At 43.4% G+C, this 141,154-nt stretch overlaps 3 long non-coding RNA genes across 4 annotated transcripts; 2 read left to right on the top strand and 1 right to left on the bottom strand.

The window, feature by feature from the left end:
* The first annotated feature begins 23,653 nt into the window (after positions 1–23,653).
* LOC132346608 (uncharacterized) lies at positions 23,654–31,541 on the top strand. The gene is made up of 2 exons (XR_009496507.1): positions 23,654–24,746; positions 31,383–31,541. It is a non-coding gene; the product is annotated as an uncharacterized lncRNA (long non-coding RNA).
* Positions 31,542–64,103: 32,562 nt separating this feature from the next.
* LOC132346609 (uncharacterized) lies at positions 64,104–135,472 on the bottom strand. Of its 2 annotated transcripts, none has more exons than XR_009496509.1 (4): positions 135,152–135,472; positions 93,994–94,082; positions 77,985–78,175; positions 64,104–70,426 (listed from the first exon to the last, which is right to left on the bottom strand). It is a non-coding gene; the product is annotated as an uncharacterized lncRNA (long non-coding RNA). The 2 variants fall into 2 exon arrangements; XR_009496508.1 differs by lacking the exon at positions 135,152–135,472 and adding an exon at positions 124,981–125,342.
* Positions 135,473–135,974: 502 nt separating this feature from the next.
* LOC132346610 (uncharacterized) lies at positions 135,975–138,509 on the top strand. Its single transcript, XR_009496510.1, has 3 exons — positions 135,975–136,132; positions 137,220–137,325; positions 137,708–138,509. It is a non-coding gene; the product is annotated as an uncharacterized lncRNA (long non-coding RNA).
* Positions 138,510–141,154: the final 2,645 nt, after the last annotated feature.

Genomic DNA, 141,154 nt, shown 5'->3' with positions numbered 1-141,154 from the left:
AATATAAGAGAGGAGTCATGGAGAGGTGACTTTGCTGCACAGAGACAGTAGGGTCCTGAGTGGGAGAGAGTGGTGATAAGGGTCAGGAAGGGTCCTAAAAGTACAGAAGCAACCACTGAACAATTCTGTGTACACCTTACTCTCCCTTCTCCAGACATCCAGAGACATCACAAGGGTGTCCCCTAGATCTTGGGGGCTAGAGTCTCCAAATATGAGAGCAGCAGCAGTAAACACTAGATGCTCCAAGGAACTCGTCCCCAGAAGGCAGTGCCCACGTGTGAGGCTCTGCACAGGAAACAGCAGGGCTTCCCAGATGGCGCAGTGGTAAAGAAAGAATCTGCCTGCCAATGCAGGAGACGCAGGAGATGTGGGTTCAATCCCTGGGTTGGGAAGATCCCCTGGAGTAGGAAATGGCAAACCACCCCAGTATTCTTGCCTGGAAAGTTCCATGAACAGAGAAGCCTGGTGGGCTACAGTCCATGGGGCCACAAAGAGTCGGGCACAACTGAGCAACTGAGCACACAGGCACACACAAAGGAAATAGCACATAAATAATGTCTGAGTACAAATAGGTTATATACCAATCACATGCACTCAAGCAGGTGATAGACAGGTATCAAACTGATAATTTGATGGATGGATATATTTTTGGAAGTGAGACAATATACACGTGTGACTGATTCACTGAATGAACCAGACTCAGTAGGTCCAAAGCCACAAGAACTGAATTTTTTTTTCACTTTTCAACCTGTGCTATGGGATCATGACTCCCTACTCCTAAATGAATATCCAACAGTCTCATAATGTTTTTTGTTAACTCTCAGATAAAAATCACATTAGAAAGCTCCCAGTGCTAGGGAGCTCAGCTCAGTCCTCTATGATGACCTAAAGGGGTGGGATGGGGAAGGGGTGGGCAGGAGGGAGGCTCAAGGGGATATGTGTATACATATGACTGATTCACGTTGATGTACAGCAGAAACTAACAAAACATTGTAAAGAAATTATCATTGTTGGTGCTTAGTTGTTCAGTCATGTCCGACTCTTTGAGACCCCATGGACTGTAGCCCACCAGGCTCCTCTGTCCATGGAATTCCCCAGGCAAGAATACTGGAGTGGGTTGCCATTTCCTCCTCCGGAGGATCTTCCTGACCCAGGGATCGAACCCCCGTGTCCTGCATCTCCGGCACTGCAGGTGCATTCTTAACTGCTGAGTCACTGGAGAAGCCCAGACTCCAATAAATAAATATAAGTCCAGGGTTGTAATATTAAAACTGCAAAAATCTGCTTTAATTTACGATTTCATGGTCAGGCCCATCACAGTCATGGAGGCCTGAGGGAAGAAGCAGAAAGAAAGAAAGTAAAGTCGCTCAATCATGTCTTGACTCTTTGCGACTCCATGGACTGAAGCCCCAGGCTCCTCCATCCATGGGATTTTCCAGACAAGAGTACTGGAGTGGGGTGCCATTGCCTTTTCCAGGAGATCTTGAAGCAGAGCCTGTGTTCTGTTCTTCTGCTCCCTCCTCGCCACTCCACAAGCTCTGACTTGTGGCTTCCCAGGGCTGAGTGGGGGGAGGGCCCTCTGTAATGGTGCAGATACAAACCAGCATTAGTGCTCTTGGAACCCAGGGAATGTCATCCAACATTAATTATTTTCTTTATGGGGCGTTTTTACAAGAACTCCCATCTTGCATTTCTTGCCAAAAAGATGCTTCCTATGGCCCACAGCCCTCCCTCTGTCCCTGGCACCTTGCAGTCCCCCACTCAACCCCTCATCTCTCCAGAAGGTCTCATGGGCAGCTGGACCCTGAGCCGCTATCTTCCTCAGAGCATCCTCCACTCTACAAGAAGCACACATCCTAAATAAGCCTGGCTGCAGCCCAGAAGGGCAGGCTATTCCCAGGGCAGGTCTGATTCTTCCCTCTCTGCTGCAAGCTGACCAACAAAGTCCAGTGTCTGTGTCCACTAAAAGCCAGAGAACACAAGTAAGGCTTCTGAGCAGCCCCCTTGATGAGAGAGATTGCACTTCTCCTTCTGACTTGGGGTGTGGGAGGAACCCATCACCACCTGTTGACAACTTTCCCCAAAGGGATCCTTAATCCTCGCCTCCTACCTTCCACCTCTTTTCCTTTATACCCTGGAGGAGGCTGATGAGCTAATGCTGACAGTGCAGTATGGGGTCAATTCCTTTTAAAGTACTTTACAGATGGGCTAGGCTACCAGTTTAAAATATAAGTGCACTTGGCAGATATTTTTCTCAGACTTTGGGCATCAGCTGAAATTTCAAGCAACCAAAAAAGTTTTGTTTAACATCTCCATACGTCACTATAAATCACAGACTTAGAGAGGTTCAAGAACCTTAGAGAAAACACAATATCCCTCACTTAACTTATACAGTAAAAAACTAACATTCTTCCCTCACCTATCCTTGTATGTCTGTCTCCTATGGAGGGGGATACTGAGGCTGGAAAAAGACTGTACTTCACCCAGCAGAAATGGCTCCTTCCATCTGCTCAGGCAACATCTCTCAAAACCTGAACAGTCTTCCTTTTCCCAAGGGAAAGAGCCAGTGAGCAGAAAAGGCCACAGGGCAAGCTGAGACATGCAAGCCTACGTATTGATCAGGGTAGGTTCATTTTCACTGCAGTAACAAATGATGTCTGAAATCTCAACAACGTAACAACACAGTATAAGTTTATCTCTAACCCACTTCAAGTTCTGTGGAGATTGGTAGTGCTTTTGATCCACTTTCCTCTCTTCCACAAAGTGATTCAGGGACCCAGGTTGCTCACCCCTTTCGCTTCTCACGTATCATGAGTTTCAGATTGCCCTTCAACTTTGTCCACAAGCTAGCAGATGGTGGAAAGGAAGCATAGGAAATCACACGATTATTTAACCACCTTGGTCCATGTTATTTCTGCTCACAATTTCACTGGCTCTCAGAATTGGTTATGTAATGAATGTAAATCAAAGGAGACTGAGAAAAGTAGAGAAGTCCACAGAAATTTCCATAGGACCAAATCTGTACCACCTACTGAGCACCCACTTCATTCTGGGAACAAAGGTATTTGTCCTCTTTATTGTGTACTGATCTCCACACTCTTCTCATCTCATGTCTCTCCACGTTGTGATTTGATGAAGAAGAGGAACTTCACAATCAGAGGCTGAATAGCAATGAGATTCAGAGCACGGACTTGAGTCAGAATGTTAGGGTTTAAACCCAAGCTCCACGACTGGCTCTCTAAGCGATTTGCAGTAAGTTACTTAACTTCTCTCACCAGTACCACGTGTGCATGTGCTAAGTTGTTCAGTCGTGCCTGACTCTTTGCAACCCCATGGACTGTAGCCCTTCAGGTTCCTCTGTCCATGGGATTCTCCAGACAAGAATACTGCAGTGGGTTGCCATGCCCTTCTCCAGGGGATCTTCCCTACCCAGGGACTGAACCTGCATCTCTTATACCTCCTTCATTGGCAGGTGGGTTCTTTTCTACTAGCACCACCTGGGAAACCCCCACCAATACCACAGGGATAATAATAATATATATTTTATGTTCAAGAAGTTAATGTATCTAAAGAACTTAGAACATCCCTGACTTACAGTGACCCCTATTTAAAAAAAGTTTGCTCTTAATATTGTTATTTTTATCCTCAATATTTATTTTCTTTGCCCTGTTAATTATAGTTGCTCTTAGTAAAGTAGTAAAGTCGCTCAGTTGTGTCCGATTCTTTGCGACCCCATGGACTGTAGCCTACCCGGCTCCTCTGTCCATGGGATTTTCCAGGCAATAGTACTGGAGTGGATTGCCATTTCCTTCTCCAGGGGATCTTCCCGACCCAGGGATCAAACCCAGGTCCCCCACATAGTAGATAGACACTTAACCATCTGAGCCACCAATTAGACATAATTCCCTATTAGCAGACAATGCCTCTCTGAAAGATGCCAGAGCACTGTAGCTCATTGCTTTAGAAAAGAAGAAAGATCCCATTGTCCGCAAGGCTTCCTGGTCATTTTTTCAAATCAATTTTCTAGGACCTGGCACAGTCAAAATAAAGTCTTCACAGTCACTTTCCAGGCTAGTAGAAATGCTCCATGCTTCAGCAGCTCAATGGCCTCACACCAGCTCTCAGTGGCCTGCAGCCCTCTGAAGAAGGAAGTATGTCCTAAGGGTGAAAAGTTATTCAGTTTCCCTGCCTGACATTCTAGTTGCAGGCCTCCTAGAAACAGAGAAGCTGTTGTCACGGTGCCAGGATGTGACAAATGATGTGGAGGGAGTGTTATGATACAGCCATCCATCCACCGTCAGAGGCCAGGACCACAAGGGGACAGAAAATGAACAGGGAAATTGTTAATTGTGTAGCATTAAAGCTTCCCAAGAGAAACTTTAGAGGGAAGTATATTTTGCCTCCATCTAGAGAGGCTTCCCCAATGGCTCAGTGGTAAGGAATCTGCCTGCACTGCAGGAGTCACAGGAGATGTGGGTTCAATACCTGGGTCCAGAAGATCCTCTGAAGGAGGGCATGGCAACCCACTCCAGTATTCAGTTTTCTTGCCTGGAGAATCTCATGGACAGAGGAGCCCAAGGGCTACAGTCCACTGGGTCTCATCAAAGAGTCAGACACAACTGAAGCAACTTAGCATGCAGAGAGGCATAATATGCTGAAAGGATTTAGATGACACGCTACCAGCTAGGGAGGAGACTAGCAGAGCTGGGGGTGGGGGACAGGGGTAGGAAACCACCCCAGCGTCAGCGAAGAGCAAGAGAGGAGCACTACAGAAAGAATCATTGCAAATGCAGGTGTCCATTACAGGGAGAGAACTAAGGTTACTTTTTACATGACCCTGGATAAGTTACTTAACATTCAATGTTGGCAGAATTTATAAAATGAAGAAGATATAGATTTCACTTACCTTAAGGCAGGATTCTACTCTTGAGAACTCTCCAGAGTCTGACTATGTGATTCTTTAAGCATGGGATGTCCTTTCTTCTCTCCAATGTCTTTGCCTTTAGTATAGCATTATTTATTTGCTAAGTGTAAAATGGAGGATTCCATGGCCCTACATTTAGTCTCACTTACAAAAATATATTAGTGGAATGGAGACTAAATACAATACAACAAAAACTCCATTGCACAAATCACCTTCTCTTTCTGGAGAGTGGGTTCCACCATCACATACAAGTATCTGTGAGGTTCTAGTACATGCACTGAATCTTTCTGAAGAGAAATATGTAGTACATACCGATAGCCTTGATGTTTTCATTCCTCCAGTCCACAACAGAGACTCTCTTGAAAGGATTACACTTTGAGTCCAACATGAAGCCTACAGAATCCACATTAAAACAACAATGTGGAATTTCTGCTTCGCCGGAGATGGAGGAAGAGGAACCAGATTTACCCTCCTGTTATTGTTCAGTCACTAAGTTGTGTCCCACTCCTTATCCTCCTACCTGAAACCAAAGAAAAACTAGCAACATATATGAAGCAATAGCTTTCAAGACTCAGTACATCAGAGAATGAAGGATGATGATTCCTGAAAGAGAAGACACAAGTGAGAAGAGACTTAGAAGTGCCCCAGTTTACTGCTCTGAGAGAGTCCCCCATCCATGACCCACGGAGAGGAAGCCTAGAAAGAGCCCAGCATATAGCCTGAGTCAAGCAAATAAAGTTGCAAGTCCAATGCCAACTAACTTCTTGCCCAGATGAGTAAACAAAGGTCAGGGAGATCATGGATCATGTGGGCAGTTTTGCGTCACTTGCTGGACCTTGCTTCTTTCTTCTTACTTCCTTTGCATTTGAGGTTTTTCTCAAGTGAAGGATCATAACATAAACAGAAAGGACAGACCTCCCAACCCCCAATACTTGACTCGACAGGGAAAGAATCAACACAAATTTTCCATGTTCTTCTACAGATGGTTTATGATCAAATTTCCCATCATTTGGTTAAAGAAGAAAGAAGAAATTAAAAATAATTTCTTCTTCACCACACACTCCAATCAACTGGTTCTTAAAGAAAAAAAAAGTCAATAGGCTGACAGCCTGAAGTAGATAAAGATATTAGCTGGAGGCCTGCTGGTTCCAACGAGCAATAGACAAATAATGATCGATAGTTTTTATCTCCTAATGACTGGATGGCCATTGGGTAGTTTCCAGCTAAGAACTTCATTGACAACGACAGTGTTGCTTCTAAGAGGGAGGGGAAACCAATTTTTATGAGACCCAAGTAGAAGTGTACCTTTCAGAAACACCTGGATCTCAGTCACCACAATCCTAGCAGTCAAATTGAACTGGATTATTTATCTACATCTCATAATCATCAAGTTCCTCTCTCAAACTACCCCCCTCATCCCTCTGCAGCCTCCACTCAGGCCAGGTTGTTGTTGTTCAAGTCATGTCCAACTCTTTGCGACTCCACAGACTGCAGCACACCAGGCTTCCCTATCTTTCGCTGTCTCCCGGAGTTTGCTCAAATCCATGTCCATTGAGTCAGCGATGCTATTCAACCATCTCATCCTCTGTTGCCCCCTTTTCCTCCTGGCCTCGACATTTCCCAGTCTTTTCCCATAAGTCAGCTCTTCGCATCAGGTGGCCAAAGTATTGGAGCTTCAGCATCAGTTCTTCCAATGAATATTCAGGGTTGATTTCCTTTAGGATTGACCAGTTTGATCTCCTTGCAGCCCAAGGGACTCAGGCCAGGAATCATCTCAAATACATCTGACAGCAGACAAAGGGGTCTTGGTCCATGAAAATTATTTGCATCCTATTTCCTCCCTGGAGATCTTTATGGGCGTCCCTAACATCACTCATGTCTATTTCAAACTCTGCAGTTTGGACTGAGTGCCCTTCATTAATTGTCCTCTAAGTTCTCCATCTCTGCCAGCAATCTCCCTCATGCATCAGCCAAGACATGAGCATATTTGCTTTCCACATGCTTTTAGTCCTGAATTCCTTCCTCCTTGTCTTTGCTGAACTGCCTGGCTCTGGCTCATATGCTCTTTTCTAGTGACCCACATTAGCCATTTTCATAAATTTTCACTCAAAACCTCTATAATACAGCATGATGATTAACTCCACCTAATCTTGATGCTATCTTTCCTTCCTGTTCTTCCCCATCTCCTGAAACAAACATCAATGCCGTCTTACTCCGGGACCACACTGCTATGGGGTCGGTGATATTCCCTGTGGAATGAATTCTCAAATGAATTCCCTGATGAGAGGCAAGAAAATGTCTCTTGGACAGCAGAGGCACATGATAGGATCTGGTGTGTTTGTGAGTGAAAGCAAGAAGCATATTCATGAGGACGCCACACTGCTTAGCGAAAGCACTTCCTATTGTATGTCAAACAGAAGGCCAATTCTCCAGGATGTTAATGGGAATGGTTTTCTTTACATGCAGTTCCATAACAAATAAGCATGGTCGATGGTACATTAAAGCAAGTTGAAAAGACTGCTTTACTGCTGAAAGTCTCACAGTCTGCCACATGATCAGATGAAAAGTTCTCCCCAAGAGGGAGGTACATTATATATATATATATATATATATATATATATATATATATATATATATATATCACACTCAAATATACGATCATGGAGCCCTTTATCCCCAGAGCATTCCACAAAGTTACAGCATTCCATGAAGCACTCTTTGGAAATAATTTCCCTAAAACATTCAGTACACAGGTTCACTTAGTTCGGCTGAATGAGAATCTATTTTTTCCAGAGCCTCAGTTTGACAATTCAGACCAGCTTTTCTTTACCTAATTCTCACATGGCCCCAATGTACCATGTCAGTCTGTTCCAGAGGAAGAAGAAGAGAAGGTGAAGGTGGAAAAGGAGAGGGAGGAGGAGGAAAAGGAGGAGGGAGGAGGAGGAAATGAAACTCAAAACTACTGCAAGCACTGAAATGAAAATTATCCCACACTAAGATTATTACACGAAACACCTTCCAGCAACAAGCCAAAAGGCAGAAAACGGAATTATATCTAAAAATCATATCTAAAAGCTGCACCCCTACCACCTGTTCAGCAATCAATACGCCATTACCCTGTCTAGAGAAGTGGTTTGCAAGTAACCATTCCCAGGCTACAACAGAGGCAAAAGCAGGGTAGCAGATCTGCCTTGTATTGTTTAACATCCCAAGGCAGAAACTTAGGATTCTGGACACAGACCTGGGGGAAGCCTGGGCTGCATTACCCATGCTGTAAGTAAATGTAATCACAGCATCCAATTAGACCATGAAGACAGCCACGGAGCCAACTGAATCCTTTTCACAGCTGAGGGGAGCTGGGGACCAAGAAACCAAACTAGGCCCTCCTCATATATCTTTTGAAAATTATAGAGTTGCCAGTTCCTTTGCATAAGAACTCTAGTCCAAATAAATGGCCGAGAAAACACACAACACTTATCAAGAGGTGGCCATGGAATAATGAGGTATCTGTGTTACAGGCGAGAGTGCTATAGGAAATAGGAGGAGTTAGCCCCCGAGAAGAGAAAACTCAGAGCATAAAACTGAATGTCTTCCCACATCTGAACAGCTATCATGTCAGAAGTATCATTTGTGTCATTATGGTGTCAGTTACAAGGAGGTCAATTTGGACTTGATAGTAAGAAAACTTTCTAACTGTGCAGATGTCAGCAAGGGTCATATTGCTCTTAGGATCTATAAAGATTGCCTTGGGCAACCATTCAGTGGGTTTTGAAAAATCCAATTGCCTTTCCAAGAATCACTAATGTGTGTGCCCATGTGGGAAGGGAGGCTGGATTTAGACATCTCTCAGCTTCCTTCTGAAACTAAGACTACATGTGTCAATCGTGCCCTTTGTGCTCCAGCAAGAGAGGAAAATATACCTGAGAAGATTTTTACATGTGTGAAGCGCACTGAGGGGCATCCATAGGCAGCGACTCACCTTGGAAAGTCTCCTGCATGGAGAGACAGGCAAGGTCTGACTTAGTCATGCATATGGGACTCTGCTATTCAGAGAGGGCTGAAGATAAACATTCCTGAAGCTCTGACCTGAGAATATATGCCAGCAGCTTCTAGAAGTTCAGAAGTATCCTACTGGCATGTGACTTCTGTTTAATGAAAGGAAGAAACTTTCAATCAAAATAGCTCAGCAAGTTCACACTTGACAATACAACCCTGGTAATGTCAAACATGCAGCAGCGATCTACTTAAAACAACACAAAAACAGCACTGGGCTCAGAAACAAGTAAATGTCTTCATGGATGAGAAACAACAGCAATTCCAACACAAACAGTTCTGAAGTCACAGACCCAGACTAAGGCAATGGTAACCAGGAGTTTGATGCCTCTGGGACAACAGAGAGCTAGAAGCAGACTCACAGTTAAAGCTAAAGGGTAGACTGCCCCCACATTCCCTGCAACACACAGGCTCATCACTTGAGAAAGGGAACTGCCTCCCAAATGCTACAGGAGGTATAATTAATACACATGCAAGATCAGAAAGTAAGCAAGCCAGCCGCTAGTTTAGGAATAAGGCTAATAATTTCCCTGATTGTACAACTGGGCTGGAAACAAACATCACCCTTACAGGATCTGTTCAGGATAAGAGATTAGGCTTCAGGGATGGTTACCACATAACGACTCAGACAGGAGTGAGCATTAGCAGGAGAAAAGAGAGAGAATAACAAAGAATGAATAAAATCTCCTTTCAAAAGGAAGCTATAAATCTTGGGGAGGGAGTTGGGAGGGGGTTCAGAATAGAGCAGACACATGTATGCCTATGGCCAATTCATATTTATATATGGCAAAAAACCATCACAACATTGTAAACTGATTATCCTTCAGTTAAAGTAAACAAATAATTTTTTAAAAAAATATTGCAACTAGGTAAAGAAATATAATACTAGAGAAGAAAACAAACTTAAGGAGCCATTGAAACAAACAAAAAAAAATGACCTATACCCCTTTGTTGAAGCAAGACAATAACTATCTTTAGGTGGATTAATGAAAGAATAACACCCTTGAAATGAGCCAAAATCTATAGTAAAAGGCAAAAATGAAATGAGAAAAAGATGTGAGAAGTTTTAAAAATGAACATTTATAGTAATGGATATAAATGAATTTTTAAAGCAATAAATGAGATAAAATCCAGCCTGAAACAGACGAAAGCAAGTTACTGAAGGAGAAGATGGTGTGAGAGGTTATCTCAAAGCTGTGCAGAGATAAAAAGGTCGTAGGGAAGATCCATTAGGAAAGACAGAGTAAAGTAAGAGGCACACACGTGGGTTAAATGATTCTTCCAGAAGAAGAGATGGAGGGAATGGCTCAGCAATGATATTTGAAAAACTGAGAGTTTTCCAGAATTAGAGAAAGACAGAAATCTTGAGAATAAAGTTTCCCTGCCCTCCACTTAATCAGGAGGGGAAAAATAAAAATATTGGGTTAGCCAAAATGCTCATTCGGGTTTCTTCATAACACCTTTGTGGAAAAACCTAAATGAACTTTATTTGTTGTTGTTCAGTCCCTCAGCTGTGTCCGACTCTTTGAGACCCCACAGACGATAGCACACCAGGCCTCCCCGTCCTTCACCATCTCTTGGAGCCTGTTCAAACTCATGTCCAAGCAGCAATTCTTCGGTGCTCAGCCTCCTTTATGGTCAAACTCTCACAATCATACATGACAACTGGAAAAACCATGGCTTGACTATATGGATCTTTGTTGGCAAATTAATGTCTCTGTTTTTTAATATGCTGTCTAGGTTGGTCATAGCATTTCTTCCAAGGAGCTGCTGCTGCTGCTAAGTCACATCAGTCGTGTCCGACTCTGTGCGACCCCACAGACGGCAGCCCAGCAGGCTCCTCTGTCCCTGGGATTCTCCAGGAACAAATACTGGAGTGGGTTGCCATTTCCTTCTCCCTTCCAAGGAGCAAGTGTCTTTTAATTTCAGGGCTGCAGTCACCATCTGCAGTGATTTTTGAGCATAAGAAAATAAAGTCTGTCACTGTTTCCATTGTTTCCCCATCTATTTGCCATGAAGTGATGGGACCAAATGCCATGATCTTAGTTTTCTGAATGTTGAGTTTTAAGCCAGCTTTTTCACTCTCCTCTTTCACTTTCATCAAGAGGCTCTTTAGTTCCTCTTCACTTTCTGCCATAAGGGTGGTGTCATCTGCATATCTGAGGTTATTAATATTTCTCCCCTCATTCTTGCTTCCAGCTTGTGCTTCATCCAGCCTAGCATTTTGCACGATGTACTCTGCATATAAGTTAAATAAGCAGGGTGATAATACACAGCCTTGACGTGCTCCTTTCCCAATTTGGAACCAGTCTGTTGTTCCATGTCTGGTTTGAACTGTTGTTTCTTGACCTGCATACAGGTTTCTCAGGAGGCAGGTGAGGTGGTCTGGTATTCCTATCACTTTAAGAATTTTCCACAGTTTGTTGTGATCCACATGTCAAAGGCTTTAGCATAGTCAGTGTAGCAGAGGAAGATGTATTTCTGGAATTCTCTTGCCTTTTCTATGAGCCAGTGGATGTTGGCAATGTGGTCTCTGGTTCCTCTGCCTTTTCTAAATCCAGCTTTAACGTCTGGAAGTTCTTGGTTCATGTACTGTTGAACCCTTGCTTGGAGAATGTTGAGCATTACTTTGCTAGCATGTGAAATGAGTGCAACTGTTCAGTAGTTTCTCTAGTGGAGGTGATGGAATTCTAGCTGAGCTATTTCAAATTCTAAAAGATGATGCCGTTAAAGTGCTGCACTCAATATACCAGCAAATCTGGAAAACTCAGCAGTGGCCACAGGACTGGAAAAGGTCAGTTTTCATTCCAATCCCAAAGAATGAACTTTATGGACAACCCAGTAAGTCTGTACCTAGGCATATCACAGTGAAACTACATTAAAGCTAATAAGAAGAATTTTTAAATCTGCCTTTAAAAAGGCAGCATCATTTTTTTTACAACAGAAATATACAGTCCTAACTGTAAGTAAACAGAGAGGTTAAAGTAAATAATCCACAATAATAAAATACATAACTCAATATGTAAGGGATCATGCCTATACTGGAAGACATAAAGTCATGAGATGCTCATACCCAGATCTGAAAGAATCATCATCATGAAGGTGACACCTAAAAATACAGGCTGATTCAAGTGTTTTTATTTATGACACATGCTCTGAGCGCTGTTCTTATCAGTGAGTTTGTTTTTCAAAATGGTGAGCAATTCCTGGTCAAGGTTCTGAGCAAAACAAAGTACATGTTCACTTCATTTTACAATAGAATTGCTTTCTTAGGGGGAAAAAGCAGCAGCAATTTAAAATATGCCAAGTGCCCCGTTGCTCAGTCCAGCCTGTCTTTGCCCCCATGGGCTGTAGCCCACTAGACTCCTCTGTCCTTGCAATTTTCCAGGCAAGAAACTGGGTTGTCTTTCCTTCTCCAGAAACATGCAAAGGCAAACACTCATATAACGCACTAACTAGAATGTCGTGGAGAAACACATAGGAAAGAATGTACAAAATAGCACTTCTCTCAATCTGTAAATGCTCAAGAGGATGACTAACTAGAAGACAGTGAAATGGCCAGATGCTTGTGTGTTTACATAGACTCACTGGGAATGAGAGAGCTTGGGGCACAGATTGCTTACAGGTGTGTTAGGGCAATTCTCATACCATGAGAAGCGTTGCCATTGGTGATAACGATTTTCCCATGATGGGAAGGATGTGAATAGTTCCTGGTAAATTTTTGAACATCATAAAGTGCAACCTTTTCTCAATTTACATAGGAGATATAGTCCCTGGGAAAGTCAGTACAGATCAGAGTTATGCACAAAACATTGGGTCATACGGAGAACAGCTAAGACCTAGGCACAACTAATTATCAAAAGATTTTTCATTTACATCAACATTCATTGAGATATTTACAATTCACTTAGGATATGGGACAATGGGACACACAGGACAATGACTCAGGTACAGGATCCATGCTCCCCCTTTGGTCCATGTCCCTGGATCAAACAGGGGCCCTTCATTCATTTCCAAATGCCCCCTCAGAGGCAGAACTTCTCCAAAGGTCAAGGGGGCTTCATTAACAACCAATTAGGTGGGAACGGAATTATGAGCATGTGGTCTACAGGTTTTTGGACCCTCTGTTCCAGGTGATGACAAGGCTAAGGGAGGCTGGACATCTGAGCTCAGAGCGTTTGCTTTAAGCCCCTTCTGCAGTGATGCATCCACCACAGGCAACTGATAAAACTTTGTGAATGACTGAGCAGGTCACTGTTCTGATTTGTTGTAACAAGCAATACAGATGTTGTCTGCAAAGAGGTCAGCAGGATCAAGGAAAGCCAAGTGTAAATAAAAAAGGGAACATGCCCTTGGATGCACAGTTAGAAACAGCCAAGTGCCCCAAGTAAGGAGCAGAGCCAAGATTCAAAGGCCTTCTTGGAAGCTGTTGCAGTCACTTCCCTGCTATTAGGCAGCTCCAACATTCTCAGGTTTGAGGGTCAGTGCCAATTTTTCTGGCTTGCTGGAATGAGGTCCTCAGAACCTCTCCCTTTCAGCCATAAATAGAAAATTAAAGGTATTACAGGATTCTCCTCAAGGCAGGAAGGGGGGTGAGGGGAGATCTTTCTGGAACTTTCCCCTAACTTAGCTGGATGGGCTTCAATGAGCACTGTAAGTGGTCACAGAGATTAGGCCCTCGGACTCAGAGTCGACAGGAACAGAAACACAGATTTGTTCGTCTTTGTCTTTTGAATTTGATGTCAAGTCCTGAGTGCCTGACGTATTGTAGGTGTTCAAAAATTCATCACTGTGATTATTTCTTTTATTTTCTGTTCATGGACAAACAAAAAATTAACAGCCTCTCAGCTATTTCCTGGGCCACTAGACTCATTATTTACAAGGATGAACCTGGGTCCAGGGATCTGTGAAAATTATTTTCACCTGATACACATTTTACTGCCATCTTTCCACATATTTCTTACCAGATTTTTTAAATGCAGAAAACCCAAGGCAATTTAACCAATTAAGTGCACTGAATATAAGTAATTTCCCAAAGATAGAGCCAAACAGATTATGAGCATGAATGAAAGATCACAAACCAGGTACCCCTTCGAGATCCACCTCCAGTTCTTCTCTTCCTCTTCCATGACACTTGGATCCATCAAAAACACAGTCCATACAATTGGTCTCTTTTCTTTCCTATTTTTCAAATATCCTCCTCCCACTGGTGGAGCATGAGGGCCAGTGGAAAAGGCCCCAAACTGAAGTTGCTTTTGTCTGATCACCTGGTGTGACTCAATCTGAGCTGAGATTCAGTGAGAGACCATTGCCCCTCACACCAGACAAACATGTCTTTATGAATCAATGGGTGCTGAGTTCTGAGTTGCTTCAGTTGTGTCCAACTGAAGGTTTGCGACCCTATGGACTTGTAGCCCACCAGGTTCCCCTGTCCATGGGATTCTCCAAGCAAGAATACTAGAGTGGGTTGCCATCTCCTCCTCCAGGGGATCTTCCCAACCCAGTGATTGAAACCACATCTCCTGCAGCTCCTGCATTGCAGGCAGATTCTTCATGGCTGAGCCACTATGGAAGGCCTCATGAATCAATAATAGATTTCAATTCAGTCCTCTGAGTAAGTCTCTCCTTCCTGACACCTCCCCACCTGTTAGTATCCCCACCAGGCACAATCTGGGTAGAGCTGGGGCCTCTTCCAAATCCCTCCAAGGGCTGGAGTCATTGGACACTGAGTACACAGATCTATTGCTTTTATTTCCGAAAAGAATGTTTATTTGCAGCAAATGCATCTCTTTTGGAGCCAGACCCCCAGAAACTACAGGAAAACATTCAAAAGGCATTTGACAAGGCACGTCTGGATATTGTAACACTGATGCAAAACAGATGGGTCCCCATTTTCTCCAGTCCATTCAGTATAAGCCAGGAACAGCTCTTTTCTTTTGAGCAGATTTCAGCTCTCAGGTAGACCAGTTAGCCTTGTGAACGAATACTCTATCATGAGCTGAAGGTTCTATCATGGCAGTAGCCAGGGATCAGTTTTTCAGACTTACAGACCCCTGCCCCCAGCCTAATGAGCATCTGGGGCTGTGTGCTCCTCTCTCATGTCACGATTTTACTCTGAGGTGTGGGTGTGTTCCCAGACTTAAGAGCAGGGATGTTTTATAAAAATCTGTCTTCCCTACCCCCACAGCTCTCAAAGCAAGGAATGACACACATTAGCAACTTAAATCATGTTAAACAAAGGAATGAATGAAATAAAGTACTTCTGGCTCCATTCCCAACCCTGGAGAAATAACTCCAAGCATATGTCCTCCCAGCACACTTGCTGAAACGTCGCCATGAGCTTCAGATGGTCTCTGCTGAGCCCACAACCCTTGTGCCTCTCTCTCTGTGTACTGAACGGCAAGAAACCAGGTGTCCTCACTCATTTCCTCCAGCACCAGGAGACAAGGGGTGCAGTCTCCACAGATGTGCCCACTGACCCTGAGAGAGGGAGGAGAAACTACTGAAATAAATGCCTGTTTTGAAAAGCATCCCACAAATGCAAAAATACTCTTATGTTACCCAGCAGGCTTGTGGGATATAGCAGGTGGCATATGCTGTAATTACTGCAGACCACACACACACACACACACACACACACACACACACACACACATCCATGATGCCAGGACAAATGATGAGCCTTGATACTATGGCCACATTAGTCCAAAATGAGTCACTGGGAGACTGTATCTGGGATATGTCTTACTAAACCTATTAGCTAGAGCAGGAAGTAATCTGAACAATGTGTTGTGGGATGTTTCCGAAGAAACTGTTGTGAGGAAGATACATCTATGGCTACTTAGCATTAAACTTCCCATCAGGAAGGGCACCCCATGGCTTGATCAACAATCAGACCAAAGCCCAGGGAACACTCATAGGCACTCCTCTCCCAGTTCTCACTTCACTACCACTTTCTTTTCTGACCATGAAAAGAAAAGTCCTTGGAGCTCTAAGTGTTCAGAGGTCCCAAGAGGGCGCATGACTCCCAGAATCAGAGACTACAGAAAGAAATGAACAAATCTAGGGAAGAAGACAAGTTAAAAAGCATTCGAGCAGTCAGCCAGCAAAAAGTAGCCAGTAAACCAGGAAGGGCTTCTGTTTGACCCACCCTAGCCATCAACCACGCATGCACAACAGACTTGAATTCCACTGGTGAACACAGATTGTGCTGTATGGTATGCACCACATACCATAGTGCAACACTGGCTATTGGGTACTGAAACATCAGGCACTCCATAGATACAAAATCATCCAAGTATGAATTGAGCTGAGACATTTGTAACAGGTGCAACTGACATTATAAGGTGCCCTAGTCACTGTTAACAATGAGCCGGCAAGTCAAGCCAACTATTGAGTTTATGCCAAATGACTGATTAGAAGTGAGATTTAAAGGGTAGAAGGTAAGGCTGGAAATGAAGTACAGTGAAGCCTGAAGTCTGTATCTGTGAGAAAATACTCAGTGTTTAGCACCAACAGAACAATACTATTAAGATTGGTGTTTTGTTTTTGTGTTTGTTTTTTCACAAACCTGAGCAAGGCATCTTAGGAAACAGGTATCAAAGAATAGATGTGTCCTGAAGCAAACTCACTCATTAAAGCCCATAGAGACCCTATGTGCTCTGAAGAGCAACCAAGCATGGGAGAGATTTAAACAGACCCTGGGAAGCCAAAGACCCAGTAAATAATGCTTGGAATTTGTATCAAACCCCAACATATAAAAGAACAACAGAAATGAAATGGAAGCATTCCATTAAAACTGCAACTAACCTGGAAGTTTCCCAGAGTTGATCAGGCTGCAAGAATGACCATTACTACAACAATCCCAACACAGGAAGGGACATACATGGGTAGATGTATAGTCATGGATATGCAGGGTCTGTCTAGATGCATGCATGCATGAGAAACAAATGTCATCAGGACTGTGTCTGTTGCAAATAGGAATTCCATCCTTGAGCTCTAAGTGCTGCTAGCTCTTTTCCACAATTAGAGCCACCAGACCCCCAGAAGGATTTGACCATCCCCCACAGAGATTTCTGTTGGCAAAAAAGGGAACAGTTGAGGGCAGCGCATGAAGGAAGCCCAGTGTGTACTACTTAATGAAGTGTGAACTACAGTGTCATTGTTAAATCACGTTTATCTTTTTCTTACTCCATTTTTAATTGGAGGATAATTGCTTTACAATGTTGTGTTGGTTTCTGCCGTACAATAACATGAATCAGCATATGTGTAATGTATATATATATAATTATTCCACCACTCTAGGTCATCACAGAGCACCAGGCTGAGCTCCCTGTGTTATATAGCAACTTCCCACAAGCTATTTTATACAGGGCAGTTTGTATATAAATGACATTTATCTTAATCACCCAAGCCCTAAATGCATATGTCCACCGGTGAATTGTTTTACACAGAAATTCTCCCCTCCTCAACCCCCACTGCCCAGTGCCTCCTCAGGTTAGTTCTGGATGTTAGGTTCTAAATGTTCACTTCTGTTGATTCCTGACACCCCCACCTCAAAAAATGAACCTTCTCCCAAGACACTGATAGGTCCCACACACAAATAGATTTCTTGTTAATTGTGTCTCACCAGTCCACCACACCACCTCAAGCATACAGAATAAACCCAAACTTCATTGATGAGCAAAGACCGAACTCAATCTACAGCTTGCTGCATCAGTTCAGTTCAGTTCAGTCACTCAGTCGTGTCCGACTCTTTGCGACCCCATGGACTGCAGCACGCCAGGCCTCCCTGTCCATCACCAACTCCCGGAGTTTACCACACTCACATCCATCGACTCAGTGATGCCATCCAGCCATCTCATCCTCTGCCATCCCCTTCTCCTCCTGCCCCCAATCCCTCCCAGCATCAGAGTCTTTTCCAATGAGTCAACTCTTCACATGAGGTGCCCAAAGTACTGGAGTTTCAGCTTTAGCATCATTCCTTCCAAAGTACACCCAGGACTGATCTCCTTTAGAATGGACTGGTTGGATCTCCTTGCAGTCCAAGGGACTCCCAAGAGTCTTCTCCAACACCACAGTTCAAAAGCATCAATTCTTCAGTGCTCAGCTTTCTTCACCGTCCAACTCTCACATCCATACATGACTACTGGAAAAACCATAGCCTTGACTAGACGGACCTTTGTTGGCAAAGTAATGTCTCTGCTTTTGAATATGCTATCTAGGTGGTCATAACTTTACTTCCAAGGAGTAAGCGTCTTTTAATTTCATGGCTGCAATGTTGCATAGTATTTACTAAAGCTTGCTGAGTTCAGATCCGGGGCACAAGAAGAGGGGTAGATGAATGTGTCCTGAAGCAAGTCTGGTAAGCATAACCCAGAGTCCAGATGTGTCCAGGAGAGACATAAGGTACAACAGAAAGAAGTAGGAGAGGGGGTAGGGCCTCTGAACTGTAAGAAATTCACAGGGCAATTAGAGGGGAAAGATGCACTCAAGTGACCAAAACAATTCAATGCTGAATACACAGTACAAAGAGGGGCTCTTTACCTGGGCTGTACGTTAGAGTCATCGGAGAGCGTTTAGAAAGTAGTTATCCTGGTCTCACCCTCAAAGATTCTATTTCAACTGTTCTGGGTGTTCCATTTCAACAATATCATCGCACAGCTCTCTGGGTGTTTCTAACATGTAGCCGTGGTTGAAATGTATTGATGTTGACTACAGAATCTGTAAGAGCTCAGATGAGAAGGAGAATCCTGAGAGTAGTAGCAATCGGGAAAGCTTCCCAGAGGGATAGGTGGGGAAGAAAAAAAGAACCAGGCTTGTAGGGTAACAAGGGGTGGGGAGGTTTCAGTTCAGTCGTTCAGTCGGGTGGGGAGGTTTGGAACGTGCCTAATTATGAAAACCTTGAACACCAAACCCAATAGTACTAACGTGATTTAATAGACAACAGAAAGAAGTGAAGGTCTCTAAGGTGGGCTGTATATACATCCGCATATACACGAAAAGCTTTCTGTTTACAGGGCATGTTTCCATCCATGGGCTTGTTTGGCCTTTCATCAACAACACAAGGTAGACAAGCAAGGAAAACATAAACATATCCATCTTACCAATGAGGAAATGGAGACTCAGAGAGTTTGAGTGACTCAGGAAGAGTAGTATTTTCAGAAAATTAGTCCAGTGATGGCGTGCAGTGTGAATTACAGTGCGGGAGAGAGAATTACAGGAGGTCCTGGAGAACACGGATGGCCTTCCCATAAATGGGAGATAATACCAGTCCGCCGCGGGACAGAAGCCTGGGGAAACACAGCAGAGAGGGGGTCTAAGAGCCGCCTTACTGCCAGACATCCTTCTATTTGTGTTTGGTGCATGGGCACTAGTCTTTAACACAGTAGGTTAAAGCTGGAACAACTGTGTCTGCATTAAGAATCAGCGAAGTTACAGAGCAGAGGCGATGGACTACGCTTGAGCAGACACGGTCGAGAACTGGGCCTGCCAGCCAGGCGAGCATTCCTACACGAGTTGACTTTCAAGGCAGAGAAATCTTTTTCTCCATTCCTGAAGTTTCCTTTCAAGTGGAGAGAACTCTACTGACAGAGAGCTCTCTTTACAGACTTGGATCTGTCCCCATCTTCCAAAGCATCATTCATTTGACTGGTGAGTTGGAGAAAAGTAAGTAAAGATGCTCACTCGAACTGTAACTTCACTACTTGTGGGAACCAGCCAGTCCAGCAGGGACAGGAGTTCTCCCAAAACTCTAGACTGGTCAGGCCTTTCCTGATGAAATGCTTCATTCTGTTTAGTGCTACCTGAGCTGAGTGGGTGGGCCTGTTCCATTCTGGGGCTTAGAATTAACAAGTCTGCTCAGCTAGCAGAACTGTAAGTATGACCTCTGACTTAGCTGTTCTCAGTGATGTGTTTGGAGCCCATTCTTACTCTTAATTCAGTTCATAACTTCTTCAGAGTCAGGAAAGATAAGAGGAGAGGAGTATTTCTCAAAGGTAGCTTGCTCAGAAATCCCAGCAGTTGACAACATGACTGGAGCAAGAAAACAAAGACTCTCGGCATGGACCCCATGATAATGGCAGCCCCAGGGTGGATTTTCACCCCTTAATAGCCTTGAAGAGGAAGAGACTGGTGATGACATCTCAAAGGAGCCCAGAAACTTAATTAGTCCACCCACCTGCCTGGTGGAGGAAGCTACCTTTGATTCAATTCTTGAATCCACTCTGGGAAATACCATCAGGTCACCAGGGAGCCTAAATTTTGCAGACATCTTGTTTAGTTACAGACTGTTGCCTCCATCAAACTCCTTCATCCAAACAGCCAACCAGATGACTGACAGGCTCTATTCTCTGATTTTTACAACACTGACAAAATGCAGAAGCCAAGACAAATATTTTAATATTCTTTACCTTGTTAAACAGCCTGACAAGCCAGCTGATTACACAGTTTACCTTTGAAGGACAAGAATGGTATAAAGGATTTTTTTTTTTTCCTGAGATGAGATAATTTTGTAATTTTAGTTCCTTCAATAAGACTAAAGTCTATAACTTTTAGGGAGCAAGAGCCAATATTCATTCTCTATTTTTATAGGTCTTAGGATTAAATGATTAAGGTTCAATTATATATATATTATTTAAAGTGCAAGCTTTTAGAAAGTTTTAGACTAAGTTGACCTTGATCATCTAAAAGCTGCAGCTACCCATTTGTGCCAGGAAATATGTCCTCTGAGTCATAAGCTCCTTTATCAATACTATCTCTTGTAAAAGGAGATCATTTTCTGACCTGTAGAAGATGTGTAATAAGCATACATCTTCAGCCCAAAATATAGTTAACTAATGCAATAAGTAGACAAAAAAGAAATTCGAAGTTTGGGGTTTGGCGAGGTTTTTTTTTATATTTGTTTCAGAATTTGCTTCCATTTACCCCAATTACATTTCTAAGACTCCGTGTTATTAGCCTACATTGATTACATAGCTAAATAAGCTCTGCTATGATTCAAATTTATGACAATTTGTCAGTTTCACGTCCTTCTCTTCCTTCTTACTCCTTAGGGCAGGAAGTTGGGAGGGGTCGACAGATGCAGGGTTTTGGCAGAAGACTGAAATGTGGGCAGGAATTAGTGTTTATTAGAAGTGTATTCCCAGAAGTGTGGGCCGGAACCTGAGTGACTGTCCCTGTGAAGTGAGAGAGTTCACAAGACACTCAGTACCAAGTAGAGGGGTTGTTGTTGTTTAGTCACTAAGTCACAACCAATTCTTTTGCACCCCCCATGGACTGTAGCCCACCAGGTTCCTCTGTCCATGGGCTTTCCCAGGCAAGAACACTGGAGTGGGTTGTCATTTCCTTCTCCAGGGGATCTTCCCAACCCAGGGATCAAACCCAAGTCTCCTGCATCCTCTTTACCACTGAGCCACCAGGGAAGCCCAAGTAGAGGGGAGTTGCTGCCAATTTCCCCCCTTCTTATGTATAGCGAGACCTTAGAGAGAGGATTTCTTTCATTGCAGGAAAGGTAGGAGGGAGTTATTGCCACTTCCAGGGTTCAGGTCCTTTGGCTGGTGCTATTGCACTTAAATTCACTCCTTTCCTCTCTTTCCAAGTTTAGCTCTTTGTCAATGTCATTGAAGTCTTGTCTCCTCCAGGAAGCCCTCCCTGACTACACCAGCTAAAAGCAATCACTTCTTCAAGAATAAAGTCCAGGGACTTCCCTGGTGGCCTAGGAGTTAAGAATCTGCCTGCCAATGCAGGGGACACAGGTTCCAACTCTGATCTAGGAACTAAGATCCCACATGCTGCAGGGCAACTAAGCCACAACTACTGAGCCCACACTCTAGAGCCCAGCTCGGCAGCAACAGAAGCCACTGCAATGAAAAGCCCACGGATCACAACTAGAGAGTAACCCCCACTTGTTGCAACTAGAGAAAGCCTGTATGCCGCAATGAAGAGCCTATGTGCTGCAGTACAGACCCAGCACAGCCAAGAATAAATAAATCATAATTCTAAAAAAGAATACAGTCCAACCCAGCCAAGAAGCACTTACCACCAGTTCAGAGTCCAGAAGATCCCCAGAAGAAGGAAATGGCAATCTACTCCAGTATTCCTGCCTGGAAAATCCCATGGACAGAGAAGCCTAGTGGGCTACAGCCCATGGGGTCGCAAGAGTCGGACACAACTTAGCGACTAAACCACCACCACCACCACCAGCCCTATAGGTAAGCCAATATCTGATTTCTCTGTTTGGAGACCCTGTGTGTATTGGCATAAATAAAATAAGAGTATTAAAAAAGAAAAAGAAAAAAAGAAAAAGGAGCAACGTGAGTTCAAACTGTGCTGCTTTTAGATGAAAATGAGGGACTAGATATGGCTGAGAACTGTAGAGGGATCTGCGGGTTCATCAGGGTTCATCTAACTCTGACTAAAAAACAAAAATATTTCCAATAAACTCTAACAAGACCCCCATACTGGTCCTACTTGAATCCTTGAAAAGGCAGGGAATACATTTCCTCTCCCTAGCTCACTGTGGCAACACCTCTGAAAATTGAGATCAATTCATGTGGGTTATGGTCTATTTCCTTGTGTGATAATGGAAAGAAATTATTAAGATGGACTCCTTCATTCTTTCTTTCACACTATCTCTGTCCATTATCAGTACAGGGTACCAGTACACTGTGAGTTATTCATCTATTATTATTATCAATTATTTATCACTTATAATGTCATTTAAGTCTTGTCTCCTCCAGGAAGCCCTCCCTGACTACACCAGCTAAAAGCAATCACTTCTTCAAGAATAAAGTCCAGGGACTTCCCTGGTGGCTCAGGAGTTAAGAATCTGCCTGCCAATGCAGGGGACACAGGTTCCATCCCTGGTCTAGGAACTAAGATCCCACATGCTGCAGGGCAACTAAGCCACAACTACTGAGCACAAGTACTGAGCACTCAGTACTACCACAACTACAATTTATAAATAATAATAATTATTTATCATAATTATTGTCAATTATTTATCTATTATCTATTTATCAATTATCTATCAATTATTTATCTATCTCTCTACCTATCTAGCACCTACTTAATACAAATGCTCAACCAGCTGGATGAAATTTCAGCAAGCTAAGTACCCCCAACACATTGCATGTAGCCTTATAACCAGACATGGAGGCTATTCATTCATTCACTCAACACTCTATTTGGTAATGTCTATAATAATATCAGAGGTCTTCTTGGTGGCTCAGTCATAAAGACTCCACCTGCAATGCAGGAGACACAGATTTGATCCCTGAGTTGGGAAGATCCCCTGGACGAGGAAATGGCACGACTTTGCAACTAAATAACAATACACCCGGAGAAGGCAATAGCATCCCACTCCAGTACTCTTGCCTGGAAAATCCCATGGATGGAGGAGCCTGGTAGGCTGCAGTCCATGTGGTCGCTAAGAGTAGGACACGACTGAGCGACTTCCCTTTCACTTTTCACTTTCATGCATTGGAGAAGAAAATGGCAACCCACTCCAGTGTTCTTGCCTGGAGAGTCCCAGGGACGGGGGAGCCTGGTGGGCTGCCGTCTCTGGGGTTGCACAGAGTCGGACACAACTGAAGTGACTTAGCAGCAGCAACAATACACCAGGTACTGTTCCTAAAACTGTGTGTATAGCAGAAAACAAAACAAGCGAAGTTACCACCCTTTCAAAGAGTCTCTGTTCTAATGAGGGAGATAAATGAACAAGAAATCATAACTATATGTATAAGATGATGTAGTGATAAGTGCTATGGAGAAAAATAAAGTGGTATCAAGGGATAGATGATGACTGAGGATGTATATTCAGGTGATAAAAGAAAGTCTGAGGAGGTGACATTTGGGCATAGACTTAACTAAAGTGAAGAAATGAGCTATGCTAATATCTGAAAGAAGTTTCCATAGGGGTGGGGGAGCACATAGTGCCAACACTGAGGTGGGAGATGCGTTAGATGAACAGAACCAAGGCCTGTGCTGCTGGAAGCGTCAGCAAGGAGGAGGTGGGAGGAAATGATGTCAAGGACTAGACAGTGTTTGATCAGGGGTGGTGAGCATGTCAACACCACTCCTGATTCAACAGGAAGCTGTGGAAAAGTTGTGAGGAAAGTCATAGTCTGATGTAAGCCTTATAGTGTTCCTACTGGCTGCTCTTGGAGAACAGAACAGATGGTTCAGGGCCCAGAGGGGAGGCTGGGAACCCAGGCAGGAGTCCCTCTATCTTGTTCCTGCTGCTCCCATGTGTCGTCTTCCCAGCCCAGCTGCAATCTGTTCTAGGGCAGACTGTTCTGTTCTGTCTGGAAACCCCACAGTTTGGCTCCAGGGAACCTTCCAGAGCACCAAACAGCTCCCTACATTCCCCTTATGTGTTTTCCTTTCCTTTGCAAACCAACTAAATATGCCCATACCACTGTTTCCCAGGCATCAGACTCTTTCCCCAGATGCTCAATCTGCCCACACCCATGGCCAAATTCCGTTTCGACAGTGCTAGGGACCAACTAATAACCTCACACACTGGTTCTCACTGGGGTGCATTTGGCCACGGTACTCTTAAAGCAATGTCATCCAGGTCACATTGCATGCTCAGCGTGCTCAGGTGTTCAGTCATGTCTGACTCTTTGTGACCTCATAGAATATAGCCCACTATAGCTCTCTCCATGGGATTACCCAGGCAAGAACACTGGAGTGGGTTACCATTTCCTCCTCCGGCGATCTTCCTGACCCAGGGGTCGAGCCCATGTCTCCTGCGTCTTCTGCACTGGTAGGTGGATTCTTTACTACTTCACCCCCTGGGAAGCCCCTATGTCACATTACCTGGTGACATTTAAGAAAACATGTATTTTCTCAAAAGCAGCAGAGAAAGAGAGGAAACCTCCTTACTTGCCATTCCCTGGGATCGGGTATAGTTTGGGTGCTAGCTTTTCAAAGAACCCTGGTCACCTCCGAGAATTCTGTCCTTCCAAACAGGGAAAGACAAGTCCTATAGTCTAAAACCTGAGTGATGGTGACACCATTGAAGCAGCAGCTTAAATATTTTTGTGATTCCATAAGCAGAACACAAACTGCTCAATGAATGACAGGCAGTGCACAGATGCCACCTATTAAATAATTAAAATAAAGTAGAAATTAAAAATAAACAGTGGGAAATGATTTAAAACACACACAAATGAAAGAAAACAGAAAGAGTAACTTGCGAATGAAGAGGTAAGTAAAATTAAATTTGAGTAATTTCTAAATTCAATTGCAGCTAGATTAACTGGCTGTCTTTCCCCCAATGTCAGCATGAAATAAACAATACCTTAAACTGAGAAATCCTAGAAGCAAGTGCAATACGAATGCAGTGGCCATGGTGCCCCTTTTGATGAGCAGAAAACTGCCCAGATTTTGCTGATAAGGACAGAATGTGTAGATATAAAGTGAGATTCAATGGAAATGAAATGAAAATAGAATTTGTAGTGGTCAGCAAATGCTGTGTAATGAGCATTTACAAAACATTTGTAACACACAGAGGGAACATTTACCTTTCTTAGACTTGTGAGTCCACTGTGAATTTGCTGATCTATACTGATCTTGACTAGGTGGCTCTTCTTCAAGCTGAAATTCAGGCTGGGGTTGGTGTACCTCAATTCAAGTTTGTTCTCTGGTCTATTCCACAGTGCTTAGTCTGGGAACCAGGTTGAAATGGCAACAGCTACCCAGACAAAGCTTGTTCCATGACAGAAATTTCAAGAATGTAGGTGTAAACTCACAATTCCTCTGAAGCTACAACCTGAAATTCACCACTCCTGCCTATATCCCACTACCCAGTACAAGTCTTACGGTCAAGCCCATGGTCAATGAGATGAGAAAATAGACTCTTTCCATTCTCCTAACTGATTCTGCTTGCCGGAAGAAATATCAATAACCTTAGATATGCAGATGACACCACCCTTATGGCAGAAAGTTAAGAGGAACTAAAAAGCCTCTTGATGAAAGTGAAAGAAGTGAGTGGAAAAGTTGGCTTAAAGCTCAACATTCAGAAAACGAAGATCATGGCATCTGGTCCCATCACTTCATGGCAAATAGATGGGGAAACAGTGTCAGACTTTATTTTTCTGGGCTCCAAAATCACTGCAGATGGTGATTGCACCCATGAAATTAAAAGACGCTTACTCCTTGGAAGTAAGTTATGACCAACCTAGATAGCATATTCAAAAGCAGAGATATTACTTTGCCAACAAAGGTCCGACCAGTCAAGGCTATGGTTTTTCTAGTGGTCATGTATGGATGTGAGAGTTGGACTGTGAAGAAGGCTGAGCACCAAAGAATTGATGCTTTTGAACTGTGGTGTTGGAGAAGACTCTTGAGAGTCCCTTGGACTGCAAGGAGATCCAACCAGTCCATTCTAAAGGAGATCAGTCCTGGGTGTTCATTGGAAGGACTGATGCTGAAGCTGAAACCCCAATACTTTGGCCACCTCATGCAAAGAGTTAACTCATTGGAAAAGACTCTGATGCTGGGAGAGATTGAGGGAAGGAGGAGAAGGGGACGACAGAGGATGAGATGGCTGGATGGCATCACCGACTCGATGGACATGAGTTTAAGTGAACTCTGGGAGTTGGTGATGAACAGGGAGGCCTGGTGTGTGATTCATGGGGTTGCAAAGAGTCGGACACAACTGAGCGACTGAACTGAACTGAACTGATTCTGCTAAGTCATATGGGAAAGGGTGTGAATGTGGAATTCTAATGCAGGAACTCAGGAAGAAATGCAAACAATGGATCAGCCTACCAAGTGTTTTATTAAACAGGATATTTTTCAAAACCAGTTGTTTCTCAGGTCCTTCAAAATGATGTTCTAGACCATGGTTTGACAAACAATGGTACACAGCCAAATTCAGTCTGACACCTGTTTTTGTAGGTTCTGCAAACTAAAAATGGGTTTTATATATTTAAATGATGGGGGAGAAATAGTCAAATAATAATGTTTTTGGATACATTAAAATCATATGACCTTCAAATATCAGTGTCTATAAATAAAGTTTTATTGTAACATTTCACACTCATCCATATGTGTATTATTGATGCTGTGTTTGCACTAAAACAGCAGATTTGTGTAGCTGCAACAGAGACCCTGTGACCTACATGTCCTACAACATTCATTAGCTGACCCTTAAAAGAAAATGTTTACTGACCTTTGGTCTAGATCACTTTTGTCCAGTAGAAAAATAACGTGACCTATATATAAGTAATTTTATACTTTTTAATAGGTACATTGTAGTATTGTGCTTTATAATAAGAACTATTTCCTCTCATCTTCCTCTCATTTGTAACACCAAGCTCCTAAAACCCTTGGAATTTCCTAAGTGATGAGAGCAATAAAGGTGACTTGATTTTTATAACAGACCCCTTTCAACCATACCTGAGTTTATGCTAAGGAGGTAAGCCTCTGGAAAGAACTGTGGTGGTTAGTTGCCAGGGGAACCAGCTGTGTGATTGGAGGGGTGGAACCTTCCTTCCCACCCCACTGACCTCTGGAGAGGAGAGAGGGCTTGGAGATGGAATTTATGGCCAGTGACCAATGATTTAATCAATTGTTCCCATATAATGAAGCATTCACAAAAACCCAAAAGGACAGGGTTTAGAGAACATCCAGCTTGGTGAACATAAAGACATTCTGGGAGAACATGGACGCTCCCCACCACTTCCTACATACTTTGCCCTGTGAATCTCTTCCACTTGGCTGTTCCTAGGTTATAATATTTTATAATAATCTGGTAATCTATTAAGTAGAATGGTTCTCTGTTTTGTGAGTCACTGTAGCAAATTAACTGACTCTAAAAAGGGGGTGATGGAAACCTCCAATCTACAGACGGCTGGTCAAAAGCACAGGTGACAACCTGGACTTGTGGTTAGCATCTGAACTGGGCTCAGTCTTGTGGGACTCAGCCTCTGACCTGTGGGATCTGCCCGTATCCAGAGAGTGTCAGTTCAGTTCAGTTCAGTTCAGTCGCTAGGTCGTGTCCGACTCTTTGTGACCCCATGAATTGCAGCATGCCAGGCCTCCCTGTCTATCACCAATTCCCAGAGTTCACTCAGACTCACGTCCATCGAGTCAGTGATGCCATCCAGCCATCTCATCCTCTGTCGTCCCCTTCTCCTCCTGCCCCCAATCCCTCCCAGCATCAGAGTCTTTTCCAATGAGCCAACTCTTCACATGAGGTGCCCAAAGTACTGGAGTTTCAGCTTTAGCATCATTCCTTCCAAAGAATACTCAGGACTGATCTTCTTCAGAATGGACTGGTTGGATTTCCTTGCAGTCCAAGGGACTCTCAAGAGTCTTCTCCAACACCACAGTTCAAAAGCATCAATTCTTCGGTGCTCAGCTTTCTTCACAGTCCAACTCTCACATCCATACATGACTACTGGAAAAACCATAGCCTTGACTGCTGCTGCTATAATGCTAAGTCACTTCAGTCGTGTCCGACTCTGTGCAACCCCATAGACGGCAGCCCACCAGGCACCCCTGTCCCTGGGATTCTCCAGGCAAGAACACTGGAGTGGGTTGCCATTTCCTTCTCTGATGCATGCAAGTGAAAAGTGAAAGTGAAGTCGCTCAGTCGTATCTGACTCTTAGCAACCCCATGGACTGCAGCCTACCAGGCTCCTCCATCCATGGGATTTTCCAGGCAAGAGTACTGGAGTGGGGTGCCATTGCCTTCTGCGATAGCCTTGACTAGATGGATCTTTGTTGGCAAAGTAACATCTCTGCTTTTGAATATGCTGTCTAGGTTGGTCATAACTTTCCTTCCAAGGAGTAAGCATCTTTTAATTTCATGGCTGCAGTCACCATCTGCAGTGATTTTGGAGCCCAAAAAAATAAAGTCTGACACTGTTTCCACTGTATCTCCATCTATTTCCCATGAAGTGATGGGACCAGATGCCATGATCTTCGTTTTCTGAATGTTGAGCTTTAAGCCAACTTTTTCACTCTCCACTTTCTCTTTCATCAAGAGGCTTTTTAGTTCCTCTTCACTTTCTGCCATAAGGGTGGTGTCATCTGCATATCTGAGGTTATTGATATTTCTCCCGGCAATCTTGATTCCAGCTTGTGCTTCTTCCAGCCCAGCGTTTCTCATGATGTACTCTGCATAGAAGTTAAATAAGCAGAGTGACAATATACAGCCTTGACACACTCCTTTTCCTATTTGGAACCAGTCTGTTGTTCCACGTCCAGTTATAACTGTTGCTTCCTGACCTGAATACAGATTTCTCAAGAGGCAGGTCATACGGTCTGGTATTCCCATCTCTTTCAGAATTTTCCACAGTTTATTGTGACCCACACAGTCAAAGGCTTTGGCATAGTCAATAAAGCAGAAATAGATGTTTTTCTCGCACTCTCTTGCTTTTTCCATGATCCAGAGGATTTTGGTAATTTGATCTCTGGTTCCTCTACCTTTTCTAAAACCAGCTTGAACATCTGGACGTTCACGGTTCACGTATTGCTGAAGCCTGGCTTGGAAAATTTTGAGCATTACTTTACAAGCATGTGAGATGAGTGCAATTGTGTGGTAGTTTGAGCATTCTTTGGCATTGCCTTTCTTTGGGATTGGAATGAAAACTGCCCTTTTCTAGTCCTGTGGCCACTGCTGAGTTTTCCAAATTTGCTGGCATATTGAGTGCAGCACTTTCACAGCATCATCTTTCAGGATTTGAAATAGCTTAAGCGCAGGCGGCTGCGACCGGCGCACGGTAGCGCGGCCAAGAGGAGTTACCCCAAGTCCGAGGTCAGGGGCAGCAGCCGAGAGTGCCAGGCTGCTACGGCGCAGGAACGGCCGAGAAGAGCTACCCAAGTCCAAGGTCAGGGGCGGCAGCTGAGAGGAGCTACCCCGCGTCCAAGATCAGGGGCGACAGCCAGGAGGAGCGACCCCACGCCAGAGGCCAGGGGCGCTGGCGGGGAGGAGCTACCCCACACTGGAGGCCAGGGGCCGCCGGGAGGACCAACCCCACATCCAAGGAGCGGTGGCTACGCCAGCACAGGAGGGCCTAGAAGAGCTATTCCACGTTGAAGGTCAGGAAGGGCGGCAGTGAGGAGATACCCCTCGTCCAAGGTAAGGAGCAGCAGCTGCACTTTGCTGGAGCAGCCATGAAGAGATACCCCAAGCCCAAGGTAAGAGAAACCCAAGTAAGACAATAGGTGTTGCAAGAGGGCAGACACACTGAAACCATACTCACAGGAAACTAGTCAATCCAATCACACTAGGACCACAGCCTTGTCTAACTCAATGAAACTAAGCCATGCCTGTGGGGCTACCCAAGACAGGAGGGTCATGGTGGAGAGATCTGACAGAATGTGGTCCACTGGAGAAGGGAATGGCAAACCACTTCAGTATCCTTGCCTTGAGAACCCCATGAACAGTATGAAAAGGCAAAATGATAGGATACTGAAAGAGGAACTCCCCAGGTCAGTAGGTGCCCAATATGCTACTGGAGATTAGTGGAGAAATAACTCCAGAAAGAATGAAGGGATGGACCCAAAGCAAAAACAATACCACGCTGTGGATGTGACTGGTGATAGAAGCAAGATCCGATGCTGTAAAAAGCAATATTGCATAGGAACCTGGAATGTCAGGTCCAAGAGTCAAGGCAAATTGGAAGTGGTCAAACAAGAGATGGCAAGAGTGAATGTCGACATTCTAGGAATCAGCGAACTCAAATGGACTGGAATGGGTGAATTTAACTCAGATGACCATTATATCTACTACTGCGGGCAGGAATCCCTCAGAAGAAATGGAGTAGCCATCATGGTCAACAAAAGAGTCCGTAATGCAGTACTTGGATGCAATCTCAAAAACAACAGAATGATCTGTGTTCGTTTCCAAGGCAAACCATTCAATATCACAGTAATCCAAGTCTATACCCCAACCAGTAACACTGAAGAAGCTGAAGTTGAACGGTTCTATGAAGACCTACAAGACCTTTTAGAACTAACACCCAAAAAAGATCCAGATAGTGTCAGAATTGAATTAAATGTGTGGGACACCCAGCTTGTGTCAGAACCGTACATATCAAAAAGTAAAAAGAAACAGATGAAAGTAATAATAATTTTATCTATGTAACCAAATATATCCAAAAGAGTACATTATGGAAAAGTATTAATGAGATATTTTACATTTTTTTCATACTGAGTTTAATGAGATCTGATGTGCATTTTATGCTTAAGGCACATTTCATTTCAGATTAATCACAATTCAAGTGGTCAATAGCCATCTGGACTAGTGAAGATCATACAGGAAAGCAAAAATGTAGACAATTTTTATTTCTCCTTTGAAAAGCCTAATCCTGGGGTGGGGTGTGGGGAGGGGGAGTTGTTTTCAGATCTCTTCTTGAATCAACTTATTCTGAATAATCTCTCTTAGCTTGAATGACTATGCAGCATGTATCTATGACTATGGAATGTGTATCTACAGTCAACATTATGTTATCCTGTGCCAGGAGAAGAGCTCTGCCCACAGTGGATGCTCAAAAATTTTTTGCTGGATAAATAAATATGAGAGTGAATGATGTACTTGCCCATATCATGTTTCTGGAGTCATTCTCTGGCTTCTCTCTGTGTCGCATTCCTGTCCCTCTTGTTAAGTGTGATGACCAGGTATCTCCTATTAGAGCAGCCCTTCTGTGGATAATAACTATAAACAGGGGAGAGTATTTTTAAAACAGCTACATGCAAGTGACAAAAACAAGAGGAAACTAGAGAGGAGACTGCAATTGGAAGAAAGAAATGCACTCTGTTAATTCTCCATTTTCACATTTTTTTTTAACATAAAGGCAGAATTCAGTCAGCAGCAAGTGAACATCTAGTGAACAGCAAGTGAACTGGATAGAAATCCAACTGTCTTACCAGCTTGCAGAGGCAGAGGACAGAATTCATGGTGCCTACAGTTGTTGAGAAACAGAGGCAGTAATCTAAAAGGGAATAAGCCCAGGTGGGGGAGCCCTATATTGTGCTTGTAAATCCTGTCTAAATCTCTGGCTGTCCCCTGGACAAAACATGTGTGAGACAGACAGGAACCCACCCAGCTGAGACTGAACGAACAGAACATAGAACTTTGCTGCTCTTATAGTAATGGAGACAGAATTCACAGTTTCAGTCCAGCCAACACTTTTCTGAGGAATATAACTGAATGGCCCAGAGTATCTACAAAGTGTCATTTAGAACATGCCATATATAATGTTAAATGACTAAACACTTCATTCATGCATATCTTCCTGAAGAATTCCCCCAAGACCCAAATACCAGTTTTATTAAGAAGCTCTTCCTGCCTGCATCCTCATCACTTCTTTGTCTGCCCAATCTCTGAACCTAGGCATTCCTCTCTGTCATACTATGCATTGCAATTTAGGATAATTTAGTCATTTTTTAATGAACTCATTATACTATGAGCTTTACAAAGGCATAAACCTAATTTAGTTCCTCTTGGTCTCTCCAAACCCCATAATAAGGGTTCCATATATGTGACTCACATTGGGAGAACAGAAAAATGCTTTTTTCCTGAAAATTAAAGGTCTGGGTGAGGGGGGTAAATTGGAAGATTGAGACTGACATATACACACAATTATATATAAAATAGATAATTAATAAGAACCTACTTACTGTATAGCACAGGGAACTCTATTCAATACTCTGTAATGACCTAATTGGAACAGAATCTAAAAAAGAGTGGATATATGTATGTGTGTAATGTCTCTGCCAACAAAGGTCCGTCTAGTCAAGGCTATGGTTTTTCCTGTGGTCATGTACGGATGTGAGAGGCTGAGCACCAAAGAACTGATGCTTTTGAACTGTGGTGTTGGAGAAGACTCTTGAGAGTCCCTTGGACTGCAAGGAGATCCAACCAGTCCATTCTGAAGGAGATCAGCCCTGGGATTTCTTTGGAAGGAATGATGCTAAAGCTGAAACTCCAGTACTTTGGCCACCACATGCGAAGAGTTGACTCATTGGAAAAGACTCTGATGCTGGGAGGGATTGGGGGCAGGAGGAGAAGGGGACGACAGAGGGTGAGATGGCTGGATGGCATCACTGACTCAATGGACGTGAGTCTGGGTGAACTCCGTGAGTTGGTGATGGACAGGGAGGCCTGGCGTGCTGCGATTCATGGGGTCGAAAAGAGTCAGACACGACTGAGCGACTGAACTGAACTGATATATATGTAGGTATGTATAACTGGCTGACTGTGCTGTACAGCAGAAATGAACACAACATGACAAATCAACTATACTCCAAAAAAAAAATAATTAAAAAATAAAGGTCTAAAAATTGGACAAAATCCTTTTGACTCAGATGCGAGCTTTTTGTAAGACTCACAAGACTAGAGTTTTAGATAAAAATAACAGCTCTTCACATTTCTATAACATAATTTACACAGCACCAGACATAATCTTACTTAATCCTTTTTGACAACCTGATTATGCATTCAGTTCAGTTCAGTTCAGTTCAGTCGCTCAGTCGTGTCCGACTCTTTGCGACCCCGTGAATTACAGCACGCCAGGCCTCCCTGTCTATCACTAACTCCTGGAGTTCACTCAAACTCACACCCATCAAGTTGGTGATGCCATCCAGCCATCTCATCCTTTGTCGTCCCCTTCTCCTCCTGCCCCCAATCCCTCCCAGCATCAGAGTCTTTTCCAATGAGTCAACTCTTCGCATGAGGTGGCCAAAGTACTGGACTTTCAGCTTTAGCATCATTCCTTCCAAAGAACACCCAGGACTGATCTCCTTTAGAATGGACTGGTTGGATCTCCTTGCAGTCCAAGGGACTCTCAAGAGTCTTCTCCAACACCACAGTTTAAAAGCATCAATTCTTTGGCATTCAGCTTTCTTCACAATCCAATTCTCACATCCATACATGACTACTGGAAAAACCATAGCCTTGACTAGACAGACCTTTATTGGCAAAGTAATGGCTCTGCTTTTGAAAATGCTATCTAGGGTGGTCATAACTTTCCTTCCAAGGAGTAAGCGTCTTTTAATTTCATGGCTGCAATCACCATCTGCAGTGATTTTGGAGCCCCCCAAAATAAATTCTGACACTGTTTCCACTGTTTCCCCATCTATTTCCCATGAAGTGATGGGACCAGATGCCATGATCTTCATTTTCTGAATGTTGAAAGCCAGCTTTTTCACTCTCCTCTTTCACTTCCATCAAGAGGCTTTTCAGTTCCTCTTCACTTTCTGCCATAAGGGTGGTGTCATCTGCATATCTGAGGTTATTGATATTTCTCCCAGAAATCTTGATTCCAGCTTGTGCTTCTTCCAGTCCAGCGTTTCTCATGATGTACTCTGCATAGAAGTTAAATAAGCAGGGTGACAATATACAGCCTTGACATAATCCTTTTCCTATTTGGAACCAGTCTGTTGTTCCATGTCCAGTTCTAACTGTTGCTTCCTGACCTGCATATAGGTTTCTCAAGAGGCAGGTCATGTGGTCTGGTATTCCCATCTCTTTCAAAATTTTCCACAGTTTATTGTGACCCACACAGTCAAAGGCTTTGGCATAGTCAATAAAGCAGAAATAGATGTTTTTCTGGAACTCTCTTGTTTCTTCCATGATCCAGCAGATGTTGGCAATTTGATCTTTGGTTCCTCTGCCTTTTCTAAAACCAGTTTGAACATCAGGAAGTTCACTGTTCACGTATTGCTGAAGCCTGGCTTGGAGAATTTTGAGCATTACTTTACTAGTGTGTGAGATGAGTGAAATTGTGTGGTAGTTTGAGCATTCTTTGGCATTGCCTTTTTTGGCATTGGAAAGAAAACTGCCCTTTTCTAGTCCTGTGGCCACTGCTGAGTTTTCCAAATTTGCTGGCATATTGAGTGCAGCACTGTCACAGCATCATCTTTCAGGATTTGAAACAGCTCCACTGGAATTCCATCACCTCCACTAGCTTTGTTCGTAGTGATGCTTTCTAAGGCCCACTTGACTTCACATTCCAGAACGTCTGGCTCTAGGTGAGTGATCACACCATTGTGATTATTTTGGTCATGAAGATCTTTTTTGTACAGTTTTTCTGTGTATTCTTGCCACCTTTTCTTAACATCTTCAGCTTCTGTTAGGTCCATACCATTTCTGTCCTTTATCGAGCCCATCTTTGCAGGATATGTTCCCTTGGTATCTCTAATTTTCTTTAAGAGATCTCTAGTCTTTCCCATTCTGTTGTTTTCCTCTATTTCTTTGCATTGATTATGCATTAATACTCAAATATTACAGCTAAGAAGGCCAGTGATCAAACACATTGACTTCTCCAGGATCTCTGGCATATGACTAAAAATGAGCAGAACTCTGACCCAAACTTAACTCTTTGGATTTAAGGTTTGTTTTGTTGTTTGTTTTCATGACATACAATCCCTGAGGATAAATTAACATCCCCTCCCACCCCATGTCCTAATGCAGGTGGAGCCTTGGTCACTCCCAGGGACATGCTAGTCATCATCAGAGCTGAACACTCTACCAAGGCCAGCAGGGATGAGGATACACGTCGGAGTGTCCAGAGGTCCCAGTACCACCGGCTACTAGCCTAAATCCAGAACCCCAGACAAAGACCAGCTACCATCTCCTGGGGCCAATACTGTCCTCAGGCTTAGCTCTGCAGAGATGCCTGCTAATTTCCCTCTCTTTCCACCACCCAGCTCCACACCTGATATGGTTGCAAAAGGAAGCTTCATCAAAGATAGATTGGGAGATGAGCCTTCATGGAGGGCAAAATGGATACACAGAGAGGGATATGCAAAGTGCTTGATGCAGGAAGATTATGTAAAACATCATTGCCAAAGCAAAGTCTACAGTTTACTCCCAGAGTTTATAGAGATGGACACAAGAGGGGCTCTCACGGGTTGAAGAAGCCCCTACCACCACTGCCAACTCCCCCATGGCCTCTTTCTTTCCAACCATGTCTTCCATTCACATTGGACACGAATCTGAACATGGCTTTACATTAGGCAGACAGCTCTGGAGAACACAGTGGCTGATCCGAAGTCAGAGGTGGGCTTTGAGATCACCCAGTCAGTCCCCTCCCACCCGTGAGCAAGAAGCTCCCTGTCACACCTACACATATGCCTGCTGGAGGCCCCCAGTGAGTGCCAGTGTGCTTAATCACAGGGGGCACCCCCAAATACGATGCAGCATTTTGAAATGGCCAGCTGTTTTTGAAAATGTCTGAGTACTGGGACCTTGTCTCCATCTGAACCACTGTGGGCAGCTTTTAAAAATAAATTTCCCCAATTCTCCTATGGTAATTCTGATCCCTAGGTATAAAATGGGTCTTTAACCATGATTCCTGGACCCTATGCCAGACAATATAAATCAAAATTACCTAGGGAAGGCTGTGGGAACTGGTTCTTTAAAAAGAAAGAAATTAAAAAAAAAACTTACCAAATAGTTGTTTAAAAAATCCTTCTCAAATGGTTCTATAGCAAGGCTGGTTGGGAACTGCTGAATTGGAGTATTCTAATTTCCAGCCCAAATCTCCATCTGGTCCCTCTGCCTGTCTCCCCCTGCTCTGTCCCCTGCAGCCACCAAAGCTTTCAGGGCTTCCTCCTCGAGACACCTGCTCAGTGTTTAAAAAATAAAAGCCATCATCTTCCCCTAAGTCTTTTCTTTTTAAGACTAAAAAGAACATCACAGCAAGAAAAAGAGTGATTTGCCTGCTAGGAGCCTCCAGAAATTAGTCTCAAAATAGTATTTGCTTCAGGAACTTTTTTTATTATTATTCAGAAACAAAGTGTTGAAAGTATAGGGAAAATTCACACTGATTTGTTTCACCTATGTATCAATGTATTCAAAATGCTGAGGAATTTCTTTTGTCAGAGTCAGTTTTGTTATGGCAGGTGACCACGTGGAAAATCAAAGGGAAGAATGATTTGGGCAGATCCTTGAATTGCCCCCACGTAAGGCCATCATGGCACCCCACTCTAGTACTCTTGCCTGGAAAATCCCATGGACGGAGGAGCCTGGTAGGCTGCAGTCCATGGGGTCACTGAGGGTCGGACATGACTGAGCGACTTCGCTTTCACTTTTCACTTTCCTGCACTGGAGAAGGAAATGGCAACCCACTCCAGTGTTCTTGCCTGGAGAATCCCAGGGACGGGGGAGCCTGGTGGGCTCCTGTCTATGGGATCGCACAGAGTCAGACACGACTGAAGTGACTTAGCAGCAACAAGGCCATCATATGAAGGGCTCTGGCCCCTGGCTCCTCTCAGCAGACAAGGGACTCCATCCTTTGGAGGCAGCCTCCATGCAGAGCCCCATGCGGCAAGAAGAGATGTCCAGCTTCATTGGGGTTGGACTCTGGTCTGAGAAAGGAACATCTGTAGATTCATGTCCTGGGAACCCAACTGGAGTGGAAAGCAGAGAAGGACAGCCAGAGGCTGCAACACACAAATCTCACGCCCCCATCAGAGTCCTGGCCTGTGAGAATTAGCTGGTTCTGGGAAGTGGGGACTTAAGGGGCATAGTTGTCAAATGCAGTATTACAACATTAAGCACAGATGCTAAAACCTTAGACTGAATTTATCTTTTCACTGGTCACACATTGGTCCAGCCAGCCCCAACTGGTGGGTGGGTTTCTCCAGTGGACCTCATTTTTGCATGCTGACCATGTTTCTTCATGAAAAGTTTGATGTTTAGCAGGGGCTTACTACCAAATGTTGGAGAAATAAAGAAGGGTGCTGAAATGAATGCCCGAATGTAACAAGTGTTGGTCTATCCTTGGCAGAGACATTGGTCCAAAACTTCTGGGCCTCACAGCAATGTTACTGCCTGAGGTGAGGGGAAGGGGTAGTTTCAGGAGTCCTGCCATGGAGGTAAATATCTTTCACCTAATATTTTCACAGCCCTCAAAATCGTTCTCATGCTTTAATCCAGCTTTAGTGTCCAAAAAAACAAATCCAACTCGGTAAGCAAGGTACCTACTATTATCCCATTTTACAGAGTAAAAAGTTGAGGTTCAAAATTTATATCACTACCAAAGGTGGAAGAGTAGAAAGTAGCAGAACTGGGACTCAAACTCTACTTCCAAGTCTAAGATCTTTCCAAAATATGCCTTTCTTCATTGGAGGCTAAAGGAACTACATACAGTACCTAGTAGAACTCAGGAGCCTCTGCCCTCAGCACTGAAGACGCCCATTCTAAAAATATTTTCTGTTTTGGGCATGGCTTTGTTAAGAACTACCTTGAATCAGAAGGGTAGAGTCTAGGTGGGGCTTCCCTGGTGGCCCAGATGGTAAAGAATCTGCCTGCAATGCAGGAGACTTGGGTTCGATCCCTGGGTTGGGAGGATCCCCTGGAGGAGGGCATGGCAACCCACTCCAGTATTCTTCCCTGGAGAATCTCCATGGACAGAGGATCCTGGCAGGCTGCAGTCTATGGAGTTGTAAAGAGTCAGACATGACTGAGTGACTAAGCACACAGCCTAGATGAATGGCAAAGTCCTAAAGAGAAAGAAGCTGGTGCTTCCTCTTGCCATCAGCCAATCTCCTCCAACACGTTTGGATCCACTGACCCAACAAGAGGACTTACACATTAAGAGCGCCACCCTCTCCTCTGTTGTCAGGGGTAAGAGATGCTGTACTACATAAGGAGGATGTGGGAGAGGAGACTAAGGTCCTTCAACTCCAGGAATATCTGACACTCAAGACTGGACAGGCAGGAAGCAGCGCTGGCTCCAGGAAACAAAAAGAGAGGCTTGCTAGTGTAAGCTATCAAGGAAGGGGCTCAGCCCACCTAACCCAGGAGGAAAATTGAGATGGGCACCAATTATAGCTAATTTGAGCTGTGTACCCACCCCCTGGCTGTTAATTGTACCTGATTCCTGCAATTACTAAGTGAAAATCTCAGGGGTAAAATCAAGAGTAGGGGAGGAGGGAGGAGGAAAGATAATGTGGCTGGGGACCTGCAAGGGGGACACATGGAAGGTTGGAGAACAGATGGAGGCAGCAGAAGAGATGGAGAATCACAGACCCTTTAGTAACCAACATGGTGATCTTGCACACATTACAGAAGAAGAAATAGACCTTGCTTTCTCCAGACACTTTATGGCCATCTGCTGGAAAACTGGTCATAATGGTGCTATAAACTTAGGATGACTAGGAATGCGAATGGTGTTCCCCAAGGTTACACACAGGCATGTGCATAACCAAGAAAGGGCCCTTTACCTCTGCACCCTGCAGGGGTAAGGCACCACTGTCTTAATAATTAAGGGGACAGCACCCAGACCTGGGGAAGCTCCCCCTCCCCTTCTGTGGTTTCCTCTGGTCCTCACTCAGATAAGGACACATGAACCACAGCAAAGAAGGGGATCCTGAGTCCTTCTGTCTTGCTGCTTTCTTTGGTTCTTGCCAACCTCTTCCTCCCTCTGGCCTGGGCTGCTGGATCAGACCCTTGCCTCTAGGTTAACACTCAGCTTCCACCACAAAGGGAGAGCACAGAGATGCTCTGAGGACTGGACACGTCATTGATATGAGATGACCATGTGGCACACACCATGCAGTCACTCTTTCCTGGGGGCATATTCTTCTATTCTAGAAGAATGGAAGAGACGGAGTCTCTGGGGTCCACAGGGGTAAGGAAAGTAAGACAAGAGAGACCAGAGATGCATAAGAACTTAGAAATCATGGCACCAACCTGTAGCAGAGCTGGGTGGAGGTGTGGGTCTGGATCTGAGTTTCATGCAGCCCAGCCAGGGAAGTCAGGATTAACTCAAGCCGCTTAGCTCAACCAGAGCTGCATTTCTGGGCTTCAGAGTACACCAGGCAGCCCAGTTGCTCCAAGAGAGACAGAAGCTGCACTCAAAAGTTCATGGGAGCCATGAACAGGACCTGGCCAATTAAGCCTCCCCAGACCAGCCCTCAGGCACCTGCCCACAGACACATGTGCCGTCCTCCAAACGCTCATAAAACACAAACAGACCAAAACCTAAGTACCCAGATGCAAACAGCATGCAGGCAGGTCCACACAACACATGTTCACATGGGTGAGTTAAAATAACCCTAGTTCCCATTTACGGAACTTCTTCAATGTGTCAGCCTCCATACTGGGTAATTTATATTCATTATCTCATTATCCTCCCAACAATGCCACTTGTTAACCTCACTCCACAGAACAGAAAATGAGGCTCAGAGACACTAAGTAACTCACCAAAAATCCCACAAATGATGCCATATATAAATAGGTACACAGATATTATAAATTATAGCATGTGAATGTTAGACTAATAATATCATGTAATGTTAGTAGAGATATTGATAATCAAGATGGGTAATATTAAAGATACTGTTATTCAGTCGCTCAGTCATGTCCGACTCTGCGACCCCATGCAGTGGAGCTTGCCAAGCCCCTCTGTCCCTCACCAGCCCCTGAAGTTTGTCCAAGTTCGTGTCCATTGCGTCGGTGATGCCATCTAGCTGTCTCATCCTCTGGTGCCCTCTTCTCCTGCCCTCAATCTTTCCCAGCATCAGGCACTTTTCCCATTGTAATACTGAATAAAAGGACAATATTAATGGTGGTGGCAATAATAATAGCTAACTGTGTCAGGTGCTGTTCTAAACCACTCATCGGTCCAAGCCCTTTCCACAAATTAGCTCGCTTCATCTTCTCAGTAACACTCTCAATTAGGTACCATTTTCTAGATGAGAAAACGACAGTGCAGAGAAGCTAAGTAGATTTCCCGAGGCCCCCTAGCTGGTGAGCAGGAGAATCTGAATGTGAAGGCAGGCGCAGGCCTTTGTGAGGGTGAGGAGGGGAGGCTGGGGCCAGGTCCAGCCTGGCCCTGGAGTCAGCCCTGAGGCCGACCCCTTCATCCTCCCAGGCAGGCGCCCTTGGAAAGAACCAGTCCCATCAGCCCCCTGTCATCGGCCCCTGCTCACCTCTGCTGAATTGGCAGCTCCGGTCAGCCAGCTTCAGGGCAGAGCTCTGGGTCTCCCGGGAAAAGAGTGGTAAAGGTGGGCATCGAGGCCAGCCTGGATGTTCAGCATCCCCAGGGGAGGGAATCAGGCTGCTTGTTCAACAGCTGGGAGTGCAGGCAGCCCTGAACACCAGGGCACGAGGCCATTTTCCAGGCGTCTACATCCAGGGCGGAGGGAAAACCCAGCTACTGACCCTGCGCGGCACCCGGGGCCGCCTCTCCCTCTCGCCCACCCTGGCTCGCACCTGGCCTCCTGAGCTGACTGTTCTCACGTGCTCTCCTTCCCACCAGAGTCGGCCCCTCTTCTAGCCCCTCTCTTTCAGCAGACCAATCCATTCTGTAAGAGCAGAAGAGTGAGGAAGAGATCAGGCTACAGAGACTGAATGCACGGCCCCGATAAGAGAGCGAAGAGCCTCCATCTGTGGCACAAGGGGCCAAGGAGGGGATAATAGCCCAGACCCTGTGTTCTGTTCGGCCGCACAATGGGCAGCTTTCAGCAAGCGCCCTCCTGGTCTCTAATCTAGCAGGAAGGGCATGTGTGCAGTCTATTAGCATTTATTTTCCCTTTCTGCATTATACTGATAACCCAGTTTCTGACCCAACCTCTCGCTTTCTTTTCATTCCACATTATAATTCTGCTTTCTTAAAATCCTATTCAGCTATATTAAAAAAAAGAAAAAGAAAAACCCTCTAACTCTCTCTACTTTTCTACCATTTGAAAGCACATCAGTATTTTTTTTTTCCTCTGCTGAACCAAGGTGACTCCTACAAAGGATTTACCATTCTGGATGGTAATGATGGTTCAAGAGCTAACGGACAGGTAGCATTCTTGAGGCTGTATTTATGAATTCACTAATAGACATCAACATAAAGGATGAACCTCAGAGGTAAAACACATAGCTGTCACAGAAACCAGACACCCAGGACAGGTAAAGGGTCTCCACTCAGCTCTGCCATCCAAAGAGCCGGCAGTGAGACTGACGCAAGTAGACTCAGGCCATACTATCGTGCGATGGCCCGGTGGACAACAGTTATTCACCCGGCTATTTGTTTTAAGCAAAATTCTCCCAAAGTAAAATTTAATCAATGGCTAGTGATTCTGAAAGCAGACATTTTGTGAAACTGTCTTGAGCTTGTCTTCTGAGAAAACCAGCAAATTGCCTATGATCATGGAAAGTGGCATCTTTTGTAGCCAGTGCCTTTTGTTCATTACTGGGGCCTCCCTCTGGGACAGGAGTTAAACTTATTGATCATTGGAAGGTCCTAAAACAACAATAGGATAAGTGGGAAGACTGCTGGGATGTGATCACCGTGAGGAATGCAGAGGTCTGAGCCGGAGGTTTATGCCACACATGTGCTAGTGTGGTGCTGTCATTGATATTTCTTCTGTGACTTAAAAATAACCCACCAACATAACAGAATGATTAGGCATTTCTAACCCAGGGGAAATCTCCTGGACTCCACGCTGATGCTGCCTGGTTGTGTAAATATTAAGAGAAATTCTGATTCACAACTTCATCTAAGGGAGTAATTTCTCACAGAAGCCTGACCTCCTGCCACCCTTGAAAAATATAAAACTCTCCAGAAAATTGGCCACATATAAGAGGGAACAAGAACACGGGATGAGTGACACCCTGATTCTCACCCAGGCAGGCTCTTTCCTTTCCTGGAAGGACCACAGCTTCCTCAGCACAAGTGTGAGGAAGATGAAGGACTGGACTCCAAAGAATCGTCTGACTAACAGGAGTGCTGTGTTGTTCAAGATGAAGTGAAAGATAACACATTCCCATCATGGGTGACAAGAAAGGCATGACACTCAGATCAGGTCTTCTTCAGTCAACAGATGGTCTTTAGGCGGATGACCCTACAGTCCAAATTCCAGCAGGACTTGAATTCTGAGTCATTTCCAAAGGAGTGGAGGCTCTGATTGACACAAGCACTCACCCTGTCTTCACTATGCTTTTACTAAAATGTCTGGGAAATAGCCAGAGAACAAGGAAGATGCTGGGTTGTGGAATGACATGACCAGGCCCAAATGGGGACCAGGCACTGGCCTTCAAATCTCCTTTTGTCCATTAAGGGCTGGAGGCCAGTCCCAGGCTGGTGATAAGTGAAGGGTACTAGGGAAGTGTCCTCACCACATGCCTGCTCAGAAGGATAGTTTGTAGAAATCCAGAGTGGACAAGGTCTCAAACTCAGAGGCCTGCGGAGGCCAGGCAGGTGGTGCAAATGAGGGAAATGGGCTGAGAAAGAAACTTCTGTGGCCATGGAGAGCATGCATCCTGTTTCAAGGGCAGTCACTTCTCAGTCCCAGTCTTATCAGTGTCTTGATGAACAGGAATGCCAAGTCCTACCTTGACAGACAACCCAGACTTTCAAGACACACAGAAAATTGATTTCATTTTATGTTATCAACTAATTCAAAATTTTTATAATATTATGCTGGCCAGATCTGGACCTCAAGCCATCAGTGGGCAACCTTGTTCTAAAGAACATTGAACCCATCATTTTTATCATTACCAGGCATCTCACCAGTATGTGTTTTTACCAAGAACTAGTTTCTCCAGTGAAATTCGATAAATAATCCTGCCTCTCTGGAGTTTGGCACCCTCTCAGTGGAAGATATTTAATTTCCAACTGAAATTTCAGATGTTTTCTTTCAGGGTTCATTAGGGTATTTGGAGTGTACTAAGCACAAAGGATACAAAAGTGATAATCAAGATATTTGGTCTCCTGCAGCTCACATGCTAGTTGGGAAGGTGGAAGAGAGGCAACATACATGTATATACACACATGCATACATAAATGCAAATACACATATGTGCGTGCACACATATACATTCACATTATAGATAGATACGTGTTATAGGTAAAGGCGATAGCATTTGCAATGATTTGAATATGGAGAATTTTAAAAAGAGAACATCAAAGATGGTGCTTAGATTTGTGGCTTTAAAAGAGGTGGATGAGGAGGATTGAGGCATGAGATTTACAGAAAAATCAAGAGTTCTGTAACTGAAGTTGTCAAATCTGAATCGCATATTAGACACCCAGGGGCAATATCCTGTATGACTCTGCAGACTAGAGCTGTGAAAAAAGAAACTTGCTTGATGGTTTCCTCAAGAACTCTCAAAAAGTCAATGGAAGGAGATTGAAATCTACAAAGCTGCTTTGTATGATAATAACACTGACCACCACCACATTTAGTGGTAACATTGACCTAGGAGTCAGGGTCCACTCTTGATATCACGAGGATCTTCATCATATTGCACAAAGAGTTCCAGAACAACTATTTTATTACAATTTTACAATAAAGTTATGAGAAATGTGCTACTTCAAGCTCTGATAGATCTGTTTAGATATTTTACTAAAGAAAGTATTTCTATCCTTCACTAGAAACACGCCTTGGAGATAACTTTCCCTGCTTCATCGTCACAGGCCAAACCCAAGTCACAGAGAGTGACCTTGACACTTGATGGAGCAGGAAAGTGTAAAGAGGGGCCTCTCCAGCCTTCCTGCCCCTAGACGCACAGGCTCACAAGTGCATCAGGTTGTATGATCGCCTGTGAGTGTGGAGAACCATCTTCATTAATTAAACTTATTATTACCATGCTTGGAAAAAATGGCTCATTAGCTCTGGCACTGTAACAATGCCTACATTGTTTCCACCTACTGGAGCCCAGGGATTTACAGCAACTGCAGTACTCTCTGCAATAGCTGTGATTTTTGACAAAGTGCACACTCACCACCTCCTCCCAATTGACTGAGCCCTTTTGCCCTCCAAGATTCCTTGTCAGCCTCTAGTGATTTCTCAGCATTCCTTACAAGGGATGCTCTGGGATGTCAAGGTACCAGGAGGAGGAGGAGAGCCCTAGACCCAAAGCAAAGGCAGATTGAGCCTCCGGAAGAAATTAGACCTAGGACAGAGCAGAAGGTGTTTTTGTGTCTAGTAGGTGGTGACTACTAGGGATTATTCAGAGCAGTCCTCCCTGATCACAGGAAAAATGAAAGCAGAGGAGGAACTGCATGGCTTGTCTACCTTGGGAGACTCCTCCTGTGCCTCCAGGCAGCAGGCCTAGATCTAGCAGAGGGTGGGGCAGGGGTTGGCGGGGAGGCTCTGATCACTATTGTGCTGCAGAAGGTTGAAACCACTGCTCAAAGTCACAGAGAAAATATTTACTTTATTAAACCCCCCTAACAGAAATCAGCCCATTCAGATTAATATTGCTTCCCGATATTGCTTTCCAAATGTTAGGGGCAGTGACCTGGAAAAGTGAAAAGCTTTATTTAAGAGCGTCGATGTCTGCATCTAAATGGATGGGTCTTCGGATGTCAGAAGAACACAACAGCCATTGGTTGGAGTCTAATAATCTTTGGCTGTCCAGATATGAAACTTGCTGTTGCCCCCAGTGAAGACTTGCAGAGAGCACAGCTATAAAACATGGATGTTTGCTTTCGAAAGCAGAAAGTCACAAGGGAGTGTCGCTTCCATGTTACCCTTAGAAGAAGCCAGATAAGCTGTAAAATTATAGCTTTTAAACTCATCAGAGAGCTGAGGATATCAATAAGCCTAAATGAATTAAATTCCAGAAAGCAATGAGCCCTTCCTTGGAGAGTAGAGACTCAGAGCTCCTGGCATCCTTGGTGGAGAGGTGGGAAAGGAGGAATTCAATAGAGACAAAGGCACAGAGAAACCAGCCGAACAGTTCATAAATCTCCCATGGTCTGTGTGAGCTGGTGAGATAGAAAGCCCATGGTAATCCTTCCAGAGAACAACTCAGCTCCCCTGCCCCTATCTTTCCCATAGCCTTTCCTGGGCGTGGTATATTAAAGGCTGGGGGCAGGGCAGAGACCTGATGGAGAGCCTCCCTCCCACAGCATATGAGACCTTCCCAAATTGCAAGACAGGGACCCACTGTAAGAGAGCTGAGAAAGTCTCCCTGAGATCCCATGGGCTCATAGTAGGTGCCGGGGTGCATCCCCTGAAGTCTGGGACTCGGGCGGGCAGAGGAGCCAGGAGCCAACCCTTCAAGGCTCTGAAGGTCTGTGCTGAATGCACTGGAGGAGCCGTCCAAAGGCTGGGAGCAGGGGAACAGGATGGAGAGAAGCTTCCCGAGGAATAGAAAATCAGGGAAAGAGTCAGGGCATTGTTTCCTCATGTGAGATTTTAAAGCAAAACAAGGTCATAAGAGGGTATGAGTTGATCTGAGTGAAAGTGGGTCCCACATATCCCCTAGGCCTCACCTACCTGGTGCAGAACCTTGGCCACCATTTCCCAAGCATCCCAAACACCTGCAGGGGTGAGGGTACACAAGGGTGCGGGGGGAGAGTGGCAAAGCAGCACTGAAGGAAATAGAGAAGTCTCCAGGAAAAAGACTGGCAGGTGGGCTATTAGAACAGAGCCTTCCATTGTCCAGGAAGCTATAAAGCTCAAAGATCTCTTTAATCTCACCTCTGTTCAGATCCCAGGCCCTGCTGAAAGGGCAGTCTTGAGCACACACTCTGAATATTTAAAGCTAGAAGAGAACTGAATCTAACCCAAGCCGCCACAAAGCTCAGGCCCAGCTCAACATACTGGATTAACTCATCTTTCTAAATTACCAGCTTGACAGAAGATTGGGGCTTTATCATTTCTAGAGGTAAAGTGTATTTACTTCTTCCACGTTAGTCTTTTTCATACATCTGATGTGGCACACAGTAAAAAAAAAAAAAAAAAGGAAACACACAAAGAAGCAAGGAAATGTGACACATGGTCAAAAGAGAAAAAGAGTAATGGAATCAGAATAAGAGAAGGTCCAAACATTGAATTTATCATACAGGGAACTCGCAGGAAAAAAAAAGTCTATGATAAATATGCTAAAGGCAGTATGTGTGAAAAGATGAGGGATTTTATTAGAGAGTTGGAAATTACAAAAGAGAACAAAATGGAAATGCTATAAATAAGAAATACAATATCAGAAGTGAATAATTCATTTGACAGGGTTAAAGCAAACTGGACAAAGTAGAAAAGAGGATAAGTGAACTTCAAAACAGGATAATAGGAATTACTTTGAATGAGGGAAGTTTCTGGAAACATAGAGATATTTTACATGTTGTTTCAGTGGCAATTACACAAGTGTATACAACTGTTGTGCGTGCTCAGTCGCTTAGTCTTGTGTGACTCTCTGTAACCCTACGGACTGCAGCCCGCCAGGCTCCTGTGTTTATGGGATTTCCCAGCCAAGAATCCTGGAGTGGGTTGTCATTTCCTCCTCCAGGGGATCTTCCTGACCCAGGGATCAAACCTGCATCTCTTGCATTGGCCCGCAGATTCTTCACCACTAGCATCACCTGAGAAGCCCATACAATTGTCAAAATTCGTCACATTGAACTTCTAGGATTTATGCATTTTATTTTATGTAAATAATATCAATAAAATATGAATGGATGAAAATATGGAGAGATATTACACAGCATCTTTATTGAGCCTCTGTGTGTGGTAGATCCTTCAGCACTAGATGGGAATAAGATCAGATTCTTAGGGCAGCTATTGCCTTTATAGGGTTTCCAGTCTCTGAAGGAGTCAGACAGCACCTTCCCTTTCAGGGAAGAAGTCAGGGCATTGCTTCTTCACATGAGATTTTAAAACAAAACAAGGTCATAGGAGGGTATGAGTTGACCTGAGTGACACTGGGCCACACGTATCCCCCAGGCCTCAGCTACGTGATCAGTGGGGAACCTTGGCCACCATTTCCCCAGCATTCTAAACACCTGCTGGTGTGGGGGTGGTTGGGGATGGGGGTTGGTACAGCCTCCTGTTCACTGCCCAGGATAGAAGGCTCCAGAGCTCCAGCATCCAGCCCTAGAATGGGGAAAACACACAGGCCCTGATTCCCCACTGCTGCCAGAAGGGGCTGCATAACCTGGCCCAGAAATTCCAGGGACACAATGCCCCATGGCATTGGCTTCGGGGTGAACCTGAAGCAATCAGAGATAGGAGCTAGGAAGAATCCATAAATGAAGTCCTCCCCTTCCTCCTGCCCCAACCCCAGTCTCTAACCCCGACTGACTTTCCGCAAGTGTAGTCATTCCATGTGGTCCCCTGGAGAAATCTGTTTTTGTGAAGATGGGGCAAACTGGAGTCCCCACAAAAGACCCCCTGGCATTTTCTCCCCTCCCTTCCCTGCCTCACTTCTCTTTACCCCTCACTCTTGACCTGGGATTAACGCTCCCTGCTTCCCAATAAACCAGGAGCATGGGAGCTTGGCCCCCGTCTCTGTATTTTAGGTAGCCAGACTCATACAAACACAAATGTTTCAGAAAAAGAATAATACTAGTAATTTTTAATGATTACTGAGTTTTTACCATGTATATTTTTCCCTCTTTTTTGAAGTCCAGTTGATTTACAATATCGAGTTAGTTTCAGGTATACAGCAATGTGATTCAGTCAAACATATATATGTATGTACGGGCTTCCATGGGGGCACAATGGTAAAGAATCCACTTGCCAGTGCAGGAGACACAGGAGACATGGGTTCAATCCCTGCCTTGGGAAGACCCCTGGACAACGAAATGGCAACCCACTCCAGCATTCTTGCCTGGGAAACCCTAGGGACAGAGGAGTCTGGCGGGCTGTACTCTCCTGGGATCTCGAAGAGTCATACATGACTTAGCAACTAAACAACAACAATATACATATATATATACATATATTCTTTCCTTAATTCTCTTTCATAGCATATGTTTTTTAAGTGCTTTACTTAACCCTCTCTAATCCTCACAATAACCCTAAGCAGAACTATTTCTTATGATCCTTATATTACAGATGAGAAAACAGAGACACAGATCAGTTAGTAACTTACCCAAGGCTACGCACGAAGTGGAAGGATGACTAGACTAATCCAAGCAACCTGGGTCACAAGCCCACTTCTTAACCACCATGTTACACTTCCTCCTTCCTAGTAGATGAGATCAAAACAGTGAACATGTCTGGGATGATACCTGTGACTGTGTGAGCTTATCAGAATCCAAACATCCGCTAGGAAGCCAGAAAAACAAATCTGCAGCTTGAACCAGGCCTACGTATTCCAGCCAAGGGCCTGGAAGCATTTTACCTCATTTAACGCAGCTTCATTAGACCCTGTGCAGAGGTGCATACACACCCACGCACACTCTCGCATGTGCAAGAGATTCAGTGAGGCACACCTGCCACGCGGGAGATGGGAACACAGGACACTTGTCCTCTTCTCAGTCTCTACCCCTCCCCCGTCCCGGCAGTCCTTGCAAATGCTCTAAGAGACTTGTCACACGATAATGAAAAACTGAAATGTGACGGATTCAATTACAATTTATATTTTCACTTAACAATCAATTACCTTCCCGTTATTGGAGGAACATCATTAAGCCATGATACCAGGTCTGGAGAGAAAGGCTCTCAGGGAAAGGAGCCACTGGCCCAAGGAGATCTGAACAGGGCTGTTCATCTCCCAGGAACCAAGGGAAGAGGGAGAGGCCCTGAGCAGGAAGGGGGAGGGGGTGGGATGGGGAAGGGCTGGCTGGCTTCCCGGGCTGCACAGGTGTGAGCAGGGAGGCGTTCTGTGCCTGTCTGTGCTGAGAGAGGAAGATAAGGGGATGCCCTCCTTCCTCCTCCCCTGGTTCATGTGGGTGTTTCTAAAATGAACTAGAAAGATGAAGCCCCCTTTGCCTGTCACCTAGGAGCAGCTGATCTCTGAACTTCAATGTTTGCAAAGAAAGGGATGAAGGATGTGGCTAGCAGCCAGCACTGAGCAAGACAGACCGGCCAAGGACCAGGCCACGGTGCGTGGGGCAGAGGCACTTCTGCTGTGCAGCCTCTGCTAAGATCCTTTAAGAGGTTTGGGGCTATCATTGTGTGCTGGCTCCCCAGGTGGGCTTTGTAGAACTCAAGAGGCTCCCTGGGGTTCTGCATCTTGGCAAGCAGCTGCGATAAGTCCTGCACAGATGCGGTGGCCTCCAAACAGCAGCCGCGCGGGAGGATAAAAATTGAAATCCCAGCTTTCCTTTGGGGAGATGTAAAGAAGGGAAGGAATCCCAATGCAGCCTTCTTTCTCTTCCCCACAGGGCTGGAACCCAGATGGGGACAGGTCTCTCTGCTTCCGGGGGTCTCCGCTTGTCAATCCCTCCCCACACTGCATCCAGAAGGAGTTCTCAAGCACGCAGATATGAACATGTTGCTTAAGGCTTGAAACCTCTCATCGGATAAAATAAAGCCCAAATTCTCAAGAGTGGCTTTTGAAGGGGATCAGAATATGCTACCCCCAAATACGCCACTTTGGAATAAGGATTATTGTGAATGTAAGGCAGCTGAGAATCAACAGATGTAGGGAGGGTTCTCTGGCCTCCCCTTATCTGCCTAAAAACAGGGCATACATTTCCCTTTGTGAAGGTGTTTTCCTCGGCACCAGGAAGGGAAGAGAAACTCTTATCGCTGGAGACGAAAGTCAACACTAAGATGAGTTTGCATAAACAGACCTCACTATAATAATCCTTATCTTCCATGAGTTGCCTTCTGTATTTCCTAGTTACTTCCCCACAATTTATTGTTCCTCGAAGCCCAAGCCCTCTTTCTGTTGCTAAAATGGTATATAAGCATCTAAGTCTAACCACTTTGAGTTTAGCATCTTTCTATGAACTTCTATGCATATAAATATTAATAAAAATGATATGCCTTTTCCTCTATTAATCTGTCTTTTGTTAGTTTAATACACACACCCTCAGGAACTGAACATAACAGGTTACATTCAAAGTCCTTCCCAATCTTGCCTCTATTTCACACACCTTCCAGCTCCCCTGCCTAAACTTGGCCTGGTTCCCAAACCATTATTAGCTTGTAAGTGCCTCCTAGAATTTATACATACTCTTGCTTTTTCCCAGCTTCTCCATGTGACCCAACTCCTACGAAAACATTGAAGTTTCTTCAAATAATTTCCTTTTCTGAAGACTTCTTTCAGCATCATGAGGCAGTGGATGGCCCATTTGTCTTGCTCTCAAAACACTTTGCCCGGGCTATTAGTTAACGAGCTTTTGTGATAATTATGATGTAACCATAGTAAGGAGAGACAGCATGAGAGCCCCAGGGGAAAACTGCCTGGATTCAAATCACAGCGCTGCCTCTTCCTAGCTGAGGGCTCTCAGGCAAACTGTTTATCCATTTAGTTCCTCAGTTTCCTCATCTGTAAAATGTAATTTATGTGAGCTATCTCATGAATAAGGTGGTTGGAAGGATTAAGTGAGCGCTGTATAAAAACCGCTGGATCAATGCATGACAACTAGTACGTGCTCATTTGGGCTTCCCAGGCGGCACTAGTGGTAAATAACCCATCTAGTACTGCAGGAGACCTAAGAGAGGTGGATTCAATCCCTAGGTTGGGAAGATCCCCCAGAAAAGGAAATGGCAACCCACTCCAGTATGCGTGCCTGAGAAATCTCATGGATAGAGGAGACTGGCTAGCTATACCTCAGGGTGTCGCAAAGAGTTGGACATGACTGAGAGACTGAGCAGGCATAAAGGCACACAAGTGCTCAAAAAGTGCTGGTTACACGTTAATTGATTTTTGGTAAACTAAAAGTTTTTTATGAAAGTGTCAGTTAAATCTCAATCATCTTTGTAACCAATGTCAGCAAATGCCTATCACAGAGCCTGGTGTTTCATAAATTCTCAAAAACAGAAAAGAAAAAAGTGTGCTGAATGAGCAGTCACTACACGGAGCTATTGTGAACACAGTAGCTGCTGGTATTCGAAACCATGAATACACCGTTTTGTGAAACATTTCCACTGCTGATCCTGTCAAATGTGCGTACATGGAAGGATTGTGAAAACATTTTAAGGGCTGATACTGTCCATGCATTGAGGAACCACCGTGAAAGTTGACACTGTCAAGTGGGGTGTCAAATATGGTTATATGAAAACAATGCAACCGCAATATATGTGACATATGGATCTATGTTAAAGATATTGTACCAAGGACAAGGTTAAACCAAACCACAGTCCAAATAAAACACCATGTCCTACCTTTTAGCTCATTGTCTTAAAACTGTGATGGATCCAGAAATCCATCACATGCTAATTCTTTTAAAAACATTATGTTTAACTTCCCTTCATGGTTCAGTGATTAAGAATCCACCTGCACAATGCCAGGGACACAGGTTCCATCCCTTGTCTGGCAAGATTCCACATGCCACAGAGCAGCTAAGTCCATGTGCTACAACTGAACCTGTGAATCTAGAGCCTGTGCTCTGCAGCAAGAGAAGCCACCACAATGAGAAGCCCTCACACCACATGGAAGAGTAGCTCCCACTCGCCACAACTAGAGAAAGAACGTTCCTAGCCACAAAGACCAAATGCAGCGCCCCCCACTCAAATTTTTTTAATTAAAAAAACATTATGTTGTCCTGAGTGAGGGAGTGATACAACATGTAAGACCTCCTATGGGAAAAAGTCTCAGGAGGAGAAGCAAAAGGCATGGCCCCCACCCACAGAGAGGAAAGCCTTTCCTAAGCCAGACTTCTGCACAGTCTTCTGCCTGATTTCCTGGAGCTAGGGGCAGTGTAAACCATGATACAGGTGTGGCCAAGATGCTCAGATCTCAAGTTCTTAGGTCCTAAATGTTGCCAGCCCTGGTGAGGGTCAAAGATGAGATGCCCTCTGTCTCCATGGGGTCCTGACCTGGCAGGGACAGTGGGGCTCCTGTACAATGGGCTGAATGATACACCAGACCCACACCTCACCTAGACCTGCACTGCAATGCCATCACATGTTCCCAGGAAATGGGACTGCCCTTTGCACATCACACCACTTCTGTTTCTGAAAGGTAGCCATTACCTTCTAGCTTAAAATCAAACAAACACAAAATGATAAAAAATACCTCTGTGTTTCTACTGCATTAACTTGTCCATTGTATCCTGGAGAGAGAAATCATAATTTTATTTTACATCTGCTGGTCACGTCAGACCTGGAATTGAGTGTCCAGTTAAGGAAAGGGAATAATAATAGCATTACCCCAAGGTTTTCACACAGTGTCTCAAGAATCATAAAAATGGTAAATATGTTTTCATCCTTTGCTTCACTAGTTACAAATCTGGGAATTATGCACAATTTCTCACATTTTGACATTTTTGAAATTTGGATGCACACTTGTATTTGATATACACATGTAATGAAGTGTTTCTTTTTCTCTCCCCACCAAAGTGCTATTAAATTGATGGTGTGTCTTAAGTCAGTTGCATTCATGGGCTCAGTTGCCATAATAAAAATACCACAGACATGGTGGCTCTAACAACAGAAATTTATTTTCTCATAGTTCTGGAAGCTGGGATTTCAAGATCAAGGTGTGAGCAATGCTTGGCTTGTTGATGATGCCTTCTCACTGCATCCTTCCATGGCCTTTTCTCTTGCACTAAAGATCCCTGGTCACTCTTCCCCTTCTTACAAAGACACCAGTCACATTGGATAAGGGCCCACCCCTCATGACCTCATTTAACCTTCATTACCTCTTCAAAGGTCCTATCTCCAGAGATAGTCACCCTGGGGCTTAGAGCTTTCACATATGGATTTGGGAGGCACACCATTTTGTCCATAACATAGTATCTTAGGATCAAGGAAATACAGCACAACCTTCATCATAAAAAAAAAAACAAGAAATGAGTGTTTATTGAAGTAAACAAGAGACATTTCCATACCTTCTCTGAAAGCAGGAATGTTCTGGCAGTATGTCTGACCCATTGCTGACCACCTCAGAGGCCTGGGCTCAGCCATCTTGGAGAAGACAGGCCCAGCATCCTTCTCCACCCACATGCTCATCCCCCAATTCAGGAGTGGCTCCTGCCACGCTCTCTACTGTCTCAATATTTTGGCCCCTCAGGCTGACACTGACAAGTCCCACATGTTATCAGGATCTCACATTTTGTGCCGACCTTAACAAGCCTTATAATTTAATCTTTCCTGAGTAAATCTTTTCCTTCTTTAACTACAGAACGAAGACCTACAAGACCTTCTAGAACTAACACCAAAAAAGATGTTCTTTTCATCATAATGGATTGGAATGCAAAACTAGGAAGTCAGGGGATACCTGGAGTAACAGGCAAGTTTGTCCTTGGAGTACAAAATGAAGCAGAGCAAAGGCTAACAGAGCTTTTGTCAAGAGAACACATTGGTCATAGCAAACACCCTTTCCCAACAACACGAGACAACTCTACACACAGACATCACCAGATGGTCAATACCAAAATCAGATTAATCAATCTGATTGATTATGTTCTTTACAGCTGAAGATGGAGAAATTCTACACAGTCAGCAAAAACAAGACCAGGAGCTTACTGTGGCTCAGATTATGAACTCCTTATTGCAAAATTCAGACTTAAATTGAAAAAAGTAGGGAAAACCACTAGGCCGTTCAGGTATGACCTAAATCAAATCCCTTATGATTATACAGTAAAGATATACAATGAAAAGATTCAGGAGACAGATATGCCTGAAGAAGAAGTAGCATAACGCCTGAAGAACTATGGACCAAGGTTCATAACATTGTACAGGAGACAATAACCAAAACCATCCCAAAGAAAAAGAAATGCAAGAAGGCAAAGTGGTTGTCTGAGAAGACTTTACAAATAGCTAAGGAAAGAAGAGAAGCAAAAAGCAAGAGAGAAAGGGCAAGATAGACCCAATTTAATGCAGAGTTCCAGAGAATAGCAAGGGAAGATAGGGCGTTCTTCAATAAACAATGTAAAGAAGTAGAGGAAAACAATAGAATGGGAAAGACTAGAGATCTCTTCAAGAAAATTTGAGATATCAAGGGAACATTTCATGCAAAGATGGGAATGATAAAAGACAGAAACAATAAGGAAATCACAGAAGCAGAAGGGATTAAGGAGAGGTGGCAAGAATACACAGAAGAACTCTACAAAAAAAGATCTTGATGATCCAGATAACCACGATGGTGTGGTCACTCACCTACAGCAAGACATCCTGGAGTATAAAATTGAGCGGACCTTAGGAAACATTACTACAAAGATAGTGGAGGTGATGACATTCCAGCTGAGCTACTTCAAATCCTAAAAGATGATACCATTAAAGTGCTGCACTCAATATGTCAGCATATTTGGAAAACTTAGCAGTGGCCACAGGACTGGAAAAGGTCAGTTTTCATTCCAATTGCAAAAAAGGGCAATGACAAAGAATGTGAAAACTATAGAACAATTGTGGTCATTTCAGATGCTCGTAAGGTTATGCTCAAAATCCTTCAAGCTAGGTTTCAGCAGTATGAGAATTGGGAAATTTCAGATGTATAAGTTGGGTTTAGAAAAGGCAGAGGAACCAGAGATCAAATTGCCAACATCTGTTGGCTCATAAAAAAAAAAACTAGAGAATTCCAGAAAAAATCTACTTCTGCTTCATTGACTATGCTAAAATCCTTCAACTGTATGGATGACAACAAACTGTGGAAAATTCTTAAAGAGACAGGAATATCAGATCACCTTACCAGTCTCCGAGAAACTTGTATGTGGGTCAAGAAGCAACAGTTAGAACTGAACAAGGAACAGTGGACTGGTTCAGAATTGGAAAAGGAGTACATCGAGGCTGTATATTGTCACCCTACTTATTTAACTCATATGCAGAGTACATCATGTGAAATGCTGGGCTGGATGAAACACAAGCTGGAATCAAGGTTGCCAGGAGAAATATCTGCAACCTCAGATATGCATTTGATACCACACTAGTGGAAGAAAGTGAAGAGGAACTAAAGAGCCTCTTGATGAGGGTGAAAGAGGAGAGTGAAAAAGCTGGCTTAAAGCTCCACATTCACAAAACTAAGATCATGGCATCTGGTCCCATCACTTCATGGCAAATAGAAGGGGAACAAGTAGATGCAGTGACAGATTTTCCTTTTCTTGGGCTCCAAAATCACTGTGGATAGTGACTGAAGCCATGAAATTAGAAGACGCTTGCTCCTTGAAAGGAAAGCTATGACAAACCTACAGAACATATTAAAAAAGCAAAGACATCACTTTGCTGACAAAGGTCCATATAGTCAAAGCTATGGTTTTTCCAGTAGTCATGTATACATGTGAGAGTTGGACCATAAAGAAGGCTGAGCACAGAAGAATTGGTCCTTTTGAACTATGGTGTTGGAGAAGACTCTTGAGAGCCCCCTTGGACTGCAAGGAGATCAAACCAGTAAATCCTAAAAAAAAAATCAACCCTGAATATTCATTGGAAGGACAGATGCTGAAGCTGCAATACTTCTGCCACCTGATGCAAAGAGCCAACTCATTGAAAAAGACTCTGATGCTGGGAAAGATTGAAGGCAGAAGGATAAGGGGGTGACAGAGGATGAGATAGATTGACAGCATCGCTGATTCAATGGACATGAATTTGAGCAAACTCTGGGAGATAATGAAGGACAGGGAAGCCTGGCATGCTGCAGTCCATGGGATTGCAAAGAGTTGGACATGACTTAGTGACTGAGCAACAACAATCTCCTGTTTACCTCCTAGTCTTCCTTTCTTTCTCCACGTGCCACATCAAGCATGGGGTAGGTGTCCCCTTCTGAGCTTTTGGTGCCACTACAAAGTCTGTCCAATCTATGTACCATCATATCACACACACATGCACAAACACACTCACACAGAGTGAGCCCCTTGGTGCTGGAATCTCTGTCTTAGTCAGCTCTCCACCTTCATGGCCCAATACACGTACTAGCTACATGTCCTCTATGCCTGGGTTTCTATCTCTGTAATTAGGAACAGTCAGCTAGCATTGATGTGAAGGTGAATGAGATGGTGAAATGTAGACAGTGCTTGGCTCAGAGTCAGTGTTCATATGTGACTGATGATGAGGAGATGGGTTTTTACAATAGAGCAGCACTCAGAGAATGTCGAGAGGAAGAAAGGAAGCTTTGTCTGAGTCATGGTTATGTGTTCTCCACGTTTTCTCCCCATGAGACCTAGCCATCCAAGTTTAGGCACAGGGTCACTTCTTAAACTAGATTTAAGGTGAATAAATGACTTGGGTACTGTCTAACCTGGGGCCATTAGGGTTTACAGTGACAAATAGTAAGTAGGCTCTCAAGAGTTTAACCCATAATAATCATGGCTATAGGGTTAAACTCTTGAGGGCCTACTTACTGTTTGTCAGACGAGATGAATAAGGCACAAAAAGTGAACTCAGTCCCTTCAATGCTCTGTATCCTGGTCCAGAGGTTGCCTGCAAATATTCTAGCATTTCCTTCTCCTGTTGCAGTGTGGCTCCATTTTGAGGTGTCCCTCATGGGGCAAACTGCTCACATCTCCAGGGAACACCCTAGTTAAACAGTGTGCTGGGTGTAAGTCAGGACCACCCACAGGAAAACATCACCACAAGAAACAACAGCCACTCAATCTGATTCTGAAAGCCCACCTCTAGGAAGATCTCTCCAGACCATGATTCAAGAGGACAACACTATCTGTATGAAGCTGTTCACATGCAGGAGCATATAGGACCTTAAAAATACTAATAAGCATATAAGAACAGTCCAATGTGCCCACGCAGTGACTATAAAATATTCCATATCTTTGAAGAGGAATAGTTGGAAGTCTCTGCTTACAATTAAAGAACAGATCCAAGTTCCATCTGCACTATGATTACAGCTGTGTAAAAATATATATGTTGTGGCCAAAACACAACATATGCCATGAAGAAGGCAGATATTCTGTTAGGAAGGAAGGAATTGGGGGAATTATGAATGGGTTTTCCAAATGCATGAAAAAGTCCTCAGTGCTTATATAGGAAGGTTTATTCAAAAGAATGCCCTTCATTAGTGAGTTCTCAGCTGTTGGGAACGCTCCCTGACTCGGGAGGATTAAGAATTCAGACAGTCCCAGTGACTGTCATTGTTCCAAATAGTCCATAAAATTCACGATTGGGAAAAGTTGGCCAAGAACATTCTCGGCATGGATGAGGCTTGTCTCAGATGGTGGTGCCTGCTGCCTCTTTGGGGTTTTCCCAATTGCAAGATGTTTAGTAGAGACTTCCTTTTGTTTCCTCCTTGTTGTGTATACTTTATTCATGCAATCAATTGGTGCTCACTAAATGTTTTTAAAGAGCTTCTGCGCTTGTTTCTGTGACATGGGTGGTGTTCAGTTCTTCACTTTGCCCAGAGGAACTTCAGGGGCTCCACGTAGCCCACCCAGATGAGGGAATCCAGGCATGGCTGCCACATAGGTCGCTGCAGGGGTATGTTTGAATAACTGCTGGTGTTCTGATATTAGTTCTACTGTGATGAGATTTTTAAGTGTGCAACTCATTTATTGAGCAATCTCAACATGATGGGATATAAATGTGAGTTTTCTCCATTCACAGCCTTTGATCGTATCTCATCCAATCTCCCATTCCCATCCCTTAACAACACCCTCCTCAAATTTCATGACCTTCTGATCATTATTGGTTATTAAAAGTCAGGTATGCTTAAAACTTCCATGTCAAATTTAATCTCATCTGCTCCTCTCCTTACAAGCAAGGCTGACAGGGACCTTGATTGCTCACAATGGGGGGCTCTGGCTCCTTTGTCCTCCCAGCCCTTCAAGGTCTGGCTATCTGGTGCTGGAATGGGAAGAGAGTAGATGAAGAATGCAAGCATCTCTACTTCACTCTGCTGGTGAAACCAGAACCCTACACCTGGACTTCTTTGAGGTTACTCCCTCCTCTGAACACTTCAACTCTAGCTCTTATCGCTCATGTGTGCTAAGGACTGAATGTCTGTATCATCCCTTAAATTATATATGTTGAAACCCAACTCCTAATGGGAAGGTATTAGGAGATAAGCCATTGGGAGGTGATTAGTCATAGGATGGAGCCCTCATGAATGGGACTGCTGCTGCTGCTGCTAAATCGCTTCAGTCGTGTCCGACTCTGTGCGACCCCAGAGACGGCAGCCCACCAGGCTCCCTCGTCCCTGGGATTCTCCAGGCAAGAACACTGGAGTGGGTTGCCATTGCCTTCTCCAACATGAACGGGACTAGTGGTTTATAAAAGCACCCCCCTGCCCCCCGCCAAATCTCCTTCATCGCTGCTATCACATGAGGCCACAAGAAGAAGGTAGCATTTATGTCTCTTTAGCAGACGCCAAACCTGCTGGAGGACTTGATCTTGGATTTCCCAGGCTCCAAAACTGAGAGAAATAAATGTTTGTTGTTTAAGCTGCCCAGTCCATCATGATTTCGTTATAGCAGCGTTTATGGACTGAGACACTATACCACCACATACCACAGTTTCTGCTGCTGGTGGCCACCACTCATCAGGCAACAGGCACGACAGAGTGCGGTCAACCCAGCCCTCTCCACCCTGTCTCTAGACTCAGGAAGAACTCACGCCCTCCTTGTATGAGGGTGTACACACAAGAACACTCAAGCCCACTAGTTAGTCCCTGTTTGGCTCTGTGTTCATGCTGCTCTCTCTCCCTTGTATTCTCTTCTGCTTTTCCAGGTATCAGGTAATCCAAGCAGACGTGTAATCTGGAGTTAGAATATGGGCTTCATCTTCTTACTGTAACAGCCCCTCTTTCAACTCAAGAAGTCAAGAATTCTCTTGACTTCCTGCTCATTTGACTTGCAGATCATGTGGAAGGTGAGAGATTCACTTCTCACAGTGACCCATGTGTGACAATGACCTCAGCCATGGTTTCCTTTCTTCTCAAACTGAGGAGATTCCCATCCCAGAGCTGATGGCAGCAGTACTAGTGTTGATCCCAGATGTTGTTGGTTCTCTCTTAGCAAAAACTTTATCCTCTATTTCAGCCTTGGTCACCAATTTCTGGGTCAATAGAAAAATCCATTCAATTTCCTATTGTGTGCACAAGTTTAGATTTGGGCTTCTATTTCTTTTGGACTTAACTCACAAAGGGTAGAATTGGGTTTTACTTGGTCCAGGCTTTGGTTAAAAAGTGAAGTTCAAGGGCCAGCCAAAACTACCACCAGGCAAGAGAAGGCTGCTCAGGGCACAGCTGCAGAGGGCGGGCCCAGCCCGAGTCCTGCGGGGAGTGAAGATAAGCACCAGGGGAATCCCCAGGCCGCTCCCCCCACCCACACCATCTGCAGAACCACCTGACGTGGTCATACCAGGAGACTTCCAGGGCTCCATGAAGGCTCCATCTTTCAGACACTCCTAGCTGAGTCACAGCTAATGCTGACCTCATTCAGGCAGAGCACCAACACCATTCACTGGAACTGGAAATTACCTAGCCTCCTTCAGTTTGGGGGAGGGAGAGGAGATCATTGTGATCATTGCCAACAGGACACCCACTTCAGCCCTTTATATGCGTTGTGGGCCAGTTAGTCACATCTTCAGGCTCTGACATCTTCCTTACAATAGGGCAAACCCCATGACCTCATCAGGATAGCAGGGGATTAATGAGATGATGCTGTCTGTGAAGCACATAGGACACTGCTTGGCAGAGCAGGGAGAATAAATTTCCAATCTACCCACCTTCAGTGAGACCACAGTGACCAGAGATACATGGTCCCTCCGCCTTCAGGATGTGGACAGATCCACAATCGGGGCACGTCTCACCATGACCACTGCCTCACTCTGGTCCAAGCCATTATTGCCTCTTACCTGAGCCACTGCAGCAGCCTCTGAAGTGAACCCTTGCTCTCACCCTCGCTTCCTACAGTCTATCAGAATGATCCTAATAAAAGGTAAGTGGATCATGATACTACGTAAACCCCTGCAATGACTCTTGTCCTCATTACAGTGAACATTAGTCCCCACGGTCACCTACAAGGCCTTCCACGTTCCACCCCCAGTTGCTCTCCTGGCCTATCTCCATCCGACTGGCTGACTCCCTGTTCCTCTGACACTGGTGGCCTGTTTCTGCCTCGGGGCCATTGCACTGAAGAGGAATATTCTTCCCCTTGACAGCCACATTACCGTTCCTTCCTTTCAGGTCCTGAATCAAATGTCACTTTCTCAGTGGTCTTCTCTGACCACTCTGTTTAATGTGGCATCATTCCCCCATGTGCCTCAATGGCTATCCTGCCCCACTCCCCATAGCATTTTATCTCCTAACATACCATGTAATTTACTGATTTATATTACTGTCCATTTCCCCTTCCCCTACACACACCAGAATGTAAATACCACACATGCAAGAATTAGTGTCTGCACTGCTCATTGCTGCACCTCAGGATCGAAGACAGTGCCTAGTACACATGAGGTGCTCAGGAATCCATTGAATGAATGACTAAGTGACTAAAAGGATAGGAGCACTGAGGAGCAGAAAGGGTAAGACCCAGTTAACTACTCAAAACGCAGGCTGCAGTCTAAGCTCAGTGTAGGGTAATGCTGAGACTGAATCAGAGGAAGGATGAAGTCAGCTCGGAAGAGGGTGTCCAGACTGATGAAGTGAGCTCCACCCCTGCCTCATCTCATTTTGGACCTAACACTGGAAATACATTTTGAAAGCATCCTCTTTAGTCATTCCAATCACTTGTTTCCTCTAAACTCCAACTTGTCTAGGGACCAAAGTCTGAAACTTTTGCAAGTAGAAGCTGTGTTAAGCTGGAAAAAAAAAAAAAAGTTCAATGGCACTTTAACCATTTTGACTTCAGAGAGCAAGCGTGATGCCTCAAAGCCTCCCAGCTGCTCCCTGCAGCTCAGCTCTCTCAGGTGCCTGCAGTCTCAAACTCTCTTTGCCCAAAACGTTGATTCACACCTTGAATTGAGGGACACAAGCCTTTCATGTATGGGGATCTCTTCTTTTCACATGAATTTCAAGTAAAACAAAAACTAGGCGTAGGACAGCTATAACTCACTGGCAAGCACTTGCTCCATCTAAAGGCATTCAGAGATGAACAAACGAATGAATGAATAATACCAGTCAAGTCAAACAAAACACTTAAGATCTGCAAACTGCCAGCCTACAGTTCCAGTCTTGACTGCAAGCTTAGCCCCTACAGCAGTGCAGAAATATAGTAGGCACTCAATAGATAGCTGATGACTGATCACTGCAGATGGTGACTGCAGCCATGAAATTAAAAGACATTTGCTCCTTGGAAGAAAAGTTATGACCAAACTAGACAGTATATTAAAAAGCAGAGACATTATTTTGCCAACAAAGATCTGTCTAGTTAAGGCTATGGTTTTTCCAGTAGTCATGTATGGATGTAAGGGTTGGACTATAAAGAGAGCTGAGCACCAAAGAGTTGATGATTTTGAACTGTGGTGTTGGAGAAGACTCTTTTGAGTCCCTTGAACTGCAAGGGGATCCAACCAGTCCATCCTAAAGGAAATCAATCCTGAATATTCACTGGAAGGACTGATTCTTAAACTCCAATACTTTGGCCACCTGATGTGAAGAACTGACTCATTGGAAAAGACCCTGATGCTGGGAAAGATTGAAGGCGGGACGAGAAGGGGATGACAGAGGATGAGATGGTTGGATGTCATCACCAATTCAATGGACATGAGTTTGAGTAAGCTCTGGGAGTTGGTGATGAAAGCCTGGCATGCTGCAATCCGTGGGGTCACAAAGAGTCGGACACGACTGAGTGACTGACTGAACTGAACTGATGGCTGACTCTTGGTATAAAGTATGTGCATGCATGCTAAGACACTTCAGTTCAGGTCAGTCACTCAGTCGTGTCCGACTCTTTGCGACCCCAAGGACTGCAGCATGCCAGGCGTCCCTGTCCATCCCAGAGTTTACTCAAACTCATGTCCATTGAGTCAGTGATGCCATCCAATTATCTCATCTTCTGTCGTCCCCTTCTCCTTCTGCCTTCAATCTTCCCCGGCATCAGGGTCTTTTCCAATGAGTCAACTCTTCGCATGAGGTGGCCAAAGTATTGGAGTTTCAGCTTCAACATCAGTCCTTCCAATGAACACCCAGGACTGATCTCCTTTAGGATGGACTGGTTGGATCTCCTTGCAGTCCAAGGGACTCTCAAGAGTCTTCTCTAACACCACAGTTCAAAAGCATCAATTCTTCGGTGCTCAGCTTTCTTCACAGTCCAACTCTCACATCCATACATGACCACTGGAAAAACCATAGCCTTGACTAGATGGACCTTTGCTGGCAAACTAATATCTCTGCTTTTGAATATGCTATCTAGGTTGGTCATAACTTTTCCTCCAAGGAGTAAGCATCTTTTAATTTCATGGCTGCAATCACCATCTGCAGTGATTTTGGAGCCCCCCAAAATAAAGTCAGCCACTGTTTCCACTGTTTCCCCATCTATTTCCCATGAAGTGATGGGACCAGATGCCATGATATTAGTTTTCTGAATGTTGAGCTTTAAGCCAACTTTTTCACTCTCCTCTTTCACTTTCATCAAGAGGCTCTTTAGTTCCTCACTTTCTGCCATAAGGGTGGTGTCGTGTGCATATCTGAGGTTATTGATATTTCTCCCGGCAATCTTGATTCCAGCTTGTGCATCCTCCAGCCCAGCGTTTCTCATGATGTACTTCTGCATATAAGTCAAATAAGCAGGGTGACGATATAATATAAACACTTCAGTTGTGTCCAGTTCTTTGAGGCCCCATGGCCCATGGTCTGCCAGGCTCCTCTGCCCATAGGGCTCTCCAGGCAAGAATACTGGAGTGGTTTCTGTGCCTTCCTCTGGCAGGTCTTCCCAACCCAGGGATCAAACCTGCATCCCTTACAATCTCCTGCATTGGCAGGCAGGTTCTTTAACACTAGCGCCACCTGGGAAGCCTGTGTATAAAATACCAAATTCTAAGTCACAGAAAGTAATCTAGACCTGTATTAGAGAGTCTTTTTTCAGGGAGTGATTCTCTCCGTTGGCAGAGGGAGTATATGGAGTGTTCCGTTTCTCATCCCTCTCTCTCCATGGTCTCTGATCCAGAGCACATGTGTAGTATCAGTGGGGAGAAGCTCATATTCTCCGCACAGAGGCAATGCCAAACAACAGGGTACAGAGGAGAGAATTGCTGGTGGGGAGAGAGAATTGGGCAGGGACAAGACCATGGTCCTTGCTCCAGGGTAGCCTCTGTGATATGCTGGGCTTATAATTGGTGCTGAAAGCACTTCCACCAAGTCTGTCCAATCCACGCTTCCCACACACGTACATACACCCTCCCACTACCCTCTCTGACCCACCTTCCCCCTCTCCTTTCCTAACTGCACTTTGGCTTAACCTATCAGTAGCCTTTAGAAATCCTCAGGACAAGTGCAGCGTTAAAACAAGTGTATCTCCATTTTATTGCACCTGTATTTCTTGTAAAGAGCAATTTCATTTTGTGTCTCCATTGTATTCAATCTGACTTTTGCACTCTGAAACTTCTTCAAACAAAGCTCTCCTTGTGAAGCAGGAAACACAGCTGACAGCCTCCTGCTCTCCCAGTATTTTTTCAGAATGAGGAAAAAAGAAAAAAAAGCACAGGGCTCAGCCCAGAGCATGCCAGCCGAGGAGCTGCTTCATCCTAGCGAAGAGAACAGAGAAAAGCCTTCGCCAGCTGTCAGCAGAAGTTACGAAGGCACCACAACCCCTCGCTCATTTCACCTACTCCCTACAGACCCAGGGAGAACACTTAGGAACTCGTGAGTGAGTGAGTGAATATTTGCATTATTGTAATAGCCCCTTAAATTGTCTTTTGACTCTAATCTCACCTCTATCCAAATCATTTTCCACATCCTTCCAGAGTAATCTTTCATGTCACTCTTGTTGACCTTAAACAAATAGGCTGCCAGTTATTTCTCCAGCAAAAATGGGTTTACTCGGGATCAGTAAAGAACTGCGACTGGGGGACTACAGCCATGGCAAGCCATGTGCAAGTCTCATGCAACAAGGAGTGGAGAACTCTTTTATAGAGGGGTAAAAAATTGGGGGAGGCCTGCAGTTAACAAGCACCCACTGGAGGAATGGAGATTCTGAAGCTTTTCATTGGCTGCCCTGTGATAGTCTCTCATTGGCTGAGCCCTTCCTTGCCAGGAACTCTCTTCTTCCTGTCGGGCTCTGCCATCCTCAAAGGGCATGAGAGCTCCCCCTTCTGGCCTCCAACTCTATTCCAATTGAGGGTTTTATTAATTTTCACACTCCTATTTAAGACCATTCAGTGCTCTCAGGATAATCCAATCTTCCACCTGGAAGCTTTCCTGATGTGAGTGCCAACTATTTCTCTATTTGTTCTCTTACACTCACTCCCCTTCACCATCCCCTCCAGCCAGATCCACCTCCTTTCATTTAAGCACAGGTCACACTCTCTATTACCTTTGACCTTTTGGCCATTTGTCTCTATGCCCAGACACAAATGCTCCCCCCTCTCCACTCCACCTGTTTCACCTGTTTAAGCCAATATTTTCCCTGATGGAATGAAAAAAATGGTGAACAAATGATGAGATCAAATGGAAATAGAGTTTGAGAGTTCAGGGGAAATACCTGGGTCTTGGACTGAGTTTGGGGAATCACCTAAGACTTTCAGCCCATAACTGAAAAGAGCAGCCTCTGCTGCTGGGTGGGGGAGACTCTGGAGGGTCCTCCAGGACCTAAAGCGTGTGGTGCAGAAAGAGAACATGGTGAGGATACAGTCAAGGGGAGCAGCGCTGGGGGCTAAGCACCTTCCCCGTATCTCCTCTCTCTCCCACCCGTCTTGTAGCCCATCCACTTGGGAATAGGCAGCCTCAATTCTCCCAACAAAGCCTATCTTCCTTTCTCTCAGTAGTCACATCCCACCTCAATCTGGGAAGAACATTTGTTCCATCCAGGGGACCACATTGCTTAGAGTAAAGCTTCTAACAGCCCAATCAGCAGCAGCACTAGTTTGGCCAGAACTAGTCAAAGCATTTCATCCATGCTGAGTGTTCCACCTGCAGAGTACAGAAGATTCAGAACATTCTAATCAAAATAAAGCCCACTAGAGAAGAAAACCTGAGGAGGCGATGGCACCCCACTCCAGCACTCTTGCCTGGAAAATCCCATGGACGGAGGAGCCTGGTAGGCTGCAGTCCATGGGGTCGCCAAGAGTTGGATACGACTGAGCGACCTCACTTTCACTTTTCACTTTCATGCATTGGAAAAGGAAATGGCAACCCACTTAAGTGTTCTTGCCTGGAGAATCCCAGGAACCGAGGAGCCTAGTGAGCTGCCGTCTATGGGGTCGCACAGAGTCGGACAGGACTGAAGCAACTTAGCAGCAGCAGAGAAGAAAACTCTGGGATCTGGGTGGGAAGCAGCTCAGATCACTAGGAAAGGAAAAGCACAGCCCCTGCCTGTGGTTTCACCCCATCCAAAGGACGAGTCCTGGAGAAGCCCTTAGGATTGGAGGAAGATGTACCCAGTGGCTAGGGAGTTGCTTTCAGTGATGATTAGGAGACAAGTCAGTTCAGAGGAGCGAGCACATGTCCACTTCATCTGGACCAGAAGTTGCAATACAGAAAAAAAGTCTTACAGCAAGAAATAGAAACAACAGAGATCTCCCTTAGACAGCTTTTCTCAGTTTAAAAGCTAGTATGAACATACTTGGTTATAGGTTGAATCTCATACCCCCACAAAATTCATAAGCTGAATTCTGAACACCCAGCACCCTACTGCAGCAAGATGTGATCTTATTTGGAAGCAGGATTAATGAAGTTATAGTTAGTTAAGGTGAGGTAATCCAGGTGAGTCCTAATCCAATATGACTGGTGTCCTTATAAAAAAGAGAGAGTTGGACACCAAAAAATGTCCACAGGGAGTGTGTGTGTGTGTGTGTGCATGCTAAGTCACTTCAGTCACGTCCAACTCTCTGTGACCCGATGGACTATAGCCATATAGGCTCCTCTGTCCATGGGATTCTCCAGGCAAGGATACTGGAATGGCTTTCCATGCCCTCCTCAGGAAGTCTTCCCAACCCAGGGATTGAACCCATGTCTTGTATGTCTCCTGCATTGGCAGGCGGGTTCTTTACCACTAGCACCACCTGAGAAGCCCACAGGGAGAATGCCATATAAAGGTGAAGACAGTGATCTGGGTGATACTTTTACAAGCCAAGGAAGAGCAAAGATGGCCAGCAGGCTGCCAGAAGCAAGGACAGAAGCCTGGAACAGAATCTGCCTCACATCACTAAGGAGGGTGCACCCCACTGACTACTTAATCTTGGACTTTGAGCCTCTGAAACCATGAAACAATAAATCTGTATTGTTTAAGCCAGGCAGTTGGTAGTATTTTGTTACAGCAGCTCTAGTCAAGTAATTCAAAAAGCAGGCAATATAGCTAGACAATAATATTGGGTTGGCTTAAAGCTTGATTCATGTTTTTCCACCACATCAAATGAACTTACTGACCAACCCAATACTTTTCCTATTCAATGTCTGTTTGCAAACACAGTGAACCCCTCTGAAAGTCCTATGCCAGCGCTACCCCTGCATTGGCTACTAAATGCTTCCGAACGCTGCAGGTGCTTCACTCCTGGCCATCATGGAAATCCCTTGCCTGTCCCAGGGACAGAGGGACAATGCACGATTGCTGTTAGGAGCCAGGGCTTTGAAACCAAGCCGACCTGTGTTTGGATCCCTCTCTTGCCACCTACGAGGTGCGTGGCTGGGTGATCCTTCCTTGTCAGTGGCCTGGAGCTAGCAGCCCTGCCAGTTTTGAGGGGCCATTGTGAAAAGCACCTGAGATCATTAGCGGTGCATCACAGGTCCTGGGACGTAGTGAGCACCCAGAAATGGAAGCTGGCATGACACTCGCCAAAGAGAATGGCATTCCATTAGGGGTCATTCCTTAGATCAGCTGATCCCTTAAAGTAAAAAGAAAAGATACCCAGATGCATCCAGTCCTGGTTCCTGACATGGCCCAGTGGACTCCTTGGCAGCATATGCTGACCCAGCAGAGGGTCCACCCTGAGAACAAGGAGGAGGAAGTAGCAGATGGTGGTGATCAGCTTCAGGGCCTGGATGGAGGAGAGAACAAGAGGAGCTGGAGGTCAGAGCAGCTCAGCACGTGTGTCTGACAAGCAGCACCAAGAGGAATTGCAGCCGTCATCTGAAGGTTGACCAGCTCTCTCCTGGCTGGCGGGACACAGAGTTCCTACCCTGCAGGGTGCACCGTGGCCGCCTGCTGCACACCTGTCAGAGCGGAGAGAAAAGAGACCCTTAGGTCATGCCAAAGCTGGAGAGAGGTTGCCTGGAAGTCACTGATAGGAAACGTGTAAGTCACAGTACAGTCTGGGCATGTCAGCATGGGACAAAGAGAACACACCTTCTGGGGCGCCCTGCGGAGTGATGCACTGGTGAGTGTTTCACACCTGGGTGGAGTATGGTCAGTTTTCTCGATGTAAAAATTCCCACTGTAGCCAACTGGAAACTATCAGGAAGATCTCAGTCAATTCACCAAATTCCTGAAAATTGAACAACTGGCTGTCACCAGCCCAGAAGCTGACTGTGGCACACTGAGCCCTAAGTGACATCAGAGCGGACCCTTAATCCTAGATCAGGGTAAGTCAAGAGGCTACTCTCTGACTGCCTTCCACACCTGCCCTCTCATCCCCAGCAGGTCTGCAGCAGCCCTTCTCATCTGCTTGCTTTGGATCTGCTCCAGAACTTGGGAAGTGTTACTCTCAGTAGTGTCTGACTCTCTGTGAACCCATGGACTATGTAGCCTGCCAGGCTCCTCTGCCCATGGGATTTCCCAGGCAAGAATGGGAACTCTGGAGTGGGTTGCCACACCCTCCTCCAGGGGATCTTCCCAACCCAGGGAATGAACCTTGGTCTCCCACAGTGCAGGCAGATTCTTTACCATCTGAGCCACCAGGGAAACCAGAATATGTATGTGCTGCTAAGCAAGAAGACCCCTCTGTTTACTCCAGAAGGGGACTTGGTAGCTTGGGGTAAGGGACAGAGCCATTTCAGGCGCGCAAGTGGGTCCCAGCACTGCCACCCCAGGACACAGCCCTTCCCTGCCAGCACCTTCTAATACGTCATGGACTAGGACTCTAGTGCAGCACCCTACATGCTTCAGGCCAGTTTTGAGGATACACATGAATGCAATGTGTTCTTCCATTCATTTCCACACTAGACATTTGGCCCAGGCATGGAGCAATGCCCTCCAGCCGCCCCTGTCCATCAGCCCATCTGGAGGTGCCCTGACATCACTGCACAAACTTTACAGGTTGGAAGGTGCTGCTCTCTGGATTCATGAGAAACATACAGAACCCATATTCTGGCCCCACCCTATCAGCATCAGGTCGTGCTTCATCAGACCATCCACCGGCACTTGGATTTTCCCCTTCTGGGTAAGACCCAGCCTCATTGTACATCTGCCGGCAGGCTGCTTAGAGGAGAGTTCGAGGAATTTCCAAGAAATGTTCTTTTCTTCTCAGGTAATTAGGTCCAGAGGAACATGTGATCACCCGCCAGCCTGCCCAGACAGCAGGTGGAGAGAGCCTTTAGCTCTGACAAGGTTAAACAACCTGCAGTTGCCTGCAACCCACCCACTGGTTAGCGCTCATCAGCCGAGCAGGAGGCCCGGAGCCAGGTCAGGTACACCTCCAAGCCCCGAGTTAACTGAAGCGCTGGAGACTGTGCCAGTGAGGGGCAAATGTCCCAGGTCAGAGCTGAGAGACTGGGATCCATCTGTGTCCACCCAACTCACGGCAACCTTCGTCCAGTCACCTGAATCCTCTGGGCTTCCTCTGGCACAAAGAGCCTGTCTTGCCTCCCGTTAAAAAAAAAAATTATTAGGGAGAGCAAATAGCATGAGGGATGTAAAGGTGCACTGGAGATGATTTACAATCAGCATCACTTAAGATGTTGTTTACAAAGGCAAAGTAACGCTGGGAATTTGCTGGAGGCAAAAATGGAGTTTTCTCTGAAATGCTTTATTGATCATCTGACCGTTGCTGACCTCAGTAAATCCCCAGCCTGTACAGATGGAGCTGAAATGTTGAAGTAGCGAAGGCTTCCCCAAGTGCATCTCTCTGCTCAGTAATACCATGAGGACTACTACAAACACCCTGGCGTGCCTGACACATCCCAACAGAAGCCTGGCAGTGAGTAAAAGTGGGGAGGGATGTAAAGTCCAAGTGAAGTCCTCCCACCCCGGCTCAATCACTAAAGTAAAAAATGGCCACTCGATGGTCTTGCAGGCAGGGAAACAGCTGAGCTCCATAGGAACAAGTGTTATTTAAGAGAAGGTAGGATGCTTCACTTCTTTGATTTTAGGAATGAGCTTGGCAAGGACCAAATCCCTGTTGTCTCTGTGCTAGAAGGTGAAGAATCCAGGGAAGCTGCTGCCTGGCCTCTGCGGACACACTGCCCAGATCCTACCCCATGGAGGCCACTGGTCCACCCAGGGCCCTGGCTGGCATGGCCTGACCATCAGACATTTACATAGTGGGAATACCTCCTGTGCCCACTGCCAGGGGCACAAGCCAAGTCTCAAGCCTGTGGACAGCTAGGACCACAGAAAACAATCATTCAGTCCCAGTCCCTCCACTCACCTGAATTTTCTTTGAGCCAGGTTACATAAAAGCTTTACCTTAATAGCTCGGTCCCAGCTGGTCTCCATAAGTCAGGAGGGGAAACTGTGTTGAAGCAAAAAAGTCTTTTTTCTCTCATAATAGAGCTCAGGCAGATGGCAATTACTTATTCTAATTAACAGTAAGAATAGATAAGCTTAGCAAGAACGTTCTATGGGCCAGACACTGTCCTAAGTGCTTTATGTGGATTGATCTTGTTTATCCATTATTACAACCCTATGAGATAATAAGTTTTATTCTCCCCCAATTTGTAGATGAAGAAACTGATGCCAGAATGGGTTAAGTGATTTCCTAAGATTATACAGTTAAAAAGTGATTATCTTCATTAAGTAATGCTAGCTGCTGTCATCAATAAACCTTGAAATCTCACAGCCTTGATATATTAAAAACTTGTATCTTACTCATGGGAAGTCTGGAGAAGGAAATGGCAACCTACTCCAGTATTCTTGCTTGGGAAATCCCATGAACAGAGGAGCCAGGGGCTACAGTCCCTGGGATCGCAGAGAGTCAGACACGACTTGGTGACTGAGCACACAGGCAAGTACATGGAAAGTCTCACTGGTGGGAGAAGTGGATGATCAGCCCCACAGAGGCATTCAGGACCCCACTGACAGAGGTGACACTTGCCATCCTCACCATGTGACATCCAGTGTTTCTCTGAACATCCACCTCCAGCCAGCAGATGGGGGATGGTGGACATGGAGAGTCATGGTTATGGGTCATATATCATCAACAAGGGTCATATATCATCAACAAGGGTCATATATCACTTTTATCCACCTTCTAGGATCCAAGCTTAGACACATGGACCCACCTGGAGGCAAGTAAAGATGGAGATATATTGACCCTGGCTGGGTAGCCACTTCTGATCACCATTCTACACTATAAGAGGAAACACAAGCCTAAGTCAGAAAGCCCCCTCTGCCACGGAGCTAAGATTCAAACCCAAGTAGTTTGGCTTCAGAATCTGTCCTCTTTATCATTATGCTACCTGATTAGGAGCTTCTGAGGAGGTGATCACTGGTGGACCTGGGCTAAGATTGGAAAGGAGGTGGCAGTCATCTCTCAGGTATCCATCACTAAACTGCCTTCTTCCAGAATCTCCTCCACACTCCTGTCATAGGGTCTGAAATCTCATCATCAGCATGATGAGTATCTGGGTCATGGGCTCATCAATATTTAGGAGTTCCTACAAAGAGGTGGGCTTCCCTGGTGGCTCAGACAGTAAAGAATCTGCCTATGATGTGGGTTGATCCCTGAGTCAGGGAGATCCCCTGGAGAAGGATGTAGCAACCCACTCCAGTATTCTTGCCTGGAGAATTCCATGGACAGAGGAGCCTGGCAGGCTATAGTCCATGGGGTTGCAAAGAGTCAGACATGACTGAGAGACACACACACACACACACACACACACACTGGAGATCTCTCTAGGAAGGGCCACTCTCCAGATCTTTTTCTTTTTTAATTTTATTTTACAAGTTCCCTGAGTGAGTTTATCAGATCTTTTCCAAAGGGGACCCCTGGGTGAGTTGATAGTTTGGTGGAAATTGGAAGTTTGGAAGATGGAGTGAAAGTACTATGGGAAAGGGGGCTGGGGGGAGTTCAAAATCTGGGAATATGCTTCATGCAGCAGTGAAATTTCAATGTATTAACACAAAAAATATTTGTTTTTCATTCATATCACAATCCAGTGGGATCTTAGGGGGCTCTCCTTCAAGAAGTAACCCAACCTTCCAAGGCCATTTCCATCTACTGTTCTTCCATCTTGCATTGGCTTTCTCTGGTAGCAGGTGGTGGAGGGAGAGAAATGAGGCTCACACATAGAGATTTTATAACAAGATATTATAACTTTATAATCTTGGAAATGCCTACATGCTATTGGCCAGAACAAGTCAAACGTTCCCATCTAACTGCAAGAGAGACTGGGAAACATAATCCTACCACAAGCCTGTGAAGACGAGAAAAGAGAACACAGGTAGCATGGGCAACATCCGTTCTCTGATTTAACCCTGACTTTTCCTCACTTTTAAGGCCTAATATTCAGGACCCAGACCTGGTGCAAGTCCCGTGGTACAATCCCAAGAGAATCCATTGTCAAAGAAACAGGCATTGTCTGGGGTCACTGGCTGATCATCAGGAAGAAGACGGAAGACAACACAGGACCCTTATCCATTATCTTTGCCTCTACAGTCAGCTACACAGGGGGCCTCATTACTCTTTGTTTCAGGAAAATCATTGAAGACCTAACCCTCCAACCACAGACCCAAAGTAGTTAGGTTCCATTTACTAAAAGAACTCTCTTATCAACCACACTTGATCATGATTTTGTATCTCAGTTCTCAATTCCACATGAAAGATATTTTAACTTTAGATATTGTTCCAAAATGAGAAGCAAATCTGAAAGTTACTCCATAAGTCAGCCTTCTTGAGTCCCTTTTGCCCTTAGCACTGGAATATTGTGTAGTGCCTTACAACTCAGCTCAAGAGAAGGTATGTCTGAGCCCATGTGAAAGCTGAAAGCTTAGTCATTTGATTAAAAAGAGAAGCGCCAAAGGTGGGGGTTAAAGCTAAAAACAGGAGTTCAACTGCACACCATTTATATACATTCCTTTGACTATATATTTCATTGAAGATTTTTTAAGAGCCAATTCTATTTTCCCAATTTAAAATAGTCAAGTGAATACTGCATTCTTGGGATAAAAATGAAGGTAGCTCCATTTGACATGTGCCCTGCTGCTGCTACTGCTAAGTCACTTCAGTCGTGTCCGACTCTGTGCGACCCCATAGACAGCAGCCCACCAGGCTCCCCCGTCCCTGGGATTCTCCAGGCAAGAACACTGAGTGGGTTGAATTTCCTTCTCCAATGCATGACAGTGAAAAGTGAAAGTGAAAGTGAAGTTGTGTCCAACCCTCAGCAACCCCATGGACTACAGCCTACCAGGCTCCTCTGTCCATTGGATTTTCCAGGCAAGAGTACTGGAGTGGGGTGCCATTGCCTTCTCCGACATGTGCCCTAAATGGAATCAAATCATCCCAACCCAATTCTTGCCAGCCTCTGTTCGGGAAGTTTGAGTCCTGTTTCTTTTTCTCTGTTCCTTTCAGGCCTGAGAAGCCGCCCTCCCTGCTAGCTGTCACCCTGTGGGTGTGCTCTGTAATCCTATCGAGCACTCTGGAATGCAGTTTCCATATAAGATGCTACAGGTAATAAAGTTTATCAGAATGGCTTGTCATTATTTTTGCATCATTATACAATTACCGGAGCTTTGGAAGGTAATAAATCATTACACAGGTGACAAATTGAGAAGCTAAGAAGGACAGTTATTCTCATAGATAAAGCAACTGCTGCCACTAATGAGATGTGGTGACTTGGTGCTCAACCTTTTAAAAAATGCCCTGTGGTCCTGCAAGGTGCCAGTGGGAAAGCCATCCACATCTGAAAGCAGGTCAAACCCATTGCCAAGACCGCCAAAGAGCTTGACACTCCCAACAGCTCCAAAAATGAGGGTCCCAGTCTCACTTCTTGATGACCCAGAGGGAGCACTGTAAGACTGAGAACCAAACTCCTGCAAGACTACACTTCACTGGCTCAGCTGTAAATGCCCAAACAGCCCATTCACTCATTATTCACTTTTTCTCTGAAAAAGCCTATGTCATCATACGTGCATACGTGTGTATGAGCACATGTACTTTAAATTGTCTAAGCATTAAACTCTCTCTGCATAATTTCCTAGTACACTAAGTTTTGTTTTATTTTTCACACTTAGGTAACAAAAAAAATAGCAAAGCATATTTTCCACAGACTATAAAAAATAGATTTCTAGATTAAAATCAAGCAGGCAACATCTGAGTCCAAGAAAAAAATATTCTGAGAGAGAATTATGAAGGCTATGAGGGGTTTAGAAAAGGAGAAATGGTTCAGCCCCTCTCTGATGCTGATGGCTGAGCAGGTTCAGAAGCTGCAGACCCACCAAATTTATCAGTGGACCTGTAGAGGACAGGGAACTGCTGAGAAAAGAGCTAGAGGGACCCTCTTCCAGAAAGTTCTAGTAAGGCCAACTATTTGGGACCAACCTACACTGCTAAATAAGAAAGCATCTTTGGTTTTAATGAACAATTCAGGTAATTAGTGCCTGGAAGAGGGAAAATCTGGGTACCATGATATGGTACCCAAACCAAGGGCATCATCACTTAGGAACTTATTAGAAATCCAATTTCTTGGGTTCCTACCTCAGACCTACTAACTCAGGAGCTCTAAACCACTAACCATAAATTACTAAATCAGAAAGAATGCCCAGGCTAAGGCATTCTTCTGGAGCACTGGGTCACCCTATTATTAAGTATTTTCCTTCAATCAGGGCTGCCACATCTGGATGTACAAGTTGGGCACTGCACAAATTCTCCCTGATTGAGAGATAATCAGGGGCTTAAAAATGGGCCATAGTTGCTCCTAACCCATGAGTTTAAAGTGCTACATATGCCATGAAAGGGTACTACTTTCCTCTAATATATGTGAAGACATCATATAGACTAGCAGTTTATATTGCCTTCATCTCTTTATTCAAATAAACCTCAACCTTCAGGATGAAAAAAGATAAGTGGCAAGTGAAAATCAGAATCTTACTCTTCCAGATGGATAAATAAGTTAACCAAAATGGTAACTCCATTCCCCACAGTGACATGAACTCATGAAAGCCAAGTTCTCATGCCCAATCTCAACTGAAACTAAAACGAGCTGCAAAGCAAAATCCTGAAGCTCAGAGCTTGCAAGGCATTCTCTAACCTGCACTCGTCCTACAGTCAAGGTTCTCCAAATAACTGAAGTGAATTTGGTTCTAATGAAACCAGCTAATTCCAGTATCAGGATCACTACAAGGATGGGAACACGTGGGGTTTACCCAGAGCCCATGTCAAAAGGTCCTTCCTCACATAGGGAAAGGCGACATGATATATTTTATAAGCCTTTGATATAAAGCATCAATCTTTTCACTCATACAGCTTCCCAAGGTCCCAGCATCCCCCAAGACAGGCAACTGTGGTTGTTCAGTTGCTAAGTCATATCCAGTTCTTTGTGGCCCCATGGACTGTAGCATGCCATGCTCCTCTGTCCTCTGCTATCTCCAAATTAAACCAGGTAAGTGCACACACTGAAAAGGGGCTGATCTTCCTCTGCCACCAACCCTTCGAGGGAAAAAGGCCACTGGGAGGTGGCCCAGTTTGTGACTGTCACCTCTATGACTCCATAACATCACTGAGAAAACCCCATCAGATTAGGGGGGTTGGAATAGGGGGTTACTTCACTCCTATTGCTCACCATGTGCAGAAAAATGATGGTTTTGTATGTTACATGCTGGGTAATCAATTCCAGTCCCCTGGAGATTTCCTGGGTCTGCTAAGCACATTTATTCTCCTGTTTCTAATCTATTCCTCTGATTTGCACAACTTGAACATACTGTCATCATTTTAAAGGAGGGGAGAGAAGAGGAAATGAGAAAGCAAGGGCAGAGAGAGCAGGAAAGAGGGAGGGAGAAGGGACTTGATCCTGTCATTCCCCAGCTGGAAATTCCCCTATGTCTACAGGGCAAAATGCCTATGCCCCCTGTTCAAGACCTCAATAGCCGAGCCCCAGAGCTTGCTTGGGTATGTCTAGGCTGAGTTTTCAATGTTAAGTGTAATGACAATGATAATATAACAGTATCATCCTTATCAGCAGAGCTGGGTAATCCAGACTAAATACTAGAATGAGCCTGACACTCAGCTTGAAGACTCACAATAATCACATGAGGTGAGTGGCTATAATAATCATTATCTCATTAGCTAATGTGGAAAATCTTGGATTTGGGCCCTAGCAATCTGACCCTGCATCCCCAGGTTCCTGGTCCCTATGCTCAATGTTAAATTTTTCCTCATGTGGGACTCCTGGGCCCTTCTGTGCCCTGTACTCCTGGCAGCGGGAGGTCAGACAAAGCTTCAATTCATGAATGAAATTTCCTCCTCCAAGCAATGACTGGTTACCCTCTTTCTCAGAACAGACCTTGTATGTATAGAAACTGGATATAAACTAATCAAGAGATACACCTGCATACACAATCTCTGCTCCCAAGAATTCCCTGAATCCTGGCACCTACCATAAGTTTTCACAAATTAATTGTTCAATAAATGATGTCTGTTGAATGAGTGTGTTCTCAGATTCATGTTCTATAAATCACTACACAATCATATGGTAGGCAATATGCAAGATGATTTCTTGGAGCTACCTCACAGGAACTCAAGGAAGTGTGTGCACCTCTGTTTTCAGATGAGAACACTGGGCTACAGAAAGGTAAGTGGCTTCCATCTTGCCTGGAGGTTAAGACAATCTATGGGTTCATAGCCAGAGGAAGGAAAGAGCTTATGAAACACAGGACCTATTGAAGGAAGCCAGACTCTTGGTCAAAGTTAAGCTTATTACTTTAAACCTCAAATGTCTTTCTCTCATTACCCAAAATTTTACTTCACTGCTGAATTTCAATTCTGCAAATGGAAATGACTTAAAAGGAAATACTGCCAGGATGTGTATAAGATGTTTTAGTGATATTGCTGCAAAATAAAACCACCCCCTCCAAAAAAAAAATTAAAGGTTTAAAATAACCATTTTATTTTACTAACCATTCCATGGGTCAGGACAGGACTTCCCAGGTGGCGCTAGTGGTAAAGAACCTGCCTGCCAATGCTGGAGACACAAGAGATATGGATTCATTCCCTGGGTCGGGAAGATCCCCTAGAGTAGGAAATGGCAACCCACTCCATATTCTTGCCTGAGAAATCCCATGGACAGAGGAGCCTGGTGGGCTACAGCCCATAGGATTGCAAAGAGTCAGATACGACTGAAGAAAAGATAGCAAGCAAGCCATGGGTCAGGATTTGGGAAGGGCTCTTCTGAGGGATTCTCACTTGAACCTCTCGGTTCAAGTTTGGGGTTGTAGAGAGATGTTGGTTAGGTTATCATATGAAGGCTCACTGGACTGAACAACAACAACAACCAGACCATCACATTCTCAAGACTGCTGCTGCTAAGTTGCTTCAGCCGTGTCCGACTCTTCGCGACCCCATAGACTGCAGCTTACCAGGCTCCTCCGTCCATGGGATTCTCCAGGCAAGAACACTGGAGTGGGTTGCCATTGCCTTCTCCAATGCATGAAAGTGAAAAGGGAAAGTGAAGTTGCTCAGTCTTGTCCAACTCCTTGCGACCCCATGGACTGCAGCCTACCAGGCTCCTCCGTCCATGGGATTCTCCAGGCAAGAACACTGGAGTGAGGTGCCATTGCCTTCTCCGATTCTCAAGACTAGATATTTGCAAATTAACAGGTATCTTCCCAGCTGGTGCAGTGGTAAAGAGTCTTCCTGCCAATGCAGGAGACACTGAAGATATTTTCCATCCCTGGCTTGGGAAGATCCTCTGGAGGAGGAAATGACAACCCGCTCTGTATTCTTGTGTGGAAAATTCCACGGACAGAGGAGCCTGGTGGGCTACAGTCCATGGGGTTGCAAAGAGTCAGACACAACTGAGCAGCAGAGTGTGCGCACATGCACGCACGCGCACACACACACACACACACAGAGGTACCTGATAGAAACAGCGCAGTGTGACCCACAGCAGGAGCATCATTATGAGAGGTGTCATGAGGCCTCTGGGATCGTCCATTGGCACCTCCAGTTTCACTCTCTGTTCTCTCCCTGGGAGGCTGACCTACGTGGATTTTAAGAGTGACGGCCTCGCTTCTAGCTTTCTGTTGGGTTTGATCAGTGAGGAAACACCTGCAGAAGATGAGAGAAGGGAGGAGAATGCAGTTCTGGTGTCAATCCTCTGGCACCCTCCCTGCGGAGTCACTACCAACCAAAGCCTGAACTCCCACTAGACAGAAGTTCACACAGCCCTGCCTTCCCAAGGGTGAGGAACTGCTCCCACCCTTGCTTTTTCGGGCCTGGGAGAGGTGAGGAGCCCCACTGTTCCTGCGCTGGGAATCTGCATTATCCCCTGTGAGTCCCCTTCATCCTGCCTCCACCTCTGCATAGTGAGTCTGTTAAAGTCCCATCTGATTGTCTCACTTGAGAATCCATCCTATTCCTGCTGGGAAAGTAACAATGCAGAAGGAAAGGAAAACCTCTTGGCACCCCACAACTCTTTGCCACGTCCCCTCTCTTGGACAGACGGACCCAGCTGGGAGCCACCAATGACACAGGCAGAGTAGCCCTGTCTCCTGCCTAATCCGGAGATACACTCCTGAGGCCATTGCCAGCTTCACGTGCCTGAAGCCCTCTGCCCTTGGCTAGACCAGGTGTGAATGATAAGCTGGGGGCTGCAAGTGAAGATACCTCCACATGCCTGCTCCCACCAAATGAAGTCACCCCTAATTCTGAGACTTCTCTTAAGCTTTATGCTTCTTCATAAAAGGATAGGACGTATTATAAGCAAAATAGGCTTGCTAAATATAGTCTATTCAGCCTGGGGAAGGCTAAATTATTCATAACCAGACCAGGATATACAATGCGCACTAAACAGAAATCCATTTTTGATTTTGGTATTTTTTCTGGGGCCTGTATATTCAGCGCCCCAGCATTGATCTATAACTGCCCCCCTGATGCCTGCATTTGCTCAGGATGAAGATCTCAGCATCGGGGCCAATTACCAAGCTGTGAATAACCCCAGTCTCGCCCTCTGCAGGACAGCAGTGACCACAAGGTCATCGATTGTCCATCCTGTGCCATGGTCCTGGAGGCATGCGCATCCCGTGAAAGGATCATCAGCTCCCTGCAGAGACCCAAGGATAAACAAGCCCTAAAAGAGACATCATCGAAGCCAGCACAGCTCAGCATCCATTGCACCATGAAAGGCAAGACGGGACAGTGTGACCGTGACAATTAAAACCACCGAGTCCTCAAAAATGATCAATGCCCAGGAAACAATGCACACGTTCCCTCCAAAGCAGAAGGCTCAGCCTGGGCTCCCGCTTTTCAAATTATTTTCAACCTAAGCTCTCTTCACACAGAAGCTGCTGATTAGATTTTTCTGTGCTATAAGAATCATTGTTGAAAATACAGTTGTCTCTGAGACATTCTTCTTTTCACTAGCGGTGTTTTCCAAATAAGACAAAGTAGAACCATAAAAGAAAACATAAAAATCTCAGCTGTTTCTTCTGAGTGTCGCTCCAGGAGCTGAAGACTTAGGCAGATGACTGTGACCCTAGAGGCTTCCTGGACACCTCAGAATGTTCCATGGAAAAGTCGGGGAGGATACAATGGAAAAGCTATAAGGAGGAATCCCTAGGCAACAATCTGCCAAGATACAGCATTTCTGTTCTAACAGAAAAGAGAAATCTGTCATAAATACATTATCTCTCTACTAAAATGGATACAGATTTTATGAACAGTACTTAGGAAGAAAGAGGTTTTATCTGAGGACAGAAACTGAAGTTTGGATTGTGATGAACAGTGATCTTGTAATTCATCTATTCCCAGGTACCCGCCGTGACCTAAGGCCCATGGAGACAGCAGGGACTTCTTCTTCCTGGATGAGGGCATAGGCTGTATAGATTTAAAGGACAAACCTGCTGCTGCTTGATTCATGGGACTGATTTGAGTGGCAGCTCTTGGTCTTCCTGCACCTGAGGTCAGGGAGATGTCACTGGTCAAGCGGCAGTGAGCAACAGCAAAACTCAGTAGGCCTCTTTGCTTTCCTGACATCACATCTGCTACTAACCACCCCAGAGACAGGCCCAAACGTCAGGGTGTTTCACCTTGCAGATGACTGCCCGATTCAGTCTCCCATGTGAGAAGAGTATGCTTTATTGATCAAAGAAAGAGCCTGGGATGAGGGATTGCAGAACTAGTGGAGCAATCAGCCCTTCTGGAAGCTAGTGAACATTTTGTTCCATCGTCTGCATCAATGGATGAAGAGTTCCTGAAGATTCAAACCAACAGAACAAATTCCATCCAAAGAGAAAGTGCTTGGAGGCACTGGTGTGTGTAGGGAAGAGGCTGGGGCTCAAACCCCAGGTCCCCACTTGTCAGCAGGGGGCCATCACTCAACCTCTCTATGATTAGAAATGGAACAACACCAATCCAGTCCCTTGCCTGGGGACTGGAATGAAAGAATGAAAGAATTCACAAGAAAGCATTTTGTAAAGCACTTACAGCTATAGGAGATAACTATCATTTTCACGTTGGAAGCCATCAGTCTCAAAACCATGACAGGCCCATATGATCTTTCCTTAAACCAAAGTACAGTGCCCTCACCAGCATCACCTAGGAACTTGTTATCGACTATGAATTTGATAGTGCAAATGATGGAAGACTCAGATTCACTGAATCAGAAATCCAGTGGGGGGCGGTTGGGGGGGGAGAGGAGGAAGGTAGAGAAGGCAGTGTTTAACCAGCCCTGCAGATGATTGTAATGGACCCTCAAGTGGGAGAACCACTGCTCAAAGGAACTTGTAATTTGTCTGAAGCAGGTGTGTTTTCATCCTAAGATGATGGCTCCTGCCTTGCTTAGCCTAGCAGGCCCTCTTTGACCTAGGACAGGCAAGGGGATGGCTGAGATAGAGAAAAGAGAAGAGCCCATCCCCTGACCTGGCCTTGGGGGAGTTCAAGTTAAACAGGAGCAAGAACGGCATCCACAGACATTTGGCAAAGGGTCAGATATGACCAGAATGTGTGACTGGTTTGCTTGGCTCAGTGACTGGCAATGTGGGGATGGGAGAGCACGGAGCAGAAAGCAGCGGGTCTCCAGGGACCTAAGCTGGCTATGAAAAGACAGAGAGGAGGAGGGCATTCCTGTGTGTGGCTGGAGTGGGCAGTGGACCATAGGATGAGCACCCAAGTGGGAAGCAGGGTAGCTGTGAGGGGCTGGTCCAGGTGATTCCCTTAGGGGTCCCCAGAGCCCAGAGCTAGTTTTCCTTCTTCAGTTCAAATGAAGATTCTCTTAAATTAGTAAACCACAGGCCCTTCCAAGTTACACACTGTGCTTAATCCCCAAGCCTCTCCTAAATCTATCTTTTCCCCCCTGCCAACCACATCAGGGCTATAAATAGAGAAGCTTCATGTGAAGAAGTGGATGAAATCACATGGTTTATTAGGATGATTATATATTATTTATGTAATAATTACATACATGATTATATAGCATTATAATCATGCCTATATTCTAGCTTTATTAACCATAAAATATCATTTTTGCTAAAGGTTTTTTAAAAGATTTTAATTATTTGTAATTTTATTCGAATGCACCCTGAGGTTTTAGAATGAAGAATGCTACTCTAAAAATCTAACAGATAAGTAAATGTTTAGTCTCTACCATCATTTGAAGAGATTTAACCTAATATTAAAAGGTTTGGTAGTCCCAATGTGTGACTGAGAAGTGTATGGCTTGAGACTATCATGGATAAAATCATTCATTTGATCAGCAAAACCATACTGTCTCCACCATATGGCAGGCACTGTCCAAAGAGTATCTTGGAATACACTTTCTTTGTACCCACGACAGACTGGGAGGGGCTCTGGGAAGTGTTTCCAGAGGAGGAACTCTGGATTTCAGAGGGGACTCTATCACCAGCTCTCTGCAGATTGTATTCTTCCTCCTTACACTAAAATAAGTATGTTGTTAGGGTAAACTATGAGAATTTGCCCTCTTTATGAGCACTATATCGGTAACAGGTACTCTAATGTAGGTCACAAAACACAACATAGAAATAGAAACTTAGATCAAGGGATTTGCCTCCCCTGACCCCTATCTGTGCAGGGACAGAAGCCCAGCCCCAGAGTTCTAAAATTCAAGGCCAGTGACTCCATACTGGGACCATCAGTGAAATTCTCACTGTCTCCTCTGGACATTTCTCTCCCTTAATCCCCCTCCCATTTCACGCTTCACAGCCCTGAAAAAACATCTCTTAGCCAGTCTAAGCCAAAATCAAGGCACTGACAAAACAGAAGCACCAAATATATATTCAAACAAATTTGATATTTGAAATACTTTGAAAATCATCCAAATAATCATTTGGTTGGAAATAAGAGTTTTCCTACATTTTTTTATATTAAATATTTGCTTCATGGTTAACTGTGGATGCTTATTTCATTTTTAATTATATATTGAGGGTTCTCTTATCTATTAATATTTAGCATTTAGTATCCTAAAGGTATGGGCTTTCCAGGTGGCTCAGTGGTAAAGAATCCGCCTGCCAATGCAGGAGTTGCAGGAGACGTGGGTTCAGTCCCTGGGTTGGGAAAATCCCTTGGAGTAGGAAATGGCAACCTGCTCCAGTATGCTTGCCTGGAAAATTCCATGGACAGAGGAGCCTGGCAGGCTACAGTCCATGCCGTCACAAAGAGTCGGATGGGACTAAGCACACATGCGTGCACACACACACAAACACACACACCCCTGAAGGTTGCCTTGGAAGGAGAAAAGAACACAGTAACCTAACTCACGCTAAGGTGTTCATGACTTCCTCTAGCTTAGACCTCTGTCAAGCACAACTCTACTGAAAACAATGCCTATGTTGTGGGACTCTGGGATACTTACAGAAAATCAATGGCAAAGATGGTCTTCATAGGAAGGTTGTCAGAATTACCCTCAAACATACCTTGGTGACAACTGCCTGTCCCATCCACCCAGGAGGTAGGAAGGGTATTTGGGTCAATGATTTCTGTGCCATGGAAGAAAACTTTTCAAATCCACCCAATATGGAAGTTACTCTCCTCCCAAAATAATTCAGGGTCAACTGCACAACTTTTGTTTCTGCTGCAGCAAAACAAGAGATTCAGCAAATTAGAGGGTCAAAAGTCCCTTCTAACTTATACAGCAGACACTATGATAGGCGTTTTACTGATCACTTACTGGAAAAAAGGAAACTCGGCTAGTGCCACCTGAACAGGACTAGTGTCTCTAGAGCTAACCAAAAGCAGTCAATAATGACAGAGTCCAAATATAACCCTGATATCATCATATAACAAAGGATGATAGCAAGGGAAGAAAAATGGGGGGAAAAAAGAGCAAAACAGGAAATTATTATGAAATAGCAATAGTTTAATCCTCATCTATTAATAATTATCTTACATATAAATGGATTAAACTCCCTAATCAAAAGTTTTGCTGCTGCTGCTGCTAAGTTGTTTCAGCCGTGTCCGACTCTGTGCGACCCCAGAGACGGCAGCCCACCAGGCTCCCCCGTCCCTGGGATTCTCCAGGCAAGAACACTGGAGTGGGTTGCCATTGCCTTCTCCAATGTATGAAAGTGAAAAGTGAAAGTGAAGTCATTCAGTCGTGTCCGACTCCTTGCGACCCCATGGACTGCAACCTACCAGGCTCCTCCATCCATGGGATTTTCCAGGCAAGAGTACTGGAGTGGGGTGCCATTGCCTTCTCCAAATCAAAAGGTTTAGAGTGGCTGAATAGATAAAAGAGCAAGTCTAACAGTTTGTTGCCCATAAATGCCCCGCTTAAGACTTAAAGACATATATAGGCTAAAAGCGAAGGGATGGAAAAGGTACTCTGTGCAAATGGTAGCCAAAAGAAAGCAGGGATGGGTTTACCTATGCCAGAAAAACAAATAGACTTTAAGTCAAAAACTGTCTAGAGATGAAGAAGGTCATTAGTGACAAAAAGGTCAATTCAACAGGAAGATCAAACAATTACAAATGTATACACACCCAACATCAGAGCACCTAAATATTAAAACATATACTGACAGATCTAAAGGGAGAAATTGACAGCAATACAATAGTAGCAGGAAACATGTATACCTACTTGCGATAAAAGATAAAACATCCAGACAGAAAATCAGTTAAAAAAAAAAAATAGCAGTTGACTTGCACAGCAGTACAGACCGAGTGAACCTAAAAGATATATTAAGAACTTTCCACCCAATAGCAGAATACATATTCTTCTCAAGTGCATTCAAAACATTCTCCAAGCTAAATTATAAGTTAAGTCACGAAACAAGTCTTAACAAGTTTAAGGAGATTGAATAAGTCCAACCTTTTCAGACCACAGTGGAATAAAACTAGAAATCAATAACAGCGAGAAAATGGGAAAATGCTTAAATACACAGAAACACACTCTTAAATAACCATTGAGTCAAAGAGGAAATCAAAAGTAATTTTTTAAACATCTTGAGATAAATAAAGGCAAAAAAAATAAAAAACATACCAAAACTCATGGCATGTAGTAAAAAAAGTACTAAGGAAGTTTTATACAAAAAAAATGCATCTAAAAAAAAAAAAAGAAAAGGTTTTAAATAAATGATCTAACTTTATACCTTAAGGAACTGGAAAAAGAAGAACTACTAAGTGCCAAAAAAAAATTTAGAAAGAAGGAAGGAAATAATACAAGTTAGAGCAGAAACAAATCAAATAGAAAAAGAGAAACAATAGGGAAAACATAAAGAAAACTGATTTCATTTTTTGAAAAAATAAAACTAAATTGAAAGCCCTTAGCTAGACTGAGAAAAAAGAAAGCAGACTCATACTGAGTGAAGTAAGTCAAAGACAAACATCATATGATATTGCTTAAATGTGGAATCTAAAAAAAATAGTGTTACACATGAACCTATTTACAAAATAAAAATAGAGTCACAGATACAGAAAACAAACACAGTTACCAAGGGGATCTGCAGTGCTGAGTCCCTCACTTGTGTCCAGCTCTTTGTGTCCCCATGGACTACAGCCCACCATGCTCCTTCACCGGTGGGAATTCTCCAGGCAAGAATACTGGAGTGGATTGCCATGCTGTCCTCCAGGGGATCTTCCTCACCCAGGAATGGAACCGGGGTCTCCTGAATTGCAGGCAGATTCTTTACCAGCTGAGCTACCAGGGAAGCCCCAAGGGGGAAAGGGGGAATAATTGAGAGATTGAGATGGACATATACACACTACTGTAAGCAAAATAGATAACTAATAAGAACCTATTGTACAGCACTGGTCCTGGAGAAAACTCTTGAGAGTCCCTTGGACTGCAAGGAGACCAAACAAGTCAATCCTAAAGAAAATCAACCCTGAATATTCATTGGAAGGACTGTTGCTGAAGCTGAAGTTCCAATACTTTTGGCTACCTGCTGCAAAGAGCTGTCTCACTGGAAAGGACCCTGATGCAGGGAAAGATTGAGTGCAGGAGGAGAAGGCAGCGGCAGAGGATGAGATGGTTAGATAGCATCACTTACTCAATGGACACGAATTTGAGCAAACTCCAGGAGATAGTAGAGGACAGAGAAGCGTGATATGCTACAGTGCATGAGGTCACAAGAATCAGACACAACTTAGCTGCTGAACAGCAACAATAATTGTATAGTACAGAGAACTCTGCTAAATACTATGTAGTACCCTCTAAAAAGAGTGGATGTATGTATATGAGTAACTGATTCACTTTGCTGTATGCCTGAAAATACCACAACATTGTAAATCAACTACACTCCAATTAAAATTAATAAGAAAAAAAGAAGACAAAGAAAATCAGAAATGAAAGAGGAGACGTTACAAAAGCTGCCTCAGTAGTAAAAAGGATCATAAAACACTATAAGAACAGTTATACATCAAGTTGGATAACCTAAAAGAAAGGGATAACTACCTGGAAACAGATAACCTATCAAACTAAATCAAGAAAAAGTAGAAAGCCTGAACAAACCAACAACAAATAAGGAGATTTAATCAGTATTTTAGAATCTCCCAAAAATGAAAAACTCAGGACCAATATAATTGGCAGATTCAATGCAGTCACTGTCAAAACGGCAGTATTTTTGTAAAGATAGAAACTTCCCTGGTGGCTCAGACAGTAAAGAATCTGCCTGAATGTGGGAAGTCTGGTTTTGATCCCTGGGCAAAAGCTATCCTAAAATTCATTAAGAACCAAAAAAGATTCTGAAGAGCCAAAGCAGTCTTAAGAAAGAGGAACAAAGTTGACTGTATCACTGATTTCAAATTAACTACAGTAATCAAAATAGTATAGTACCAGCATAAAAATAGACACACAGGACAATGAAACAGGATTTAGAGCCTAGAAATAAACGCCTACACATACAGTCAACTAATCTTCAACAAAGGCATCAAAAAATAAACAATTGGGAAAGGATAGATTTTTTAATAAATAATTTGGGGAAGACTGAATGTTCACATGCAAGCAAATGAAACTGGACTCTTATCTTACACCATATACAGAGATTAAATACTTAAATGTATGACCTGGAACTAAAAAACTCCTAGAAGAAAAAAGGAAAAAGCTCCTTGACGTGAGTCTTGGCCATGATCTTTTTTTTTTAATATGACATTAAACACACAAGCAACAAAAGCAAAACAAACAAGTGGGATTGTCTCACTTGGACTTCAGACACCAGTTGAAAGTCAAAGTGGTTACCTGTACTTCTGACCAACTCGCTGTAAATCAGAGGTTCCTAAAACTCCCTCCTGGGGTTCAATTAACTTGCTAGAGCACCTCAGAAGTCAGAGAAACATTTTACTTTCTAGATTGCCATTTTATTATAAAAGGATACAATTCATGAACTGCCATCTGGAGGAGATGCCTAGGGCAAATTATGGGGAAATGGTGAGCTGCTCTCCCCAGATCTCCACATGTTAGCTAACCTGGAAGGTCTCTGGACCCTGTCCTCTTGGGTTTTATTGAGGCTTCATTCCACGGTCATGACTGCTTATCTCATTGGCCATAGGCAGTTGATTCAGCCTCCAGGTCCTCTTCTTTCCAGGTCAGGGAGTAAGGGCTGAAATTTCCAACCCTCCAATCACAAGGTTGGCTCCACTGGCAACCAGCCCTCATCCTTAACTGCTTTTCCAAAAGTCACCCATTAATATAATAAAAGATAATCTGTATCACTCTCATCATTTAGGAAATCCCAAAGACTCTGGGAGCTCTGAGATAGGAACAGTGGAAGAAGATCAAATATATATGAAAAATATATTTTGGTAACCTGAATGATCAAACATATAGTTCATATAAATCACAGGGTTAATATCCAAAATTCATATATTTTAACCCAATTTAAAAAATGGGCAAAGGATCTGAGTATACATTTCTCAAAAGAAGTGTTACAAACAGGCAATAAATACATAAAAAGATGCTCAATATAACTAATTATCAGGAAAATTCAAATCAAAATTATATTGAGAAATCACATCACACCTGTTGCGATGGAGTTATCAGAAAGACAAAAGAGATCAGCAATGAAGTGGACAAAAGAGAATCCTTGTGCACTGTTGGCAGGAATGCAAATTTGTACAATCATTATGGAAAATAATATGGAGGTTCCTCAAAAATTAAAAATAGAACTACTATATGATGCAGCAGTTCCACCTCTGGGTATATATCCAAAGGAAATGAAATCAGTATCTCAAAGAGACATGTGCATCCCCACGTTCACTGCAGCATTATTCACAATACCCAAGATAAGGAACAACTCAAGTATCCATCAACAGATGAGTAAAAAAATATTGCATCCATTTTATATATATATATACATATACACACATGTTCATATATATATATATATATAATATACATGTATACACTTGCACACAGACACACACATTCACTCTCAAAAAAAAAGAAGAAAATTCTGACATTTGTGAGAGTATGCGATCCTGGAGGACACTATGCTAAGTGAAAAAAGCCAGACACAGAAAGAACATACAGCATTATAATTCACAGAAGCAGAGAGTAGAATAGTGGTTACCAGGGGCAAGGGGAGCAGTTGGGGGAAATGGGGAGATATTGGTCAAGCAACATAAAGGTTCAGTTTTGTAGGATGAATAAGTTCTAGAGATCGAATGTATAACACAGTGACTATAGTTAACATTGTACTGTATGCTGGAAATTTGCTAGGAGAGTAGATCATGTGTTCTCATCACACCCTCAGAAAAGGTAACTGTGAGATGATGAATATGTTAATGAGCTTGACTATAGAAATTATTTCACAGTGTATATGTAAACATCATGTATTTTTAAATATATATAATGTCTACTTTTATTAAAAAAAGAAAAACTTCAAGTGAAAAATTATAAACATTAAACAGGTGAAAGAGGAGAAAGTACAAGCTGACTGAAATAATATGAAGCCTACTGGTAATTACATGCAATGTAAATGCACAGATTTTTAATTACTTTTTAATGGTTATGTGATATATTCCATAGAATTGGTAATGCATTTTTTAACATTCCTTTACTGATGAACATTTAAACTGCTTCTAATTTTCCTTAATAAAACCAATGTAGGGAGTTCCCTGGTGGTTCAGGGGTTAGGACTCAGCACTTTTACTGCCATGGCCTGAGTTCAATCCCTGGTCAGGGAACTAAGATCCCACAAGCTGTGTCATGCAGCCAAAAATTTTTTTAAATAAATTTTTTTTAAAAACCAATGTATCATTAGGATAAATGCATAAAAAATTGTATATAATTATAACAAGCTTATAAACAATGTAATAATGAAACATTTAATTCAAATATAATAAAATATTATAAACAAAATATATAATAATAAAATATCTAACTCAAGCATTTGAATTAAATATACATTTATCCCTAAAAAATCATATTTGTTGACACCAAGAAGTTTAAAACGACTTTTCTGGCACAGACAAACACAGAGCACGGAGGAATAAAGCCGTGGCAGTAAAAGACAAAGAACAAGTTGGAACCATAAGGGAGAGATTTCACCTCATCAGAGGTTTCCAGGAGAGTCATCAATTCCACCCCAAAAAGAAACTAGAAGCTGTTGCAAAATCAGACCCCAAAGTGTACAGCAAATAGCATTACTTGTATGTGCTCAGGCTTGTGAACTCTACCTAGTTTTATTCCATAGTGTTCAGTTCAGTTCAGTTCATTTCAGTCGCTCAGTCGTGTCCAACTCTTTGCGACCCCATGAATCACAGCACGCCAGGCCTCCCTGTCCATCACCAACTCCCGGAGTTCACTCAGACTTGGGTCCATCAAGTCAGTGATGCCATCCAGCCATCTCATCCTCTGTCGTCCCCTTCTCCTCCTGCCCCCAATCCCTCCCAGCATCAGAGTCTTTTCCAATGAGTCAACTCTTCGCATGAGGTGGCCAAAGTACTGGAGTTTCAGCTTTAGCATCATTCCTTCCAAAGAAATCCCAGGGCTGATCTCCTTCAGAATGGACTGGTTGGATCTCCTTGCAGTCCAAGGAACTCTCAAATTTTCTAGTAACCACACTAAAAAAGGGCTTCCCAAGTGGTGCTAGTGGTAAAGAACCTACCTGCCAATGTAGGAAATGTAAGAGACATGGGTTCAATCCCTGGGTTGGGAAGATCCTCTGGAGGAGGGCATGGCAACCCACTCCAGTATTCGTGCCTGGAGGAGCCTGGCAGGCTACAGTTCATAGGGTGGCAAAGAGTCGGACAGGACTAAAGCAACTTAGCGCGCACATTTAAAAAAGTTAAGTGAAACAGGGGAAATTCATTTCAATAGTATGTTTTGTTAGGGACTTCCTTGGTGGACCCATGGTTAGGACTCCATGCTTTCAATGCAAGAGGCACATGTTCAATCCCTGGCTGAGGAACAAAGATCCCATATGCCACTGGGTGCAGTCAAAAAATAACTTTTTTAAAAAGATAGTATGTTTTGTTTAACCCAATATATCTAAAATATGATCATCTCAACATGCAATCAACATAAAAAATTATTCAAGTGACATTTCCCACTCTTTCTGTAAACCAAGTCTTAGAAATCTGGTGTGTATGCATGTCTCAATTTGTACCAGCCACAGGTCATATGCTCATTAGCCACACTTGGCTCCTGACCTTCCTTTGGAACATTGCAGATGAAATGACCACAGTGAAAGTCCTCCATCCCCAAACATGATGTCCAAGACTAGGACCAGGAATCAAGCCTGGATGCTGGTACACATCAGGGCATTTGTCCACTTGCTTTCACTCTTGAGTCTGAAAAGTCCCAGAGAGAGCCAGCATCTGTGTCCACAGAACCTGGCTGAGCATCAGGTACCAACTCTCCCCTAATCCCAGGAAGCCAGACCTCCCTTCTTATCTAGGCTCTACTCTCTGAGCGGCCATTCTGAGTCCTGATGAAACAGTTAACTCCTTTTACAAAATTTCTGAGAGGATGCTTTACCTCTTCATGTGAATTAGGAAAGGCTATTTTTAAAATCAGAGAGAACAGTCTTTAGGGGGAGGGGGGCGGGGAAGCGGATTCCTCACCAGGGACCTGTGTGTGTGCTTCACCCTTAAGGAGCACTGGCCTCCAGAAGGAAAGTTCATCAATACCCGGGAAGGTGAATGTCAAGCCCTCTTGCAGCCAGCGAGCCATCCCCGGTCAGTGGGGGAGCCACCAGAGAGCAAGGAGATGAAAGTGGGCTCCTGGAGGGGAATGTGGGAAAATGTGCTACAGATGTTTCTTTAAAAATCTAATCCAAAAAAGTTAAGAATGTTTTTAGAAAGAAAATCTAATCCAGGGTGCGCAGGAGGCTCAGAACCTCCTAGACCAGGAAGCAGTAAGGAGATAACACATGGAATGATTTAGTGACCCCATCACCTCCTCACAGGGCTCAGCAATGCCACTGTTAGCGCTTCTGCCTGACGCTTCAGACACTCAGGAAAGGACAGTCGTCGTCACCCCAGAGTGAGGAAAGAACCTGGGTGCAGATCCTGAAAAAAGAAAGTCTAGGAAAGAATACAGAATGCAGACAGAGTGTGGGAGGCAAATGTCGCTGACAGATGCCTTCTCAGTGCAGGGCCCAGTGCTCAGGATGAGGCATATGAGAAAGGAACGGAGGGCTAAGGCAGTGGCTTGGGCACTAATTCATTTTATGGGACTCTCTGGGCTCTCGCAGGGCAGGCTGCCAGCCAACGCTGGCCTGACCTCTCCAGCAGCCACCTCCTTAAGGCCAGCAGTGGATGCTAAGTGACACCGTGCTAATGGAGAGGTGAGCAAACCCTAGGGTTACCAATCAAGCCATGCATTCTCCTGTTCAGCAGATGTGTATTAAACACCAGGGTCCCAAAAAGCTTCTTAAAAAGATATCTCAACATGTGAACAACCCAAATGCTCATCAACAGGTGATTGGTTTAAGATGTGGTAAACATATGCAATGGAATATTACTCAGCCATAAAAAAGAGTAAAGTAATGCCATCTGCAACTACATGGATGGGCCTAGAGACTATCATACCAAGTGAAGTAAGTCAGACAGAGACAGACAGTTATTTTATGATATATCTTATAATGTGGAATCTACAAAATAATGCAAATGAATCTATACACAAAACAGAAACAGACATGGAGACATAGAAAATAAGCTTAAGGTTACCAAAAGGGAAGGGGAGCGCAGGAGGGATAAATTAGGAGTATGAAATTAATTGATTAAAAACTACATAAAATAGATAAGCATCAAGGATTTACTATATAATATAGAGAACTATATTCAATATCATGTAATAATATAATGGAAAATAACCTGAAAAAATATTGTGTGTGTATATATATATATATAATAACTTCACTTGCACACATCTGATTTCACATTACTTTTTTTCTAGACAAGCACAAAAATAATCTTTAAATTTGACATGCCCAGAGCTTCCCAACATCCCTAAGTCTGTGAACTGTCCTTACAAACAACATAAGTGATTTCAACATCTCCCACCAACGCAGCTGTAGCACTTTTAATGTTTACAATCCTGTATCACCCAGGGTCTGAGATACTCTTCCAATTAAACCCTGGTTACACTTCTCTTTCCAAGTGCGAAAGAATCCAATTAAAGTTAATGAAAGCAATCAGTCTGCAAGTCTCGGGGTGTTCTGCCCCATTTGTGAATACAGGTATTAACACCCACTGACCCCAAGGAGGGAGAGGAGGCGCCATCGTTCTCTGCAAATGAGCCAGACCTGAGCCAGCCAGGGAAACCTGGAATTTAGGAGGTTAGCCTGTTTGGTTTCCCATACAAGTTCAGGATTCCATTAAGCATTAACTGTAGGAATCTGTCCTTTAAGAACTTCAGACTCATTTGGCTGCCATATGGCTGGGGCTTAGCAGTGCCTCCCATAAGCCTGAAATCCTGGGACACCCAACACTTATTTTCAAGAAGCTATTCACTGCATTCCTCTTGATTTTCTATCTGGCTTCCAAGAGGCAGCTACCAATGAATAACACAGAGCAACAGAAGCCCGTGAGATGAAATCCGCTCAAGTCCTCCACCTGAGCTTGTATGACCTTCTCCAGCCACTGACTCTCAGAGCACCAGATGGACCTGCTGGGTGTCAGCTCAGAGGGTCAGCCTAGGACTCTTCAGGAAGCATCAGTGGGACTTGTATTCTCACGTCAGGGAAGCTGTGAGGACACCCCTTCAGACACTGGAGACTTGTCATGGGTGTTACTTGTCACCATTCATTCCCATGGCACGCCTTCTGTTCATGTTCAGTTGAAAAACCACACGCCCACCTCAGCTGCATTTGTTCCTCACTGTCCTGCAATTGTTTTGAAGTTCCCACACTTCCCGTTTCCTCAGATCATTGTTCTTAGATGTGAGAGTCTGACCCCAGCCCCTTCTGACACCAGTGAAGCAGCCTGTCCCTGTTCTTGGGGAGGTTCTGCTCCGGCTGGGGAAACAAAGCTGACACTTGTGAGCAGTTGGAAAACTGAACAAGGCAGTAAATAATTAAGTGCTACTCCATTACATAATTGATTAATTATAACTAATTGCTACTTAAATGAACTGCTCTAGTCCACATTGATCTTCCTTGCCTCTGACCTTATAGGGCGGCCATGGTATAAACCGCTTACTTGGGCACTTACACACCGTCCAGAACATTCTTCCCATACTCTCATGGATAAGTCTCCTCTATCATGACTGGTAGTGTTCCCAAGGGCAGAACCAGGTCTTCTGAGAGAAGAACAGGCCCCAGGAGACTTCCCTGGTGGTCCAGTGATTAGGAGTCCACTGACTAATACAGGGGGCATGGATTCTATCCCTTGTCTGGGAAGATCCCATATGCCTCAGAGGAACGAAGCCCATGAGACACAGCTACTGAGTCCACATGCCACAACTACTGAACCTGTGAGCCTAGAGCCTATGTTTGGCAACAGGAGAAGCCACCACAATAAGAAGCCTGCACACCACAATGAAGAGTAGCCCCTGCTCACCACAATTAGAGAAAAGCCCACAAGAAGCAACAAAGACTCAGTACGGCCAAAAAACTGATTTTTAAAAAACTCTAAAAAAAATATTATCAATAATTAAAAAAAAGAGACCAGGCCCTGGTTTCTTCCTTCTGTCTCCCACAGCAGAGTCAGCCCATTCCAAGCAAGCATAAGGTTCTTTACTTAATAAACACTTGGTGATTGATGTCAAAAATGTGGACCAGTGTTCACACAATCAATGTGCCCCAGCTTCATGTACCTGTGAGTATAAACTCAGGTCACAGAACCATAATCAACTTTGCTTCAGTAACTTAGCCCCCTAAGCATGTCCTTGGGAATGTGCTACCTTACATTACTCTACTCTGTCTCATGAAGCCATCAGGACAGTGCTCAGTCCCTGGCCACACCATCCTGCTGGGATCCAGCCTATGGCCACCACTCTGATAGATGATGCAAAGGAGCTGCCCACCTACCTCCTTCCGCCTGTGCTCCTTTGGGGTTCCACATCCCCTGCTAGGCTCTGAGCAGCTTGAGGAGTCTGTGCATCACTGGTCTCCACTACCTGGAAGAGACACAGTAATAGTCAGCGAGCACTGCCCGAACAAAATACCACAGACGGGGCTGCTTAACCAACAGAAGTATATTTTTACACAGTTCTGGAGTCTGGAAGTCCAAGATTAAGGTGTTTGATTTGGCTTGATCTCAATCTGAGGTCTCTCTTATTGGCTAGCAGCTGACTGTCTTCTTGCATAGATCTCCCTCCTCGCCTGCCTCTGTCCTGATCTCCTCTTCTTATAAGGGTTGGATTAAAGGCCACCCATATGACCCCACTTTGCCTTAATTACCTCTTTAAAGGCCCTGTCTCCAAAGACAGTCCCATCTGAGCTACAAGGGTTAAGACGTCCACCTGTGAGTTGTGTGGAGGACACGATTCAGCCCCAAACACCCACTGATAACCTAAGTGCTTAATAAATGCTTTATGCTTGATGGAACAGGGAGAGATGACAGATGGGCAGATGGCTGGATAAAAAACAGAAAGACTGCTCAAAAGGTGTTTGATCCTGAGAAAAGGTGAAATTAACAGGTCGAGAGAGTCTCTCCTATTCCTGGGCCCTTTCTACTCCACCACATCTTTTCCTTTCTCCCAGGAAGAGATGGGCTGTCCAAAATGATAATTCCTCTGTCCCCTCCCCAGCCACAGGACAGAGACTCCACATTGTCTTGATGTAAATACATTTGGGGGAGGGGTGTCTGCTGTCCCCACACCCTAGAGAGCCTTCTGGCTCTCTTTTGGCGGAGAGAGCTCAGGCCATGGCTTCCCAAAGGATTTCAGAAATGCCAACTCACCACTGAAATGAAGACTCTGTAAACAACCAACATCTAAAAGGGAGACAAGACCCTGGAATCAGGGCCTTTTTCTTTTCATATGCAGCGAAATCGTTACTGTTGTTGAACAGGAGCCGTGCTCCCAGAGGCGGGAGCCGTTGGATAATTACGGTGGGGCCAGGGGCGCTCAGGGTCAGCAAAACAAAGAGGAGGAAATTGCCTGCACAGATTGGCTCAAATATCAGGTTCAACGAAGAAGAAAACACAATTTGTTCATTTGGAAAATGACTCTGGTGACGTGAAGGCCCTACACGTTGCTGGAATTCAGGGGGAAAGAGGACAAGAGTGTGAGGGCAGCCCCCCTCCTTCCCCTGAAGAAGACAGCTTGCCACTTTTAGACCCCCAAACAATTCTGTGGGCCGAGCAAGTGGACAGCAGGAGAGACCCTCTGCAGCATGTATGAGTTTAGACGTTCAGGTCCACACATTAGCAGGGCTCCAAGGGGCTCTGGTCCATGTCTGGGGCCAGGGTCTTGGAAAGTGCCTGGTCTGAGCTCCTAGAACAGACAGCACTATCCGGCACATCCAGGAAACAGGACCCTTTGAAGGAGAGCTGTGGGGTGTCACCAACGGGGCTCCCTCACCACTAAGGTGGGGCCATGGGTGTGACCTCACAGCTGCATCTGCATCCGTCAACCATTCCAGGTCCCTCTTGCAAGTTCCAATGCACAGTGTGATACTGACACCCACAGCAACCCAGTACAGAGGACCCAGAGAGAGGCTGTGGATGGCATCACGCTAGGTGGCTTCTGGGTCGGGGGGCCACCCACCTAGTTTGCCCAGGACAGTCCAAGTTTACACCTCTGATCGCAGCATAATTGTTGCAGGAAGGGGGACCCCTTCCAGGGCCCGAAACTGGGCTCTTGTCTACCACTCAGAAATGAATTGTCTGAGGAGACACACGTGCTGACAAAGCAAGAGATTTTTTGGGAAAGGGTGCCCCAGCAGAGAGCAGTAGGGTAAGGGAAGCCAGGAGAACTGCCCTGCCACGTGGCTCGCAATCTTGGGTTTTATGGTGATGGGATTAGTTTCCAGGTTGTCTTTAGCCAATCATTCCGACTCAGAGTCCTTCCTGGTGGTGCATGCCTTGTTCAGTTAAGACGGATGCCAGAGAGAAGGATTCTGGGAGGTGGTCAGACATGTGGTGTCTCCTTTTGACCTTCCCGAACTCTTCCAGTTGGTGGACCTCCCGTCGTGAAACAACTCATGGAAGTGGTTACTGTGGTGCCTGGCCAGGGTGGGCAGTTTCAGTCAGTGTGCTTCCCCTAACATAATTATTAACATCCAAAGTGTCCCTGCTTGAATACTAAATTAAACAGATTTCCTAATGCACTGGAATTTCACAGCACCAGATCCCCACCCTTCCATGACTTTCAGCCACGACACTTGTGACAGGTCCGAGCTCCACCTGGATAAGACTTCCCGGATCAGAGGCCTTCACACAGTGCAAGCGGGTGCTCCCCCCAGGAATTATGAACAGAGGGCCAGGTAGGAGCTTATCATGGGTGTTGGACATCACTCAGCCTCCCATCGCTGTGCAACCAGTCACCCATACCAAGCATGTCTGCCACTGTCTCCATGGTCTGGGGTCCACTAGACTCCCAGCAACCCCTCACCCTCCCCATCAAGGCAGGGCCCAGCCAGCTTCCTGGAGATGAGCCCTGTCCTCTCTCTCCTAAGGTTTCCAAGAATTTGGGCAATTAAGTCCAACCTCAGAGGTAATCCTGACATGTCTCTACCTTTAAATCCTGCCTGGCCTGGGACTTAACAGATCCACCCTCAGATACAGAAATAAATCACTATTTCCAAAGTAAAATTGGGTTCTTATCATCACTGGGGGCTAGCAACCAGCAGGGGATAGGAGAAGGTTTGTGGGGGGATGTGATCTAGGTTCAAACTTAAAGAACAGGAAGACTTTAGATCCATGAGATAAGCAGCGGGGAGGCCCTAGGACGTTACAGCGCTGATGTGGGCATGAGTGAGGGACTCGTTGTCAGCACCCAGGCAGTGGAGGACAGGAGAACAGGGGTCTCAGGCCTGACCCCGACCACACGCCCAAGGAGCCCAGGCCACCTCACACCCGCTCTCCAGCTCCCGCAGATCCTACTTTCTGCGCTGCTGCATTTAATGACGCTGTCGGGCATTTAATTGACTCTTAAACATAATGCTAGCTATTGTGGACAAAGTTTAGTTGTTGCTAATTAAGTCATTGGAAATTAAAATAAAGAGCAAAGGCTTAACTGTTCTCAATAATCCAGTGAAACAGAATGACTTTGTAATCTGTTTAAAAAAAAAAAAAAATGGGACGCCCTAAGTCTCCTCCCAGGCATTTCTGACCAACCAGGCTGGGCGATTAATGGGTGCATGGGCTTTGCAGAGCCCAGCAAGGCCCCTGATATCTGGTCCTGAGATCCTTCACTCATATATTTGACCTCACGATTTCTGCTGTTTTCTCTTTGTTCAGGAACTGTGTGTTTGGGCCTTTAAAATTCCAATTTTTATTCTAATTCTCGTTTTGTTTGTGAAAGGGTGCTTGCCAGCATAAAAATGAAGTTAGCTAAAGACAGTGTTTCTTTAGCCTACCTGGAGAAAGCACTAAAAAGTGTGTAATACCTACCACTTTAGAAATAGGAAGAAAACATAAAGGATTTTTTTTAATCCCAGCAGCTATTTAAAAGATAAACAATAAACACAAGTGGAATTATACCAACTAACCATATTACCAGCAGTCAATTGCTGGAGAATAAACATTCTTATTTCCAGGGCGTTCTAATATATTCAAAGACATGGAGAATGGCACCAGAAGAATTTATCACTGACATTTGCTAAATTAGATATTCCCGAGGTTTGCCTATATGGATGACAACATTTTTAGCACTTCAAGGTCCTTGCAAGAAAAAAGTCTCTATAAAAATTCAGGACGGTATTGTTATCATCAACACTTTAAAATTGACTGTGATTGTTACAGCAGTTTTAAAATCAAAGAGACCTAAAAAGAAGGGGAAAATTATATGTGTACTCTATATTTGAATTTTTATACATGAGATTTAAAACATAATATTGTGATGTTTATTTCAGATAAATTTGATTTCACCAAAGGTGTTTTTTTTTTTAAAATTTCTGAGCCAAAGTCAATGCAGAGTTTATCGAAGACCCACCAGCCAGGTAATAACCATCAATAACCCGCCATTAACCAGGGCGTCATGTTTGACAGTTCAGCTCTCAACCTGTTCAGCTGCACTTTTCATTTTGGCTGCTGTCCTAATTAATGACTAATCTATAAAACAGGGATAATAAAACATACCTCATACATGCCACATACCTAATTATAAGGAGTGAATCATATCTCACATGGTACCTGGCACGGTAGGCGCTTGGTAAATGTTTGAATTTTATGTTTCTCTTTACTTTTTCCTGGCATTTTGTTAACACTTATGGTCTTTAGTCTGGGTTGCCAAGGCTATTTAGAAAGGAATAACAACAAAATAAAAGAGATCTTTTTGTACGATACAATCTCCTAATGTGCATCTTTCCCAGAAGCCACTCAGAGGAAACAGAAGCTTTGGGTGTCCGTTTGAGGCTCTTTGGCTGAACCTTCTTCAGTGGCTCAAGACCAGATTTCCATGATCACCATGGTCCACCCATATCCCAGAGGATAATCAGGTTCAAATCTAGAAATGAACTGAACTGCAAACATTTTTAAACTATTTTGCTAGACATACTTTTGTACTCCTGCATCATTTTTGCTTCTTTCCCTATTTTGGGTTCTCAATATTCCACTTTAGGAAAGTTCTCAAAATGATGATGGATGCCCCTAGCCTCCCTGCAGCACAGGTCTGGGCTTCCTGGTCATCTGTTCCCCACTCTTTCTCTCCCCTTCCTCCTCTAATGACTCATCAGCTATACTTATTTCTCAACTGAGTCTGCTTACTGAAACTGTGCAACCTCCAGAATTCAAAAACAATAAAGTCCTTAGGTCAAGGGCTACAGCTGGCATTTGTTTCAAAGCCTCTATGTGTGCTCTCAGCTGCTGGTTCTCAACCAATACTCTATGAATGGAACTGATCTTTTCTGTTAACGGCAATCCTGCCAGCAGACTATAACAGAGCTGAGATTTGGGGTCTAGATATGATGTTGGTGCCTCCAGTCAAGCTCACTTTCTGGAAGATGAGCCTTGTTCAGACCATCTAGCTCCAGCCACAACTGACCCTTTCAGTGCCAGATGCAAACATGAGCCTGGGTCAGGGCATGTGTAGCTTTAGGCAATGACCCAACCATCCAGGGTTCAGGGACTACTGTTAAGAGTGACACAGTGAAATTTGTAAACCTGCTATAAAGCTTAAATAAGACCTTCAACCTTCTTTGTGTTTGAAGTTTTTTTCTTTTCTCCCAAATTTTATTGTATTTGCACTTACCATAAATATCTGTGTATACACATATACATGCCAACTTATATTACCTAACATTTTGTAGACAGATGGAACCAGCTTGTATATAATTTTATTCTATATAACATTAAATATAAGGCACAGACATGGCCTTAGAATGACATGTGATAAACATATCACTCATATCCATCAAAGCTCCATTCATCAGGCCACAGGGTAATTAAAATCATCAGTTAATGTTCTGATCTGTGGGTAATTCCTAACCACAATTTAAGTTTAACCAACCCCATAACTTCTTCAGCTTTCTTCAGCTGAAGACCCACAATGCATAAAAATAAAGTACTTCATCCTGGGTTTTCTCCTCTAGGGCATCTTTTATGTGAGGAGACATTATATGCTCAGACCCATGAAAAGTAGTAGAATTAGATTTCTGTGATCATTTTATGGGTTGAGGCCACAGATGCATCCTGAGAGGCCGAACTTACTATCGGCAAAAACTTGGGCTCTGACTGTGCTCACCACGTCAGGTTCTCGTCTTCCACCTCTTCCTTCTCTCATGCTGTGATATCTCGCCACCTGCCCGCCAGGCATGAATATGAAATTCTCTGTATGCTGTGTGTACTGGCCCTGAGTGCACCTTCGTAACTGTCTGTTGCAAACCAGACCTCCCAACAAAAAAGAAACCACAACTGGCTCAGAAAGACTTCCCTACTCTCAATCTCCTCTGAAAATGAAAGTCGCTCAGTTGAGTCCAACTCTTTGGGATCCCATGGAATATACAGTCCATAGAATTCTTCAGGCCAGAATACTGGAGTGAGTAGCCTTTCCCTTCTCCAGGGGATCTTCCCAACCCAGGGATCGAACCCAGGTCCCCTGCATTGCAAGCAGATTCTTTACCAGCTGAGCCACAAGGGAAGCCCCAGTCTCTCTTACCCTCAACCATTTACCTGTGGTATCTTGAATCACCTGTATCATTTTTTCTCTTCTGCTCATTAATCCTCATTCTAGCTGTGAACTTATTTTTGTATATAGTGAATAAAACAAATATGGCATTATTTTTTTTCAAAAAAAAAAAAAAAGAAACCATAAATCTCAGACACCTCACCACCCAATACTTCCTTTGGATTCTCAACTCCGGTGGTAGTTTAGTAGCTAAGTCGTGTCTGACTCTTGTGACCCCATGGGCTGTAGCCTACCAGGCTCCTTTGTCCATGGGATTCTCCAGGTAAGAATACTGGAGTGAGTTGCCATTTCCTTCTCCAGGGGATCTTCCCAACCCAGGGATCGAACCTGGGTCTCCTGAGTTGCAGGCAGATTCTTTACCAACTGAGCTACGAGGGAAGCCGTAGTTGTGGTTATTATACAAAAGCAACATGTGACTTACCGTGTCTCACCATGATGAAATCACACCAGGGGAACCAAATACTTCAATTAAGTTTTCTTGAGTCACAAACATTACGCCTAGAAGAGCCTTTGGAGATCACCCAGGCACCCCTCTCCCTTGACACAGAAGGACATGAAGGCACAAGTGTTTGAGAGACCTTTATGCTGCAGGACCACTCCCTGGACTCCTCCCCAGGAGGTCTCACACACCCGCCCCAATGCCAGTCACCCATGTAATCGATACATGCTCAAAGCTCTAACGTGCCAAAGTGATCTTTCAACACTGAGTCTCTTTTTCGCTTTGCCCAGCTCACTTCCCACCTCCCTTGATGAGCAGACATATATTAGAATTCTACGGTGCTCTTTTATAAATTAATGCCTTTGTTAGATACTTCAAAATAGATGCTGGCAATATAACCACGAGGAACCCTCTACACTGTGCATCGCTCTGCATTTTACAAAACACTTCCACTGCCATTATCTCACTCGATCAAGTAAACAAACAAAGGTTTCTTTGTATAAGGGAGAGAGGAATGGAAAATGCAGAGAGTGTTGAATGACAGAAGGGTCCATAAAAAGAGACATGGGGCTCAGTGAAATATATATTTTTTCCTTTTTGGAGCTGGGAGCTGAAAGCCTACTTCCTTATCATGATCTCCCATTTGAGGAGCTCAAGCCTGAGAATCTGTCTGAAATAGAAATCACCTGACCTCTGGGCGAGGCACTGACCTCAGATCCATCAATATTCCCAGAGCTGGAGTCTGCAAACCAAGTTCCCAAGAACCCTGCAACACTCCCAGTGGGGTCTGGGCAAGGCAGGGTGTGTGTTTAGGCAGAAAGTGATGATTCTGATCACCAAGGCTGGAATCCAAGCAGAGGTCTGCTCTGGCCAGAAGCTAGTTCCAGCCTCTTCTCACCCAGCTGGACTGACTGCTCCCTCAGGGCTAATTGGAGCTCATGGATATAAAGTCAAGACATTTTTTTTTTTTTTTTGTCATCAATGATGAAAACATATTTATAATGTCAGGGGAAATTATGACACCAAAATTCCATTATCTAATCATATAGTTTACATTTCTCCATAATCCCTGGTCCTCCTTAGCCACAAACACACACATTTTTTACAGCCATAAGAGGAGGTCACATAATAATTGTGTATGCCCTTTTCATGGTATTATTATCCGTTTTGTATTTTTCCCAAGTTTCCACAGTTTGCATGTCATAATGGTCTTGATTTGTATGATCCAGGAGAGGGAAAGTTCAGATTATCCTTAAATTTGTAAATAAAGAGAGCTTCTGGATATAAAACTAAGTCAGTTTGCCAAGAAAGAGCTAAGCCAGCAACAAAAGGAAGCCAAGATCCTATCTGTTAGATGGAGACTAAGATGCTGCAGATCACTGACTTGACTGGGTGTAGCCTCAGGGAGCCAGGGCTATGGAATGACAGCTCAAAGATCAGGTCGTGTGTCCAGCAGTGCCTGAGAGGCAGGCCCAGCATCTGGGGCTTGAGCATTTCACCACCAGGGAAGTGCCCTCCTCTGTGAGCTGAGAGTGGTTCATCAGATCCCACCAGGGCCCACATCAAGTCTCCCCCTTGGCTCTAATTCCCTGGTCACACAGAAGTTTGGGGTGATATCCTTCCAGAAATGCTATCCAGAGATGGGACAATGGGACTGCCCTGAGTGATGAGCTGAAACATTCCAGTCACCATCCAGGAATTCTCACTGTAAACAGATGATCTGGTCTCCTCCTACACAAAAGGTTCACATGGTTAGCGTCTTCACCTCCAAGGACCCGGCCACCTGGTGTCTGGACACACAAAACTGAAAAGCAGTGACTACGTCATACTGTATGACACCAATAAGGCCCTAGTCAAGGGAAGGTTAGCAACTCTCCAGGGTCAAGCCTTCTCTCTCTACCAACTGGACCACACCACAGAGAAACTTAACCAGGGTATGGTTCCCTGGGGCTCGTTGTCTTGCTTCTTCATAGCTGTATGGACATCTAGAGAAGATTGACATAAATGCCTTTGTGCCTTTGGCTTTTGGCTTCAAGACATTGTGAGGATGGCTGAAGATAACAGCCCCTGTCTCAGGAGCTTTTGGCCCACAGGGCTAAAAAATTTCAGGGTGGTGATTTACAGGGTGCCAGAGGAATCCAAGAGGGAGAGCAGAGAGGGTTCATTTTTAATTCAGAGACTCAAACCCAGTTCCTTGGGCTGTGCCTATGGTATCATGGCATGGTGCAGAATTCCCCCAGAACTCCAGCCAGATGAACCCCCACGTCCTATCCCCCTGCCCCCAGACATGGCTGGCCCTAGCTCACAAGAAAGCTTGAACTGATGTAGTGCAAACTGTGGCAATGTCCCTCATATCTTCAAATCTCTATTCCCTGTTAAATTTGAACTTGAATTATGTATTTGCCTTGCCTCCAGATAACATTGTCTTGTGCAATATGAAATTAGATGGAGATGACAGGAATGATTGCTGAGTTGTTTGAATTTCAATCATTAGACACACACAAAAAAATGGTAACTCAACTAACTCTTCATTAAAAGTACTATATTTCATCCAAGATAGAACATACCAGAATAAAAGGTTCTTGGGCACGTTTTTATGGTGCATGGAAGAACTCAAATTTTCCCAGTATATGTCACCTTTTAATAATATTAAAACTAATATGGCTGATTGTCCCAAGGAAAAAGCCATTCTTTTATATATCAGAGCCCAGCAGCCCATGACCAACCTGTCAAAGGTGACTTGTATGGGGGATTCAGAGAGAAGCCAGAGAACGCATGATGCATTGATTTTCCTGACTTGACTCTCAGCATTACTAAGACTTTGGCTAGCTCATTGCTCTGGCTCTCTTTCTGCTTCTGGATAACTCACGGAAGAAGCTGGAATCTCTGAGGAGCAACTGTCTGTCCAAGACTCCTGGCCCAAGGGAGGTTTGCGGCTGCACATGTCTCCAGTTTAATATATCAAAAATGGAATGCATAATTTTCACAATCCCCTGTACGCAACACATAAATAACATGGCGCACACAAACACACACAAACACACACACTATGCTAAACACACATGCACTCCTCTTCCTATATTCTTGACTCAATGAATGGCCTCACTAGCCTTCTAGATGCCTAAGCCAAAACTTGGATAATTCTCGAATCTCCCCTCCTCCATTCCCCAGTAGCCATGAACTCTAAGTACTATCTATGCTAACCCCTGAATACCTTATTCTCTACCTCATGACTAGAGTTCTCATATCTCTCATCTGAACTAATAGCTCAGTATCAGGAGTTGCTATATCTAAAGAGAGTCCACAAGACCTTGAAAATTCAGGCTGTTTATCAATCACCAGGTGCACCAAGAGGAGCATCACAGAAACACTCCTGACCTTGAGTCATTCACAGGCTTAGACATGTGCTGCCTGATCATGAGAAAATAAGGGAAGGAAGCAGAGTCATCATAAAGTGACAACCAAACATAATAACCCCCAAACAAGTTCCCTGGAGGGGAAAAGACTGATGGGGTAGGAGTTATCAGGAAGGTTTGTTGGAAGAAGTAGGAACTTGATTTAAGCCCCCAAGAAGGAGCAGAACTTGAATCTGGGAAGTAGAGGAACAATGAAGCAAAGTCTTGAGAGCCAGATGGGCTGCACAGAGACAAAGCAGAGTTGACTCCACATAGAGGGTGATTGCAAAGACTCAGATACGACTGAGGGACTAAAGCACAGGACACACAGAGGATGGTAAGAAACGGTTGAGTTTCTTAGCAGGATGTGTTTCTTAGTTTCTAAGCAGGATGAGTTTCTTAGTTTCTAAGTAGGATGAGTCAAAAATAAGGAGGTAGGTGCTTCTGAGCAGGGGTGTTGGCAGTTACAAGAGTTGTTGTTTACTTGCTAAGTCGTGTCCGACTCTCTTGTGATCCCATGGATAGTGGTCCCCCAGGTTCCTCTGTCCATGGGCTTTCCCAGGCAAGAATGCTATTTCCTCCTCCAGGGGATCTTCCTGACCCAGGGATTGAACCATGTTTCCTGCACTTATAGGCAGATTCCTTACCACTGAGCCAACAGGGAAGCCCAGGGATGAAAAAGCAGGGAGGCTGAAGTTCCTGGAGAAAGTGGGGGAATGAGTGTGGGCTCTCTTCCTTGCTGAGTTCCAAAAAGACAAAGTAGATGAGTGGCCATGGGACTGAAACTATTGCCTTGGTCTAAAGCCACCTCTTTTGGCTGAGTCTCCAAGGTCTTATTCTGTCTGCTGCTCAATCATGCCAGGGGCGTGCAGCTCTATTCCCCACCAGTGGCCAGTTTCTCAAAGGATCCAGAAAAGTAGCCACTTGGACTTCAAAAATCTATAAATTCCAAAGTCAATGGGACCATACTGGACATATGTAGGGTTAACACTGGGGAGCTCAGAAAAGAATTTCCAATGGAAAAGCTCTTTAATCACTGAGGAGAGAAACATGTGCCTCTTGCTGCCCAGGGAAGCAGAGACCTGAGCAGGGCACAGCGTATCCCTTTGGGCTTGGAAACCAACTAAACAGGCCCAGGACATTCCAGTTACCAGCAAGCAATGGCAGAGGGAAATTAAGAATTCACTTTCTGGGGCCTGGAGAGAGTGAGCCAGTAATAGAGGCCATGTTTGTTTTTCAAAAGCAGATTCTTCTAACCTACTGGATAGATAAGCCATGGGGAAGCACTGATGGCCTTCAGGGTCACATGCAAATCTCCAACCCAGAAAACAAACAGCCAGAGGCAGCCAGGACCAGCTGCTGAAATCAGACAAGATAAGGAAGGACCAGGAGTGCTCAGGCTGGAAACCCAGGTTTCAGGACTATTCCCACAGCCTTCGAAAGAGTAGAATGAATCATGGCTGGCATATCTTGGGATATCTGTATTTTAACCCCTGCTCTGCTAACTTGCTAGTTGTGGTATTTGTGGAAGTTGCTTGCCCAGTCCAGGCTTCAGAACCCTTCCCTGTAAAGAGGTTATGAGACCTCCTGCACTACCACCACCACTCCCTTAGAGGGTTTGCTAAAGGGCTGACTGAGCCAGCAGCCAAGGAAGCCATTTATCACTCTGTGGTCCCTTGCTCAAATGAGGGTGTGCTATCATCATGGTGTGCTCACCACGGCCCTGGGCCAGAGAAAGGGGAATAGGATCACAGAGAGTCTGGTGCTGCCCTCAAGAAGTTCATAATCAGACTGGGAAGAGAGACACAACACCCAAAGACCATCATTAGACTGGTTTAAACTCCTATCAATACAGGTATGTGCTGCAGAAAAGTGGTGGTAGACATACCAGGAAAGATTATCCCAGGAGACTTCGAACATTAACTGGACCACAAAGCACAGACTCAGACTGGAAAGATGGAAAAGATGAGAACTGGAAAGAGAAAAAAAGCTACAAACATCAGAAATGTAAGCCGAACGTCCACTTTTAGAAATCATTCATGGCTAATGTGGGCTTCCTTAGTGATTCAGATGGTAAATAATCTGTCTGCAATACGGGGAGACCTGAGTTTGATCCCTGTGTCTGGAAGATCCCCTGGAAAAGGAAATGGCAACCCACTCCAGCATTCTTGCCTGGAGAATTCCATAGACAGAGGAGCCTGGTGGGCTACAGTCCACAGGGCAGCAGAGACGGACATGACTGAGTGACTAACACTTCCACTTTCATGGTTAATGTACATGCAAGCATCTGGGACTGCAATCCTTTTTATTTATTTATTTTTCTTTATGAGCAAAAGCAAGAAATCTGAGAATTCTGAAGAAGGAAAACCAAGAAGAAAATTAAGATTAACTGCAATTTCATAACACTGGGGATAACCAGTGTTATTTTATTATGATTCCTCAAAATCTTTTTCAAATTTTCTTCTATGTGATCACGTTTAAAGGCTTGCGTAAATTTTATTACAAAAATGTGAAATGGTTAACTCACTTCCCTATTGAAAAGATTTTAAGATATTTCCAAATCATGCAAACAATTTATTTCAAAGTTTGTGATTAGGAATGTGGAATGCTAGAGTAAATGTGCCCAGGTTCAAATTTTATCTCCATCATTTATTATCTGAGTTACTTTGGGTGAATTTAGCTCTCTAAATTCTGTTTCCTGTTTATCTATGGTGGTTTTGGTTTAGTCAATAAGTAGTGTCCGACTCTTGCAATCCCATGGACTGTAGTCTTCCAGGCTCCTCTGTCCATGGCATTTTCCAGGTGACAATACTGGAGAGGGTTGCTATTTCCTCCTCCAGGAGATCTTCACAATTCAGGGATCAAACCTGCATCTCCTCCATTGCAGGTGGATTCTTTACCACTGAGCCATCAGGGATGCTCCCCAGGTGGTACAGTGGTAAAAAATACACCTGTCAAGGCAGGAGACACAAGAGACATGGGTTCCATCACTGAATCGGGAAGATCCTCCAAGAGGAAGAAATGGCAACCCACTTTAGTATTCTTGCCTGGGAAATCCGAGAGGTAGAGGACCCTGGCGGGCTACAGTCCATGGAGTTGCAAAGAGTCAGACACAACTGAGTGCGCACACACAAACTGTTTCCTATTTTTATAAATCGGGATAAAAACAGAACATGCAAAGTTTTTTAAAAATTGTGATAATATCATGTAATGGAAGGCCATTCTGCTATAAAAAGGAATTAATTATAGGCACATGCAAGAACATGGATGAATCTCAAAACAATCATGCTGAATGAAAGAAGCCAGAACAAAGAAAGAGGGTACACAGGGTATGGTTCCACTTGTATAAAATTCTAGAAAATGCAAGCTACATTGACCGAGAGCAGCTCCGCGGATGCCTGGGATGGGGTAGGACACGGAGGAGCAGGAGGAAAGAATTCCGAAGGGTAGGAGGACACTGTGGAGGGTGATGGGTACATTCGTTATCTTGGCAGTTGTGATAGTTTCTTGCGTATATACGGACATCAAATGTTTCCTAATCAGACACCTTAAACAGAGCGCACCTTGCCTTTGCTATGCACAGTGTGCGATGTGCAGGTTTCTGTGTTAATTAGGCCTCAATAAAGTTGTAAACAAAGCTTTTTTAAAAATCTGCGCTAAAATAAACCATCAGGAATGTACAGGCATGCCTTTTGCCTTCTCCCTTGTGAACACTGGGTATTCCTTTATTCTAAACATTTTTGCCAAACCGATCACCAAAAATAAAGGTATCTCATTATCATTTTAAATTATGTATCTATGATTACAAAGGGAGTATAAAATATTCACTCATCTTTATGTATTTGTGTTTCTTTTCTATGAATTATATGTTGATGTGTTTCACTCACTTTTGTTGGTATGTTTATCCTTTTCCTTATTTATCTCTTACTGTGATTATGCAAGCATGTCTTTCCAGAGTTTTCCCATCCAAATACATAAACTTTTTTAAAACAGAAATCAGATCATACTTTATATCCTTTTCTGTAACCCACTTTTTCACACTAACATAATGTGAATATCTCTCAATGTCGATAAATGGGAGCCTACATCATAGTTTTAATGGCTAGAGCAGCAATTCTTAATGCTGCTCCTTAAATCATGTTTCAGTTTCAGAAAATGAAATGAGGTTCTTCCTCATTTCAAAGGGAGTTGAGAGTAACTTCACAAATCACTTTTTTATTTGCTACGGCTTCATAGAAACTACAGCAAATTTTTCAATGAATGACAACCAAGAATCCTCTTCACCCTGAAAGGGAACTTTATGAAACTGACTCTAACTTTTTTTTTAACAGTTCCCCTAGAACAGTGCTGATAATGAAATTTTCAGCTAGCCGCACTTCACTTGACAAATTATGAAGAGATCAATTTGTTCCCATTAATCTCTACTTCATTAATACCCAAGATGAAGTTCACTCTAGTAAATAGTGAACAACCTTTGGCTCAAGTAGAGATGTCTCTTTGTCAAGGTCTTAAGAAAAGCTCTTCCTTAAAGTTCAAAAGGAAATATTTTGGTTAAAATTAAAAAGCTGTTACTCTTAAAGGTCAGACAAAAAATTGGTAATGTCCTATGAGAAATACAATTATTATTCAATGGGATACATTGCTATGACATCAGGGTTAAGAATTTAAAAGCCACACAGCTTAAGAATGGAGAGTTATGGTTTACTAGCAATAGTAATCTATCTGCTTTGCAAATTACCTTTGAGTGACACTTAATATCCAGGTTCCATCATCCAATGGGCTGAAAGAATTATTTAAATTGGGGTCAGTAGAACCCGACTTAAAAATCATCATTCCATTCCCTTTTGTATTGTGCTTTAAACAAGTCAACCATATAAATGAGGAAATATTCAGTCTGAAGGTCAGACTGGCTGACTGACCACATTGACTGATATTTTATGTTTTAAAACCACTGGTCAGAAACAAAGCATTATTTCTGAAGGGAGAAAACCAGGAATTGGGTTGCAGTAACCAGTCTATGGCACCCCAGGAATTTCAAAAGGGCTTTATTCTACCTGATGATTAGGAAGGCATTATTCAGTAAACACTGGGGCCTTCCCTGGGCCCCACATAATTCTGGGTGCCAGTAAGAATACCATCAGATAAGTGGATGAAGAGATAGGCAGGCAAACAGCTCACTTCCTGATGAGGCCAATGGGGCTGGGTGTAATCAGAGAGAAAAAGGTTTGCTGTGAGCATAAGAAACCAGTGACTGGGGCCAAAAGGACAGAAGGCTCCCTGCAATAAAGGGCACTTCTAAAAAAAAAATTTTTTTTAACTTTATATTGGAGTATAGCCAATTAAGGGCTTCCCTGGTGGCTCAGACAGTAAGAAATTTGCCTGCAATGCAGGAGACCAGGTTCAATCCCTGGGTTGGGACAATCCCCTGGAGAAGGCAATGGCAACCCACTCCAGTACTCTTGCCTAGAAAATCCCATGGACAGAGAAGCCTGATAGGCTGCAGTCCATGGGGTCGCTAAGAGTCGGACACAACTGAGTGACTTCACTTTCACTTTTCACCGTCATGCATTGAAGAAGGAAATGGCAACCCACTCCAGTGTTCTTGCCTGGAGAATCCCAGGGACGGGGGAGCCTGGTGGGTGCCGTCTCTGGGGTCACACAGAGTCAGACACGACTGAAGCAACTTAGTAGCAGCAGCAGCAGCCAGTATTCTTGCCTGGAGAATTCCATGGATGGAGTAGCCTGGAGGGCTACAGTCCATAGGGTCACAAAGAGTCGGAGATAACTGAGTGACTAACACTAACTAATTACAGCCAAGTAAACACTGTTGTGATAGTTCAGGTGCATAGCAAAGGGCCTCAGCCATACATACACATGTATCCATTCTCCTCCAAACTCCCCTCCCATCCAGGCTGGCACATAACACTGAGCCGAGTTCCCTATGCTATACAGTAGGCCCTTGTTGGTTATCCATTTTAAATATAGTAGTATGTACATGACCATCCCAAACTCCCTAACTATCCCTTCCTCCTATTCATCCCCTGACAACTGTAAGTTCATTCAAGACAGGGTACTTCTACCTGAGGAGGGAAGAAAATATGACTTTCCAAGCCCACCCATCCTACTTCCTTTGGGTGCATAAAACCAATGCTGGCACTGACAATTGCCATTTCAAAATCTCAATGATCCTTAAAATAAATAAAATAAAAGGAGGAAAAGTACATTGCAAGTAACCAGCCTAATGAGCACTTTTTCCATAAAGGTGATAAAAGCAATTACACCTTAACAGAAAAGCTCTCTGTCAGAGGGTATTTCCTCTCTCAACACAACACTTTACCAGGTTTCATACAAATATTAGGTGTTTCCAATAAACTGGAAACTTACAGCTCATTTGTAAGTGAGAGGACTCTTCTGCAGAGCATTAGCCACCTTAAAGGAAACACCCTGATGAGTGAGGAACCAGGCACCCTTCAGAGCAGGTGCCAAGGTGAATGGGTGGGTAGGGAACAGAGCAGCACTCCTGGAGGCTCCCACCTTGGATGACAGGGACAGGTGCTTCCCAGGAATCAGGGCCACAGGGGTTGAGACTGGAGATGCGAGACAAATAGACTCTGAGGAATTGGGACGATGAGCAAGTTTGACCACCCAACCAACACATGGGTGCAGTCAGTGGGTCCAGGAAAACCCCTCAGCTCACCACAGCTTGGTCTGAGGTCTGCAAACACAGGCAAGTTTGGGACCTAAGAAACTAGAACTGCAGCTTGGGGAAAGGGAGGCTTGGTGGTCAATGTGCTCAGTCTTACTCAGTCGTGTCCAACTCTTCGTGACCCCACGGACTGTAGCCTACCAGCCTCCTTTGTCCATGGGATTTTTTCCCAGCAAGCATACCAGATTCTGTTTTGAGATCTGAGTTGGTATGAAAGAGGACAGAACCTACAAGAAAGAGGAGCTGAAATGAAGGACTGAGAGACAAAGAGAAACCTGGCCAAACCCAGAGTGAGACTATTGCTGCTGGGAAGCTGGTCTTAGAGTCTGAGCTGGTTCCCGGGAGCAGGGGCAGAGGTCCTGCCACAGATATGGTGATGCCGAGCAGGATCTGATGCTTCTGCAGATCCTTCTGGTCTGCAAGGCCTCCTATCAGAGGCCCTAGAGCACATACTAGAGAGACAGTCAGAGAGCTGGCGCCTGGATACTTAGGATAAACGCATTAAAATAATTGCAAGATAATAGACATCTTCTAGTGATGACAATAAACAAAGGATAACTGGTATCCTTGAAGCAGAGACACAACATAGTGGAATAAATGAAAGATATGATGGGGGGGGGACTTTCCCTTACATGAAGGAAGAACTAAATCTCCATAATTAAAAGCACATTCCAAGTAGACTGTGTTGTAGGAAATTTGAGACAGAATGAGCACTACCAAAATCAATGCTGGTAAATTACTGAACATTAAAAAAAAAAAAAATTGAGAGAATTTGTTAGGCATTTGAAAAGAGGAAACAATTTTTTTTTTTACTTAAAAGGCTGATAAATAAGGCTAGCCTCATGTTTCTATATAGCAACATTAAAATACAGGGGAAAAAGGGAACAGCATATGTGAGCTTCTGAAGGAAAAAAGTGTGATCCAAAAATTGTAGGCCCAACAAAATGGTGTTCGAGTGTAAAGGTGTCAGACAGACATTCACAGATTCACAAGAACTCAGGAAATATAGCACCCAGTAATCCCCTAGGAGAAAAAATTTGATGACAAAATCTACTCATATAAGAATGAATGGAGAAGTTGTGGTTAAAAAAAAAAAAAAGGCCTCTACTAGGCAGTGAATCTATATATTTAAATGGAAGCTAAACAATTCTATATACACATATCTTTACATATACACATGCACACATACGTTACAAATTGAAAAAGTACTATAAAGGAAATAATGTGATGCATATGGTTAACAGTGGGTATCTCTGAAGGAAGAAGCAGTCAAAGGAGACAGGGAGAAGCAATTTTATTTCATTTTTTCCTCCCATACTGTTTTTAATTGAAGTGTAATTTACATGTAATAAAATGCATACATTCTAATTGCAAAATTTGACCAATTTTGACAAAAGTGTAAGCCCACATCATCACTACGCCAATCAAAAAAAAAAAAAAAACGTTTAACATTTCCTCCACCCACTGGTAGCTCAGCTGGTAAAGAATCCGCCTGCAATGCAGGAGAGCCGGGTTCAATCCCTGGATTGGGAAGATGCCCTGGAGAAGGGAATGGCTACCCTCTCCAGTATTCTGGATTGGAGAATTCCATGGATTGTATAGTCTATGGGGCTGAATGACTTTCACTTCACTTCACACCACCCTCAGAAAGTTCCCTCAGGTCTCTCTCAGCCAACTCTCCAGACCCCAGAGGCAACCACCATTCTGATTTCCATCGCCTGTTCTAGAACTTTGTGTAAGTGGAGTCATATGTGTTTGGTTTCTTTCACTCACATGTTTTTAAGATTCATCCAAGTTGTTGCATATATGAATAGTTTACACTTTATTGTCAAGTAATATTCCATGACTATTCCATGGTGTGGGCTTCCCTGGTGGTTCAGATGATAAAGACTGTGCCTGCAATGTGGGAGACCCAGGTTCAATTCCTGGGTTGGGAAGATCCCCTGGAGAATGGAATGGCAACCCACTCCAATATTCTTGCCTGGAGAATTCCATAGGTAGAGGAGCCTGGCAGGCTACAGTCCATAGGGTCGCAAAGAGTCGGACACAACTGAGCAACTAACACACACACACACACACACACACACATATATACCATGATGTGCTTCTACATTCTCCTGTTGATGGATATTCGAGTTGTCTCCAGTTTTTGCCTATTACAAGCAAAACCACTATATAAGACTTCCCTGGTGTCACAGTGGTTAAGAATCCACCTGTCAATGCAGGGGACATTGGTTTGACCCCTGGACCAGAAAGATTACACATGCCTCAGAGCAGCTAATCCCCCGAAACACAACTACTGAGCTAAGTGTTGCAACTGAAACCGCTGTGCTTGGAGTTTGTTCTCTGCAACGAAAAGCCACTAAAATGAGAAGCCCAAGCATCACAATGTAGAGTAGCCAGCATTCACTGCAACTAGAGAAAGACCACGTATAGCAACAAAGAACCAAACAAAGAAATAATAAATTATTTTTTAAAAAACCAAAGCCACTATACACATTTTTGGATAGAGTATTGTCATTCCTCTTGCGTAAATACCTAGTAATGGATTAGCTGAGATATAATGCAGTTGAATAAATAACTCTATAATAAATGGCCTAACAGCTTTGAAAGTGACATATCATTTTACCGCCGAGTGCCAGATGTTCTACATCCTCTCCAACATTGTTAGACTTTTCATTTTAACCATCTAAGTGGGTGTAAGGTGGTATCTCTTTGTGGTTTTAATGAATGCTTATCCGATTACTCTGATGCTAAGCTTTTCAAAATGTGTCATTAGCATTTCATATAGGTTTCTTTGGAAAGGGTCTGTTCAAAATTGTTTTTGCAGATATTTTCACCAAGCTTACAGTTTGACTTTGAACTTTCTGAAGAGTGTCTTTTGAAGAGCAAATGTTTTTTTCACTTTCATAAAGTCCAATTTATCAATTTTTTCTCTCTTAGAGGCAGTGATTTTTAATATTCTTTAAACAAATTTTGCTTACTGGTCAAGAAGATATTCTCCAGCGTTTTTCTAGAAGCTCGATAGTTTTACCTTGTATATTTAGGTATGTACAGATCCTGAAAAATTTTTGTGCATAGAATAAATTAGAATTTAAAGTTTATGCAGTTTTTTAAATACACAGTATCTAATTTTCCCTATATTGTTTATTAAAAATATTTTCTCTCTCCATTAAATCACACCACCATTATTGTTGAAAATAAGTTGAATATATTTGTGTAAATTTATTTTGAGATTCTTAAATCTATACCACTGATCCATTTGTCTACCCTAAAAAACTAACACATGGCTTTGATTACTACACCCTTATAATTTAATTTAATATAAGTCTTATATATTTTTATATATATATATAACTTAATATAATTTAAGTCTTAAAATCAAGTAGATGTCTTCCAACGTTCTTTTTTTTTTTCATAAAGTTTTGACTATTTTAGATATTTGTGTTAGTCACTCAGTCATGTCTAACTCTTTGTAACCCCAAAGACATTAGCCTGCCAGTCTCCTCTGTACACGCAATTCTCCAGACAAGAATACTGGAGTGGGTAGCCATTTCCTTCTCCAAGGGATCTTCCTAATCCAGGGATCTAACCCGGGGCTTCTGCATTGAAGGCAGATTCTTAACTGTTTGTCTGAGCTACCAGGGAAGCCCTTAGCATTTCCTTACAATTTTTTAGAATCAGCTTCTCAACCTCCTTAAAAAAAAATGTTGGTGTGATTTTTATTGGGTTTATGATGAATCTACAGGCCAATAGAGTAAGCATGAATATCTTAATAATGCTGAGTCTTTCAATGTATTAAAATGGCATATCTCTCCATTTATTAGGTCTTCCTTAATTTCTGTTTCATATTTTATAGTAGTCAAAGAGGTAGGACATCTGATATTAAATATATTCCCATGTATTTTATGTTTTTAATTTAAATTTATGTAAATGATATTTTCAGAGAAGACAATGGCAACCCACTCCAGTACTCTTGTCTGGAAAATCCCATGGATGGCGGAGCCTGGTCGGCTGCAATCCATGGGGTCACTAAGAGTCTGACATGACTGAGTGACTTCACTTTCACTTTTCACTTTCATGCATTGGAGAAAGAAATGGCAACCCACTCCACTGTTCTTGCCTGGAGAATCCCAGGGATGGAGGAGCCTGGTGGGCTGCCATCTATGGGGTCGACAGAGTTGGACATGACTTAAGCGACTTAGCAGCAACAGCAGCAAATGATATTTTCATCCCATTTCATTTTTCACTGTTTGTTGCTAAAATACACAAGTACAACTAATGTATGTATATTAAATTTTGATCTGCAAAATTGCTAAATTCACTTATTTGCCCTAGTAGGGCTTTTTTTTTCCAGTAGATTTTTTAGGATTTTCAACATATATCATCATGCCATCTGAAAAGAAAGTTTTACTTCTTCCTTTCCAACCTTTCTACTTTCTTACTTTCTTCAACCTTTTCTTACTTTATTGTACAGACTAGAACCTCTGGCATAATGCAGACTTGAAATGTTAAGGGTAGATATCTTTAACTTGTTTCTTGGAGGTAAGTTAAGTATTTAATGTTTCACTGTATGATATCTAAAGTTTTGTGTAGAATGTTTGCTGTAGGTTTTACATAGATTTCTTTTATCATACTGACAAAATGCTCTTTAATTTCTAGTTTTCAGTAGTTTTTATGATGAAAATGGGTGCTGTTGATTCTCTGCATCATTGAGATGATCCTGCAGAGTTCTTTTACTCTGATGACATCATGACCAATATTGGTTAATTTTCTAATGTTAAAGAAAATTTGCATTCTTGGAATAAAGCACAATTGGCTCTTTTTAGTACTGTTAGCTTTGATTCACTGATAACTTGCTGATGATTTTTGTGTCCTTGTATATAAGGATATTGAAATGTTCTCTTCTTATATACTTGCCAGGTTTTAGCTCTTTGGATAGTCTTTATTATTTGTTTTTTGTTTTGTTGATTTCTGCTTTTATCTCTTTTATGTTCTTTCTTCTTAGTTTGATTTAAGTTTAGTCTTCATTTTCTGGTTTCTTTAGATGGAAGCTTATATAACTGATTTCAAACATTTCTTCATTTCTAATGTGTGTGTGTTCAGTTGCCAAGTCATGTCCAATTCTTTGCACTCTATTTTGTTAGGTTATATTTCCTTGGTGATTTTGTTTCACATATTTGCTTATTTTTCTTGTGATTTCTCTTTTGATTCCATGGTCATTTATAAATGCAGTTTTATTTCAAAAAAATAGAGGATTTTTTATATATTTACTTTCAATCCTTTGAAATTTACTGAAAACAAGGGGGGAAAGTTATGACCAACCAAGACAGCATATTAAAAAGGAGAGACATTACTTTCCCAACAAAGGTCTGTCTCATCAAAGCTATGGTTTTTCCAGTAGTCATGTATGGATGTGAGAGTTGGACTACAAAGAAAGTTGAATGCCAAAGAATTGATGCTTCTGAACTGTGGTGTTGTAGAAGACTCTTCAGAGTCCCTTGGACAAGGAGATCCAACCAGTCCCATCCTAAAGGAAATCAGTCCTGAATATTCATCAGAAGGACTGATGCTGAAATGCCAATACTTTGGCCACCTGATGCAAAGAACTGATTCATTTGAAAAGACCCTGATGCTGGGAAAGATTGAAGGCAGGAGGAGAAGGGGACAACAGAGGATGAGATGGTTGGATGGCATCACTGACTCAATGGACATGAGTTTGTGTAAGCTCCGGGAGTTGGCAATGGACAAGGAGGCCTGGCGTGCTGCAGTCCATGCATTCACAAACAGTCGGACATGACTGAGTGAACTGAACTGAACTGAATACAAAAAAATTTAATGAATTACTGAAATTTACTGAAAACAAAACAAAATTTTGTTTTATGGTCCAGAATCTGATCTGCCTTAGTGAATATTATATGTGCTCTCCAAGAAGATGCAAGGATTTTTCTATGACCATCAAATAGGTGAATTTGGATGATGTTGTTCTAGCATCCGATATCCTTATTGATATTTTGTCTCTTTGTTGTATCAATGACTAAGTTATGGACATTAAAATCTCAATTTATAACTGTTGACTTGTCTATTTCACTCTTTAATTTTATCAATTTTGGCTCAGATATTTTGTTTTCAGTTTGCCAATAGAACTTGCTTTATTTACATTTCCTTTATGGTATAACCAAATACAGTAAGCAGGATGTATTTAACATGTACAATTTTATAACTTTTGACATATGTGTACACATGGCAAATGATTACCAAAAGAAATATAATGAACATATCATCCCCAAAAGTTTTTTCATAATCTTTTGTAATCCAGGCTTGCCTCATCCTCTCTCTATCTCAAGTTATCTATTGACCCTCTATCATTATAAATTTTCTAGAATTTGATACACATGAGGACAAATAGCATGTATATTCTATTTTGATGCTTTTGTTCTGGAAAATTATTTTGAGATTCACTGATATTTTTACATGTATCAGTAGTTTATTCCTTTCTATTACTGATTATATTCTACTATGTGGATATACAACAATTTAGTTATTCACCTGCTAATGGACATTTCCTGGAGGAGGAAATGGCAACCCACTCCAGTATTCTTGCCAGGAGAATCCCATGGACAAGGGAGCCTGGAAGGCTACAGTCCATGGGGTCACAAAGAGTTGGACACGACTTAGCAACTACACAAAGGACATTTGGCTTGTTCCTAGGTTTGAGTTATAACACATAAAGCTTCTGGAGACTTTTCTTATAAGTCTGTGTGGATATATGCTCTCATTTCTCTTGAGAAAATACCTATGAATAGAGTGACTGGGTTGCATAATAATTGTACATTTAACAATAAAAAATTGTCAGTTTTTTGCAAGGGATTGTACTAGAATCCCTTATAAACTAGAAGTTTATAAGAATTTCAGTTGCTCCACATCTTTGGCAACAAGTAGTAGTCAGTCTTTCTATCTTTAGCCCTTGTTCGGTGTGTGTGATTGTCATGTGGTTCTACTCGCATTTTCCTAATGACCAGTGATGTTAAGCATCTTTTCACGTGTTTATTTGTCGTCTATATATCACCTTTTGTGAAGACTACATGCAGAATTTTGCCCCTTTCTTAAAATGAATCATTTACATTTTTACAATTGAATAGGAGGGGGTTTTAAAAATTCTTCATAAAAGTCGTTTGTAAGATACATGTTATACAAATATCTTCTTACAGTCTATGGCTTGCCTTTTATTTTTAAGAAGTTTTTAGTTTTGGTGACTTTTCATTATTGAACTTTTACATTGATAATTTGTTCTTCTTGGACAAAAAGATTTATAAAATCTTTGCCAAGCCCAAGTGCACTGAGATTTTCTCCTATGTTTTCACCTAAAAGTTTTGTAGTTAACTCTTGCACTTAGGTCTATGATCCATGTCAAGCTAATTTTTGAATATGACGTAAGCCAACAAGGGTCCTCCTTGTTGGCTCAGATGGTAAAGAATACACCCGCAATGCAGGAGACCCAGGTTTGGTCCCTGGGTCAGGAAATTCCCCTGGAGAAGGGAATAGCTATCCACTCCAGTGGGAAGAGACCAGAGAGGTTAAGCATCTTTTCATGTGTTTATTTGTCATCCATATATCATCTTTGGTGAAGACTGCAAGCAAAAATTTTCCCCTTTCTTAAAATGGGTCATTTACCTTTTAACAATTGAAGGGGGGGGGCGGGTTTCAACATTCTTCTTAAAAATCCTTTGTAAGATACATGTTATGCAAATATCTTCTTACATTATGGCTTACAGTCTATGGTATTAGAGATACCAAGGGAACATTTCATGCAAAGATGGGCACAATAAAGGACAGAAATGGTATGGACCTAACAGAAGCTGAAGATATTAAGAAGAGGTGGCAAAAATACACAGAAGAACTGTACAAAAAAGATCTTCATGATACAGATAATCACAATGGTATGATCACTCACCTAGAGCCAGACATCCTGGAATATGAAGTCAAGTGGGCCTTAGGAAGCATCATGAACAAAGATAGTGGGAGTGATGGAATTCCAGTTAAGCTATTTCAAATCCTAAAAGATGATGCTGTGAAAGTGCTGCACTCAATATGTCAGCAAATTTGGAAAACTCAGCAGTGGCCATGGGACTGGAAAAAGTCAGTTTTTATTCCAATCCCAAAGAAGGGCAATGCCAAAGATTGCTCAAACTACTGCAAAATTGCACTCATCTCACACACTAGCAAAGTAATGCTCAAAATTCTCCAAGCCAGGCTTAAGCAATACATGAATCATGAACTTCCAGACATTCAAGCTGGATTTAGAAAAGGCAGAGGAATCAGAGATCAAATTGCCAACATCTGCTGGATCATAGAAAACCATCTATTTCTGCTTTCTTGACTATGCCAAAACCTTTGACTGTGTGGATCACCACAAACTGAAAATTTATGAAAGAGATGGGAATACTAGACCACCTGACCTGCCTCTTGAGAAACCTGTATGCATGTCAGGAAGCAACAGTTAGAACTGGACATGGAACAACAGACTGGTTCCAAATAGAAAAAGGAGTACCTCAAGGCTGTATATTGTCACCCTGCTTATTTAACTTATATGCAGAGTACATCATGAGAAAAGCTGGGCTGGAGGAATAACAAGCTGGAATCAAGATTGCCGGGAGAAATATCAATAACCTCAGATATGCAGATGATACCACCCTTATGGCAGAAAATGAAGAAGAACTACAGGGTCTCTTGATGAAAGTGAAAGAGGAGAGTGAAAATGTTGGCTTAAAGCTCAAGATTCAGAAAACTAAGATCATGGCATCCGGTCCCATCACTCTATGGCAAATAGATGGAGAAACAGTGGAAACAGTGGCTGACTTTATTTTTCTGGGCTCCAAAATCACTGCAGATGGTGATTGCAGCCATGAAAATAAAAGACACTTGCTCCTTGGAAGGAAAGTTATGACCATCCTAGACAGCATATTAAAAAGCAGAGACATTACTTTGCCAACAAAGGTCCGTCTAGTAAAGGCTATGGTTTTCCAGTGGTCATGTATGGATGTGAGAGTTGGACTATAAAGAAAGCTTAGTGCTGAAGAATTGATGCTTTTGAACTGTGGTGTTGGAGAAGACTCTTGAGAGTCCCTTGGACTGCAAGGAGATCCAACCAGTCCATCCTAAAGGAAATCAGTCCTGGGTGTACATTGGAAGGACTGATGTTGAAGCTGAAACTTCAATACTTTGGCCACCTGATGTGAAGATCTGACTCATTTGAAACGACTGTGTTGCTGGGAAAGATTGAAGGCAGGAAGAGAAGGGGACAACAGAGGATGAGATGGTTGGATGGCATCACCAACTCAATGGACATGAGTTTGGGTAAACTCCAGGATTTGGTGCTGGACAGGGAGGACTGGCATGCTGCTGTCCATGGGGTCGCAAAGAGTGGGACACAACTGAGCGACTGAACTGAACTGAACCCACTCCAGTATTCTTGCCTGGAAAATCCCATGGACAGAGGAGCCTGTCAGGCTACAGTCCATGGGGTTTCAAAGAGTCAGACACGACTGAGCAAGTTAAGTTAAGGGTCAAGATTCATTTTTCTGCATATTGTGATTCCTCCAACAAAACTGGTTGAAAAAGTCATTTCAACATTAAATTGCATTAAGCTTTATAGAAAATCAATAGGTCAAATAAAGGTCCATGTATATCTTCAGCCTCTATTCTGTTCCATTAAACTACACACATATATGTATATCAATATTACATTTCCGTCATACTGTCACTTCAAAGCTTTGGAATCAAATTCTTGTCCCTTCTTTCAAAGTTGTTTTGGTTATTCTAGATCCTATGCATTCCCATATAAACTTTATAATCTGCTTATAAATTTATAGAAAAAGAAGACTGCTAGGATTTAACTGAAATCTATGCATCAATTTGGAGAGAACTGACTTCTTGACATTATTGTTTGTTTACATCCATGAACATAGTTTACATCTTCAGTTATCTTTAATGCTTTCAACAAAGCTCTTTAATTTTCAGAGTATAGCTTATACACATATTGTCAAATTCATCCCAATGTATTTCACATTTATCTATTTTTAACACAGTTGTTTTTTAAATTTTCATTCTCTGGTTGCTAATGTTGCATATACCAATGTATAGAGTACACAGAACTGATTTTTGTGTCAATCATCAATCAAACCCTGCAACTTTGCTAAGTTCACTAATTAGTTCTTATGGTTTTTTGTTCTGCAAATTCCTTAGAATTTTTTACAAATTCCTTACAAATTTTTTACATGACAGGATGATCATGTCACCTGAAAATAAAGGACACTTATTTCCAGTTTGGAAGTTTTTTAATTTTTTCTTGCATTAATGCAGTTGCTAGCTCCTCCCAAACAATGTTGAATAGAACTGGGCAAAGCAGACATTCTTGCTTTCTTTCTGATCCTAGGTGGAAAGCATTCATTCTTTCAGGATTAAGAACACTATTTGTTAGAGGTTATTCTTAGGTGCACTCTATTAGGTTAAGAAAGTCTAATCCTATTTATACTTGGCTGTAACTTTTTATCACAAATATCACATGCTTTTGCTGCATCAATTGAGGCAAGCAAGAGGGTTTCTTTAGCCTGTTGATATGGTGAATTACATTGACTGATTTTTCAAATGGTGAACCAGTCTTGCACTTGGGAGTTTAACTTCTTTGGTCATGATTCTTCTTTTGTGGTGTTAAATGTAATTAGCTAAGCCTCGAATTTTTTCATCTATTTTATATAAGGAACACTGGTCTGTCAATTTTTTTCTTGTAATATCTATCCCTCATTTCGGTATAAGAGTAATTCTGGCTGCATAGAATGAGTTGGTTTTTTAAATTTCATTCTCTGATTTTCTGAAAGAGTGTGCAGAATTGGTATCATTTCTTTTAACTATTTCTAGAAGTCACCAGTGAAGTCATTTGAACCTAGAGTTTATTTGTGAAAATTTCTTTCACCTATGAATTCAATTTCTTTAATAGACATAGAGATTTTCAGGTTATCTAATTCTTTTAGAATAAATTTTAGTAGTTTGTGTTTTTTGAAGAGCCTGTCCATTTTATCTAAATTATCAAACTCGCAGTCATAAAATTGTTCATAATATTCCTGTGTTATATTTTCATGCTTTTAGGATCTTCAGTGATGTTTCCTCTCCTATTTCTGATATTGGCAATTTGTTTTTATTTCCTGCTCTGTATGACTTGGGTTATCAATTTTACTGATCTTCTCAAGGCACCATATATTAGTTTCATTGATTATTCTCATTGTTTTTATTTTTTCTTGTTCATTGATTTCTACTCTATTATTTCTTTTCTTATGTTTACTTTATGTTTCATTTGTCCTTTTTCAGTTTCTAAAGTGGAAGCTTAGATCAATGGCCGGCAAAATTTTTTCATAAAGACTCAGAGAATAATTATTTAGGGTTTTGCGATTCATATGACCTCTGTTGCCACCAATCAATTCTACTGTTATTGCATGAAAGAAGCCATAGATGATACATAAGAGAATAAACATGTCAATTTTGCTCACCTTCCATAATTTGACAATTCTTGGTTTACATTATCCATGTGAGACCCTTCATCTTTCTAATATAGGGACTTGGTGTTATATAAAGTCCCAAGCACTATTTTAGATGCATTCCACAAATTTGACTTGTTATATTTTTATTGGAAAATGGAGAATGCTTTGATTTCTGACTATGAATCTGGTCTTTACTATTCTCAACCACCACCACCCTTGTGGGCTCAGAGTGACTCCTTCCTATGACGTCACAGAGTGCAGGCTGGGCACGAAACCTCCACCACTGCGGTTGAAGCTTCTGTACCCTCTTGGGCCCTGCATGTGATGCAGTGTCAATTTCTAAAATTTGCAAAGATGCCCAAACCCTAGACGCCTTTCCAGTCTCCCTTCTCCAATTATTGCTCCTCTATCTCTTGAATAGAATGGCTTGATCCCTCACACCAGCATCTCTTGGTTCCATTATCGTAAAACACAAAAATTACAGGTTTACTTACTCCTGAGTATGGATAGTTTGGACAAGGGACTGCATTCAGTTAGGTCCCTGAGAAGGGGAAGTCAAAACAGGAGTAGACATTCAAGAGATTGGTTAGAGAAGGGAGCAGGGGAATGGAGGGAGCAAAGCTTCATATTATGGTGCAGAGCTGATATTTCTGAAAGGAGAGAGGGAAGGAAGGAGGACTTGGGGGGAAGCACCTTGGACTACAGCACAGTTTCAAGACAGATTCTGCAATGCCACTGCAAATACTCAAGCCAGGGACTTCCACAGTGGTCCAGTGGTTGAGACTCTGCACTCTCAATGCAGTAGACATAAGTTTGATCCCTGGTCAGGGAACTAAGATCCTGCATGCCACACAGCTCAGCAAAAATAAACAAATAAATACTCAAGCCAAATTCACTGCTGGGGCCATCCTGCATCTTGCTGAAATGGTTCTGCCTTAGCACCTATGCTGTGCTTAGTCACTGGTTAGAAGCAGCCTTCAGGAAGTATGACCCTTGGGTGAATACAGTGGTGGAGTCTGTAAAGACCTTGGAAAGAACTTTCAAATTATCTACAGCATCTGAACTCTATCTCCTGTCAATAAAGGAAGTAGATGGAGAAAAGGAGATGCCTTTATTTCTCATTGGTTGAGGACTGCTGCAGTCATCGAGATCTCAGTCCTCTCACCATGAGTCATCGAGGGAGCCACACACCACTGAAAGGCCTTCCCCACACTGACGATACCTGCCCTCCACAGCAATAACACCTGACAAGACAGCACTTGCCAGATATAGCTTGCCTTCTTCTGAACTGCATGAACCACAGAAAAATATACTTGCACCAATAAAAGAGTCAATGTTATTATGAAGGCCACTAAATGTACTTCTGGGCACTTTACCAGCAGAATGTCCTGGCACTGTTGTGTACTGTTATGTACATCATGGTGATGAATTTCTTGACTGTAGCCCAATGGTAAGAACCACTGTAGCATTCGAAGATGTGACCCACGCAGTGATGGGTGGGCACAAATTCTGTGACTGTGTAGATGGCAACCGAGATTAGGTGATGTGTCTTTGAAAGGAAAGCAGATTCAGCCCAGTGGGCCCTTGAGTCTGCACTAAAGGATTAGTGAAGCCAGAGCAGCAGAGACTAAACCAGCCAGAACACGGTAAACCTTGTGCAACTTCTTCAGGAGCAATTTTCTCATATGCTACAGACAATCTCCTAGGGTCTCACAGGCAAAATGCCCCATTGGGTAAACAAAGGCAGGGAAGTAAAACCAAAACTTAGCACCACACTCCCAGTACCCGCTCCCCGTCATGTACAAGTTACTAGGCCCCATCACTTTCTGTTTCAGCAGAGCTGTTATTATCTAGCTATGGCCTGCAATATTTGTTGAAGACCTAATTGGTTTTCATTTCTGGAAATAAACACTGCCCCTTGGTCATTCCAATGCCTCAGAAACAGCTTACGATGAAGGCTGTATAGTTCCCCTGCTGTGCGCCTGCCCCCTGAAGTTGGGCTCTCTGAAGGTGAAGGGTGAGGCAGAACCCGTTCACACAGAAAATCAGCCCAGGGCTCTGACCAGCCTCTGGCAGAGGCCAGATTGCAGATCTAATTGAATAATTCCCAGGGCTATTATCAATGATATCCCAGGAAGGCAGTCTTCCTTGGTGACGGAGACAGCAAACAATCTGCCTGCAGTACAGGAGACTCAGGTTCGATCCCTGGGTCAGGAAGGTCCCCTGGAGAAAGGAATGGCTATCCACTCCAGTATTCTTGCCTGGAGAATTCCATGGACAGAGGAGCCTAGCAGGCTATGGTCCCTGGGGTTGCAAAGAGTCGGACACGACTGAGCGACTAACACATTCACATTCATTCCCAGAGACACTTTACCAAAGCACTAACCTGCAGAACTGACGGCATGCTATGTTAAAGACTGTTTTTCATATTTTTATTTAATTCCTTCATTTATTCATGGTATGTTAATACCTACTGAGGTCCTGCTCTATGAAAACCCTCTTCTAGGCACCTGGGATACAACAAGGGACTGTGGAAATTGTCCAGAGGAGAAGTGTGGTCCTGGATGAAGGTGATGGAAACTGAAAGGAAGAGGTATGGGTGGGTCTGAGAGATGCTAAAGAAGAATAAGACCGAGCCAAACCTGCGCACCTGTCAGAGCGAGGAATAGTTTGTCTTCAGCAAAGTACAGTTTGCAGGGCTCATTGCAACATGAAAATACAGGAAACACAGGGCCACTTGTTCTGAAAGCAGGAAAAGCTGTTTCCTTCTCCCTTACTCTCTCCATCTCTCCATCTCTCTAGACTGCAGCATCCTTCCAGAAGTTCAGCAAGGCTAGCGGAAGGCCTCAAACCAAAGCTTTGTATGGGAGAAGACCTGCATCTCAGTGGCATGAACCTGCCTTAGAGATACTCCCAGGGCAAGTGCAGTCCATCACAGGCCCTGCTCTGTGACTCAGAGCCACACCCTTGCCCAGGTCCCTTCTGGGAGCAGAGGGTGGCTGAGATTGCTGGTCAAGGCAGAGGAGTGAGCAGCTAAGAACCTGTCCTGGGGATGTGGTGTGGGTGTGGGACCCCCAGCGCATCTCCACTGTTCCACTGGACTTCACTTATAAAACACAAGTTCAAAGACAATATTGTGAAGACTAATCCTTAAATATTCTGTGCCTGACTCTTTGTGACCCCATGCGACCCTGTCAAGCTCCTCTGTCCAGGGGATTCTCCAAGCAAGAATACTGGAGTGGGTTGCCATGTCCTCCTCCAGGGGAATCTTCCAACTTAGGGATCGAACCCATGCCTCTTGTGTCTCCTGCATTGGCAAGTCCATTTTTTACCATTATGCCACCTGGGAAATTGTATCTCAGAGTAACCACAATGGAAATGGAGTGAGGGAAATGAGATTGGAGGGGTAAATGGGTAAGGGCTCATGACAAAGTTGTTCAGAATGATTTTTTAATTTATCCTAAAGGCAAGGGGAAACAGCCTAAAGTGTTTTAAGATGAGACATGATCTAATTTGATCTGTACTTCAGAAATAAAGCTCTGGAGGTTAAATTGGTGCAGGCTAGGTCTAGGAGTGAGGAATCTATCTCAGGTTAGGTGTACGATGCCAGGTGTGGCAACAGTCCAGGTGAGAGAAGTCATGGTAGCCTGGAGTAGTCGGATAGTGAAAATGGAAAAGGAAATGTATCAATGCAGCGCGCTATGGTAATTCCACACAGGAGAAAGCACAGAGTGTCATGAAGGCTGAGAAAAGGGATCCCAGGTTGGCAGGTCAGGAAGCCAAGTCTATCCTGCCTCACAAGAGATGAGTCGATGTTTGTCAGGAAATGGGAGTAGGCCAGAGATAAAGGGCTTCAGGCAGAGGAAACTGTAGAGGTGGGAAGATAAGCACAGGCCGTCTTCTCAGGACTAAGCGTCCATGTGGCTAGAAGGGAGAGTGAAAGCAAGACTGGCCAGAGATGAGGATGGAGAAGTCCCCAGCAGTAAGACAGTGATTCAAGGTCAGTCTCGGTGCTGAAGAAAATGGAAAGCAAAGATTTATGCAGATTTCACTATGCAAAGGTCACTGCGTCATAGAAATGGGGTTGGGCAAGACTGGAGGTAAGGAGCTCAGTTAGGAAATGGGTAGCATAATCCAGGGCAAACATCCCAGTAGCCTGAACTAGGGAAGTGGTACCAGGATTGGAGAGAGATCAAGAGGGCAACTTCATAAGAGCTGGTGGACAACTGAACATAATAGGTGAGACAGAAGAGGGGGTCCCAGAGGATGCCCACATTTCTGGAGACTGTGTGGACAGTGTGCAGTGTGGTCCCCTGACCCAGTGGGAGAAGCAACCCAGGAAGGACGGAGAAGAGATCAGTTTTTCCCATGTTCTGCTGGAGCTGCTCATTAGCCATTCAGGTGAGATGTTTAGTAGACATTGAGATGTAGGGATCTGGCATCAGGTAAGGGTTCTGAGCTTGGCCAGGAGGTGGTTTTCAGCATATCTTTGGTAATGAAACCATGAGTGGCTGTGATATCTTTGCTACAATTCTAATTCCTAACAGAGGGAACAGCAGCCTCTCTGGATAAGAAGCACCATCACTCATGCTTTCGAGAAAGCACTGGGATCATGTGGCTGAGGGGAGGCTGGAATGCAAGACGTCAAAAATCCCTTCAGTTGAGCCATTGAGTTATCAGCCTTTGCTAGCATCTAACATTTATTTTCCCTTTCACATCATAAGAAAGTTCAATTTAACTTTAGAGTCAGACTCACTAATGCTCAGACATCAAATTACATTTCCTAGAAGACCGTGTGCTATCTCTTGCTATCTTCCAGGCTTCTCCTCCTCTTGGGAACACCCCCCCTCTTAGGACTTTTCTCATTTTCTTTGTACCCCCAAAGATCTTCCAGCTTCTTCTATCTCCCTTCCCCACTAGCCTGCCTGCCCTCTCTCCCGCCTGCCCTGGTAATTCCCATCATATATCTCTGTGACTGATGAATAGGAAGTTAATCAGAGTGCAGTCAGCTGTACCTTTGAATCATGGACTCATTTTGAGTTGTCTTAATTGAACCATCTCCCTGCGAAAGATGAACTGTAGATAACAATCAGGAAGGCTTGTGCAAAGGGTAAAGAGACGAGTCTTCTAAAAGGAATATATGTCAAAGTCAGATGACAAGAACCTTAGGTTCACCTAAAATCATTCAGTCAGCTAGTCATCACTCAATAGGTGTTTACCATGTACCCCACACCCTGTTGGGATCTCCAGGAATTCAGGTTCGTGGCTGCCTCTGCCCTCAAGCTATTTCTCAGCCTTTGCCTAGAGACAGCTGAAGATTATTCAGGAAAGTATGTGCTTGAAGGTCAGCTTCCTTGAGATGCCAAGCAAAGAGATGATGAGCTGAGAAAGTGGCCCAGGGTGAAAATCCTCTTAGTATGGGCTGATTTCATCTACTAGAAAGAAGCAAAAGGGATTTCAGCAGACATTGGCTAGTTATTTTCCAAACTATTTCTCTTCTTTTGCCAGACAGAGCTGCCAGGCTACATTTCCCACCCTGCCTTGCAGTTGGATACATGAGAGTTCTGGCCACTTGGTTCCACTGGTGCCAGTATATTCAGGCCAATCCTCCTCCAGTTAGGATCATGTGACCAACTCAGCACTCTAGCCAGTGTCTCCCTCTTATTGGCAGAAGCAGCGTTCAAGTGAAGCCAAAGTGATCTGCAAATTCCATTCCCAACCATTTCAAGGAGTGAATGAGCCCATTCCACTTCCTAGATAAAGGAAAGTTAAAAAGCAGAGTCTTCAGGCAGGAGAGCCAGGACACATCTTAGCTTTTCTCTCAAAGTACTCCTCAGAACTCTTGATTATTCAAAATCAGAAACGACGAAGGCCAAATTCATCTGAAACTAAATTCCGGTCAGTGACTGCACTCAGGAAGAATAATTAGCAAAGACAATCAGGCACTGTTTATCCTTCTATTGCAAGGAAAAATCATTGGTTACCTTCAGCAAGTCCATGTATCACCATTCCAGATGTCAGTTCCAGAGAATACTAATTTAGCTTGGGCCCCTGCTATGAAATGCAGCCCAGCTGATATTCAAACATGCATAAACATCATCATTTGCTAATAGTGGCTAATGGCTTTAATCACAGAATAAAACAAATCAATAATTAACCTTAGCAGTAGAAGTGCAAGTTGGATTCAAAAGTAATGAATTCACTAATGGTTCTTGCTGCTATTAGTACATACACATAAAGGTAAATATGCAGAAATGTGCCCATTTCCAAGTAGCTAATCTATTCATAAATGTTCAGATTATGACACCAATTTGGACATGAAGGTGGGCCATAAATAATACATCCACCAAGTTTCCTCTAATTTATTAAGAAAGCTATAAGCTTACATGTCAAACCATTTATTTATACCACCCTACCCTCACTGTATACCAGGTCTGGGCCAGAAGCAGGTAGTAGAGAACAGTAGAGAGATATTAAAAGAAAATTAATGCCAATCCTTCTCAAACTCTTTCCAAAAAAAGAAAAAACTGAAGAGGTAGGAACACTCCAAAAATGCATTTCATAAGCCTATCATTACCCTGATAACAAAGCCAGATAAGGACATTACATTAGCCAAATCCCTGATGAATACAGATGCAAAAACTCTCAACAAAATACTAGCAAGCCAAATTCAACAGCACATTAAAAGGATCACACATCATGATCAGATGGGGTTTATCACTGGGATGCAAGAATGCTTCAGCTATACAAATCAATAAATGGGCTACACCACATTAATAGAATAAAAGAAAAGTCATGATCATCTCAACAAATGCAGAAAAAGCATTAAATGAAATTCATTATTCTTTCATGATGAAAACTCCCAACAAATTGGCTATAAAAAGAAGCATATTTCAACATAATAAAGGCTGTATGACATGTCCAGAGCTAACACTATACTCAGCAGTGAAAAGCTGAAAACTTTTTCTCTAAGATCAAGAACAAAACAAGGGCATCCATTCTCACCAGTACTATTCACAATAGTATTTGAAGTTCTAGCCAGAGTAATCAGGCAAGAAAAAGAAATAAAAATCATCCAAACAGGAAAGGAAGGATTAAAATTATCTCTGTGTGCAGATGACACGTGTGTGTGAATATATATATCAGTTCAGTTCAGTCGCTCAGTCGTGTCCAACTCTTTGCAACCCCATGAATCGAAGCACACCAGGCCTCCCTGTCCATCACCATCTCCCAGAGTTCACTCAAACTCACATCCAACTACTCTGTGATGCCATCCAGCCATCTCATCCTCTGTCGTCCCCTCTTCCTCCTGCCCCCAATCCCTCCCAGCATCAGAGTCTTTTCCAATGAGTCAACTCTTCGCATGAGGTGGCCAAAGGACTGGAGTTTCAGCTTTAGTTTTATATATATATATATATACATATATATGTCACATAAGGAACATATATGTATATATAACATATATAAATATATTTCTATATTCTATATATGCTGCTGCTAAGTCGCTTCAGTCGTGTCCGACTCTGTGTGACCCCATGGACTGCAGCCTACCAGGTTTCTCTGTCCATGGGATTCTCCAGGCAAGAACACTGGAGTGGGTTGCCATTTCTTTCTCCAATGCATGAAAGTGGAAAGTGAAAGTGAAGTCGCTCAGTCATGTTTGACTATTAGCAACCCCATGGACTGCAGCCCACCAGGCTCCTCTGTCCATGGGTTTTTCCAGGCAACAGTACTGGAGTGGGGTGCCATTGCCTTCTCCATATTATATATATAGGAAAGACTAAAAGATTCTATTAAAAAACTGTTAGAACTAATAAATAAATTCAGTAAAGTTGCAGAATAAAAATCAACATAAAATAATCAGTTGTGTTTCTACATACTAACAACAAACCATCTGAAAGTGAAATAAAGAAAATAATATCATTTACAATACCATAATAAACAACAAAATAGTTAAGAATAAGTTCATCCAAGGAAGTTAAAAATCTGTACATTGAAAACTTTAAAACATTAATGAAAAAAACTGAATAAAGCACAAATCAATGGAAGGATATTCTGTGTTCATGGATTGTAAGAATTAAAATTGTTAAAATGTCCACACGACCCAAAGCCAACTATAAATTCAATGCAATCCCTATCAAAACTCCAAAAGCATTTTTCACAGAAATAGAAAAAAAAAAATCCCAAAATTCATATGGAGTCACAAAATAGCCTGAATAACCGAAGCAATCCTGTGAAAGAACAAAGCTGGAGGTATCATATCTCCTTATTTCAAACTATGTGTAATACAAACCCATATTAATCAAGATGGTATGATACTGACATAGTAACAAACACACAGAAGAATGCAACAAAATAGCGAGCCCACAACAAATATAGCTAACTAATATTTGATGAGGAAGCCAGGAATACTCAATGAAGAAAGGATAGTCTGTTCGATAAATGGTGCTGGGAAAACTGGATTTTCACAAGCACAAGAAGAAAACTAGCTCCCTATCTTCAGATCAGAACAGTCGCTCAGTCGTGTCTGACTCTTTGCGACCCCATGAATCGCAGCACGCCAGACCTTCCTGTCCATCACCAACTCCCAGAGTTCACTCAAACTCACATCCATCGAGTCAGTGATGCCATCCAGCCATCTCATCCTCTGTCGTCTCCTTCTCCTCTTGCCCCCAATCCCTCCCAGCATCAGAGTCTTTTCCAATGAGTCAACTCTTCGCATGAGGTGGCCAAAGTACTGGAGTTTCAGCTTCAGCATCATTTCTTCCAAAGAAATCCCAGGGCTGATCTCCTTCAGAATGGACTGGTTGGATCTCCTTGCAGTCCAAGGGACTCTCAAGAGTCTTCTCCAACACCACAGTTCAAAAGCATCAATTCTTCAGCGCTCAGCCTTCTTCACAGTCCAACTCTCACATCCATTCATGATCACAGGAAAAACCATAGCCTTGACTAGACGAACCTTTGTTGGCAATGTCTCTGCTTTTGAATATGCTGTCTAGGTTGGTTATAACTTTCCTACCAAGGAGTAAGCGTCTTTCAATTTCATGGCTGCAGTCACCATCTGCAGTGATTTTGGAGCCCCAAAAAATAAAGTCTGTCACTGTTTCCACTGTTTCCTCATCTATTTCCCATGAAGTGAAGGGACCGGATGCCATGATCTTCGTTTTCTGAATGTTGAGCTTTAAGCCCACTTTTTCACTCTCCTCTTTCACTTTCATCAAGAGGCTTTTTAGTTCCTCTTCACTTTCTGCCATAAGGGTGGTGTCATCTGAATATCTAAGGTTATTGATATTTCTCCCGGCAATCTTGATTCCAGCTTGTGTTTCTTCCAGTCCAGCGTTTCTCATGATGTACTCTGCATAGAAGTTAAATAAACAGGGTGACAACATACAGTCTTGACGTACTCCTTTTCCTATTTGGAACCAGTCTGTTGTTCCATGTCCAGTTCTAACTGTTGCTCCCTGACCTGCATACAAATTTCTCAAGAGGCAGATCAGGTGGTCTGGTATTCCCATCTCTTTCAGAATTTTCCAGTTTATTGTGATCCACACAGTCAAAGGCTTTGGCATAGTCAATAAAGCAGAAATGGATGTTTTTCTGGAACTCTCTTGCTTTTTTGATGATCCAACGGATGTTGGCAATTTGATCTCTGGTTCCTCTGCCTTTTCTAAAACCAGCTTGAACATCAGGAAGTGCACGGTTCACATATTGCTGAAGCCTGGCTTGGAGAATTTTGAGCATTACTTTACTAGCGTGTGAGATGAGTGCAATTGTGCAGTAGTTTGAGCACTCTTTGGCATTGCCTTTCTTTGGGATTGGAATGAAAACTGACCTTTTCCAGTCCTGTGGCCACTGCTGAGTTTTCCAAATTTGCTTGCATACTGAGTGCAGCACTTTCACAGCATCATCTTTCAGGATTTGGAATAGCTCAACTGGAATTCCATCACCTCCACTAGCTTTGTTCGTAGTGATGCTTTCTAAGGCCCACTTGACTTCACATTCCAGGATGTCTGGCTCTAGGTCAGTGATTGCACCATCGTGATTATCTGAGTCGTGAAGATCTTTTTTGTACATTTCTTCAGTGTATTCTTGCCATCTCTTCTTAATATCTTCTGCTTCTGTTAGGTCCATACCATTTCTGTCCTTTATCGAGCCCATCTTTGCATGAAATGTTCCTTTGGTATCTCTGATTTTCTTGAAGAGATCTCTAGTCTTTCCCATTCTGTTGTTTTCCTCTATTTCTTTGCATTGATCACTGAAGAAGGCTTTCTTATCTCTTCTTGCTATTCTTTGGAACTCTGCATTTAGATGTTTATATCTTTCCTTTTCTCCTTTGCTTTTCACTTCTCTTCTTTTCACAGCTATCTTTAAGACCTCCCCAGACAGCCATTTTGCTTTTTTGCATTTCTTTTCCATGGGGATGGTCTTGATCCCTGTCTCCTGTACAATGTCACGAACCTCATTCCATATTTCATCAGGCACTTTATCTATCTTAAATCTATTTCTCACTTCCACTGTATAATCATAAAGGATTTGATTTAGGTCATACCTGAATGGTCTAGTGGTTTTCCCTACTTTCTTCAATTTAAGTCTGAATTTGGCAATAAGGAGTTCATGATCTGAGCCACAGTCAGCTCCTGGTCTTGTTTTTGCTGACTGTATAGAGCTTCTCCATCTTTGGCTGCAAAGAATATAATCAATCTGATTTCGGTGTTGACCATCTGGTGATGTCCATGTATAGAGTCTTCTCTTACGTTGTTGGAAGAGGGTGTTTGTTATGACCAGTGCATTTTCTTGGCAAAACTCTATTAGTCTTTGTCCTGCTTCATTCCATATTCCAAGGCCAAATTTGCCTGTTAGTCCAGGTGTTTCTTGACTTCCTACTTTTGCATTCCAGTCCCCTATAATGAAAAGGACATCTTTTTGGGGTGTTAGTTCTAAAAAGTCTAGTAGGCTCCCTATCTTACTTTACTTAAAACATTAACTCAACAGAGACTTAAAAATTAAGACTCAAAACTGTAAAACATAAGCCAAAAGCTCCTTGGCATTAATCTTCGCAATTATCTTTTTGGATATGACATGGAAGCACAAGCAACAAAAACAAAAATAAACAAGTGGAACCACATCACACTAAAAACCTTCTGCATAGTAAAAGAAATAATCAACAAAATAAAAACTCAGCCTACAAAATGGGTCAACATATTTGCAAGTCATTTATCTGATAAGGGGTTGACATCCAAAAGTCATGCAACTCAATAGGAAAAAAAAAAAAGTAATCCAATTTAAAAATGGGCAAAAGATCTAAATAAATATTTTTTCAAAGAAGACTTACAAATGACCAACAGATACATGAAGAGGCACTCAATAACACTAATCACCTGGGAAATGCAAAGCAAAACCACAATGAGATATTAATCACCTCACAGCTGTGAAAATGACTATTCTCAAAAAGACACGAGAGAATAGATCCTGGCAAGGATGCTGAGGATAGGAAACCTTTATGCCTTGTCGATACAAATGTAAATTGCTACAACAGCTACAGAAAACAGTATGGAGATTGCTAAAAGAAAAAATTGCATGATTGAATAAAGAAAACGCAGTGTGTGCGTGTGTGTGTGGGTGTGTGTGTGTGTGACTGAGTGAAAGTGAAGTCGCTCAGTCGTGTGGACTCTTAGCGACCCCATGGACTACAGCCCACCAGGCCCTCCGTCCATGGGATTTTCCAGGCAAGAGTACTGGAGTGGGGTGCCATTGCCTTGGAATATCATTCAATAACAAAAAAGTAGGAAATTCTACCACTTGTAACAATGTGGATGGACCTTGAGGGCATGAAGATAAGTGAAGTAAGTCAGATAAAGAAAGAAAAGTACTGGATAATCTCACTTAAATGTGGAATCTTAAAAAAACCAAACTCATAAAATTAGATTGTTGGAAGGTGGGGAAAAAAATGGGAAAATATTAGTCATAGGGTACAAATTTATAATTATAATATAAATAAGTTCTTGGAATCAAACGATAACTATAGATAACTTAATGACAACTATAGACAACAATACTGTATTGTATACTTGAAAGTTGCTAAGAAAGTAGCAATGTTCTCACCACAAAGTTACAAACAAACAAACAAACAAAAACAATTACTATGTAAAGTGATGGATGTGTTAATAAACCTTTCTGTGGTAATCACTTTGCAAGATACGCATATATCAAATCATCACATTGGACATCTTAAACAGTGCCAAAGGATTGATGCTTTTGAACTGTGGTGCTGGAGAAGACTCTTGAGAGTCCCTTGGATTGCAAGGAGATCAAACCAGTCAATCCTAATGGAAAACAATTCTGAATATTCATTAGAAGGATTGATGCTGAAGCTGAAGTTCCAGTGCTTTGGCCACCTGATGGGAAGAGCCAACTCATGAGAAAAGACCCTGATGCTGGAAAAGATTGAAGGCAGGAGGAGAAGGGGACACAGGGGGCGAGATGGTTAGATGGCATCACCGAGTCAACATGAGTTTGAGCAAGCTCTGGGAGGTGATGAAGAACAGGGAAGCCTGGCATGCTGCAGCCCATGGGGTCGAAAAGAGTTGAACAAGACTGAGCAAGTGAACAACAACAAAAACCTAGAAAAAGATTGGTTGGAACCAAATCCTGGAGAACCTAGAATGAGAGTGTGAGAATTTACTGTATTTGGAAAATACGAAGTACATTTACCTATTTAGATCTTAGGAAAATGGCTGACATTATCAATCTGTGTCAGAATGATCTTTCTGATGTAGAGCTAAGAATGGATTAACTAGGAGTCAGGGAGTTCAAAACCATACCTGTAACAGAAGCAGTGGGGACGGAAAGGAGGGGTCAGGCTAGAAGACATTTCGGAAGTGATGCCATAGGACTTGGTGACTCATTGGTTATAGAGAGTGAGAAGGGGAGGTACTCCTTTCTATATATGATAAGCCTGTATATATGACAGGTATACCAGGTCACCATAACCGACATGCACTGTCCTCATGATGGAAAAAGACTATAATGACATCTTGGCAGACAGGTATTTCATGTCATAATGACAGGCACCATCTATTATGGTGACACACAAGTATACCAATTATTATGTCACAGACACCATGTCATAGTGACAGATAGGACATTTTTTGCACTGTCTTTATAGACAACCTGGGGCTTCCCTGGTGGCTCAGATGGTAAAGAATCTGCCTACAATGCAAGAGACTCAGGTTCAATGCTTGGGTTGGGAAGAGCCCCCGGAGAAGGCCATGGCTACCCACTCCAGTATTCTTGCCTGGAGAATTCCATGGACAGAGGAGCCTGGAGGGCTGCAGTCCATGAAGTAGCAAAGAGTCAGACACAACTGAGAAACTAACACTAGTTAGACAACTTACCAGGGCATGGCCATGCCACACATCTACCATGTCTTCATCACACAGGGATATTGATACAATGGGTCAACATGAGAGAGAGAAATAGGCTGTTGTATGCAAGCAATATCATAACAACTAGAAGATACAGTGTGACAGCCTTACTATACTACCATCACAAGCTTAATAGCTTCCACTCTTGATGAAAGTGATACTATTCGTTACTACTCAGTATAACTGTGTACTATTCATGTACACAGTTACAAAGCTAATTGATGGTTCTGATTGGTGGAGAAGTTTTGCATTTTGCTCAAAAACTCCTTATAGTTTTTGCAGAGAATTCTTCACTGAGAAGGTACTATCATCAGGTGCCACCTCTCCACAGAGGTGGCACCCAGAAGGGAGACTATGCTTCTTTAGAGTGGACACCAGGTATTTTTCACTGCTTCATTCTCTTCTTGTTTTTTAGACATTATGTAGCATTTACTATCGGAGAAGGTGATGGCACCCCACTCCAGTACTCTTGCCTGGAAAATCCCATGGACGGAGGAGTCTGGTAGGCTGCAGTCCATGAGGTCGCTAAGAGTCGGACACAACTGAGCAACTTTACTTTCACTTTTCACTTTCATGCATTGGAGAAGGAAATGGTAACCCACTCCAGTGTTCTTGCCTGGAGAATCCCAGGGACAGAGGACCCTGGTAAGAGGCCATCTATGGGGTCACACAGAGTCAGACACAACTGAAGTGACTTAGCAGCAGCAGCAGCAGCAGCAGTTTTGAGAATTGGAGAAGGCAATGGCACCCCACTCCAGTACTCTTGCCTGGAAAATCACATGGACGGAGGAGCCTGGTAGGCTGCAGTCCACACAACTGAGCGACTTCACTTTCAATTTTCTCTTTCATGCATTGGAGAAGGAAATGGCAACCCACTCCAGTGTTCTTGCCTGGAGAATCCCAGGGACGGGGGAGCCTGGTAGGAGGCCGTCTATGGGGTCGCACAGAGTCAGACACGACTGAAGTGACTTAGCAGCAGCAGCAGCATTTACTATTGGAGAAGGCAATGGCACCCCACTCCAGTACTCTTACCTGGAAAATCCCATGGATGGAGGAGCCTGGTAGGCTGCAGTCCATGAGGTCGCTAAGAGTCGGACACGACTGAGCAACTTTTTTTTCACTTTTCACTTTCATGCATTGGAGAAGGAAATGGCAACCCACTCCAGTGTTCTTGCCTGGAGAATCCCAGGGACAGAGGAGCCTAGTAGGAGGCCATCTATGGGGTCACACAGAGTCGGACACAACTGAAGCGACTTAGCAGCAGCGGCAGCATTTACTATGTGCCAAGCACCAGTTTAAGTGCTTTTACATTCTAACTTGATTCTTATAACAATCTTCAGAAGAAGAAATATTATATCCATTTTACTGATAAAGAAAATGAGGCATGATAAGGCCATTGAAGCTACTGGGTGGTGAAACTGAGATTCAAACCAAAGCAGCTTGTTCAAGCTCTTTTTCATTTCAGAATCTGAGCTCTTAACCTCTACAATCAGGGGTCCCCAACATCCAGGCCACAGAATAGTACCTCCTGTCAGATCAGTGGCAGCAAGAAATTAGAAGGAAAGTGCACAGTGAGTATAATGTGCTTGAATCTTCCTTAAATCATCCCCCTTCCCCAGTCTATGGAAAAATTATCTTCCATGGAACCAGTCCCTAGTGCCAAAAAGGTTGGGGACTGCTGCCTGCTTCTGCATCTGTTAGGATGCTTTTAGCTGTAAGTAACAGAATTCATCTCAAACTGGCTTGAACATTAAAAGGGATTTATTGGCCCCCATAACTGAATTAGGTGTGGCTCCAGGCAAAACTTGATTGAAAGGCTCAAGGGACGTGACCAGGTCCAGAGTTCTAACTGTCAAATGCTCAGCTAAAGCTTTTTGGCCTTGGCTCTAACATCAGCAGGCTCTCCCTGATCATTACCAGATGGCTATTCACAGTCTCTTCATGTGCTTCCAGGTTCTTATACAGAGGAAGAGAGAGGTCCATATAAGTGATATCTCAAGCAACAGTCTTTGGGTTGACTCCTGATGACCTTTAATAACCTTATAAGGCTGAGGAGCCCTCATCAAATTAATCACTGTGACTAGCTGCTGAGAGGATGGTGTGGTGTCAATGTGATTCACTGATCCAGTTCATCTGAGTTACACCTATACTTGGAGATGCGGCAATCCCTTTTAAACTACTTCCATGGAAAATTTATTCTTGGCAGAAGAAATGAGGGTATTAAATCCTGAGGAGGAAACCAGGAAGTGTCCATTATATAATCTTCTCCCATCACCTAGATTAGCACATGACATAGAATAAGTGTTCAGGGTATGTTTGCTACTTGGATGGAAGGGGTAGATGGATGGATTAATGGGATAAATGGATGGATGGATGGATGGATGGATGGACGGAGGGGTGGAAGGATGAACCGATGGATGGAAAAACTCATGATTAGGACAGAAAAGTTATACTGCAAAAGCTTCAAATCAGTTACCAGGAAGAGTTACATGGATCGTGGAACCAGAGGGCAGAAGGGCTGAGACGTGTTTTCCTCCCAGAAGTCACAACTTGCTCAGTGTATCTTCTGCTATTATGATGAGGTTATTGATTTGGGTGACCTTTTTTTTTTACTCTTGAACTTAAAAAAGAAAGATTTATTCACATCTCTTTGAGGTTCTTAGTAAGTCCAATTCTTCTGGGTTTCATGGATTATAATGTAAGTCTCAACTGCTTTTACCCTTGAGCAATCCTGGCCCTCAAGTACATCCTATGGAGAAACTATTGCATTCTAACTCTACTTGAAAATCTCCTGGATCTGGTTTAAGTGTGTTTTAAATGATTCATTCTGGAACATTCGGCATTTCACCGAGGAAGGAAAACATACTGCTCATTAAAGAAAAATGGCAGATTTCCTCTTTTCTAGCAAGGAATGTGAAAGGTCAGGACTTACTCCATTTTCCATCCTGAATGAAATCAGCCCATATGTGCAAATTGAGTCTAGAAATAATTAAAGCTCCCTGCAGGTGTGGGCACTATAGTGGCCCTGCCTCCTTGATGTCCCTCTCCCATGCCCCAGCCCAGTGAGGTACTGCCACGGTTTCCTAGGAGCTAACTGACAGACAACACATTTAGACTTTAAATGGCAGCTTTGGCTCCAACACCCACTACAAGAGATGACTTACCATATTGACACTTTCATTTCCACTCTCACTCTAGACTCAGAGGGACCTGAGATCTGGTCTCTGTCAACATCCAACCTTTGCCGTATCAGGAGAGGGCAATAAGATAGGGAGAAAGATCCTTAGGATCATAGAAAGCCCCTGAAGGTTGCACTGTTGAACACCTAATAGTACAGTTGAGAAATATAAGAGGCAAAAGGGAAAAGCACTTGCTCAGAGCCACACTGGGATAAAAACCAGGACCATAACTGAAGCCTCCCAATCTCCCAGCCAGGGCTTTGTCACAACACTGCATTGACTTTACAGACCTGATTTTGCAAAATGGCCTAGTGAAATTATGTGCTTCTGGACCAAATGTGTCTGAGTGTGTATCTAAGCCTGTGCACAGACATACAGGAGTAAGGCATGATAAAAAGATAAGATGTGAGGACTTTCAAAGGACATGTGCAGGAGCATAGCACCCACATCCCTTCCACCTGGCAATTTCCCACAACGAAACCATTCATGGGGAGAACCGAAAATATGACAGCCCACTTCTGTGACAGGTGGTGGTGGTTTAGTCACTAAGTCATATCTGACTCTTTGAGATCCCATGGATGGTAGCCTGTCCCTGGGATTCTCCAGGCAAAAACACTGGAGTGGGTTGCCATTCCCTTCTCCAGGGAATCTTCCCGACCCAGGGATCAAACCCGGGTCTCCTGCATTGCAGGCAGATTCTTTACCAACTGTGCTATAAGGGAAGCCCTCTGTGACAGGAACACATAGCTATTCCTACTGAAAACTAAAGAAATTCAAAGCGGGTAGGCAGGGGTGGGGAAGGGATGGATTGGGAGCTTGGGATTAGAAGGTGCAAATTTTTATACATAGAGTGGATAAACAGTAAGGGCCTACTGTATAGCACAAGGAACTGTATTCAGCATTCTATAATAAACCATAATAGAAAGGAATATGAAAAAAAATGTATATGTATACCTGAAATCACTTTGCTGTATAGCAGAAATTAACACAACATTGTAAATCAACTATACTTCAACAAAATAAAAAAAAAAACTAAAGAAAGTCACACTCACAATGCAGATTCCTAAAGTCTTGCCCCCTCTTGCTGCAGACAGCACCTCCCTGTGCCCCAGCAGTACTCCAGCGATCAGGCAAGGAGGGACCCATGGTTAATGGCTAGGGGGATAAGGTGAAAATCTGCCATGCCCTTTTCTCTAGTGTCTCTGCACTTATTTAAAAGCCATTTCATTAAACGTAAAGCCCAAGACACTTGTAACTATATTGAAAAATCAAAGTCACTTAGGAACCTGGAAAATGGAAACGGCTAGAATCTGGTTTGGAGAAAGATACAAGGATGGAAAATGGTCTCCAAAGCTAAGGTGACTCTCAGTTTTTCCTGGTTGTTCCAGCTAGGTGTGGCTGGAAATGGAGATGAGAATCTTTCTGGAAGTATCATCATTTCCAGGGGTCATTTGCCCACCATGATGTGGGAGGAACAGAGGACTGGGGCTAATTGGACAGTGCCAGCCAGCCATAGCTCACAGTCTCAGGATTCACAGTGCCCTGCATGCACCTCCTCCCCTTCAATTGACTGTAAGTTTCTTAAAGCTGGAGACACCTTTCTCTGTCTGCCTTGGGCTCTGCAGAAGCTTTACCTAGTTACTGCCCAGGATACACTGTATATCATGTTTGTTTCATTCCCAGCCATACTTCCTCCTCCTTCCCATGAACCCAGACACTTTGCTTGTGATAACTCACAGTTATATCCTGTTGGGAAATAACTTTGCTGTGAGTATGCACATCTTATTTCACCTTCAGTCTAAACCCCTAAAAGGTAGACTGTCTGTTCTTATTACCCACTTACTCTCTACTGCAGTGCTAGGACATAGGACACCCAAAAAATGAATGAACAAAGGAAACTTTTGTCTAAATCTAGGCTCCACTTTATGGGCAGTGGTCTTGGCAGACCGGTTTTGAGTATCTTCCATAAGGCAGTTATCTAATGAATGTCTGCCTATGAAAATGTTGGACCAGCCCTTTCTTTGAGAAACTCACCCAATGGATCAATGTGCTTCCTTGCTCAGAGGCACATAGTCTGTCCACGGAAATCCAGGGCAGGGATGAGCAAAGGCAATACGAAGCCCCTTGTCTGTAGGAGTCACAGTCTATGTTTCCACATGCAAGGAAAAGGAAGCAGTGATGTCTGATCAATTCTAAAGTAACAGCAGGCAATTAAACTCAG

This window comes from Bos taurus, chromosome 11 (genome assembly GCF_002263795.3).
Source record: "Bos taurus isolate L1 Dominette 01449 registration number 42190680 breed Hereford chromosome 11, ARS-UCD2.0, whole genome shotgun sequence".
Taxonomy (NCBI): Eukaryota; Metazoa; Chordata; class Mammalia; order Artiodactyla; family Bovidae; genus Bos; species Bos taurus.
This window is presented reverse-complemented; position numbering and strand designations above follow the sequence as displayed.